Genomic DNA, 144179 nt, shown 5'->3' with positions numbered 1-144179 from the left:
CTATTTGGGCTCTGAAGCCAACGTATCTGTGTTTGCATGTCAGTTTTGTGACTTACTGTTAGCAGTGCAAGAGATCAGAGTTACCCTGAGTTACTGGCAGCATATCTATGCTGGTCTGCAGCAACTTCAGCCCTTGCCTCTTCAGAAGAAATAATTCTACTGAGGGGCATAAAGCAGAAAAAGAGACCAAGGCAAGTTTCAGAGCAGGAGTGGAAGTTTATTTAATAAGGCTTTAGAACAAGAAAGAAAGGAAAGTTACTTGGAAGAGATCCAAGAAGACGCTTGAAGGTAAAAGAGCATGTAATCCTAGGGCTTTATAGGCTCCCCACTTTTCCATGGCTCTTTTCTTAGGGTGAACTTCTCATATGTGCAGTGCCCTCCTTATCCTTGGGAACTGAGCATGAGCAGTGTGTTTAGGAAGTTGTATGCATGCCCATCTGGAGCTTTCTTCCTTCTTCTAGTGGAGTACACCCAGAAGGTCTACTTCGCCATTTAGTCTCTTAGTGCACAGGCCCAGGAAGTTTTTTCTTCCCTGGCATCTGCATTCAATTAACATTTTGATGTTAAGAGCTGTGAATTATCAGGAAATGGCCTTTCCTGGTGCCCTGGGTGGGTTGCGAAATATCATGTTAGAGAGGCAGTGTGATAATTGTCAAAGCATCACCTGATATTGCTAGTGGGTAGGGGGAGAGCCCTCTCCTGCCCCATTCATGCCGGTCTAACTACCTGTAACGAATGTTACCACATTGCACTGGACAAATTACTTGCCTTTTCTGTGCCACTGTTCCTTCTTCTGCAAAAGAGCTTGAGGGGATGGATACCCCATTTTTCATGATGTAATTATGATGCATTGCATGCCTGTATCAAAATATCTCATGTATCCCAGAAATATATACACCTAATATGTACCCACAAAAATTAAAAAATAAAAAAATCGGAAAAAACAAAACAAAAAAGGAGAGCATATCATATGCTGCAAAAAGTCATGAATATTAGATGAGTCAATATGTGTGAAGTGCTTAGAATAGTACCTGGCATAAAACAAGGGAAGGTTTTTTTTATTAGTATTGCTTTCATTGGCATAAATGACCACCGAGGTTGAAATTTTTTTCCTAACCATTTCTATTTCTTCTATGAATTTTGTTCATATACTATTTTTATTGGCATGTTTATCTTTCTCTTATTGATTCTTCAAAGCTATGTATATACGTGTGTGATTTATTGAATGCCATAAATGTGACAAGTATTCAAAAGAATTATAGTCAATAAGTATTGACCAAGCATGTACAGTGTTTGAGACACTGTGCAAGGTGCTGTGTAGAATAGAAAAATGAATGAATGAATGGATGGAATGCTCCCTTTCCTTTGTGGTTTTTAACATAGCAGAAGAAAAAGGAAATATCCAAAATAATTACTCTGTGCAACATGCCATAATAGAGTGTTTTTTATATTTGTGCTTTTGGTATATTGATAAGGGAGAGACTGATTCAGATTGGAATCATCCCAAAGGCTTTTTTGGAAGAATTTCACTTAAGATTGGGTTGAATAATGGGCACAGTTTTGGGAACAGAGATGGGGTAGACCCAGGCATTCTAGTGGGATAGAATAACAGGAGGAAACACGGAGAGGAAATAGAATACTCATTTAAATATTTTTAAAAATCTTTCATCTGTTTATGACACTGGTTTTCTACAAGGCAAAGTAAAACATCATAGTCACTGCCCTTTTACAGCTTCGAATTATGAGAAAAAGCATGAATTGTATGTGACATAAGACTAATTCAGGAATTTAAGCTAGTGGTGTAAATGATCCATTGAATGATGTAATTTATATATAGAGGCTAAACTAAATATACAGGATTGTCAAAAAACACAGTAATGACAACTTCTTTTTGTCAGTATTGATTGGAAAAGGTAGATTGTGGCAATTCCAAGGCATGAAAATTCTTGAGGCATCATAAATGAGATTGTGCTGCAAATTAACAAGGGTAGATTTGGAAGAAACCAATCTGTGATCCTTGATACATTTGAATAAACAGTTTTTTAGCCTGTGCACTATTGACGTTTTGGATCAGATAAATCTTTGTGGTGAGGCCTGCCTTGTGCATTCCAGGAAGTTTTGCAGTATCCCTGACCTCCGCATTCATTAGATGATAGTAGCACCCCTATCCCCTAGGGATAAATACAAATATCTTTAGACATTGTGAAATGTCCCTTGGGGGACAAAATTGCCCCAGGTTGAGAACCACTGGAACAAACTATATAATTATTTCTTTACTTTATATATGTTTTTACTGTTTGATCATATTTTGGGGAAATATGTTATACTTTTAAAATAATTATAACATCAATGCCTAACATTTATTGAACATTAACATTTTTATGGTAAATAAAATATAAAATAAAATAAAAAGCAACGGCAACAAAAGCCAAAATTGACAAATGGGATCTAATTAAACTAAAGAGCTTCTGCACAGCAAAAGAAACTACCATCAGAGTGAACAGGCAACCTGCAGAATGGGAGAAAATTTTTGCAATCTACTCATCTGACAAAGGGCTAATATCCAGAATCTACAAAGAACTCAAACAAATTTACAAGAAAAAAACAAACAACCCCATCCAAAAGTGGGCAAAGGATATGAACAGACACTTCTCAAAAGAAGACATTCATACAGCCAACAGACACATGAAAAAATGCTCATCATCACTGGCCATCAGAGAAATGCAAATCAAAACCATAATGAGATACCATCTCACACCAGTTAGAATGGAAATCATTAAAAAATCAGGAAATAACAGGTGCTGGAGAGGATGTACACTGTTGGTGGGACTGTAAACTAGTTCAACCATTGTGTAAAACAGTGTGGCAATTCCTCAAGGATCTAGAACTAGAAATACCATTTGGCCCAGCCATCCCATTACTGGGGATATACCCAAAGGATTATAAGTCATGCTGCTATAAAGACACATGCACACGTATGTTTATTGCAGCACTATTCACAATAGCAAAGACTTGGAATCAACCCAAATGTCCATCAGTGACAGACTGGATTAAGAAAATGTGGCACATATACACCATGGAATACTATGCAGCCATAAAAGAGGATGAGTTTGTGTCCTTTGTAGGGACATGGATGCAGCTGGAAACCATCATTCTCAGCAAACTGTGGCAAGAACAGAAAACCAAATACCACATGTTCTTACTCACAGGTGGGAATTGAACAATGAGATCACTTGGATACAGGAAGGGGAACATCACACACCAGGTCCTATTGTAGGGAGGGGGTTAGGGAGGAATAGCATTAGGAGATATATCTAATGTAAATGACAAGTTAATGGGTGCAGCACACCAACATGGCACATGTATACATATGTAACAAACCTGCATGTTGTGCACATATACCCTAGAACTTAAAGTATAATAAAAAATAAAAAATAAAAAATTTTTTTTTATAATAACACTTTTTATGAAAAAATATGCACATGTTTCATATGAACTATGTTCCAAATGGGAAAACTCATCAAGCAGAGCGCGTTTTCTGAATTCACCAACATGGCTAGCAAATCCCTTGTTTATCTACAGCAACTTAATACTTCTGCTGTGTAAACATCAAGTAGATTGCTTTAACTTGAGACACAGAATTATCTTAATACAGACCTTATATTTTGAAATAATTTATACATTTTAAAAAAGTTGTGAAAATTGTATAAAGTGGGCCGGGCGCGGTGGCTCAAGCCTGTAATCCCAGCACTTTGGGAGGCTGAGACGGGCGGATCACGAGGTCAGGAGTTCGAGACCATCCTGGCTAACATGGTGAAACCCCGTCTCTACTAAAAAATACAAAAAAGCTAGCCGGGCGAGGTGGCTGGTGCCTGTAGTCCCAGCTACTCGGGAGGCTGAGGCAGGAGAATGGCGTAAACCCAGGAGGCGGAGCTTGCAGTGAGCTGAGATCCGGCCACTGCACTCCAGCTCGGGCGACAGAGCAAGACTCCGTCTCAAAAAAAAAAAAAAAAGAAAAAGAAAATTGTATAAAGTGTTTTATATGCATTCACCCAAACTTTCCAAATGCTAACATTTTACTGTTTTTTTCTAAACATTTAAAAATTTATTTTTAATTTTTGTGGGTACATAGAGGTATATATATTTATGGGATGCATGAGATATTTTGATACAGGCATGCAATGTGTAATAAAAATATCAGGATAAATAAGGTATCCATCCCCTCAGGTGTCTATCCTTTGTGTTGCAAACAATCCAGTTATAATCTTTTAGTTATTTAAAAATGTACCATTGAATTATTATTGACTATAGTCACTCTGTTGTGCTATCAAATTCTAGTTCTTACTCATTCTTTCTAACTACTTTTTGTCCCCATTAACCATCTCCACTTTCCCCTACTACCCCACAAATCTTCCCAGCCTCTGGTAACCATCCTTCTACTCCCTATGTCCATGAGTTCAAATGTTTTAATTTTTAGTTCCCACAAATAAGTGTGAACATGCGAAGTTTATCTTTCTGTGCCTGGCTTATTTCACTTAACATAATGATCTCCAGTTTCATCCATGTTGTTGCAAATGAATTGATGTCATTCTTTTTTATGGATGAATAGTACTCCACTGTGTCTAAATACCACATTTTCTCTGTCCATTCATCTGTTGTTGAGCTCTTAGTTTGCTTACAAATCTTAGCTATTGTGAATAGTGCTGCAATAAACACAAGAGTGCAGACATCTCTTTGATATACAGATTTTCTTTCTTTTGTGTATACACCTAGCAGCAAGATTGCTGGATCATATGGAAGCTCTATTTTTTGTTTTTTGAGGAACCTCTAAACTGTTTTCCACAATGGTTGGTACTAGTTGATGTTCCCACCAACAGTGTATGAGGGTTTCCCTTTCTCCACATCCTTGCCAGCATTAGTTATTTGCCTGTCTTTTGAATAAAAGCCATTTTAACTGGAATGAGATACATCTCATTGTAGTTTTGGTTTACATTTCTCTGACGATCAATGATGCTGAGCACCTTTTCATACATTTGTTTACCATTGGTATGTCATCTTTTAAGAAAGGTCTATTCAAATATTTTACTCATTTTATTATGGAATGATTAGCTTTTTTCCTGTAGAGTTGTTTGAGCTCTTTATATATTCTGGTTTTAATCTTTTGTCAGATAGATAGTTTGCAAATATTTTCTCCCATAAAGTGGGTTGCTGCTTCACTTTTTTGATTGTTTCCTTTGCTGTTCAGAGGCTGTTTGGCTTGATGTGACTTTATTTGCCTTTTTTTTTTTTTTTTTTTTTTTTTTTTTGCTTTAATTGCCTGTGCTTGTAGGTTTTTACTCAAGAAATCTTTGTCCAGCTCAATAACCTGTAGAGTTTCCTCAATGTTTTCTTTTATTAATTTCATAGTTTGTTGTCTTAGGTTTAAGTCTTTAATTCATTTTATTTATGTATATGTCAAAAGATAGGGTCTAGTTTTATTCTTCTGCATATGGATATCCAGTTTTCCCAGCACCATTTATTGAATAGGCTGTTTTTTCCCTTGTATCTTCTTGGCACCTTTGTAGAAAATGAGTTCACTGTACATGTATGAGTTTGTTTTTGGGATCTCCATTCGGTTCCATTGATCTATGTTTCTCTTTTTATGCCAGAACCATGCTGTTTTGTTTACTATAGCTTTGTAGTATACTTTGAAGTCAGGCAATGTAATTTCTCCAGTTTTGTTCTTTTTGCTCAGGATAGCTTTGGCTATTCTGGGTCTTTTGTGGTTTTGTATGAATTTTAAAATTGTTTTTTATTTCTGTCAAGAATATCATTGGTATTTTGACAGGGATTGCACTAAATCTGCAGATTGCTTTGAGTAGCATGGACATTTTAATATTATTTATTTTTCCATTCCAATCCAAGAACATGAAATGCCTTTTCATTTTTTTGTGTCATCTGAATTTCTTTCATCGGTGTTTTACAGTTTTCATTGTAGAGATGTTTCATTTCTTTGGTTGATTCCTAGGTATTTACTTTTATTTGTAGCTATCATAAATGGAATTACTTTCTTGATTTCTTTTTTTTTTTTTTGTTTTTTTTTTTTTTTTTTTTGCTGTTGGCATTTAGAACTGTTACTTAGTTTTAAATGTTGAGTTAGTATCCTGCAACTTTTACTGAATTTATTTATGAGTTGTAATAGTTTTTCTGTGGAGTCTCTAGTTTTTCCAAATATAAGATTATATTATCTGAAAACACAGATAATTTGACTTCTTCTTTCCAATCTGGATGCCTTTTATTTCTTTCTATTGACTGATTGCTCTAGCTAGGATAGTACCATGTTGAATAACAGTGGTGAAAATGAGCATCTTTGTCTTGTTTCAGATCTTAGAAGAAAGACTTTCAGTATTTCCCCACTTATGAAACGAGCTGTGAGTTTATTGTATATGGCTTTTATTATATTGAGATACATTCCTTCTATATTCAGTTTTTTGAGGGTGATTGTCATGAGGAATATTGAATTTTAAATGCTTTTTCAGCATCAATTGAAATGATCATATGGTTTTTGTCCTTCATTCTGTAGATATGATGTTTCACATTCATTCATTTGTGTAGGTTGAACTATCATTGAATCCCTGAAGTAAATCCCACTTGGTCATGATGAATAATCTTTTCAACATGTTGTCAAATTTGGCTTGTAGTATGTTGAAGATTTTTGTATCAGTGTTCATCAGGGATATTGGTCTGTAGTTTTCTTTTCTCTTCGATGTGTTTTTGTCTGGTTTTGCTATAATGGTAAATACTGGCCTTGTAGAAGGACTTTGGAAGACATCACTTCCCTTCTATTTTTTGGAATAGTTTGAGTAGGATTGGAATTAGTTCTTCTTTAAATGTTTGGTAAAATTTAACAGTGAAGCCAGAGTGTTCCAGGATTTTCATTGCTGGGAGGCTTTATTACAGCTTTAATCTTTGTTACTTGTTACTATTCTTTTCAGTTTTTGAATTTCTTCATGTTTCAATATATATAGGTTGTATGTGTCTAGGAATTTATCGATTTCTTTTATATTTTCTGCTTCAAGGCATATAATTGCTCTGAGTAGCCAGTAATGATCCTTTGAATTACTACTGTAGTTTTATTATTTTGGTCTTTGATTTTATTTGTACCTTTTTTTCTTTTTGTCTTATTCTGTGTAACAGTTTGTTGATTTTATCTTTTCAAAAAACCGACTTTTTCTTTCCATTGATTTTTTTGTTTCAATTTTATTTATTTGTGCGTGATTTTTATTATTTTTCTTCTACTTATTTTGAGTTTGATTGACTTTTGTGTTTCTAGTTCTTTAAGATGTATCAGTAGGTCAATTATTTGAAGTTTTTTTTCTTTTTTGACGTAGGGATTTATACATATAAACTTCCCTCTTAATATTGCTTTCACAGTATCCCATAGGTTTTGATATGTTGTCTTTCCATTATTGTTTTTTTCAAGAAATTTTTCAATTAAAAAAAAATTTCTTCATTGACTCACTGGTCATTCAGGAGCATATTGTTTAATTTCTAAGTGTTTATATAGTTTCCAAAATTCCTCTTGTCATTGATTTCCTGTTTTATTTCACTGTGGTCAGAGAAAGTGCTTGATATTCCTCCTCCTGCTCCTCCTCCTCCTCCTCCTCCTCCTTCTTCTTCTCCTTCTTCTTCTTCTTCTTCTTTTTGAATTTCTAAGACTTGTTTTATGTCCTTACATATGTTCTATCCTTGAGAATGATCCATGTGCTGAGAAGAATGTGTATTCTTCAGCCATTGGATGAAATATTCTTCACATATCTATCAAGATTATTTCATCTACAGTGAAGATTAAGTCCAATTTTTGTTATTGTTGTTGTTAATTTTCTGTCTGGAAGGTCTGTCCAATGCTGAAAGAAGGCACTAAAGTTTCCAGCTATTATTATTGTATTGGAGTCTATCTCTCTTTTTAGCTCTAATAATTTTTGCTTTTTATATCTGCATGCTCCAGTACTGTACATATATATATATTTATAATTATTGTATTATCTTGCTGAATTAATCCCTTTATCATTATAAAATGAACTTCTTTGTGTCTCCTTATAGTTTTTGTCTTAAAATCTACTTTGTCTGATATAAGTATGACTACTCCTCTCTTTTTTGGTTTCCATCGGCATGGAATATATTTTTCCCACCTGTTTGTTTTGATATATGTGAAGTGTTTTTGTAGGCAACAAATCAATGGGTATTTTTTTTAACCATTCAGCCACTCTGTTTCTTTTGATTAGACAGTTTAGTCCATTTACATTTAATGTTATTATTGATGAGTAAGAACTTATTCATGCCATTTTGCTATTTCTTTTTGTAGTTTTCTCTTCGTTCTTTCCTTCTTGCCTGTCTTTCTTTTAGTGAAGCTGGTTTTCTCTTGTGGCATATTTTAATTTCTTTCTTTAATTTTTTTAGTATCTGTTGTGTGTTTTTTATTTGAGGTTACCATGAGGCTTACAAATATCATCTTATAATCCATTATTTTAAACTTATGATAACTTAGCACTGATTGCATAAACAAAAAAAAAAAAAAAAAAAAAAGAAAAAAAGAAAGAAAAGAAAACTAATAAAAGTTCTACACATTAACTTTGTCCACCTCACACACATTTTAACTTTTTGTTGTTTCTATTAACATCTTACTGTAATGTTTATGTCTTGAAAAGTTGTTGCAGTTGTTATTTTTGATTGGTGCATCTTTTAGTCTTTTTACTTAAGGTAAGAGTAGTTTATACACTACAATTACAGTGTTATAATATTCTTTGTTTTTCAGTGTGCTTACTATTACCAGTGAGTTTTGTAACGTCAGATGACTTATTCTCACTCATTAACATCTTTTTCTTTCATATTGAAGAACTCTCATTATCATTTCTTGTAGGACAGGTCTGATGTTGATGAAATCTCTCAGCTTTTTCTGTCTGTGAAAGTCTTTATTTCTCCTTCATGTCTGAAGGTTACTTTTTGCCAAATACACTATGCTAGGCCAAAGGGTTTTTTTTTTTTTCCCTTTCAAAATTTTTTAATTATGTCATAGCACTCTCTTCTGGCCTACAAAGTTGCCACTGAAAAGTCTACTGCCTGACATACTGGAGCGCCATTGTATGTTATTTGTTTCTTTTACTGCTCTTAGGATTCTTTCTTTATCCTTGACCTTTGGGAGATTGATTATTCAATGCTTTGAGGTAGTCTTTGGGTTAAATTTGCTTGGTGTTCTAAGCAATTCAACACCAAACCAATGTATAACTAAATTGGTAAAACTAAATTAGTTACAACTGTTACAACTAAATTCTTCGGTGTTTATTTCCTAAAATATAGGGCATTCTCTTTCATAACTACAGTGCACTTATCAAAACTAGGAAATTAACATTGATTCAGCACTAATATTTAATTTTTACCAGTTATGACAATAATGTCCCATATATTATCATATGTTGAATTTCTTTATTATGTTTCTTTAGTATCTTTTAATATGAAACAGTTCTTTAGTTTTTTTTTTTTTTTTTTTTTTTTTTTTGTCTTTCATAACTGCTATTGCATGAATGTGTCTCCCCAAATTCCCCTAACTCGTAGTGTGGCTATATTTGGGGATGGAGCCCCTATGGAAGTGACTAAGTTTAAATGGGGTCATAAGAACAGTGTTTTGGTCTAATACGATTAAGTCCTTGTAAGAAGAGACACCAGAATGCCTGCACGCTCACTCTGTCTTGTTTTCACTCTGACTCTGAGTGCACACAGAGAAAAGGCCATGTGATGACCTGGTGAGAAGGTGGCAATCTGAAAGCCAAGAAGAGGGCCTTCACCAGAAACAAACTCTTCCAGATCTTAATTGTGGATTTCTAGCCTCCAGAATGGTGAGAAAATAGATTTCTATTGTTTAAGCCACCCAGTCTATGATATTTTGTTATGGCTGCCCAAGCTGACTAATCAAATTACCTTAACATTTTGGAAGAATACAGACCAGTTACAGTGCTTACCCCTCATATTTAACACCCATCAAATCTCTGTTCAGCCAAGAGGTTACTGCAATTGCACAGGCCATTTGTGCTGGTGAGTTGGTCTAAGATTCTGACAATGGCATGGTGAGATGGTTTGTATTCAGGATGTATTTGATATAAAAGCCAATAGTTTTCCTAGTTCATTGGGTATGAGGCTTGAGAGAAAGAGAGGAAACCCAGTTTCAGCAAATATAACAGAGATGATACCTCCAAATGGGTGAAAAATCTATGATAGCTTATATATTTTACCACCAAGAAATTTCTATTTTGAAATAATTTTCAGTCCTTGCAGTATAATGTTAATATTTTCCAGAGATTTTTCTATACAAGTTTATTGAATAAAAATGGTTGCTTGAGCAAGTAGTTTCTTTCATAGCAAATCTTCATTTCTGGATAAGTATCAGAAATAATTAAAAAAAACCCATAGTGTAAATAAGTTAGATGGCCACTTTAAGTAATAACATTTGCAGCCAAAAATGTCTGGTTTCTTTGTATTGCTATTAACCTGATTCTGGAAGCAATTCTAAAGGAGAATTTTCAAAAAAGCTTTTAAGTAATAATAGCATCATTGGCAAAAATGTGTATATACTAAATATTATTTTTCTTTGAAGGAAACAAGAAAATAGTATCTATATTTGTAGATATAAACATCTATATCAATATGAATATCTAAGTTATGTTATTTTTCATTATGTTATTTTCATGTATTCTCTCTCCCTTCTTTAGCAAAGAAGATAAAACTCTATTCCTTCGGTTTTTCCACTTTCTGACTTTGACTATCTATAGGGTACTAAGGCATGGTAATCAGATAAATATCAATGCCTATACTTACATTTATATTTATCGATATCTCACTACATATTTAAATGTATCTATATTTTCTGTATGTACATGCATGTACCTAGATAAATAGGACTATTATGAGGGAGCCTTCCTTTTTCATCTAATAATTGCTCATGTATTGTCAAATAGTTTCTTTCAGATTCACCAATGTGTAAAAAACTTAGACATAATCTGCTCGAACACTCTAATATTATACCTGAGAAAAGCGTGTGTGATTTTTTCCCTCCCCAAATAGACCTTAAGCCAGCACCACATTTAGAATAAGAAGTTGGGTTCCCCGTCTCTTAGCAAAGTGCTCTTTCTAATCCATTGAAATACAGGTTAGAACACTATTCAGAAGGAACAAGTTATTACTAGTGTTGTATTTAATTTGGGAGTTTATGGTACATTAACAATAATAGGCCAGTGCCATAGCTAGCGTGAAATAATAGGCTGGCATCATAGCTTCACAGATCAACGTAACAGTGAAAGTTATAAACTAGTCAATTCCTCTAAACCTAGCAAACTCAGAATCAACAAGTAACAATAGATAGGGTGAAGACAGTTACATGAATTACAACAAATTATGAGCTAACAACAGGGCATTTATCACCCAAAATAATTACCATTGTATTGAGGGGATATTAGGGCTCTGAAAAAGACCCATGGAAATTGCCAATCTGCAGATGGGCAGAGAGACTATGGAAGAAAAAGCATTGCTTAGTCACCCATTTTTGGTAGTCAGTTTTCATATATTAGTATTACTGAACACTCACAGTTTTAACTTTGTTGACATTCTGATGCCAAAAGAATTTTTCAATTAAAGTTTTGATTAAGTACGCATTATTTTGAAACCACTAATTCATACTTTCACATCCAGTACTGAAATGTGTTAAATGATTGGTAAGTTACTAGGAATATATGCTAAACATTATTGCAATGAAATCTCCCTATTAGAAATAAATTGTGGGAAGCAGAAAGTATTTTCTTTTATTAACTGAAAACATTAACCAACACAGTCAACAGATATTTATGTAGTGTTTACTCTGGACCCATCACTGAACTGATTATTTAGAACACAACCAAATCAATTGTGTTTCCTGCCTTGGTATATCTTATAGACTAGTTGAAAAAAATATAAATACAAATTTTTGTAACCAGTGTGCTAAAGTGTAAGAATAAGAGCTATAAGAAGGAAAAACAGGAAGCATCAACTTTAGGTATAATATTCAGAAAGTCCATATTAAAGGAATATTGTTCTAGATCTGAAGGTACTAGAGAGCCAGATTTGCAGGGGCAGTGGGCAGAGGAACTTCATGTGCAGTGGCCCTCAGGAGGGAGACAGCATGCTGTGTTTGGGGAATGGAAAAAAAAAAAAAGCATTCTGTCTGACGGGAGCCCAAAGCCAGATTTTATATGACCTCTCGGCTCATGCCAAATGGGAATAGATAAGGTCAATTTTGAATTTTCAAATTTCACTCTGCTTGCTTTGATAGCCACTAGAAAACGTAAACAAAACAAACTTAAAAGTGATTAAGGTGTTGGCTAAAGAAATAAATATTGTTTGTTGATTTACCTCTTGTGTTATTTAAAAATAAGTGGTTCCATATTTTATTTTATGGACATACGAAAATTTTGGTGATAGCCAAATTCATCTGGAACAAACATTTGGCAAGAAGCCACCCAAAAGATCACATGACTAATTAATGGTGGACCCTCCATAGAGCTGAAACCAACTTCTTTTTTTTTTTTTTCTCTCTTGATATAATCTTTTTTTTTAAATTTATTTATTATTATTATACTTTAAGTTGTAGGGTACATGTGCACAACGTGCAGGTTTGTTACCTATGTATACTTGTGCCATGTTGGTGTGCTGCACCCATCAACTCGTCATTTACATCAGGTATAACTCCCAATGCAATCCCTCCCCCCTTCCCCCTCCCCATGATAGGCCCCGGTGTGTGATGTTCCCCTTCCCGAGTCCAAGTGATCTCATTGTTCAGTTCCCACCTATGAGTGAGAACATGCGGTGTTTGGTTTTCTGTTCTTGTGATAGTTTGCTAAGAATGATGGTTTCCAGCTGCATCCATGTCCCTACAAAGGACACAAACTCATCCTTTTTTATGGCTGCATAGTATTCCATGGTGTATATGTGCCACATTTGCTTAATCCAGTCTGTCACTGATGGACATTTGGGTTGATTCCAAGTCTTTGCTATTGTGAATAGTGCTGCAATAAACATACGTGTGCATGTGTCTTTATAGCAGCATAATTTATAATCCTTTGGGTATATCCCCAGTAATGGGATGGCTGGGTCATATGGTACATCTAGTTCTAGATCCTTGAGGAATCGCCATACTGTTTTCCATAATGGTTGAACTAGTTTACAATCCCACCAACAGTGTAAAAGTGTTCCTATTTCTCCACATCCTCTCCAGCACCTGTTGTTTCCTGACTTTTGAATGATCGCCATTCTAACTGGTGTGAGATGGTATCTCATTGTGGTTTTGATTTGCATTTCTCTGATGGCCAGTGATGATGAGCATTTTTTCATGTGTCTGTTGGCTGTATGAATGTCTTCTTTTGAGAAATGTCTGTTCATATCCTTTGCCCACTTTTTGATGGGGTTGTTTGTTCTTTTCTTGTAAATTTGTTTGAGTTCTTTGTAGGTTCTGGATATTAGCCCTTTGTCAGATGAGTAGATTGCAAAAATTTTCTCCCATTCTGTAGGTTGCCTGTTCACACTGATGGTAGTTTCTTTTGCTGTGCAGAAACTCTTTAGTTTAATGAGATCCCATTTGTCAATTTTGGCTTTTGTTGCCGTTGCTTTTGGTGTTTTAGACATGAAGTCTTTGCCCATGCCTATGTCCTGAATGGTACTACCCAGGTTTTCCTCTAGGATTTTTATGGTATTAGGTCTAACATTTAAGTCTCTAATCCATCTTGAATTAATTTTCGTATAAGGAGTAAGGAAAGGATCCAGTTTCAGCTTTCTACTTATGGCTAGCCAATTTTCCCAGCACCATTTATTAAATAGGGAATCCTTTCCCCATTTCTTGTTTCTCTCAGGTTTGTCAAAGATCAGATGGCTGTAGATGTGTGGTATTATTTCTGAGGACTCTGTTCTGTTCCATTGGTCTATATCTCTGTTTTGGTACCAGTACCATGCTGTTTTGGTTACTGTAGCCTTGTAGTATAGTTTGAAGTCAGGTAGCGTGATGCCTCCAGCTTTGTTCTTTTGACTTAGGATTGTCTTGGAGATGTGGGCTCTTTTTTGGTTCCATATGAACTTTAAAGCAGTTTTTTCCAATTCTGTGAAGAAGCTCATTGGTAGCTTGATGGGGATGGGATTGAATCTATAAATTACCTTGGGCAGTATGGCCATTTTCTCGATATTGATTCTTCCTATCCATGAGCATGGTATGTTCTTCCATTTGTTTGTTTCTTCTTTTATTTCACTGAGCAGTGGTTTGTAGTTCTCCTTGAAGAGGTCCTTTACATCCCTTGTAAGTTGGATTCCTATTCCTGATTCCTGGAAAAATTCCCTTTGAAAACTGGCACAAGACAGGGATGCCCTCTCTCACCACTCCTATTCAACATAGTGTTGGAAGTTCTGGCTAGGACAATCAGGCAAGAGAAAGAAATCAAGGTGATTCAGTTAGGAAAAGAAGAAGTCAAATTGTCCCTGTTTGCAGATGACATGATTGTATATTTAGAAAACCCCATTGTCTCAGCCCAAAATCTCCTTAAGCTGATAAGCAACTTCAGCAAAGTCTCAGGATACAAAATTAATGTGCAAAAATCACAGGCATTCTTATACACCAGTAACAGACAAACAGAGAGCCAAATCAGGAATGAACTTCCATTCACAATTGCTTCAAAGAGAATGAAACCAACTTCTAATCAGCTCTCCATCTTCCTACGGTGTTATCTTCAGAGTCAGGAGGAATCAAATAAACAACAATGAAAAACCTCATGAAAATGGGGCCCCTAAAAACAAGGACTCTCTGGGCTATCATAACAGTTCCCCATTCTGTGTTATAAGCACAGATGGTTTTGTTCTCTGAGCCCTAGCATACTACTCTAGGCTAGCGGGGAAAGGTAGGGTAAACCCTTGTTTTCTCACACACAGATCTCAGCACTGGTTCAAATGTCAGGCAAATGGCAGCTGGGGACTCTGCTCTGAGGTACCATTAATCTGATTTTGGAAATGATATAAGGGATTTAAAATACTCCGTTTCATCATGTGTAAAAAGCCAAGTTGACAGGTTTTTGTTTCGTTTTGTTTTGTTTTATTTATGACCAATATGTTTCTGGAAGATACACAGTTTCAATTTTAAAGTCAGGACAGGAAAACAGCTCAATAAAGTTAATTCCGGCAGGAAAGCAAATCTTACTTTGTAAGGAAGGTACACTTGCAAAAATGTTAAATATTTTTCTACCTCCTCTATCAATCATATTTGTCTAATTTTAGAAAGGGATCTTCTTTCCCTGAAAGTTTAAATACCCATCGTATTTTAGGAGAAGATAGGACTGCTTCAAATGCAGTATTCTGTTTGTACACAAAACATTTCTTCTGAAAGGTTAATAAAGGCGTGTTTTAAAATCATAAGCATGATGGATGTATATGCTTTCTACAGTGAAATGCTATATAACAAATTATATCTTCAATCAGCTCTACCAGATCCTCTGTAAATTGGAGTATGGGAGTTTGCAGTGAATTTGCAAAATGCAAGCCTAACCATTTTATTTTGTCTCTTCCCAAACTTATCTGGCAAATTGAGACAATATACAAGAAATATACTTTAAAATAACTGCATCTCAATCGAATTGGCATATATTGAGAATTAATCAGTGAATTTGGACAGGACAGATGTTTACATTAGGAAGGGTTAAAGTATTGCTTAAAGGTTGTCATTTTCCTTGGGTCTCTTGCCTGTAGTTACTTTATGTGGAAGTGAAGAAAGGTTTCACATTTAAATTTCCTCCATAGGGGGAAAAAAAAGAATTAAGGAATGTATGTGATTTGACTTAAAATGTATAAGTGACTAGACATTAATAAGTGAATTCTTATTAATTTTTAATCTTTTTAAATGCAAAGTGAGAAACAATTTGCATTTTTAATGCACATCATATTTCATAAACCCAAAGTTCTTGAAACCAATAATGCACAGAGGGACAGGTGTTGTTTATTTCTTCTAAAGACCCAGAAATGAAACAGCTGGAAGATGGTGTTTAAACAATCATCAGCTAAGAAGTTTCAAATATGCTTTCTTCCACAGTGTCCTTTCGACTGTAAATGAAATGATAAACATGTTCACTTTACCAATATTTGTTAAGCAACTACTCTGTACTAGGCATGGTACTACCTGTAAAAGTTGATTGTGACATAGCACTTGCTTCATGGGCTTTTAGTCTTATTTGGGGGAAAATATTTAACATTTCAAGTAACTCTCTAATTTAAAAATATATCAGTTTTCTTATCATTATGAATTATACTGTTACATGCTCTATTTATGAGCAGCATTTCTTTCTTCATTTTTTACAACTTTCTTGAAGTATAATAGAAAGGCAATGAACAGTATGTAAAGTATACAAATTAGATAAGTTTTGATATATGCATACACTCATGAAATCATTGACACAATCAAATAATAAATATATTCACCAACCCAGAAGTTTTCTCCTTTCCCTTCATGATCTCTCGCTCCTGCTAATTCTGCCCATCACTTATCTTCAGGCAACTGTTGATGTTTCTGTCACTGTACTCGAGTTTGTACTAAAACTTTATACAATTTTAGTATGCATTTTTTGTGTGTTTTTTAAAATTCAGCACTATTGAGACATCCATTTTGTTGCATGTATCAAAAGTTAATTTGTTTTTGTTGTAAGGTAGTATTCCAGCATACTGATATACTATAATTTGTTTATTCATCTATTGATAGACATTTGTGTTGTCAGCTACTGATGATGGTCATGTACATCTGTGAATAATGTTTATGTGCATAAGTCTTTGTATGAATGTAAAACTCATTTTCTTGGGAAAATATCTAGACATGGAATGGCTGCTTGTTATGGCAGATATAAATGTGAGACATATATATATATAAATATATTTATATATTTTATATATGTTTAAGATATTTTCTATTGTTTAAGAAACAAACTTCCTTCCTTCCTTCCTTCCTTCCTTCCTTCCTTCCTTCCTTCCTTCCTTCCTTCCTTCCCTCCTTCCTTCCTTCCTTCCTTCCTTCCTTCCTTCCTTCTTTCCATCTTCCTGTCTTTCTTTTTGCCCAGGCTGGAGTGCATGACTTGGCCTCACTGCAACGACCACTTCTCTGGTCCAAGAGATTCTCCTGCATCAGCCTCCCGAGTAGCTGGGATTACAGACACCCACCACCACGCCAAGCTAATTTTTTGTACTTTTAGTAGAAATTGGGTTTCACCATTTTGTCAGGCTGGTCTCGACATCCTGACCTCAGGTGATTCACCAGCCCTGGCCTCCCAAAGTGCTGAGGTTACAGGCGTGGGCCACCGCGCCCGGTCAAAACTATTTTTCAATATTGTTGCCCATTTCCTGTTTCTACTAGAAGTATTTGAGTCTTCTAGTTGCTTCACATTCTCACCAACATTCGGTATAGCCAACCTTTTTAATATTAAACACCTGAAGGGTTTGAGTACATCTCAGTGGATTTTAGTTTGCATTTCCTTAATGACTAATGATCCTGAGCATTTTCCATGTACTTATTTGCCATCTGTATGTCTTTTATAGTTAAGAGTCTAATTCAAATATTTTGCCCAACCTAAAAATGCATGTTGTTTGTTTTCTTATTATTGAAGATTATTTTCTTATTATTTGAGGATCCTTTATATATTCTGAATACAAATTCTTTGTCAGATACATAATCTGCAAATAATTTCTCCTGATGTTTGGCTTTTCTACTTACTCTCTTAATAGTGTCATTCAAAGACCAGGAGTTATTAATCCTGATGATGGCCAATTTATCAATAATTTTTTATTCAGAATTTTTCACTTCATCCAATATCAAAAAGATTTTCATTTGTGGTTTCTTATGGAAGCTTTATAGTTTTATTTTTTTGCTGTTAGGTCTATAACCTGTCTGAGTTAATTTTTGTAGATTCTGTAAACTATGGATTGAAGTTTTCTGTTTTTAATTTTTTCCTTAATATGGATGCATGTAATTTGTTGAAAAAAAAAAAAAAAAACCCTTTCTCTATAGAATTACCTTTGTGTCTTTTTCAAAATTCAATGTGTTTCTCAATTCTATAGTCTCTTCTATTGAACTATTTGTTTATATTTACACCAATATTACACTGATTAGATTATTGCAATTTTATAATACTTGATATCAATTAAGTCCCTCACATTTATTCTTTTACAAATTTGTTTTGACTATGCTAAGTTTTTTGAATTTTTATATGAATTTTAGAATTTGCTTATCAATTTCTAGAAAAGTTTCTATTGGCATTTTGGTAGAGATTTTATTGAATCTGTAGATAAATTTGGGGAGAATTGACATCTTTTTTTTTTTTTTTTTTTGGAGACGGAGTCTCTCTCCGTCACCCAAGCTGGAGTGCTGTGGCGCAATCGCGGCTCACTGCAAGCTCCTCCTCCCAGGTTCACGCCATTCTCCTGCCTCAGCCTCACGAGTAGCTGGGACTACAGGCGCCCGCCACCATGCCTGGCTAATTCCCACCACCACGCCCGGCTAATTTTTTGTAGTTTTAGTAAAGACGGGGTTTCACCATGTTACCCAGGATGGTCTCGATCTCCTGACCCCGTGTTCCCCCTTCTCGGCCTCCCAAAGTGCTGGGATTACAGGCTTGAGCCACCGCGCCCGGCCAAGAATTGACATCTTAACCAAATTGAGTGTTCTGATACATGAAAATCTCTCTCTCCATTTATTTAGATTCTCTTTAGTTTTTCTAAGTAATGTTTTATAGTATTTAGTGTACAGGTCTTGAATGTCTTTTTGTCACATTTACCACTAAGTATTTTATAGTTTTTGATATTATAAATGGTATTGATTTTTAAATGTCCAAATGTTTATAGCTAGTTATAGAAATACAGTTGATTATTAGATACTTATTTTTGAATCATGCATTTTGGCTAAACTCCCATATTATTTCTAGAAGCTCTTGTGTACATGTCCTCAGAGCTCTCTTTGTGAACACTATCTAGAACTTTCAGTACAATGTTAAATCATTATATCGAGAATGGACATCCTAGTTATGTGATCCCCAGGAAAAGTTATTAATTCAGTCATTTAACATTAAGTATGATAGCTATAGATTTTTAAATAGATGCCTTTTATCAGATGAGTATTTCCCTTTTTATTCATAGTTTACTAAGACCTTTTGTTTGTTTGTGTTTTAGAAGGAATGTATATTGCATATTGGATTTTATCACATGCTTTCTTGTATCTATTGAAATGATATGTTTTTCATTGTATTCTGTTAATATGGTGAATCACATTGATTTATTTTCAAATATTAAGCCAGTTTTTCATTTCTAGAATAAACCTTCCTTGGTTATGGTATACCTGTTATACTTTTCAGAGTTTGCTAAAATTTGATAAGAATTTTTACATCAAATTTTTATAAGAGCTATTTATTGGGCTATAATTTTCTTTTCCTGCAATGTTTTCTTATGGTTTTAGCATTAGGGTGATGCTGGCTTCAGATAATTAGTTACATAGTCTTCTGCCTTCTTCTATTTTCTGTAAGGGATTGTGCAAAATTGATATTACTTCTTTCTTAAATGTTTGATAAAATGGTGAAGTCATGTGAACCTGAAGTTTTTTTTGCAAATTCAATTTTCTAAAAATATATAGGGCTATTAGTCTTATATTTACCGACACAGTTTCAACTCCCAGTGGTTTTCATTCCTCTGTGTTGATGTGGATTTCATTTGGTATCATTTTCCTTCAGAATTCCTTTAATTTCCTGTAATGCAGGATGCTAGTGAAGAACTCCTTCAGCTTTCATATGTCTGGAAAAACATTTAATACACCTTTATTTTTAAAAGATTTTTTTTTTCTTTGCTGTTTATAGACTTCTAAGTTGGCAGGCTTTTCTTTCATTACTTTAAAAATATTTTTGTCCTTTATTCTGGCTTACTTGGACTCCAACAAGAAATCTGTTGTCAGTCTAGTTTTATTCTTCTGGTTTTTTTTTTCTCTGTCTCCTTTTAAAATGTTTTTATTATTGAATTAAAATAATTTCATTATGATGTGCCTTGGTGAAGTTTTATCACATTTCTTGTACTTGAGATTTGTGAAGCCTTCTTCAAAACGTGGGTTTATAGTTTTCTTCAAACTTCTTGACAATAATTTCTTCAAATAATATCATTGTCATCCCCTCTTCTCTGTCATTTTCTTCAGAGGCTTCAAATATATATGTATTTGAAATGTGTATTTGAATACATGAGCCACTTGAAATTGTTTCACAACTCTTTTAATTTTTCAGTGTGTTTTAATTTAATTTTTGTGTGATTCATATTGCTGTGCCTCCAAGTTTCCAAATTGCTTATTCTGCAATGTATATTTTGCCATTAATCACTACCAAGGTATTTTTAAATTTTAGCCATTTTAGCTTTAATCTCTGGACATTTGTTTTGATTTTTTTATATCTTCCATCTACCTATTGAACATGTTCAGTCTTTTCTCTAGCTTCTTGAACACAAGCACTACAGTTTAAATGACTGTTGTAATGCCCTCATCTACTACTAATAATTCAATCATCTACATATCTGATTTCACTTTTGATTGATTATATTTCCTCTTCTTCATTGGTCTTATTTTCCTATTTCTTTGCATTCCTGGTAATTTTTGACGGATGTACATTTTGAATGTTTAAAAATGATTGAGTGCTTGATATTTTTGAATTCTATAAATAGTTTTGAGCTTTGTTTTGAGATGCAGTTAATTTACCTGTAAATAATTCGATTCCTGTTGAGTCTTGTTTTAAAACTTAGGTGTGATTAGTATAGCGTTACTCAAGGGGTAATTTTGTCGTACTATTAAGACAATATTTTTTTGAGGTAGTCTACTTGACATTGCTTAAATTGTGAAATTTTCTTCTCTCGCTGGTGGGAATAGGAACTATTGCCAGCCTTGCTTGAGTTCTGATTATTCCCTTTAATGCCTTAGGATAGTTCCTTTTCTGACCTCAGGTAATTGCTTCACATGCATGAGGTGATGATTACTTGGTGATAATTACTTGGCTGAAGTTCTCTAGGGAAAATCTTTATGCTTCTCTGGAGCTTTATTTCTGTGCAGCTCTCCAGTTATCTTGGCCTTCCTAGTCTTCCAGCTCTATCTTAACTCAGGGAGGCTGCCAAGCTCTGTCTGGTTTCTCTGCTCTTTGCCACACCATAAAAACCTTTTCAGGGATTGCTATCCTTAGTCATCTGATGTATAATGTTATAAAAATTGTGGTTCCATACATTCCCTGTCCCATCTTTGTTTTCTAGTAGTTTCAGATAAGATGCAAAATCTGATCTTCGTTACCCAGTGTTGGCTCCAAAAAAACAATCCTCTCATTTTTAACTTTATTTTTGAGAGTTATCATGGATGGGTGGTTATGATTTATGTGCATGAAGATTTATATAAATCAATTGCATTAACAATATAAATAATGCACATTTAAGAGAGAATAAATTAAAATTGTTAGTTAACTGTCTCATGTTTAAATTTATATAGTGCTAACAGTCTAAAATTAAAAAAAAAACATTTTAGGAATTACATAATGTCATAACTGCATAGGTCAAATGGATTGTAAGCTATGTTCATTCCATAGACACATTTTGGCTCATCTTTTGTTAGATGTAATTGAAGTATGTTTTGTTTGAACTACATTAAGTGAATCATTTTTACACTATAGATCCTATAAAACAATATAAGAATTAATCTCAAAGACAGAAAACAAAATGCTATTTACTAAAACAGGTCTCATTTGACAAAATATTTGAAGCACCTTACGGAAAATACATATAATAGAAGGATAAAATAAAATTTAAATTTGAATAGCAACATAGAAGGAAGAGATTCAAAATAGATTTATACTCCTGTTGGACTATGCTGTTGCCTAAAGTGGACAATAAATTAAGTTCTGTGACTCCCAGTAGCCAAAGTTAAAGACAAAAACAGAAGAAAAAAGAAAAGAGTTAGTATATAATTTTATATTTCTGAATAAAGGATGACTTTTTCAGTTTAAAATCAGTAGATAAAGTTGTGATAGAAAAATGATAATTTAACTACATATAGTTTCAAATTTTGTTATATAAAAGATCTTAAAAGTACAGTCTGTCTTTAAAGGAAAATAACAGGCTCAGATAACTATTTCTAGAAAAAAAATGACAATCTATGTGAGTGTTTTGGATTTGCAAAAGCTGCTTAAGAAATTAAAAAGATTTTCCTTAGTATATTTCTAAGTCTATTCTATTAGACATTTGAAATATTTAAAAGATAAGATGTATTAATTATGTAAATAGAGTGTAAAATGTTTAAGAAAACATAATTACCTACCTTTATGCATAAATTATTTAGGGATGTTTAGTATATTAAATATGTGAGTTAATAAAATATTTGTCAGATACAGGGACTTATTTATCTTTATGCAAAAAAATTTCAGCTCAGTGTAAAGGTTTAAAAAAACTGCTCTTTTTTTTGTTGTTGTTTTGTTTTGTTTTTGAGATGGTGTCTTGCTCTGTCACCCAGGCTGGAGTGCAGTGGTTCGATCTCGGTTCTCTGCAAGTTCTGCCTCCCGGGTTCACAACATTCTCCTGCCTCAGCCTCCCGAGTAGCTGGGACTACAGGCGCCTGCAACCATACCCGGTAAATTTTTTGTTTTTGTAGCAGAGACGAGGTTCACTGTGTTAGTCAGGATGGTCTCAACCTCCTAACTTCGGGATCCACCCACCTCGGCCTCCCAAAGTGCTAGGATTACAGGCGTGAGCCACCACGGCCGGCCTGCTCTTTTAAAACTTAAGATTTTGTAAAAAATAATAGATGTTGGTAAGACTGCAGAGAAAAGGAAATGCTTGTACACTGTTGGTGGGAATGTAAATTAGTTCAACCCCTGTGGAAAACACTATGGAGATTTCCCAAAAAACTAAAAATAGAATTACCATTCAACTGAGCAGTCTCACTACTCGGTATAGACTTGAAGGACAAGAAATCGTTTTATCAAAAAGGCATCTTCACTTGTATGTTTATCACGGCACTATTCACAATAGCAAAGGCATGGAGTCATTCTGTGTCCATCAACAGTGGATTAGATAAAGAAAATGTGACACATACACACCATAGAATACTGCACAGGCATGAAAAGGAGTGAAATTATGTCCTTTGCAGCAACACGGTTGCAGCTGGAGGTCATTATCCTAAGTGAATTAACACAGAATCAGAAAATCAAATACTGGATGTTCTCATTTATAAGAGGAATCTAAACAATGGTTACACATGAACATAAAGATGGAAAAATAGACACTGGGGACTACAAAAAGGAATCGAGAGAGAGGAAGGCAAGCATTGAAAAACTACCTATTGGGTATTATGTTCATTATTTGGGTGAAGGGTTCACTAGAAGCCCAGAGTCTAACATTATGGGATAAACCCATGTAACAAACCTGCATATGTACACCCTGTATCTATTTTAAAATCTTAAATTAGTTATAATAGATATAATCATAACTCTTCCATTCTAAGTACAAAAGCTGTTCTCAGATTCAATTAAAAGCTTGTGGAATGGTTAGATTGCAACCCTGTACACATATAGAAATGAAACAAAAGGGAATCAAAATGACTACTTACATTTAATGAATTTGTTATGTCAAAAATGCCATAAACATTCTTAGTTTTGTTGCCTTTTCTATGGTTTTCTGTTCTCTATTTGATTTATTTCTACTCTGATTCTTATTATTTCCTTCCTTCCAATAGCTTTGAGATTAGTGTGTTCTTTTTCTAGTTCCTTAAGCTATGCCAGTAGGTTGTTTATTTGAGATCTTTCTTCCTTTTTAATGCAGGTGTTTATTGCTATAATCTGATATGGTGTGGCTCTGTGTCCCCACTCAAATCTCACCTTGAATTGTAATAATCCCCATGTGTCAAGGGCAGGACCAGGTAGAGATAATTGAATCATGGGATTGGCTTCCACCATGCTGTTCTCCTGATAGTGAACAAGTTCTCATGAGATCTGATGGTTTTATAAGGGGCTTCCCTCTCTTGTCTGGCACTTAGTCTCTCTCCTGTCACCCTGTGAAGAAATGCGTTCCACCACGATTATAAGTTTCCTGAGGCCTTCCCAGCCATGCAGAACTGAGAGTCAATTAAACTTCTTTTCTACATAAATTATCTTGTCTCGGGTATTTCTTCATAGTAGCGTTAGAACGGACTAATCTATAAACCTTCCTGTTGTTACCAAGTGTGCAGCATCTAATAAGTTTTGGTATGAGGTGTTTTTGTTTTTGCTAATTAATTTTAAAATTCTCTTTTGATTTCCTCTTTGACCCACCAGTTGTTCAAGAGTGTATTATTTAGTTTCCCCAGATTAGTAAATTTTCCCATTTTTTGCTGTTATTAATTGCTAGTTTCATTCCATTGTGGTTATAAGAAACACTTGGTATGATTCTGATCTTCTTACATTTATTAAGATATTCATGACATAACATGTGATCAGTACTAAAGAATGTTCCATGTGTGCTGCTTGAGAAAAATGTGTATTCTTCAGCTGTTGAGTGAAGTACATGTCTTGAAAGATGTTTATAACTTATGGCAGTCATGCTTTGATATTCTTATACCAAAATACATAAAATGTTTCTTATAAGTTCATTATGAAATGAAAATAATTCCAACAGAAAAAAACAGTAAATTAAATTATAAAAAAGAATGACAAACAAATATGGAAAACATTATGAATCATCTCTAATAGTTTCATAAATAAATATTAAAACAAAATATTTTCCCTCTGTACTATATGAGGCTAGTAAGGATTTGTGGATATTTTTTTCATTCATGGCTAGAGGGTGTATAAATTGGTTTGAGTATTTATGATGTTTATGTTTTAAAATGTAATAAATCAACCTCAAGTGATTTATTCTCAACACACACACACATGCACATAGAAGCACAAACAATTAAGCAAAGAAAAAACAAAACAGAAAATGATTTAAAGTTTCTACACCTGGGGATTGGTTAAATAAATTCTGATCCAACCATCTGATGTGCCACTTTAACATTAAAATAGTGTTTATCATATTTAATATAATGGAAAAAACCCAAGAGATATTGACTTGCTATATGTAAGAAGGAGTAATTTTACAGAATAGTTAATATAACTTTTACTTTTGTTAATGTGCAACTTACATCACACACACACATAATTTTTGGATAAAGAGCAGAAAGATATATTTGAGAATGTTAAGGAAAATTTGATAGGTGATGGTGATTTTTATTTTCTTCTGAAGATATTATACTGTATGTGTTTTCTATTATGAATATATGTTGCTTTCATAATTAGAAAAAGTAACTTAAATAGATAAGTGGCATACATCTAATTCTAAGCTTTTTCAATATTGACACTTGTAACTTTATCTCATGTTATCTACTGCTGCTCCTTTTAAGGAATTGAGGATGTCTTCATTTAAAAACATTTTTTAAAGTATTAGTTCCATAAACATGTAGGGTTAATACAATTCAACACCTAAATGAAGCCCCACACTTACCTTTGATTTGCCTTAGAATAAATATTTTTCAGGACTGTACTCTGGAAATGTTAGTCTCCTGAGTTGTAGACCACATGGCATAATTATTTTCTATACTTGTTTCCGCTCACCTCAACACTCCTATTTTTTTTTCTAATTCATGTGAATTAATGATTAACACCCAGTAACTGCTTCATAAACACCTGTTTGCAAAATGAAAGGACTCTGAGGTTTAATCATCTCTCGTATAATTTATTATTATTTATTTTAAAATGGAACCTGGTAAAATGATAAAAAGTAGGCATTAGGCTAGTGACATTAAGCTGGAAGGTGAGGTTTATGTTGTTTTTCAGTTTAACCTTGGATACTCAAAACTTTTTCAGGCACTATATTAGGTAAAAGACATAAAGAGATGTAAATACAAAGTGTCTAAAGCCTTGTGGGGGAAACATACAAATCATAATTGCAAAGTAACACTGTATTTGAATAATGCAGTGTTATCCAAGATGCAGAGAGATACTAGAAGAGTCTGGAAAGCCTGAATGAAGAGATGACTAATAACGAGACCTAAATGGCAAGTAAATGCCACACAGAAAAAGAGCATTTGTGGAGGGGCACATTCTAGGCTGAAAGAATAGCAACTGCAGAACTAGCAATAAAGAACACACAGCTAATAAGAATTGTCACTGTTAGTTTATTTCCTCTATTCTTGCCTGCTTGTTTCTCAGGGATGCAATCACTAGAACCACCACTGGCTGGCTCAAGGAATTTTTTTTTTTTTTTTTTTTTTTTTTTTTTTTTTTTTTTTTTTTTTTTTTTTGAGACGGAGTCTCGCTCTGTCGCCCAGGCTGGAGTGCAGTGGCCGGATCTCAGCTCACTGCAAGCTCCGCCTCCCGGGTTTACGCCATTCTTCTGCCTCAGCCTCCCGAGGAGCTGGACTACAGGCGCCCGCCACCTCGCCCGGCTAGTTTTTTTGTATTTTTTAGTAGAGACGGGGTTTCACCGTGTTAGCCAGGATGGTCTCGATCTCTTGACCTCGTGATCCGCCCATCTCAGCCTCCCAAAGTGCTGGGATTACAGGCTTGAGCCACCGCGCCTGGCCGTAAGGAATGTCTATTTTCTGAGCCATACAAGTGTATATGAACAGCTTCCAATCCTGATATTTCATGAGAAATAAGATTGTTTTCTCAAACTTGATACTTGGTGTTTAGTCGTACTGTTGGATTTCCAGGTGTTTCTCTGAGTGACCTTTATTCAATTTTAGGATTTTGTGCACCTGCCTCTTAATTTCACATACATAGAAACCTTGGGCCTAGGTTTTATCCTCCACAGGCCAACTCTTCCAATTCTTCTTGTCCATTCATTTATCCTCTATTCTATCCCAAATCCACTAGTCATCTTTCATAGTTGATGGATCAAGGAATCTTTGCCAAATACCCTGGTGTCGTTGTAGGATTATACAAGTGATGTGGTTTTTGGTGACCGTCCTTATTTTTGTAATTTCTCCTCTGAATTCTGGATCTTTGTCCTAGGATACATTCTTTTGGTAATGTACTTCTTTATACAGAAATACAGAAAACACAGATTGTTTGCTTGACTTCCATGAAATTTTCATTGATTCTACATCTCTGTTACCCCACTTATAGCTCCAATTAATTGAACTGCTGACTTAAGCCAATGAATCTTTTCCAGGAGGACTTTGAAATGGAATACAGGTAGTTCCAATCAGTCTGGCATCACTCTTGAAAAGGAAATAATGAGTTGAAGGCTATTAGTGCTGATCATTTTCTATCAGGTACGCTACAGAGCAGATGAAACTCACTTTCAGAATGAGAGAAGAGTGAAGCAGATCAGCACAGAGGAGATAGAGACAGAGAAAGATGATTTTGTGGTTAGCTTGTAGTTTTCCAATGTTTGTTTCTATGTCTTTCCTAGGCCTTCCTGCTGAAGTTCTGCTTTCTGCTTCCCCAAGAAACATTTGTACTTTTATAATAAGTCTTTCTCTCTTTAAGTTAGCCACCAATTTATACTAATATGGCACTCATTAGACCTTTTGATGTTTATCCTTACCTGAATAATGCCTGAAATTACAACTTCCAGGCACCGTATCTTAACTTCTGGCTGATCCCCCAGAGTCTGCCACTGAGACTGTATCATCTGTCTCAACACCTCACTCAGGTGTTCAAGTCTTATACCAGTTTCTATGCCCCTTCTGATTTCTCCAAGTTACCTTTATGTTCGGACTTCCATAATTTCTTGCACTTCCATCTGGCCACCACACAATGGAATGAATTAAGAAATTTTGAGGCTTCTGGTAGAGACCACTCTAGAAATTCTTGACAAATATTTTTACATGACAATAAAACTATTTAAATCCATGTTAAATTTGAACATTATTATTCTATTGCGTCTATATGCCATTTTGCTGTATTTTAATTCTGACAACAGTAGATTATTCTAGTGCATTAATTTGAAATGAATCATTTTATGAAAATATAAATTAGTTGAAATTCCATTTAGGTAATAAAATTTCCAATATATTCTTGCAGGGTTCCAGCATCTACTGGTCTCATTAGAACATTAGCAGGATCTTTTGAAGAATGTTGACTAATCTATAATTCCTTAAAAAGATTGTGTGTAAAAATTATGCATTGCTTCTATAAGTTCTTATGGTAAATTAGGGATTATAAGGAAAAATGCTGTCATTTGGATCATTCTACATAGTGCAGTAATGGTTTTTTGTTGTTGTTGGAAGACTTCTGTACATGTTTTTTAGAGGTTAGTCAGGAGCAATTTTCTTCTTTAGGCTTCCATCATTGTTAAAATAAAAATGAAATTTAGTCTTTAACCTCCAGTCCTTGAAGATCATATTATTCAATTATTTATGACTGATTACCATAGTTAAGATGACTAAGAACTCTTTAAATTCTGCATAAAATTAAAAAGATTTTGGAATCCTAATTTCTCAAACATTAAACAATGTCGGCTCATTGCTATTTGCTATACTTGATATAAAATCTATTGCTCAAAATGACCAATGAGAAATAAGTACATTTATAATTAGCATACATTTACATTCTTTGCAAGATTCAATTTGCTAAAGACTATGCCTTCCTTTCACTGCTATTTAGGGGGTCTCACAAAGTGCTATAAACTCGTGTGACTCCCTACCTTGTAGGCAACTGCACTTTGTAGGGCATTTAGGCACTTAGAACGTGGTGTGACTTGGATTGGTTATTCTATCATTTAAAGAAACTCTTATTAGCCTTATTAAAGCCAACTGGCTTGGATTGGTTATTCTATCATTTAAAGAAACTCTTTATTAGCCTTATTAAAGCCAACTGGCTTGGATTGGTTATTCTATCATTTAAAGAAACTCTTTATTAGCCTTATTAAAGCCAACTGTATCTATTAAAGCCAACTGTATCCTATGTTAAGGAAAAACTTCGTGTGGAACTGGGATGATATTTGATTGCTTTCAGGTACTTGTCCTATACTCCAAAGCTGGAGAGTTGCTTACTCCCTCAGGGAAAACAACTTCACAGCAACTCATTTTGCACCAAAACAATTAACTGAACTTAATTGGGCATAACATTTAATAAAAAAGAGCCTCCTTTGGGGAAAAAACAATTTTTTATGTGTCTGCAACTGTATAGCATAAAATTGCTATAATTTGTATATGTGTATGTTTCAGAAAAAAATTTAAAAAAGACTCTAGAAATCAGCATGACTTCTACATGGTGCCTGTCAAATTGTTTACTATTGAAAAAATATTAATTTTTCTTTCTATTGTTTTATGAGACTTTATCATCTCCTGACCAATGATTTATCAAATTTCATGGGAGTAGAATAAAGGTTAGTTGTGTTTGAAGTCTTTCTCTTTGAGGTATCTAACATAAACTCTATGAGACATGTATTTCAAACTTTATTTTCTGTAATATGAGGGTAACTTCTTCCTTATATTGTATCTGAAAAATTATTTAAAAATAAACTAATGAAGTAAAGTATCATTAAAAATTGTGATACAATTTACTGTTGCTCCTTCAGAATAATATCTGACTGCCCATTAAATTTTAAAATTTGACATTTTACTCCAGGGCTATAATATTCATTGGCTTTGACACAGATAAACATGTCTACTACTGTGTTAAACAGAAACTTCAATTTGTATATCACTTGTATAGTATTATATTTTAGATTAAAAATACTATTGAAATAACTTTGAATTTAAAAACACTCTAAAGAAACCATAAAGTCTGAGATAAAATAACTTAAAAAGACAAAATCAGAATGTTTTTAGTGTCAATGAAGGAATAATAGGTATACATGAGGAGGTATGCAAGATATGCTTATATGTTATTATTTATTGGTTTTTAAATTCAATTTTGGGTAGACTGGAAAATAGAAGATTTTGTTCTAATTCTGTTTTTGCAATAAGTGTAATAGCTCATAAAATTTTGGAGATGCTATTTCAGGGCACATTGGCATAAATATTTGTAAAATTCTTGCCTTAAAGTAAGAACTAAAGTACTCCTCAGGAGAAATGTATTTCTGTCATAGATAAGAGCATTGTAAAATAATCTGTTTTAAAGTAAATATGAAATGTAGAATATTTGGTGCTCTGCTGATTTGTATTCAAAAATAAATCCCGGTGCCCTGAAATCATTGGAACTTACCAATTCCAGCAGTCAAAGGTCTCGGATTTAGGCATGCATTCCTATAACCTTGGTAAAAATTGAAATATGAGCTCTGAAAGAGAGTACATACATAATGAAAAATACCTACCCCATTTTATCTTTAAATATGTTTAGATCTAGTTAATTCAAGTGATGTGCCCAAGATCAAACTAATGGAAGCTGAAAAATAGTTGTGAATAGTGAAAATTCAATTATTTCTCAATTCTTCTGCTCCTTCTGATTTTGTATTGAGTTGTGTTTATTATAATGAGCTCTGGAGTAAGGCTGCCTGGGTTCATTTTCAGCTTGACCATTTACAAATTATGTAACCTTGAGCAAGTTACTTAACCATTCTCTGCCTCAGTTTTCTAACTCATCAAATGGGGTTATAACAGTACTTCCTTCATATGATTTTTATGCAAGTTAAATGATTTAAAATCATTTGAATAGTATCTAGTATGAAAATAGCACATTAAGCTGGATAAGCCCACTAGATATGATTAATGGTCTTCTACCTTTTGTATGATGACAAACCTCCATTAAAGGTTTTATTTGAACCTCTGTTATTTTTGGCAGAACTATTCAAAGTGGCTTTGTTTTTAGTAGTCAGAATCTTGAATCAAACCAGATATTCTTTAATGGGTGAGTGGCCAAACAACCCATGTCATATACATAACATGGAATACTATTCAATAACAAAAGGACCAAAGTGTTGACATGCGTGGCATCTTCAATGACTCTCCATGATATATTCTGATTTTAAAAAGCCAATTCTAAAGGGTAAATATTGTCTTATCCCATTTTTTAAATGAAAAAATTGCTGGGATTAGGAACAGAGACTGAGCAGAGAAAGGTGGAGTGGCTGCGGCTGTAAAGAGCCAACCCAAGGGATCCTTGCAGTAATGGAATGGTCAGAATGTTGACTGTAGTAGTGGATACATGAACCTACACATATGATAAAGTTGTATGGAACTAAACACACATGCACACTCACACACATATAAATACAAGAAAACCGAGGGACTCACAATAAGATATGTGGATTGTATTCATTTAATATCCTGGTTGTATTTTGCAAAATGTTGTCATTATGCTATATTGGATAAAGTGAGCATGGGCTTTCTTACAATTGCCTGTGAACTTCATTACTACTACACATGAATCTACAACTATCTCTATAAGAATTTCAATTTTAAAAAGTAGCACGGGAAGAGGGAGGTTGCTTGGGATTTGAAAATTTATAGGATAATCCATGTTTAGGAAATAAATTATTAAAAGTAAAGTGGATTACTGCATAGAATAAAAAATGTAGAGAGAATAGAATAAAATAAAACATTATTAAAATGATAAAATCATAGACTCTAAAAGCATGAGAGATCATCTCATCTGTTGACCAGTCCAAGGTGAAGGTTTTGTTATTCTATAGTATAATGTGAAATATTAGGACAAAGTCACTCTTGTGTTTTTTGTGTGTGCATGTGTGTGTGTGTGCATGTGTGTGTGTGTGTGTCTGTGTGTAGGGGGTGGGATGTTGACATAAGTTTGCTAACTGTCCTATTTTGGGAAGAAACTTTCCTTTATTCTTTGATTATTCCCTGCCTCCATCTTGAAGTTACAGTTTTCTTTCTTTTACAAAATAATAGTTATAGTTGTTTTCGTAATGTCCTTCCTTAATATTACACAAAATAAAATGTTGATAAACTTGAAAAAAACCTGAGTGGATATGAAGACACTCCTTCACCAAAAAGCAAAGCATGAGAAAAAAAAATGTGGGCCCTAAGTGGAAAATGAAGGTGATGTTGAATATGTAAACATATGAAGCCAATACACAAAGGCTAGAGAGAGATAGGAGAGCTCAGGGAAAGGTGGAGAGACAAAGGAGAAAAAGCATGAACTGGCAGAACCTGAAAAAATATGGTAAGAATAAAATAGCAAGAAATGGAAAGTGCAACAAAGGATTGATCCCATCCACAGAAGTTCTCATGAAGAGGAGTTCTTGTGTTTTCAGGAGAATGTTTGCTCTAGGACATTGCACTATCTGTCTATTGAGTCTGTTCAACAGGAAATTTCTGATATTTGTTAAGACACATTCTGTGGTTAAAAGCTACCAAATGTTTTCTTTCCTTACAAATTCCACAGTAAATTTAGGATTGTACCCTTGCAATGAAAGATTAAACCATGTTCATCACTTACAAGATTTATCTTCTGACTGAGTCCTTGTAAGTTGAATACAAAGAACATTCTGGGAAATTCTCTATATTCATGATTTTTAAGTGGCTTCTCCTGGTTCACACCCCTCAGATGATTGTTTAAAACTAAATTGTTATGGAAACTTTTAATATATGAGGCATGTTTAATAAATCATTTGGGGTGAACACTGAAATTCTGTGTTTTCTACAAGCTCATCCTTTGCCCAGACTATCTCATGAGTTAGAACTTTTCTTTGGGTGGATGCCATTCCTTCTGTCTTTCTTGGTTTCTTGGTGCTTCCCCATCTGATGCTGTGACCCCCAAACCAGTCCACAATAACATGGTCACAACCCTTCCTTTATTATCTTTATATTTTCAAACCACATCATGGATTATCATCAAAAATGCCCTGTTTTGAGGTTGATTATTTTATTACAAGTTCATTTGCAAAATCTGCACACTGCTCATCAGGCTAAAGCTCCTCATCTAGTGCCACTACAGCTTTCCTGAGTGGGGCCTGCAGCCTTATGGCAGCTAGGTAAACTCGAACAAGAAAATGCTGCTGAGAAAGCAGGGTCTTTCTTGCCTGAGTTTCTAGCCTGCCAGCCTCCCCTAAAAGTGTCAGATTTGTTGGTTTCCCATAATAATGTAAGCCAGTTCTTTGAAATACAATATCCATATCCATATACCTTCTTGATTGTGTCTCTCTGGAGAAACTTGACTGATAAAACTGATACTAGCATTTTAGAATTGTGATTTTTATATCTTTAACTACATGATAGGGACATTGGGTATAGTGAATCTTATATTCCCCAGAACTATGCCCTATGAATATGTAATGAATCAATGAACATTTGGTAATGCTTTCCCCATAACTTATATTACTCTTTATTTCACTAATCTTCACTGATGGTTAAAAGACCTGAGGGTCAGCTTAGATTTTCTAAATCAACATAAAGTAATTTATATGTTAATTTAAAATTCAGACTTCCTCGTATTTTGAGTGAGTAAAAGACTAGATATAAAAGCTAGGCTAAAAATGAGCCTGAAAACTGAAATTGAAATATTTGAAAATGCAACCGGTCTTCTCATTTGATATCCTAATCTACTCCGTTTATTAACATGCATGCTAAATGGAAAGTAGGTTGCTCATAATTCACATGTGTGATGAGGGCCAGAAAGTGTGAGTATCCAGATATTGCACAGTAGACATTTTGAAATGGCCACCACATTCAAGTAGGATTTGGTTTTTGCTATATTGTCTAGATTTTTATTTATTAATTCATATGTATCTTCCCAACTTAAATACTTTGACTATTTCATAATTCAATTTTAATATGTATTTTAAAAGTGATAGTTGTTTGAAGCCCAAATATTTTAAGCAGCCCGGGTTATGAGATAGCAGAAATTGAACCCTACGTTTAATTCTTATTAGCATCTGCTGTTGAGATAGTATGAATCATGACACACATCTCTTCTACATCTTTCTTTCACTCATATCTGTAGTAGTGTTCCCTATACTTTTTCCTCATGTAACTCGATGTCTCAATAGAAGTCCTTTAGGCAAGAAAAATGACTATTTCATTCAGAATTTAAAACAAAATGAAAAGTAATTATCAAAACCTGAGTTCCTAGAATCTTGGCCATTGAGAATATATGGGATTCTTATGGCTTCTACTGTAGTGGCTTCTGGATTTTCCAGATTCTCTCATTTCTGAACGACCATACATGTTTATCTCATCTGCTTCAGCATTTGCACAGTAAGTGAAAGGGCTGCACCTCTGTGTGGACAGATGACTTACCTTCCCAGGACCAGCTAGTATTTTGCCTAAACTGTGTTCTCTGCCAAGGTCACCTGCCTTCTCATCTTTTTTCCTCCCCTAATTACTTATCCTTCAGGAGAAGACATTGTTTTTGAATAGACACATACACTCATGCACAAAAGCCTTTAAACCGGGGGTCAGGCTCCTTGCTCTGTGGTTTTATGACACTTTGTACTTCCATTATTGTAGCTCTTAGCACACTGTACAATTACTGTGCAAAATCTCCTCACTGTTCTTCAAGCTCCATGTCCTCTATGTTTATGAAGTCTGCAATGCCCAGCGAAGAGCCTTATACTTTGTAAACACTAACTAATAATGGACCAGTAAATCAACAATCTGAGATTTTACACGCTCTTTTCATTCAAGGTGGAGAAAAAGCTTCTTTGAAATCCAAATAATTTAGTGGTTAAAAGCAAGTGAAGAAACATTTGTAGTTTTTTAAAAGCTTGTTGGGATGTTTACCAATTGCTAATTCCAAATGTAATTTTCAAGCCTCACTCCTAGTAATAACTGAATGTAATATTTAATTATCATTTTTTATTATACTTTAAGTTCTAGGGTACATGTGCACAATGTGCAGGTTTGTTACACATGTATACATGTGCCATGTTGGTGTGCTGCACCCATCAACTCGTCGTTTACAGTAGGTGTATCTCCTCATGCTATCCCTCTCCCCTCCCCCCTCCCCACAATAGGACCCGGTGTGTGATGTTCCCCTTCCTGTGTCCAAGTGATCTCATTGTTCAGTTCCCACCTATGAGTGAGAACATGCGGTATTTGGTTTTCTGATCTTGCGCGATAGTTTGCTGAGAATGATGGTTTCCAGCTAGAAAATGTAAAGTCACTAATTTTTACAACAAGTACTTGTTAAGAAAAAATTAAAAATGAAGAACCATGCCATCTTGTATACTATGAATTGTGGCATTTTATTTTGTTGTGTGTTTTATGTATGTTTTCATTTGCATGAAAAATCTGCTCTAGTATTTAATTGATGAATGGAAAATATTTTTAAGCTATAAAACAAATATACAATTATATGTATCAATAATACATGTATATTTTACAATCATATATGTGTGTGTGTGTGTGTAGCACATATTTCATAGAGTTATGAAGATTAAGTACAAACTGCTTTGAGAAGTTCCTGGAACATAAAACACACCACATAAATTTTGTTAATATTTGGATGATCAGTGATTTGTAATTATTTTTCGGTTGAAGTGAATGTTCTTTCTCTTTTCACGCCTACATAAAATAAGAGATAAGATGTTATTTTCTAGTCATCAAAGCTAATAGATTATAGTGACAATTTGTGCTTTAGGAATCAACAGACTGAAAGTGGCATCCATGGCAGGTCAAACTAAAAGGATTGTGCATCAGTGCTTGCAGTCAAAAAGCCATCACCCTTCTGTTGTTTCTTTGTCTAGGCAGAGGTTGGTTTACTTTTTGGAGTCACACTCAAAAAGGGGCTTTATTTTTACTGGCAAACTCATGTCAGCTTTGAAAAGTTTCAGAATTGCAGATGTGCATTTTCTGGAACTAAAAAGCTGTTTGAAATATTTTCTGAAATTTTCTAAAAAATTTAACCAGTGTCATTTTTCTTGATTTATTTCTTGCCTTTCATCTTAAACAATTGAAAATAAACGTCAGGAATTCTAGGTATATTTTTACTTCTACGGGTGTCTCTACACAAACTTTACACCTCCATTTCTACATACTCATTAACATGCTTTCCCTGCTATATTTTACTATGTTCATTATATTATACCTACTACATTTATTTACAAAGTAAATAAATGGTGATTACATTAAAAATTGTTTAAGCAGAATAAATGTGTTCGAATTCTTTGCATTTTTATTTTATGAACTTAAAATGCATTTTTGCAAACATTGACCATCTTCCTTCCTACTTTCTGCTACTTGAGAAAGAAAGATATTGAGAATATTTCCTTTCTATTACCCTCTCTTTTCCTGATTTGGATATTTCTGAAACACAGTGGATTCGATTGACCACTAACAATAAGTTGTAGAGGATTTACAGTTTTTAAAGCTCTTCTGTGCTTTGATCCTTACAAAGGCCCTGTGAGCTCATCATGTCAGGGAGTAATGCTCCCCTTCCACCCCTTTCTCTAAAACAAAGTGAAACTAGTTTTGTAACAGGACAATGTTAAGCTTCTTAGCAAATGTTACGCAGTAATTCAATCTTGAATTGTTGGCCTCCAAATAGATCCATTGCAGAAAAGGGTTTAATATAGATGTGATTTGGATATAACAGTGTGCACAAAAGATTTTGAAAATCTAAATTTTAATGATTATTCTTGTCATAGACTACTTCTCTGTGTTAACAAGAGAAGTTAGGATAAGACCCAGCTCTCCTGACTTGCTCTCATGAGTTCTTTAAATTCATCATCATTAGCAATATTTCAAAACAAGAAAAGAGGTCCATTTTTTTTTTTTTTTTTTTTTTTTTTTTTCTGGTGCAGGGAGAGATTAAGGAAAAGAAAGAGAAAGGAAATTTGAAGTTGCCTGTTTACCTGATGTTTTTATTCTGGCATCTTGACAGAAAACAGTTTTGCAGATATTTTCCTTCAGGGTATATGTAGTTAGAAGTCACTGTGGCCCCTTTAGCCCACTGATTTGTTCTCGTTTGCCCCTTCCTTCCCCCCACCCCCACTTTTTCGCCTGCCCAGAAGAATCAGTTGATACTGACTGGTCCAATTCCCTAGGATTAACACTCTAGAAAATAATGATTTCTGTCATTTTCTTCCAGGATCTACTCAGGGAAGCAGAATTCCTCTGATGCTTAGATAAATTGCTTTATATTGCTTCAGGAAACTAATTTTAGAAAAAGTACAAACCAGGTTACTTTTGTATCAGTTATTGGTGACCGGCTCAAAAGGTTCTCTGAGGCATTTATTCAAAGTGATACATTCAAAACCAAATTATATTGAGAATAATTCTTTTGTATTATTAATTGCATTAATATTAATTACTAATACAATTAATTAAATGCATTAATGCAACACATTAATTGCATTGCCTTGTTAAAAGTAAAGCCTGATAGATAAATCTAAGTTGCCTTTATCATGAGTGCAATATTGGTCCCCTTCATTCTCCTCCAGAAGTAACTACAGAAATAACTCCTCATGTGTACTCTTCTAGTGTCTGTTATATTTGAATTCTGTAAATATATTTAACTATAAAAACAAAGTATTGTTTTGTTGTTGAAATTAAAACTTACATGTTCTGCAGTTTGCTTCCTACATTTCAACAATATGTCTTAAAGATACGTTTATGCTAGAACATAAAGATCTACGTCATTCTTTTTAACTGCTATACTGTGGTCCATAATATGCTGTCCATTCCTTCATCAAGAGTCTTCAGATTATTTCCAGTTCCTTACTATTACAAATAAAGTCTGGACCAGTATCCTTGAACATGGCACCTTATATTCAGATGCCAGTGTTTCTCAAGAATGTATGCAGAGATGTGAAAATGGAAGGTTATAAGGCATACATAGTCTCAATTACAATGGATGTTGCTTAATATCTTCACAAAGGGATCATCTTAAATAACAATCCCATGTGTAATGCCCCTTTCCCATAATGTCAATAACACTTGATATGGAATTCCAAATTTTTGCCAAGTTGATGGTGAAAAATAGTTTCAGGTTAACTCCTACTTTTTTCACCCCAGGGTGAAATACTCATAATAAAAATATCTAAAAATGATGCCATGTGATAAACTAAGCAAAAAAATCAAGATATTAAAATTTTTGCTTTAGTATTTTCTTATATCACACAGTTAGATATCCTGTTCAGGGACTCTTTAAGCCTCTCCCTCTGTAGATCAGATTCCCTTTTCACATCCCAGTAGGACTGTTAATTGGTTTTTGAATCTGATTACTGAGACAAATTGGATCAATGGTAAAAGTACTAAGCAATTTATTCCATGTTCACAGTCCACTGCCAAAGAAAACGGCTCATAAGTTCTCATGAAAACTAGAGATTGTCCATTCTTCTACAAAATAAAATCCTAAGCAGACATAACTGACAACTTAAGCCTTTCCTATAGTTAGTTCTTCAGATTTAGGATTATGGGGAGGAGTCAGAGCATATTCAGGCTCTCGCTGCACATCATATGGTACATAGGCTATCAGTTTTTACTTAGGATTGAAACTGTCATTGAGCTGTAGGGCCTGCCATTTCTAACCAACTCCTGGATTGGATTGAAGAATCCAATCAAGCTATTTTTAGCACTTGGGATACATCCTTATCTTGAATGGCTGTGCTGTGATAGTGATAACTAGGCCCAGTGGCCCACAGATTCAGGCTTTTCAGCAGGAATTAAAGGGGAATCTCCTTTCCAAATAAAGGATATCAGGAAAAATATGGTGAACTCTTCATTATCCACAGCAGTGGCAATGCAGAGAAGTGGACTCTAAATTGTATTCAGTGCCCGAAAATTCTTGTATGTTGCAGTGTTTATCATAAGTAAAAGGAAAATACATTTTAGAAAGACAAGTACTTTTTATTGAATGAATGAGTGTAGCAGCATAGTTGAATTATTAAATCATACTGAAATTAATGCCAAATTAGTAAGTAAGCATTTTTGTCATGCTGCTTACCTGATATGGTTTGGTTGTGTCCCCATCCAAGTCTCATCTTGAATTGTAGTACCGATAATTCCTATGTATCATGGGAGGGACCTCGTGGGAGGTAATTGGATCATAAGAGTGGTTACCCCCATGCTTTTCTCATGATCGTGAGTAAGTTCTCAAGAGATCCGATGATTTTGTAAGGTGCTTCCTCCCCCCACCCCTACTTTGCTCTGCACTTCTCCTTGTTGCCACCATGTGAGGAAGGACATGTTTGCTTCCCCTTCTGCCATGATTGTAAGTTTCCTGAGGCCTCCCCAGCCCTGTAAAACTGAGTTAATTAAATCTCTTTTCTTTATAAGTTACCCAGTCTTGGATATGTCCTTATAGCAGCAAGAAAATGGACGAATACACTGGCCATATGATTTTGTGTAAGAATGAAATATCTTTATTATTTACTTATGTATAAAATTGAATTACTAATATTTTACTCACAATTTCATAGGGCTATTATAAGAGTTAGGAAAAAGCATATAAATATCATGTTAAGTAACCTCTATATTGTAGTTATGAATACATTCACTAATTCATCCAACAGTTATTGAATATATAAAATCTATTAGGATAAATGCTGTGACGTATTGTGGGCAATTGTAACAACCTGAAGCAAGGGTATTTACCATAGAGACTAAAGACAGGCTAACAGAAGAGAATGATAGTTCAGAAAAACACAGAAGGGTAAATTCAAGTTATTCAAGTGAAGGGTTTGGGAGTCTAAGGGAGTAGAAGTAGAAAACACTTCGTATAGAAGAACATGTAAAATGTCTTAGGCAAAAAAAAAAATATTATATGGGAAGTGCTTTGGATTTTTCTGTGGTTATTATGATAAATTCCAATCTGTATAATAAAATGTATTCATAATTTCTTTCAGGATATTTGCTTTAAAAGCTTTTTTTATTTTAGGAAAAATGATTAAAATGGATTGATTCTTATTTGAATCACTATGTTCCGTTGGCAGATATAATGCATCTAGGATTTTAATTCACATCCTTTTTATATAAGTTTTTAAGTGTATCTGTGTATTTGTTTAGTTTTATTAAACTAACAACAAAAAACCTATTAGCACTTCCAGTCTTTATTCCATAATTGGTATAGCTCCAGCAGTCTTAATTGTCCTCTCTTCCACACAAAAATTTATGAGGGATAATTTTATAGGAATATTGATTCAGCAATTCCAATATATTCCTTTAATTACCACATTACACCAGCCATTTTGTTTTTAGATGATTCTAATTTAAAGTTAACATTTTTTTCTGAGTATATAAATAATATAGATATTGCAGAACACTGATAACATGTAGAAAAGTCTAACATATTAAATGAAGATAGGAATGATACCACCACCCAGAAACAAACATTGCTCTCATTTTGGAGCAAACATTTACAATCTTTTAGTGTTTTTTTGTCTTAAGTATATGTATATACTTAAAATGAAAATTACCTAGTATATGCAGGTATATCCAGCTTTTCTGTTAATTTATTATTCATATATCACCATTAATAAATATTTCTTAGAACTCTTAATGTCTACATAATATTCAACAAAGTTTATATAAACATATTTACTTAAATATTTACCTATTACTATTTACATTTTCAACATTTTAGTATTTAAATACTACTACTATAAACCTCCATGCATGTAAGTATTTGTGTACAGGTCTGACTTGGTCCTGAGAATTCATAGGATTTTATTTGCTAGATTAAAAATAAAAAATTCTTGATATATGTTGCCAAATTGCCCTTCAGAGCTAATGTGTAAAAGAATGTCCCTATCTATAATTTTGTGTGTGTGTTCACGGTAGGGAGTCATCTACTTTAAAAAATATTTGCCATTATGGTAGTCTTTAAAAATGTACTTGTTACTTAAATTTGAATTTCTTGGATTGAAAGAAAAACTATGTTTTTATATATCCCTATATTATATAATGTGTCTATTATAAAATTATATATATGTGTCTAATATAAAATTATATGTCTATTATATGTATAAATTATATGTATATTTATTTATAATATATATTACATATTATATGACACACATAATATATAATAATAATATAAATAATTTATTAATCATAACATATACGTTATCCCTATATTTATTTGCAGAGACCTGTGTGGCTCTTGTCTTTTTTATATTTTCCTGTGCTATCATAATATTCCTATTGACTTATATGAGTCCTGTACAGATGGAAACTTTTAACCTTTTGTGTGTTGTGTTTACAAAAAATAATCTGTTTGTTGATTTGTGGTATTATACAATTGGGAAAAGAAGTAAGTATTTGATAAATGATGCTGATAAATTATTTTGGTAAGGGAGTATGGGAAGGAGAGTTTGGAGTGGGTGTTAACCCTTTATCCTTTCACAAAAGTCCATGTCAGGTGGATTGAAGAGGTAAGTATAAGGAAAAAATACTCGTGAAAAAATTAAGAATATACCATAAGATATCTCTAATTTATAATTAGTGAAAGCCTGTTTAAGCGTAATACCAATGAAAGAAATTACCAAAGGGAAAAAAGATTTGACCACATTAAAATATTAGAACCCATAGGTCTAATATCAATAAAAAGTGATTGCTAAGAGAAAATGACTCATTTTAAATGTAACTTCCTAATACTGACTGACAGAACTAAATAATAAGTATGATAACTAAATCTTTTTACAACTGATAGTCACTTAACCTAATATTCTAAAACACAGAACCATTTTATAGGCAGATATGATTCAAACATAGTTGGAATTTCATATATAATGATCCTTTTGAAGTAAACGTATTTGTATTTTGACGTTTTATTAAAGAAAAATGTTGCCTTTCTAGTTACCATGAATGTACTCTCAGAGAGCCCGTTTTCTGTTAAGCATCTCTTGAGCTGAAGTCCTGAGTGGAAGTGCTTACCATGGTGCCCACACTGCTGTCATCCATGCCCTGATGACCGATGACCACAGCCCCAATCTCTTTCCTAGGCTCCAGGCTGATGTTTCTAACTGCCAGAAAGCCAAACTTGAGTGTCAGACTGTCCATCCGTCTGTCTGAAAGGGCTCATTCTCCTTTCCTAACTCATTCCTCCCCAGGTGTTCTCTCTCTGTGTTATTCCACTTTAGAAGTCTCTCTACTTTGCTTCTTTCCCTCCACTTCAATGATATTTCTCTAGTGTGGGCCCTTCTCATGAATCATATCACTCTTTCAAAAACGTGTCCCTTTGCCTGTTTATCTTTTCTCTTTCCCCGACTCCAAAACGTAATGAGATGCTCCAAAAATATCTGTGAAGACTCTACCACCCCCTTGTATATTTTAGAACATTCACAACTATGAAAGAACTGTAAGAGAATGTGCCCTTTATACACTTCATTCAAACCGTATTCCGTATTCCCACACACTTAAAAAATATATATTGCAAATTGCAAGTGCTTTCTTAAGCAGAAGCAGTCCTGCCAAGTCAGATGTAGAGGTAAATTAAAGGAATGACAGGGTACTTGCCAATGATTGTGAGTGAAGGCGGGGGAGGAGGAGCATGAGAAGAGGATTAACTAGGATTCACTTTTACCTTTCACCTCATGCTCACTTTCTCTCATCTCTTCCTCTCCTTGGTCTTACTGTCAACTCCTTAGATCAAGGATCATGGCTGCCTTTACTCAGAACATGGACAAGGGAGACACAAAAATTAAGCTAAAATTTAACTGAACATGGGCTGGACCCTGAAATGAACCATAGAAAAAAACAAACAAACAAACAAAAACACTTTTAAACTGCTTATAAATTGTGTTTATTTCTGTCCTTTTAGATTTACCATAATTAAATATTATAATACATAGACACAACCTCCCTTTAATAAGCTTTACTCTTCCAAAAGTCAAGAATTGTTGTACTGTTCAGAAAACTAAAATTATAGTGATTTTTTTATGCTGATTGTTAAGTAATTCTGGATTCATCATCTTAGTGAAATGTTGGGACAGATATCTATTAAAACCTAATGAAAATTAGAGAGACTAGCTTCTGGAGAGAACCAAATGCCTGTTTTATTTTTACTTCAGTCCACTACCGTGATCTTGGAGTGAAATTATCAAGAACAAAGAAGGGAGTATGTATTTAAATATAGCAAGTCTTTTAAATAATATATTTTCTTTTCTGTACTTTTTATTTCTAAATAAATGAAATTATTTATAAGCTACACACTCAGCTTGGTAATTTGTCATATAGATGCAGTCAAAGTGAAATGATTAACAATTCTCATCCCTAACTCTACACTTGAGAATTTGCTTTGTAAAATAGAAAGTAATAGTCAGTTTGATAAAAATTTCTTTTGGCAATGATAATATTATTAATTATCTTGAATATTTTTTTGTGTATTTTTAATGGAATCTATAGTTTTTCATATGCACATATTTAAGGAAAAGTACAAATTTGCTTTAGAATAAAAGTCAGAATTAATACAAAGTGATATTATTTAACTATTTTCACTTAACACATTTCAAAAGTTTATTTTGTTGTGGTAGCCAAGGTGTGGAGCATTAAGGAACTTAGGCATCTCTTTATAAACTGTCTGAAAGACAGTGCCCTTTTGCCTCTCCCTGACAACTTATCTTTGGTGTGTTCTTAGAAGAATCAGAGTAAAAATCATAGGGCTAAGTGGTCCTATACTTTAGTTACTTGCGTCTTATACGTTCATCACTATTGTAAAAGTTCAGTTTCTTCTGAATCCAGTAATAAAACAGTGAAGTGAAGCCAAAAATCCTATAGAAGAAAACATAATCTTTCACCTCCTTTATTTTTTCTTGTTAATGTTACCAAAGTTTAATTATGTGAACCACACTGCATGTTTTACTATGTGAACTGCTGTGTACTTCTTTTAGTGGCCAATGAAAAATTAAGATGTTAGGTCATGAGCAGTTACAGCAATGTATACAGAATTGTGGGGCTTCATTCAGAAGCCCGACAAAAAAGTCAATATAAGAAGAAAAATATTATACTACTATGAGTAACTACTGCTTTTTGAATACCTGCTATGTGGTCAGCACCATGCTTAATGCTTTACATACAACATCTCAATTAATCCTCACCACAACACATTTCAATGCATTAGTAAAGAAAAGCGATGATCTGTCACCTACAAACACAACCAATCCATACGTTTAAATGATTTATTTAACTACATTTACAACAGTTATTGAGTACCTGTAGGTATCAGATGCCAGAGCTAGAAGAATAATCTATCTGGTTCCTTGGTTCTTGAAAAGACATGGCTCTAAAGAAAAACAAAGAAAGTTATCAATTGAATTGAGGCAGATGTGTATTGGAATAAGCAAAAAACAAAAGCAGATCTGGACAAAACTGATAAATGCTTTCCTTAACTCCCAACCTTCACTTTGCCCAAGGCATTACTCCACATTAGCTCCCAGTCTCACACCTGACTCACCCATGTTCTCCTTAATGCAGACCTTCTCTCAGATAACTCCATCTTCCTGTTTCCCTCTTCATGGCATCTTCATCAAGCATGTCTGCTTCATGATGTATTCTATTAGAGCACTTCTATCTATCATTAACTGTGACAGTGAATTAATTGGGTAAACGAATCCTTACTTTGGTGTTAATAAGACATATTAGCTCATAAGATATTCCTCTCAGGTGTATGTACCATTGTCACTGAACTCTTTTTGCAATAAAGTGTCAAAGTATTTTCAGGAATTGAGGAAGATTGATAGAAGGGCAACTTGGGGACAGCATTTAAAAGGGCATTTAGTTCCATTCAGAGGACACACACGAGTAGATTTGTTCATTTAGCAAATATTCTTTCCTTCATTCAGCAAGTACCTCCCCTTCCATATATCATGCCTGTTTTAGGTGCTGGAGATATCATAAAGAATAGGACAGCACAGTCCTCATACAGCCCCACCTAAGTCTGTTACATATCACATGCTGTTCTAGGGGCTGCAAAGTCCTTAAAGGTGAATAAGATGTAGACTCTACATTCAAGTCTGCAGACTCAGAAACCACAACTAGGATAACTTGGTGATGCTTTCTTATCTACATATATTCATAGAATTGCTTGTATATGGAATGAAAACTGACCTGTACTTGCCCTTTCACAGAGTGTGCTAAAGACTGCTGAAGGTGAACATCCAATAATGCTTTATGAACTATTCCTCTGGCCACTGTGTTGGGAATTTAAATCAGGGTTCACAAACACAAATACATATATATGGTCCTAACAGACCAAAAGAAAAAGAATCAGTGTTATCAATTGGGTATAAGACAAGGTGGATTTTGGGGGACTATGTTGAGTTAAAAAGTATGTTACTTAAAGGAATTCAAATATAAAATGCAAAAACATAACCATTCAATTAAAGCACTGATGAGGACCCCAGAACTTGATGTCTATGTCATTAAATTGTTATCTTTGATTAGCAGAATTGACTATGATATTCAAAAACTGAAATATATTTAACAAATCCATAAATTATATTTGTATGTATGACTCCATTAGGATGGTAACTATAAATTATCTTAAGTAACAATATATTAATCTGTTCAAAACAATTATTTTACACCTACTATGTTCTGGGACAGTTCTAGGTCCTTGAGATACATTGGTAACAAGTTACATGAAAATTTCTTTGTGGGGTTTTTGTTCCAGCATGAATAAATAACAAATTATATTTTAAAGTACCATGGAAAAAGCCAATGGTAATTAGAAGATGCTTGAGATGGTTGCAGTTTTTAATAGGAAATCAAAAAGGTGGAATTGAGCCTTTTTTTTTTTTTTTTTAAATTCATGAGGGAGTCGGCCATGCAGATAGTTGGGAAGTGCAGTCCAGGCTCAGGGAAGAGTCAGTGGGAAGGTAATCTGGAATCATGTGAGGCCTATTCACATGACAGTAAGGAGGCCATTGTCACCAGAGTGAATGAGAGGTAGAGCAAGGCTAACAACCTTCTAAATCATTTTAAGGATTTTAACTTTTCTCTAAGTGAAATGGAAATTGTTGCATAGTTTTGTTAAATTATGTTTTACAAAATGTACTCCAGCTGCTGTGTTGAGGGTGAACAAAGGTGGAAATATGGAGACAAGCTGGAAGGCTATTTTAGTAATCCAAGCAAAAGACAATAGCATATAAGATATTTCTCCCACATAGCATGTAATGTTCCACTGAACTCTTCTGACAATAAAATACCAAGTATTTATAGGAACTACATCATGCTTAGACCAAGGTGGTAGTTAGGATTATAATTGTTGAGAAATTTGAGAGGGTGTTAGCTTCTAGTGTATTAGATGACAGCAACAGTGAGTTATTAGATGACATGTAATTAAAAACTCTGGTATTAATAGGAAAGAGGAAGCAAAAATGTCTTAAAGCAGGAATGAGGACTTAGTCTTTTACTTTCAAACCTACTAGGCTGTGTTTATAGGGGGAGGGAACTGTCACTGTATGAGAGAGTTGTAGGAAAGCATAGTTCTCAAGTAACAACTAGATTTTAATTCCAGCAGGAAAATAAAGAAAACACTAATTAAAGGGTTTGAGAATGAATTGAGAGGATATTTGTTGATGATGAGCCACATATCTCAGAGGGTAAAGTGGATGCTTTTAGGAATTGAGTGAGGGTTGAAGGATACAGAGTATGCCAGTGACTATATACATTATCTTCCAAATGGAGTGTTTTTGCAAATGTGGAAGGATATTATTGATGTAAATGCCAGGACAGTAAGCATAAGTTGGAACCATTTCAGCCCCACCTGGACTCATGATAGCCCCAATTGCCTTATGAGCATTAGAGTGTGAGAGATGTGGGGTTCTTTGGAATCAGAGGCTTCTTGAAGCGATAGTCTTGTCTTGAAGCGATAGTCTTGAAAAGGGATAAACGGCCTAATGAGATTAGTCCTCAAGGCAGATAGTAGTGGCAGAGTTGGAATATAGAAATTGAAGTCACTATATTTGAGCTGAGACTTGAGTGATGAACAGAAACAGCCTATTTCAATCTGGGGAAAGAAAGAAAGCCTTCAAGTAGAAGGAATATCAGGGACAGTGGCTTGGAATCTTTGAGGAAAATAAAGGCTAGTGTGGCTGGGGTATCGTGAACAAGGGGAATTCGACAGCTCAAGTGGACAATGGCTGGAGGTAGTGTCTTTTGAGCTAAGCCTCTATCCAAGTTATGAATTTTCATCTAAACCCAGAATCTTTTGACAGTAAAAGGTAACTTCGTTATTGAGTGTACTGTGACAAAGGTGAAAACCTGGCTAGTCTCAGGCATGCAGGGATGTATGGTCATTTGGAGAGTTTTAAAGCAGGTGAGTATTTGCTGTAGTTGAACTATCTTATTCATATTGTCCACCTGGTGGCACTATAGGACAAGACAGGATTTTTTTTTTCTTTTCTTTTTCTTTCTCTTTTTTTTTGCCTATCTGACCTGATATTGACATTTTCAGGAAGTCTGGTATATGTATTTCCAAAACCTTCTGCAATTTGTTAATTGTATTCATGGAATGCATCCATGCATTTTTTATTCTGTAAGAACATTTATAGAAACCATAAAAAAACAAAAACACCCTCCCTAATGGAAAGTTTTTTTATTCCAAATAGATATAATAATTTCTCAAAATGCTAGTCATACTTCCTTAAAGGAAAATCTTGTTGCTTTATAACAGGATTCCAAACAAGGGGTATACATTTAAAATCAGTTACGTAATTGCATCATGCAATTCAGCTTATTTATATGTATCCAGCTTTAAGCTTTTCTTTAAAGAGGCACATCAAGTATTAGCATTGTTATCACAAAGATGCATTGGCATTAAGGGGAAGCAATATGGCACTAATAACTTCTGCTCAAATAGCTGTGGGCTTTGCTGTGGCACATTAGCCTCCAAAACCACCAGGACTCCCTTCCATAGCACAACAATGAGCAGAATTCATTCTCTTCTCAGGTACCGTGTTTTACTGGACCCAAACAATAGATGGGTTCCTGAAGGTTCAACCAGGACACTTAACTGACAGTGGAAGAGGGACTGTAGAGCTCAGAAAATGGGATTCCTAAACACGTAGAGCTGAACACACCTAGAGCCACCCAAACCAGGTTTTCACTCTTTTAAATTGTCTGTCATTTTATTCAGCTAAGAGAAAATAAAATGCTTTTCTGTAACATATTTGGTATTATCACATAATAGAAATCCCTGTGAAAACCTGGCAAAATGTTAACAAACATAAACGTGGCTTTAGTGAAACTTAACCTTATTGCTGGATTTCCCCTTGGCTTACGTTTTTCTCTTGGCACTGTGCAGGTAGGCATGAAAATGTGCACAGCTGTGTTAAACATTGTTATTAAGAGCAAATCTTTCCTTAATCTTTAGCTAGGAACAATACACTCCCTTTCCAGAAACTCAGTAGTTAATTTTATCTTTCATTTACTGCCTAAGACTTCTGTCATTATGATGACTGTAATTATTATTAGCTACAAAAATAATCAGGGTACTTAAAAATACAAAAGATATTTCAGGGAGAAAGAGAAGATAAAAATAGTATGTCTCAAAAGAATTGTAGGATATGAATTTCATTTTAGCTCCTGTGGACTGAGAGATGTTTGTGCAGTTTGTTCTATTTCCACTTTTAGGTAAAAAGTAATTCTGGTGGTACAAATTCATCTTTAGTGTGACTTTTTTTTTAACAAAAGGTATTTGAGTCTTTGAGGATTGACTTCAGCTTTATCTGTGATGAAAGCCTGTTATAAATTACACCAAAAGTTTTAGAGAATATTCATTCCAGTTACATAATGTGCCCATTTATTAAAATCACACAGTGCTTTCTTCTAGGAAGATCAATTCTCCTTTCATGCCATAAAGAGTATGATGACTAAATGGGGGAGAAGACACACTGAGTGTTAAACGAGCAAAATAAATGTAGAAAAGCACAGAACAATGGAAAGAATTTTTAAAAAGTACCTTTTAAGAGGTAGTAGAGAGTGTCTTAGTTTTCTTCTCATATTTGAAAAGTTGTACTCTGTGTGATAGTGAAGGAGGTAATTGCGTGTTAGATGATTGCAGTTGAAAACTGTTCACTTTTTAACCAACAATCTTGATAGGGACAAAAATCATATGTTGCACAGTGATAACTTTCAATGCTGAGAAAAATAGCAATGTCAAGAAGCGTGGTCAGTTTGCCTTATTGCTTCCCCTTAATGCCAATGCATCTTTGTGATAACAATGCTAATAGCTGATGTGCCTCTTTAAAGAAAAGCTTAAAGTTGGATACATATAAAATAAGCTGAATTGCATGATGCAAACTTGGAAATTCGATGGCCGTTTCATATTGGCTCCTTCTTGTGTCAGCTCTGAATTTTCCAAATTACTAGCTACATCTCTCTGAATTGCTTTCTGTGGCATTTAAAATGTAGATAATGTGGGTGCTTGTGAAAATGTTATTTGCTTAACAGCTGGCACAAGAATTAACTTAAAAAGACACGTTTTTTTGTTTAGAACAGTGGTTGCCCACTGGTTTTCCCAGGCCTTATGCAGCCCACAGACATATTTGCTTTGACATGAATCATATATTAAAATAAACCAATATTTTAAACTTAGGAGATTTTGTATATATTTTGGATTCCCAGATTCTCTCATAAGACCAGATCAGTGTGTTCACATGTCAAACCCTTTTTTTTTTTTTTTTTTTTTTTTTTTTTTTTTTTTTTTTAAGCTAAATAACAGCTGTCCCTTTTAGGCCGGCGTGCCCTTTTCAGTTTGCCATGGTCCAGATCAGTTCCTGTTATCTTCCTCACACTGAAGCAGGATGTCAGTTGCCATATTTCAATAGATTTGCATTGCTTTTTTTCTGACATTCAGTTTACTTTAGTAATTCATAGTGTCCTGTCTTCTTGGTAATTATATGAATTACCCTCTTTTTCACTTTCTTCTATTTTAGAAGAGTGTCTTTATAAAAGATAATAGATATCTTGAGAGCAGAAGCCAAAACAAATATATATGTGTGTGTGTGTATATATATATATATTTGAAAGTATATATATATATTTGAGAGATAAAACAAAGAATTTGATTTTCGTTTCTAGGAAGGAAGGGAGAGAAGAAAAGGAAGGGGGTGGGAAAGAAGGGGAGAGAGAATTCTAAAAGATTTTGTAGAAGTAGAACCACAATGTGGGGTGGGTTGGTCCAATAAACTTTCCTAATGTTAGAGGCCACTAGCCATTTCAATGGGAGGGTCATCTAACCATCAGTTTCTAGTTTGTTAGCCCGTAGCAGATGGCAGTGTAGTTCACTGAGTACCTTCCACTGAAACATAAAGCTAGAAACCAGAAAAAATGTCAATAATGTCAGTGCCCCTAAAATTCAAAGTAGGGAGGCCTTTTTTCTTATACAGGGTTTAGAATGGTGTTTCAGAAAGATCTTACTTAGATTTTAGATCTCTGATAGATTTTATTTGAAATTGACATGTTTTTATATTTGAAACATCACTTCAGATTATAAACACCTTTGTATAACCATAGAGTTTTGATAACCTTGACAAGAGGGAGTAGTAAAGAATTGGATTTATTAAAAATAATCATTAAAAACAAGCAATGTAATAATAAACTTGCTTCTGTCTTTGAGAGTAGATTGGGAAACATAATGGATAAGACTTCTGGACTTCACCAAAGCTTTTGACAAGGATTTATGGTATCAAATAATAGACTGGAAGTTATACTTGGATAGTTTGTAATCATTTGAAAAAAACTATTAAGAGTTTCTATTTGGCAGATATTGGCTGATTAAATATGGAGTCAATGGTATCCAAAAGTGGACTGTTTAAAACTGTGAGGTTTCTCAACCAATGGGAATCTGTTGAATTTAATATTTTTATTAATTTATGTAATGAAGAGATAAGAATTCTTATCAAATTTGTGGCAATGTAATTTCATTCTATTGTTTGGGAGCCAGGTTCAGATATCTCCATGGGTTTAACTGCAAGTTAAAAACAAGAGCTTCTCTAGCAAAATAACATTTTATAGTGTCCTGAACTTACTAGTATGGCTTTTGGATCAACATAGATAAAATGATGCTTAGATATCTGGTAGAAAAACTTACTATGAGTTAACAATTCTATGTGATTGCCAAAAATGGCTGTTAGTCTCAGAATGCATCAAGAGAATCATAGCATCTGTAACAGGTATGAAAAATTGAGTTTATCTCACATGTCAACTCTGATTAGTGGTAGGTTTTGCCTGGAATACAACGTTAAGGGGAATCTGAAGCTGCATCTAAGCTTGGCGGGAAAATATTGCTATCAACTCGTGACACCTGCTATGGCCACAGCAGGGAGCGATGGCAATTTTATGCACTTGCTGTTTCTGGTGGAGAATGAGGACGATGATAGAATAAGCCCTGTTTGCTGTATAATGTTCATACAACACTTGGAATCTTTATTTTTTTTGTAACAGGTTATATTCTTATTCTCAAAAATTATTTTTGCCAGTGTATAGGTGTTCCCTTTTCTCTGCATCTTTGCCAACATCTGTTGTTTTTTGACATTTTAGAAAAGTCTTGCTCTGGTAGTATGTATACAAACACTTTAACAATTGTTTGTTCTTTTGGCTTATCTGTTCTTCGACATGAGTTAATGTTACTGGTATAATAAAAACAGGTTATTAAGAGTCCACAAAAACCAAGTTTGTGCCCTTGTCATTCTTCTTAGATGGGGATGAGTAGAAATGGGAAATGAGACTTGGAAATTGGAAATTGGAGAGATAGTACCTTTCTTTTCAAAATACACCTTTTTTGTTTGTTTGTTTGTTTCTGGATGTGTATCAGTTACTTTAGGTAATTTTTATTTTTTAATCAGGCTTGGATGTATACAGCTTCTTCCTTTGTTATATCTTTTTGTCTTCTGTAGTGTTTTTTTAGTTTTTGTGAATAAGTAGTAGGTGTATCTATTTATGGGTTACGTGAGATATTTTGATGCGGGCATGCAATGTGTAATAATCACATCAGGGTAAATGTGGTACACGTCACCTCAAGCATTTTTCCTTTGTGTTACATACAATCCAATTATACTTTTCAAGCTATTTTTAAAATATACAATTAAATTACTTTTGACTATAGTACACCCTGTTGTACTAGCAAATACTAGATCTTATTCATTCGTTCTAACTAAACCTTCTATTCTGGTAAACTTTCTCTTGTATTGAAAGGGAAATTTTTCTATCCTGGTCTCTAAAGCAATGATTTTCTGTGATGGTGATTTTGACCTCTAGGGCACATTTGGCAATGTCTGGAGGCATTTTTAGTTATCATGACTGAGGGGTTGCTACTGGAATTTAAGGGCTAGAGGAAAAGGATGCTGCTAAATATCCTGAAGTACAAAGAGGCCTCTGCAGCAAATAATTTTTTAGTCCCAAATTTCAGTAGTGCCAAAGTTGAGAAACCTTGTCCTAAATTATTGATCCTGCTTTCTTGGTCAGACAGGCTGGCCCCAACAGGTCACTGTTTCTCTTCCTTTGGGTTCCGTCTAGTTCTGAAACTAAGATGAGCTGGCGTAAGTTGTCCTATTAGTAAAATCTACTGGCCTTTTGACGTAACAGACCTTCAACTGTTTAAACAGTTCTATTATGCGAGACAGTGCCATGTAAAAGGTGGACTCTGAACTAGACTGTCTAGTTCAAATCCAAATTTCTCCACACATGAGTTATATACCTTAGTTTATATTTTCATAAAAGCATCATCATTATCATCATAGATAATATTAGTTAAAAAAATACTTACCACATAGGAGTTTTCAAATTAAATAAATGAATATACATATACGTATGTGTATACATACATGGGCATATAGAAAAAATGGCTATGCTAATTTTAGACTGCATCAAAGCAAGCATAGCATGTTCAACAAAAATGGAAAATAGATTTCATTAAGAGCTGTAAATGCTACACGAATGTTATTATTCTTTGTCCTGAGGTTCTTTTACCCCCTAGATTAAATAATTCCACTTATTTTAACTCTTTAGCAAAGAACATGGTTTGTGGTTATTCTCATTGGGTCCCTTATTTCAAGTCACCTCTATGTTGTTAGTATCTTCCTGAGGTGGAAAAAATCAATCAAGATTCTGCAATGGGTTCTAAGGTTCATCTGTTAGAGCCACTCACTTATTAAACTTATCAAATAAATCCTTTGTTTTTTTCTTTCAAGAGGAAAGACCATAAGACATTTCTCCTATTTCATGGGAATCAGCAGGATTTCCTATAATTGATTAATCATGAAAATGTCAGTAAGGTGACAGTCAATAGGCCTAATATTCACAAGCTTAGTGAATAAAATCAACTTTCTATGACAAAGGAGATTTACAACTTGAGGAGAGCAAATATATTTTTCTACAATGAACCTTTTAAAAAATGAGGTTGCTTACTACAGGAAATAATGGTCTCAAGAATACATGTTAATAGTCCTTAGATGACAACATAGATTTTTACCCTTTTTGGATAGACTTACAAAAAAACTTAACCTTGCATTGATGAGATACAAAAAATAAATTAATGTAAATATTGTGGTAATTAATAGGTTTTTCATTAAGAATTAAGACTTGTGGTCTCTGGTTCAAACATATATTTAGTCAAGATTTAACAAAAATGATTAAAGCATATAATAATTTATTTTTTATCCTACAAATATAGAACTATAAGCAACATATTATACTATTGAATCATAGTCAAAAAGTCCAAGTTGTGTGGCATCACTCATAAGGTGCCCTTCTTATTTTGTGCTTCTGCATTTGGTTATATAAAATATTATCACTATCTTTAGTAATATTACTTGAGTATATTTTGTATCTTAACTAAATTATCCTTTGTGCTAATTGAAGTGTTGTACGGAGTGAATGGTAAGGATGTAGACCCTGGAGCCTATAGTCTGAGCTCTAGGTGTGTTACCTTCAGCAAGTTATTTAACACCACTTTGCTTCTGTTTTCCTATATATAATATAGCACTACTAATACTGCCTTTTAAATAGGATTTTTGTGAGTATTAAATGCATGCATATATGTAAAAGCATTTAGAACACTGACACATAATAGATGTTAACCATCTATAATATCAGCAAATCATATTCCCTGTAAACCTGGAAAAATACTGTATTAACTGTTTTATGCAAGAACAAAACATGCAAGCAGCACAAGCATTTTCAACACAGGAGGAGGAAGATATTATGGCAAACTTTCTTTGTTTTGTTGATTTGAAGTTTCATAACACCAGGCAAGAATGCATTTGAAGCCTCAAAACACTAGGCAAGACTGCATAATCAGAAACCGTGGCTTATCAACTCTTCTCAGAGATTCAGAATTTAGGAGAACAATAATAATGATTTGTTAAAAATAACTTTTCAGCATTCTTCAGACCTTCAGATGCACAAAATCACTACAATAAAATGTTTAAATTTGATTTGAACTCAAAATAATACGTTAGCTGCAAGGCCAAAACTGACTATTAATCCTTTAAAGATGACCTGCATTTTGGGTAAGTTTGAGGTATTATAAGGTGGCCATGACCAACAAATTTGTGCTCGTTTTAGTGTAGTATCCTTTTGTATGCTAAACATCGAAATAACTTTTTTTTTCTTATTCATTCTCCAGAAAAATGGTGAGATTTACTTCCAGTAACAATAATAATGATGACATTATTTATGGGGATTTTACTTTTGAGCACTGTGTACTTTATATAGGTATTGCTCCACAAATAATTATTGAATTAGACTTCAACAAAGTCTTAAGAACTGTCAGTGAAATATATATTCCCATATACTCTTAGTGTGATTTATCTGGTTGCCTGAACAGTAGCCTCCAGTCATTACACATTTTATAAATTATTCAAGCAAATACATGCTAAAATTGACTTAATTTTTAGAAAGAATAACACTAGAAAATGTATTTAATATTCTTGTATTTTGCTAAAGCAATATATTTTAGGATGCTGTTGACATGGAAGAAAAAGAAATGATGAAACAGAAGATATTTATCCTGAAGGGAATGTTTTTAAGAAAATGCAGGAGAATGGAAAGAATGAAGTGATGACAGCAAAACTTACGAACTGAACAAATAGAGTAGAATAGTTTGGGACCTTGAATGTTTGTTTAAGGTTCAAGTGCTTTTAAAACCAGTCATATTTGAAAAGTTTAAGGATTTCCAGAAGCAGAAGAAATTCTAGATGTAACAGGGCATATTTGGGGTTTATCAAGGGCTGAACTCTGAAGATTTATAAGCTAATTTATTTACAATCACTGCCTCTGAATCGGATAGCATGTAAGATACTTTTTACACTGCTAGCTTCTACCGCCTGTTTTTTAAAAATCTAAATGTACTACTACAACTATGAAAGAGAGAAAGTAAAAGTTTTGTTGAGAAGTGGAAAGATTTGTTTTCAGCTAGAATTTGTGCTACAAATCTTCTGGAACTAGGTTTTTAGTGTAGAAATACGAGTGATGCTTGAGCTTCTACTATTGAGTACATTACAGAACAAACATTCTCCTTGGGAATTGATTTTATTGGAGAGTAGGTTTCAGGTAGTAAATAAGCATTAGTAAATGCCTTTCAGCCTCATAGTCTTCAAAATTATATATATATAAACACATATAAATAAACATATATAGACACATGCACACATATATACACATGTAAGTATGTATATATACATATGTAAATATGATTACACACATATATCTATGTATACAAATATATGAATGTATATGATCATATATATGATCTAATTTGATCTTTATAGCCATCCTGGTAATGTGGACACATGAATGTATTTTCATATACTTTTAGAAAAGAGAACTATCTTTGCTACACAGCTATAGGTAATTCTTGGTTCACACGTTAGTAAAGTGATATTTTCAGCTTTTTCTCATGACAACTGATTTTTCTGTGTGGATCATGTTGGTTAAACCCTGAACTGGATTCTCATCCTGTCTTCTTTCCTCCCGTATCCTTCTATCTTTGTACCGTCTATTTCTATCTCCACATTGCTTTCAAAGTTATTATCTTCAAACACTGTCTTGCTTAAAGTCTTTGATGTTTCCCCGTTACTCATGGAATGGAGTATACATTTCTCATTAGGATAGTCACAGACCTGAGGATTGGCCTCTAATTTGCCTGCACATTTTTACAAACTTTTAAAATTATCTTGGACTAATCATTAAGTCATTATCTTCAGTACTTTTAAAATATTAAAACATGCATATTTCTTTTAAGCTGTATTTCATTATCTAACCCACAGAGATTCTTAAAGCTTTTCATATCCTAGCTTTTCATTCATTTCCTATCTATAATCAACAGGACCTGAAACATATATTTGACTCAAATCCAGTGCAGTATCTTGCCAGAGAGAAGGCAGTTACATGCTATAGAGAGGATACAGGAGGCTTCCATGCTGAGTAACAAGCAAGATGAGTTGATGAGTTGGTGAAATCCAGTCAATGGAGAAGAAAAGGCAAAATGGAGCAGCCTAGTAAGTATAATAATAGTAAATCCTTCTGTAGCACTTACTGTATGCCTCACACTGTCTAGGTACTTGGCATATGTTAACATCATTTAATCCTCACAACAACAATTTTCCTACATTTAAAAAGAAAGTGAATGATTTACCTGAAGTCACATATCTACAGAGTGAGTAAACTGGGATTTGAATGCATGCAGACTGGTTATCCTGGAACAATTAATACCTAATATCCAAGATATAGTGACATAAGACTTCATTCCAACTTCCAGTTCAAATTCCCATCAGATCTAGGTATAGTTTCTTATCTTTGATTTTTTGAGGATATATGGTATAAGATATGGCCTCCTTTAGTGCTAATTTGAATATATTTTCACTTGTTTCATGCAAAATAGCCTTAGTGAGACTTGCCACTTTCCATGAAAAAATTTTCATTTTTAATGTACCTTTTAAGTGTGGGTTTTCCAACATCTTTGTCTGTTGAAATTGTACAGGTGCTTTATGATCTAGCTCAATTTCTACTGCCTATTTGTGACTTTTCTAAATTTCACCTGAAATTAGTAATGGTTTTACACATCTTTGTTCTTAGTGCACTTCTTATTCTATTCAAAGCTTTAGACATTCTACTTTTGATATTTTAAGTTCTGTATCTATTTCCACAATACTACTTTGAACCATATCAAATTGCCACAAGTATTAATATTGTATAAATTGCCAATACTTGACTATTTTTGACTTACTAAAATGGCAATTTCATGTGGATCAATTTAATATATTGGAATAAAATTTACTGACAGAGAGGTATCTTAATGATATTTACACCCTGAATATCGGATTAATGGTAAGGTCTTGGTGTATTTTGGTGAAATTAAATATTTGTTGGATAGAATAAAATTTTAGTACTTAAATATAATTTTCCACAAATATTCTCCTGGAGATAATAAAATGTGTAGAAAAATAAATCCACTATTTCACCTAGTTTTCTATTTCTGAAATTGTTAATGTTCATTCCCCCCAAAAAAGACTGAAATTATTCGATGTTCTTAGTTATGTATAGATAACCACAACCGGGGACTTTTTAATTGGGCTGCATAAAACATAACAAGTTGACATTTACAAAAAGTGCATTCATAGGATCTTATTATTTCTCAGTAATATCCAGGTAAATCAGTCAAAATATTACAACTAAAATAAAGTCCTAGATCTTAAGACATTTACAGAATAATGAGGAACTACATATAAATGGAGTTTTTTGGAATCTCAGAAGAATAAATCTGTATCAGGCAGTTATCATGGAACATTTCACGAAGAAGTTGCTCTGAATCAGGATTTGAAGGATGAGTAGGAATTAGTCAGAACTGGAAGGAATATGGAGTGTTGAAGAATATTACAGAAAGAGTGTGGATACAATTTAAGAAAGCTTTGGAGACCTGCAAATAGAGCTTATGCAGCACAGGGTATGAGTGGAGTTGGGGGCAAGTGACAAGACGGCTCATTTAAACATTTAAGCAGAGCATTAATATTATATAGTTTGTGCTCTCTAAAAGTAAAAAAAAGAAAAATAAGGAATTATAAGAGAATGTAGAAGGTTCTGGGTTAAATGAAGTGGTTACTCTGGCCGTATTGCAGATGATGCAAAGAGAACTGGGGAGACCAGCTTTGGAGATTACTGTTACGATCTGAGTAAGGACAATGTGGACCTTGAATAAGGATATTGCCAGTTCGAATCAGTTGTACAGTGGATTCGACAAGTGTAGGGAAATCAAATTGGTAGGAACTGGAGATAATCAAAGGCTGAAAATCACTCGACTTGCATAGCCTATAAATTACCAAGTAATGTATTTATCTAAAATTAGCCTGGATCATTGAGAGCTCAACTTAATTGTGAATGATGCTTGCAACAAAATCCCCTGTGAACTGAATACTTTATTCAAAATGTGTGTACATAGCCCAGAATAAATTGTTGCTTCTCCAGAGGCAGTCTTCTGAATGAAGTTTCATATAAATTAAACATTTCATGTTGATGAGTGAAACACACTTCAAATTAAAACATGAAATAATATTAATTAAACAAAAGAAAGTTGTAAATTGATGTTGGCATACATCTTCGCCTTCTTTATTTTTATGAAACTGCATAATTAATGTTCCTTTTAAAAATGAAAGATTAAATATGATGTTGTCATTAAAAAATATGTGCCAGCCTGCTGTTACTAGATAAAGAAGGTGATTATAAGGAACAAGCTGAGAATGACAGGAGGATGCTTACTGTGTCAAATTCATGTGTTTTTTTAAATCAGCATCATGTGCCATTTAGAAAAAGATTTTTTATAACATACTCTTTTTAATCTTTCATTTAGTTCAATTTGAAAGCTATTTTAAGGTAGCCAATCAGAAATAATAAATGCATTTATAAGGTGATGTAAACATGGTACATATGCATAGGGAAATGATAACTTTTAGTCCACTGGACCCAATTTATTTGCATTATTACCTGTTTTCTACAACATAAAGAATCTTAAAATAGTTCATGGGCAATAAAAGGCAAATTTTTCATCGTTTACACAGTCCTACACAATGTTTCATGGCACAAGAAAAGATGACGATAGGGATAAAAAAATCTTAGAAACATGTCAAAGCTTCCTCTTCATAACAGGCCCCTCAGCTTTCAACATGTCTCTTTTTCCTTGCTTAGTGGGCTGTAGTACATCTTAAGGCCAAATCCACGTTTTAGCAGGAGCATAAACATTTATCATAGTGTTAATTTTGTCAAAAACTATACATTGAGAATTTAGTGTGTGTCAGTTGCTGGGCAACTGTTTATTGGTGCTATAACAGTGAAGAGATAATATTGTGCCTGCCTTCATGGAGCATACATTCTGTAAGAAAAGACAAGTAGCAAAGCAATCAAATTCATGTGAAAACAGTAGGGATAATCAATGTGGAAATAAAACAAAGGCAATTCTCACTTATCCATCAGATAATTGAGAATTTTGCTGGTTACCAAGATAAGCAGGTAAGAAGCATTCCAGAAAGAGCGGGTATGTGGTAGATAGGCTAGTATGTAACAGAGGACCCAGATTTAGAGGAGTTCACAGAACTTCAACATCTCACATCTCACTTAATGCTTCCTGGATCATGGTGCCAATTTTGCACATAAGGTAATATTAATTGAACAGACTAGAAGGAAATTTGAAATGTCATTTACCCTTGTCTGAAATCTTCTTTCTTTTTAAAAATTGTTTAACAATTTCTAAATTACTGTGATTCTCTAATCTATCTTGAAATGATGGAACAAATTAGGGAAAGTTAGCCAAACATTTAGAATTTAAGAAGAGTTAAATTCATTTTAGTTTTCCATACTGGACTATCCTTATCATCATATAGTCTCTACTCTTCAATTCTTCCATAAATCTCTTAATTTATCTATCCCATGGCTGATCATTCCTTTTCTAAGTAAAGAGAGCTTCCTTTTCTTCTGGTGAGTTCTATCCTTCTGTGTTTTTTGGAAAGTAGCAACGTAGGAGAGAGTTTATTCACGTAGTTCATAAAACAAAAAGAAAATAATAATTTCAGGTTAATGTGGCAGGGGGAGTAAATACAGACTCTACACTTTTAGCAATGAGAGTTGTATGAAATAAAACTCCACTTTTCACAGTAGAGAGCTGTATATATTCAACTTCATATACTCTATTTGTATGACATTGTTAAGGCCATTTTTCTTGGAGTTTTCAAACTATTTTGATACACTTGTTTATACATTTATTCAGGTTATAGCAGATTAGAAACTGAAGGTTATAAAACTCAGGTAAGTACTAAATGATTCAGCAGATATGATGGCACCATGGGAAAAAATTGAAAACCAAACGTGATCATTGCAGCAAATGGTGGTAATGAATGGCTGCAACAATGTCTTTAAATCAAGGAAAGGGTAATTACCTTAATATATTCAATTTAGAGAAAATACATAATGTATTTTGTATTTTTTAATTAAACACTTTTAATTTAAAAATTAGGTATGTAATAATTAAGCTTTAGCTGTCTTTATAATTACATTGGTGAAAGCTTCTAATTTTTGATCATGGTCAGTCATATGTGATATAATAAGACTCTTGCTTTTCATACTGTAAAAATGCTCAATACAGTATAGAGCAAAATTATAGAATAGACTGCTTGGTTAAAGGATGAACAATCACTAGGAGAAACTAAGGACAGAAGACAATATTCTAGTTAAAAAAGCAAATAAAAAAGCAAATTGGGAGAAACATAGTGATGTCAAGCAATAGTAAGGTATTTTGCCCATCCTTCATGCAGAATTAGCAAGGGTTTATTGGTGTGTTTTGAAAAAGATAGAAATAATGAGCTAGAAATTATAGCAGGAACTTTAGCTCTCCTGGCAGGTAGCCACCACAGCAGCTCTCTTTGTAAGTATGCAGGAGATTGCTCTGTGCTGCAAAGGTGGAAATGTCTTGAAGAGGACAAAAGTAAATGTTTTGGGGTCCATGATGGTATGGACATCATGGGGAGTCTACGGTACAAAATAGCACTCAGCACAGGTTTTACTAAAGGTAGGCAATGAAACTGTAGGCTGTGATTATAACCAGACTACTTTTTAAATGTTTGATAAGTGTCATCGCATTTTCTGTTTATTAAAGTCAAAATTCATCTGTGTGAAAAGTGCTGATCTGACATTTCAGATATTCCTAGCAGAGCTAAGAAAAGGAAATATGCCCCCCAGCACTCCACCTTCTGGATGTTTTGACTTTGCTTTATTTTTCTTCATAGCCCTTTTCACTCCCTGAAAAAGTGGAATAAGTGGAATAATGGTTCCCCAAAATGTTCTCATTCTAATCCTTAGAACCTATGAATATGTTATCTGACATGCCAAAAGGGATTTTGCAGATGTGATTAAGGATACAGAGATGGGGAGATTGTCTTGGATAATCCAGATAGGGCCAATCTAATTCCATGAACCTTTAAAAGTGTATAACCTTTCCTAGTAGCAGTCAGAGGGAGATGTGACTATGAAAAGATGATCAGAGAGGAAAAATATTGTTCATTTTAAAAATGGGGAAAGCAAGCCATGGACCAAGGAATGTGGGAAGATTCTAGAAGCAGGAAAAGACAAGGAAACAGACTCCTAGAACTTCCAGAGAGGAATGCAGCACTGCCAACACCCAGATTTTGGCTTGATGAGTCCTGTATCAGACTTTCAACATAAAAAAATACATAAAATTGTGTTTTCAGTGACTAAACTGGTGGTAATTTGTTATAGCAGCAATAGGAAACTAATACATCCTTGTGATATGTTTGAAGCTGTTTTATCTACAGTATTTCACTTGAGTTTCAAAACCACTTCTTATTACATGTTTTACAAATGGAGAACTAGATATGCACATGCATTAAGAAACATGCCCATGTTCACATTATTTAATCAAGTCTAACAGTAAACTAATATTTCAAAAGCAACTTAAACATATAGGTTCCAGGTAAGTACACTATAATTTGATAAAGTTAAGAAAAAAAAAAAAAAAGGATTTCACGCAAGGAAGACAGCTAGCACACTAGATAAAGATTCTTCACAGAATAGTAACAACTTGGGACTGTTTCTACGGTGCAGGGCTTGGCCGTGTCTTTACAAATCCAGACAGGGATGCAGTTGCTTCACTTAAAAGCAATCCAATCCTCAAGGGACAACTCACTTTCATAAATCTATTTGCTTATTTACCCATTCAATAATGTTGCTGAGTGATTGCTATTTGTTAGGTTTTGGTCTAGGTCCTAGGGATGCAACAGAGTGCAAAACAAACAAATATTCTCATCCTGATGAAAACTACATTTTATTAGGAGACATAGATAAACAAAATAAATAATAAAAATATAAACTCTATAATACAGTGATTAGACATGTGGAGAAAAATATTACAGGGTATGGTGAGCATGTGGTATTTTATCTGGTTGCCTGAACAGTAGCCTCCAGTCATTAGATATTTTATAAAATATTCAACCAAACACATGCTAAAACCGATTTAATTTTTAGAAAAAATAACACTAGAAAATGTATTTAGTATTCTCATATTTTGCTAAACAATATATTTTAGGAGACAGCATGTGGCATTTCTTCTATAAGGAGAATGTCCACAGAAGTCTTCACTGAGTGAGTTAAACTGGAGCAAAAATTACAACAGTCATCATCTAAAGAAAGCAAGAGAGTAAGTTATAAAATTCTGAGGGAAAAGTATTCCAGGCAGTGGAACAGAAAATACAAAGCCTTGAGGTAGAATGAGGCTGGTGTATTTACGAACCTGTAAGATTGTTGCTTTTTATAACACTTTTAATGAATTAATTATTTTTTATTTCAATAGCAAGAAGTTAGACTTTGATGAAGACTTTTCATTAGATAGTATGATGTTAGGGTAGTACTTTCCAATAAGTTTATCAAAATATTTAAGTTTTCTGTTTGGATTTGAGATTGTCATGTAATTACCAGTGTCTTAATCTGTTTGGGCTGCTGTAACAAAATGCCATAAACTAGGGGTTTTATAAACAACTTTGCAGTTCTGAAGGCTAAGGAGTCCAAGATCAGGCTGCCAATGGACTTGATGTTTTGTGAGGGCTCACTTTCTGATTCATAGATGGTGCCTTCTTTCTCTGTCCTCACATGGTGAAAAAGGGTGAGGGAGCTCTTTTTTATTTTTATTTTTTTTTTAAATAAGGGCATTAATCTCATTCATGAGGCTCTACCCTCATACTCTTGTAACCTCCCAAAGTTACAACTCCTTAAACCACCATATCGGGGATTAAAATTTCAACATCTGAATTTTGGGTGAGACATTTAGTCTATGGCACTGGGTTTCCAACTGGCAGGTAAGAGCTTTCTCTATATTTGTTGGTATACTGGGATACTTGAACCTAAAAGAGTATCTCATTAAGTGACCTATTAACAGGCAGACCATTCATTGCTATCTGTCTTAGGATTCCTTTATCATCAATAATGAAGAAACCTTTTAGGGTATGTACTGAGTATTCTAGATATGCCCACAAACCTTTGAGATCTGATATGTAAAATTGTCATTAATCCAAGTCTCTGTTTTGACAGCTAATGATCCAGGTCAAATGGGTATACTGTGAATTGATAGAACATGCCATCACTTTTAAAATTTATAAATTTAAATCATTAAATTCTATCACCAAAAGCAATAAAATTGTTTGAACACAGAATGTGGAATCAAGTGACTAAAGGGAAAAATTCCAGGGTTTTCCACAATAATCAGTTTACACAGTCTCTTTGAACTCTTTGTTTATCATAGCTTTTCCTTTGCAAACGGTGTTGGCTTCGAAATCTTGGCTTTGTTGATGTGTATAAAGTTGTCATGTACCAACAAGAGGATGCCTCATTGGGGTCAGAGAGATTTCTCTGAATTGTTGAGTAATTGAATGAAATAGAAATTATATATCTTGTAATGGAGGGTGTAACTTTTCAGTGACCATACACATTACTTTTGTCTGTGAAAATGGCTCTAAATTAATTGTATGGTTTTTGGTTAGTATGGAATCACATCAAGGGTAAATGACATGTTAAGATATATTTCATCCTGGCCATGGTAAAGACAATGGCGCTTTCCACACTCTAAGCATGCATCCTATTTGTTCCCTCATTGTAAGAAAAATATTTATTGAGCATCTACAGGCATATCTCATTTTATTGCACTTCATTTTATTGCACTTCCCAGATATTGTGCATTTTATAAGTTGAAGGTTTGTGGCAAGCCTGTGTCAAATATGTCGATTGGTGCCATTTTTCTAATGTCATGGGCTCACTTCATGTCTTTGTGCCACATTTTTGGTAGTTCTCCCAGTATTCAAAATTTTAAATTGCTGTTATAAATGCGATATTGATCAGTGATCAGTAATCTTTGGTATTACTATTGTAATTATTTTAGGGCATCACAAACTGCACTCTGTAAGTTGGCAAACTTTATTGATAAATGTTGTGTGTGTTCTGACTTCTACATTCTCTGGCCATTTCCCCATATTGTTTTCTCTTTTTAGACATCCACTTTCCGTGAGACACAATAATACCATAGGATCAATTAATAACCATACAATGGCTTCTAAGAGTTCAAGTGAAAAGAAGAGTTGTATATATCTCACTTTAAATCAAAAACTAGAAATTATTAAGCTTAGTAAAGAAGGCATGCCAAAAGCCAGGATAGGCCAAAAGCTAGGCTTCTTGAAACAAATAGTCAAGCTGTGAATTCAAAGCAAATATTCTTGAAGGAAATTAAAAGTGCTACTCAAGTGAACACATGAATGAAAAGAAAGCAAAACAGTCTTATTGCTGATTGGAGAAAGTTAGAGAGAGGTCTGGATCAAAGATCAAACCAGCTACCACATTTCTTTAAAAAAAAGCCTAATCCAGAGCAAGGCCCTATTTCTCTTCAATTCTATAAAGGCTGAGAGGGGTAAGGAAGCTGTAGAAGAAACATTTGGAGTTAGCAGAGGTTGGTTCATGAGGTTTAAAAAGAGAAGACATCTCCATAACATAAAAGGTCAAGGTGATGCAGTAAGTTATCCAGATTTAGCAAAGAAAATTGATGAAGGTGATACACTAAACAATAGATTTTCAGTGTAGATGAAGCAGTCTCTTATTGGAAGAAGATGCCATCTAGGACTTTTATAGCAAGAGAGAAGTCAGTATCTAGTTTCAAAGGTTCAAGGACAGGGTCATTCCCTTGTTAACACATTTATAGCTGGAGGTTGCAGATTTTTTGTGTGAAAAATCAGACCTTGGTGATGACCTTGAATAGTAGGATATACATAACTCCCACAAGCTTGGCATTCCAATAATGGAACACTAGGTATAAATGGGTTAAGGGGTAATGTAGTTATTGACTTTAAGTTGAAGCCAATACCCACTTGCCTTTCTGAAAATTCTGAGTCACCTAAGAATTATGTTAAATCTACTCTGCCTGTGTTCCATAAATAAAACAAAGCTTAGATGACAGAACATACGTTTACATCATGGTTTACTGAATATTTTAAGCCCACTGTTGAGAGCTAATGCTCAGAAAAGATTCCTTTCAAAATAGTACTGTTCATTGACAATGCACCTGGTCACTGATAACTGTGATGGAGAACAAGGGGATCAATGTTTTCCTGTCTGCCAACAAAATACTCATTCAGCATCTCAGAGATCAAAGAATAATTTCATCTTTCAAGTCTTATTACTTAAGAAAAACATTTTGTAAGGCTATAGCTGCCATAGATAGTGATTCATTCAGCAGCCCATGGATCAAGAAGTAATTTCATCTTTCAAGTCTTATTTAAGAAAAACATTTTGTAAGGCTATAGCTGCCATAGATAATGATTCCTATGATGGATCTGAGCAAAGCAAATTGAAAACCTTTTGGAAAGAATTCATCATTCTAGATCCCATTAAGAACATTCATGATTCATGGGAGGAGGTCATTATACTAACATTAACAGGAGTTTGTAAGAAGTTAATTCCAGTCCACATAAATGACTTTGAGGGATTCAAGATGTCAACAGAAGTAACTACAGAGGTGGTAGAAATAACAAGAAATCTAGTATTAGAAGTGGAGCTTGAAGGTGTGACTGATTTACTGCAATCTCATGATAAAACTTGAAGGAATGAGGAGTTACTTCTTACTGCTGAGCAAATAAAGTGGTTCTGAGATGGAATCTATTCCTAGGGAAGATGCTGTGAACATTGTTGAAATGAAAACAAAGCATTTAGAATATTAGAGTTAGTTGATAAAGCAGCAGCAGGGTTTGAAAGGACTGAGTCCAATTTTGAAAGAAATTTTACTGCGGGTCAAATGCTATCAAACAACATTGCATGCTACAGAGAAATCATTTGTGAGAGGAAAAATTCATTGATGAGGCAAACTTTATTACTCTTTTATTTTTACAAATCTCCACAGCCATCCAATCTTCAACAACCACTACCCTGATCAGTCAGCAGGCATAAATATTGAGACGAGACCCTCTACCACCAACAAGATTATGACTTGCTGAAGGCTCAGCTGATTGTTAGCATTTTTTTAGCCACAAAGTGTTTTTTAAAAGTAGGTATTCTTTTTAAATATAATACTACTTCACACTGAATATACTATAGTATAGTATAAACATAACTTGTATATGCACTGGGAAACCAAAAAATTCCCGTGATTTGCTTTATTGTATTCGTCTGGAACTGAACCCACAATATCTTGGAGGTATACTTTTATTTAATCTTAGGCACTCTTTTATGGATTAAGGAGATGACAATGAAGAAAAGCAGACAGCAAAACCTGACTTCATGAAACTTCCATTCTACTGGGAGAAAAAAAAGACATACAGTGTCAATATTTTTTAAAATAAATTTTTGCTTTTCAAATAAATTATTTTAATTCAAGTTGTTTGTTGAATTCTACTTTTGTGCCTTGGATGGTACTAGGCAGAAAAAATATATCCAAGGCTTTTCTGTGTGATTCTCTTTTATGGTTGGTATAAGGAAAATCTTTCTTACAACAAAGTAGAATCCAGTTGATGGTGTTTTGGTGGGTTTTTTACACTCCATTTGTTTATGTTACTGATTTAGTTATGTTGATAACACAGAAGCATCTATGCTTATGTGACCCTACAATTTCTCAGTTGCTCATTTACTATTTTTAAGAGTATTATTATTTATAAACATGTCTACTCTCATCTACTGCATTGAAAAGTAAAAAAAAAAAAAAAAAAAAAAAAAAAAAAAAAAAAAAAAAAAAAAAAAACAACAACAAAAACAAAAACAGATTTAAATCATTTTAGAAACTTCAAAAACAGTGGTACATGTTCTCTCATCATGTTCTCTGCCTAATTTCTTTGCCCTCAGAGATTTAGTGGCTGCCTTTCTTATTTGACCTCTGAACACCCCTACCTTCCCTCTTTTTCTCAAAGCCAAAAATTGTACATGACATTTCAATATTTTGTCAAAGTTTAACCTTAGCTTGATGGTTGTGAGGGTTATAGGAATATTCCCTCATTTGATAAATCTATATTCATGTGTATATTCATGTTAACATCTCTCTCTTCCATTATAAAGATAAAAGAAAGAAGAAATAATTCTCAATATAAAAGTCTTATGTCTTTCCACTAATGATTTTATGGGAAATTGATTTTTAAATATGTACAACTTCTCTAAATTAGTGTTTTTAACAAAATTTCCCGTCTTGAGTTTTTAAAATCTGCATTTTGTTAAAATAGACTTTAAAAATTTCTAGTTACTTGTTATAATCAACTTCACATGAACTATATATAGTTACCAAATTGCTTCAGAAGGTTTAAAAATTGCAAATAGATGTTCAATATCAGAAGGCAAATTAACCTTTTGTAGAGTCTAAAATAAAGGTCTTAAAAATGTAAGCAGTGAGAACTATTTGGTCACGGCACAGATGTTCTGATTATTACAGGAATTGTGTCCTTAATTAAATTTGTACTCTAGTGCCAATTCAAAAAGTATGTTTCTCATACAAAAACCCAATTATCCAGCCAAAAGGATGTTCATGCTTCAATGAGTTGAAAGTCAAAAAGAAAAATGGTATACCATTAATGAAAGGTTTTTAATTCAAAACTGTTCTTACCTTACAATATTGGAGATAATTTTCTGTGATTGCCAAAATTGAAATGTACAGATAACCACAATGAATGGGGGAGAGGGCTATAGATTCTTTATATTATTTAAAATTAGTAACTTAGAAGTATACGACACTAATGTTTTTAGTAGATGATAAAAATATCTCTAGGGAGACAGAGTTTATTCTGCTGCAATAAAATGCTGTTCAAAACCATGTGGAAATTAACTTAAAATTTTAAATCAACTTCTGAATATATTTACATGTTGTATATTTTCTTGTGTGTATCAATATCTACTTATTATATAAGGCATGCTGTTTTACTTTCTTGAATTTGTATTTTAGTAATAGAAATTCTTCTCACTTGCATTTGAATCATTATACTTCCCATTCAAGTAACCTAAGCCTTTTAGAAAAGATCATGTAAATTGAAAAGCAAATAATATTTGTATTGCTTTGATCAAGAATTAATACTGTGAAAAGTAAATATAAAGATTATAATATTTATTTAATGTAATGTGAATGAAGAAGCTGAGGATAGTGTCCATTATGCAGTTATCAATGATGTCCATCAAACTTACACAGCACAGCTCCGTATGCTCTTATGCCCAGCATGTGCCAAATGAAAACTTAAATTTTAAAACACTAAGCTCAAATCCTTCCTTAGACTGTTTACTAAAGACTGTGAAAATTCAAATTGTTTAGAAGCCGTGAATTTTATTAAAAATATTATAATTTTGCAATGGCAGAACATTGGGCCCTTTGGTTTAGATGTTTCCATGTGAGATTTTCTAGGAAAGTAAAATAAAAAATAAAGAAAAATAAAACAAGTATCTTGCAGAAAGCAGTTATTTCAAAGTAAAATAAAAAAATTTAAAAAGCAGCTATTTCAGTGTCATTTTAAATATTTTGACAAAATCATTATCTGTGTTGGTAAACCCAGTTTTGCTAGATTTGTTCTTTGCTGTCTTTGTTCTTTTTAGGACTTTATAATAGGACGATCAGTCTCTAATCAGACTTGTATTCATGTCAAAATACAAGTTTGACAAAACTTCAATGACAAAACAAACTATGCAACTTATTTGAGCCAGTATACTGTTTCTTTGTGTTCCAGTTCATATACATAATTAATAATACATATTGATATATTGAGTTTCCCACAGACATGTGTTTGAAGAACTTCAATGAAGACCATCCTGAGATAAAACATTTTCTCAGGGCAATCCAGGAATAAGTCTAATTTCTCTAAAACTGACTAGTAACATTCACATAGAAATTAAAAAAGAGATAAATCTTAGAAACATAACCCAAGTTGTGGAATCTAACTGTTGGAATCAAACTCAAGTGATTCCAAGAGAGTACCTCAAGGTGACTCAGTAGGAATGCTATCGTTTGCACTAATCACCACTCCCCCGACCCCAGTTCTATTACCTGCTGCCCTGAAACTAACATCAAATTTATTGTAATTAAAAAAAAGTTCTCTAGTACTTTGAAAATAGAGTAGGGAAAAATAAAAATGAGAAAAGATAATTCTAAGTCCCTAAAATATTGGTAATCGCAATAGTAATTCTATCCATATGAGAAGAAATAAGAGTAAGAGAGTAAAAGACTAGGTACTGCTGCTGACTCAGTTTCTTCAGTACCTTTTTGTGTGTTGAAAATGAGGTTTCTAAATTTGTATATGGGTTATTTCTTGATGTTGTATTAGTTAGGCTAGTTTTGTTGACCAGAGAGATTCACAGGCCAGTGACTAGTGGTTATATGACTCAATCCCATGTGTAAGTGAGCTATTCAATGCAGTGGGAGACTGGCATCCTCAGTTGGTCTCAATTCTCTGACCACTGATTTTCTATTCTCCGCTTAAACAGCATTCATTAATTCTCTTGGATTTTGGAAATTTTCTGTTTTATTGGATTGCTTTTTTTTTTTTTTTTTCTTTTTGAGATGGAGTCTTACTCTTTCTCCCAGGCTGGAGTGCAATGGCGCGATCTCTGCTCACTGCAACCTCTGCCTCCCAGGCTCAAGCGATTCTCTCACTGCAGCCTCCCAAGTAGTTGGGATTACAGGCACCCGCCAGCATGCCCGGCTAATTTTTGTTTTTCCGTAGAGACAAGGTTTCACCACATTGGTCAGGCTGGTCTCGAACTCCTGACCTCAGGTGATCCACCGGCCTCGGCCTCCCAAAGTTCTGGGATTACAGACGTGAGCCACAGTTCCTGGCTTTGCTGCCTTTCTTAGATTTAAAGCCCTTGGAAAGGGGTTCAATGGGCTTTCAGAATTTTAGGAAATATTGTTGACTTTTAGATGCTTGCTGTTGTCATGGGAATAAGGAAGGCAATGTCTCAAGTTTACTTTAAAGGTGTAAATTTACATAGATAAAATCCCGTCAACTTTACTCACCAACCTCTCATTTAGTATCAACTTCAATAGGCACAGGATTATTATACAAGACAAGAAAGTCAGCCTGAAATGTAGCCTTCTTCTCCACCAACTTGCCTGACATTTAGAGATGTGTGTTCTCTGTAGGTCTCATTTAAATATTTATTTCCTTCTTGTCTCCTAGCAAATTATAAGATGATTATTAGTCTGTTAATGCTGGGAAATTTCACAGATAGTTCTAGACTATTTCTAGACATATATGTATTCTCCAACATCCAGGTTATCGTGTCTTTATTCCTCAAATCAAATTGGAAAAATTCACATATGTGACCAAAAGAAATATTTTATCTATGAATAACCCTATCCATGGATATTAAAATACAGCATATGAGGGAAGAAGAACAAAGAAAGCAGGTATCTATGTTAGAATAAAAAATAAGTTCAGGAAGGGTAGTTGGGAGTGGAGTATAAGGAGGAGACGGTTAATGGGTACAAAAATACAGTTAGAAGGAATAAGATCTAGTCATGTTCAGTGGCACATGACTGTTTTCTAGGCATTAGAAGACTGCTTAGCTCTCTTGAATTGGTTGGTACATACCATATTATACTTCAATTTTGTTTGGGTGTTCCTCATTTTAAATGTACTTCAGTCTTTCGTTACTGTTACTATCACACTTGGTGTTCACTGGATACCCATATATGTAAGTGGAAAATGATTCATTGGCAAAAATTGTTACATATTCATCAAAATTCACACTCTTCTCTTCTCTTTGGACATACAATGAGTCATACTTGCTATTAGTTGTGGCCATATGACAGGCCTCTAGCTAAAGAACTGTGAGTAGAAGAGATGTGTGCACTTTCTGCTCAAGCCTTTTAAGAAAAGACTGTGCCTTCTCTTGCCTCTCTTGCCTCTTCACTTGCTAAATGCAAATAACGATGGGACCCTAAGGGATAGCAGGACACCTAAATGGAAGGAACCTGGATCCTTGAACTCCTGAGAAAAAAGAAGTTAATGCTGTTTAGGAACATTTCTTTGGATAGTTGAGGTGAGTGAAAATTAAACTTCTATCATGATTAGCTCACAATAAATTCTGAGATTGATTTGTTACAGCAATTTTTTCTAATACAGAAATATTAGCTTGGACAATTTTATTGACTGGACATTTTTACTGATAATAAAGTAAAAGAGTAAAGCCACCAAATATGTGATATAATATTATTGTTGCACCCATTTTAAAAAGCCATATACAGGAGATTTCTGAATTGGTTCAATTGCTAAAGAAAAAAATGTAATCTCTTAGTACCGGGTAGAATTCTTGAGCAGATATTTTTTAATTTGGTGAAAGTTTCAGTTGTCCTCAGGCCCTGCTTTCTAACCCAGTCCTTAGTATTGATTATACTTGTCCCTGTAGACCTATTCTTGACATGACCTATCTGTCCCTGCAAGTCTGTTTTTGACTTCTGACTTTCCATGAGTCAGACACTTTTCTTCTGAAAAGTAACTACAGATTTGTACTTCTTTAGGTTTCAGCCTGTTTTGTATAATATGGTAGATGCTGCTTTTGCTGCCCTTTAATATTTCTTAGTCTTTGGTCTCATAAATATCCTGCATGCACTTATATTTTCTCTTCTCTGAGTGATGTATCTTTGCTATTTATATTCAATGACACATTCTAAGAGTGATCCTGATTTTGGTTAAGTTAGCATTTATTACTCAGAACTGTCATTGCATGATGTAGGTCATGGTTTCTCTAGGCTTCGTGTGGTCTTGACGTTCTCTCACTTTACACATAGAATCAAGACTATGTCAGATAGCTTCTTACAAATTTAAAGCTAAGACCCTCGTTTCCTGTCTGTGGTCTGGTGATGGTAGATCTGAGTATACCTACAGAGTGGATGCAATTGACATGCCTCAGAACAGTTAATGACAGACTTTTTAGTTGCCTGGCCCACCCACTTACCCAGTTTCTGTTCAATGTTGAATCATGTTGCAAGTGTCAGAGAGTAACGAAATAGACAAGATTGGAATGTAGGTGACTTGGTCCAATTCAGGCCAACTACTTACTAGTTATATTATTGAGATTTTATTATCTCAGCTAAAATTTAGAAATACACGTATTTTCTTACCGGGTTGCTACAAGAATCAAATAACAAAAAATTAGGCTAAATGCATGAGGATGATATATAAGACATTCACAAAATAAAAGTGGAAGTCCAGACTCTTATCTGGTATTTTGTGAATCTTTATTCTCTATGTAATCAAACAATTATTCTGACTTTCCTTTGTGCATATATATTACAAATCAACAAAAACATAAAATAAAGGGCATAGGTCAGATGAGGGATTCATTGAGATGAATCCTTAGGGCCCTGTGAATTCCAGCAGTAGAGATACAATCCCTGAAGAGTACTGACTGGCCTCAGACACATCTATATGCCTGTGTCATAGCCTCTTCATCTATGGAATATTGTGTTGCAGGGATAATACTGTAATTGAGCAGTGGTGCCTTCTTTCTTAGGATATAAGCTGAGACATTTTAGGGGATGACTACCACAACCAAGAGGATAGGCAGCTGCTATTAACTCCATCTGGCAGAAGCCATGAATAAATTACATTCCATAAAACCTTTTTGTGAACTGAATTTTCCAAAGATCTTGCTTCACTTTATGCTCCATTTCTTTTAGATGCTTCTTTTTCTTACTTTTTTCTCCTGCCTTAGCAATGCTGAGAGTTTTTGCCTATGATTCATTTGATTAAAAAAAAAAATAACACATGGATAAGTTCTTTAGATGAGGCAAAAGTGAAACATCCTATTTTCCTCAAATAGCAATTGAATTATTATACTACTTTGTATTCTAAGAAAGCACATAGTTTAACATTTTGCAATAATTATCCGATGTGAGCCCATAGCACGGTTCTTGACAGAAAACTTCTAATATATAACTTATGAGAAAATGAATGATACACAGTATTAGTTCTGATTTATTACTTGTATTTTTCTATACACACAAAAGGGAAGATAAAGAAAATTTCCACATAATTTGAGTTTTTCTTTAGATAAAAGTCTATTTTTCTGATATGTAGATACATTTATACAGATTTCCATTGATAAAGATGCCTAGTCTCTGGAGAATAGAATAAATATTCATATAGCAGGTTTAGTGTGGCTGAGGTTAAGATGTTCTCCAATAACTAGTAGTGAAAAATTCACCTGCTTTATTTGCAGCAGATAAATATTTTTCTAAATCTTAATTTTAAAATACATATGAAAATCCGTTGAGAAAATTAACTGGTAGATATTTTAGTTGTAGCCAGATTTTAAAAAGTATTTGTCTGTAGAAGGAGGTTGTTTTAATTGTGTCATTTTTGGAAGAAATGTTTAAGATTGTTTTATTTTCTAAATTTAGTTGTAGAGATAGTACAATGGATTTCCTATTTGTTTTTGAATTTTGTTATCTTTTGTTTATAATTTCAACTTTTATTTAGATTCAGGTGTTACATGTGCAGCTTTGTTACCAGGTATATTGTGTGAAGTATGACTGATACCATTACCCTGGTAATGAGCTCAAGTACTCAATAGTTAGTTTTTCACCTCTTTCTCTGATCCTTCCCTACCCCCTCTAATAGTCACCAGTGTCTACTGTTGCCATCTTTATGTTCATAAGTAGCGTTTAGCTACCACTTATAACTGAGAACATGTGGTATTTGGTTTTCTGATCCTGTATTAATTCACTTAGGATAATGGCCTCTAGCTACATTCATGCTGTTGCAAAGGACATGATTTTGTTAACTTTTTGTGTCTGTGTAGTATGCCATGGTGTATATGTACCATATTTTCTTTATCCAATCCACCACTGATGGGCAACTAGGTTGATTCTATGTCTTTCCTATTAGGAACAGTGCTGTGATAAACGTAAGAGTGTATATGTGGGGGGGCGGGGCAAGATGGCCGAATAGGAACAGCTCCAGTCTCCAACTCCCAGCGCAAGCGACACAGAAGACCGGTGATTGCTGCATTTTCAACTGAGGTACTGGGTTCATCTCACTGGGGAGTGCCGGACGATCCGTGCTGGTCAGCTGCTGCAGCCCGACCAGCGAGACCTGAAGCAGGGTGAGGCATTGCCTCACCTGGGAAGCGCAAGGGGGAAGGGAATCCCTTTTCCTAGCCAGGGGAACTGAGACACACAACACCTGGAAAATCGGGTAACTACCACCCCAATACTGCGCTTTAAGCAAACAGGCACACTAGGAGATCATATCCCACACCTGGCCGGGAGGGTCCCACACCCACGGAGCCTCCCTCATTGCTAGCACAGCAGTCTGTGATCTACTGGCAAGGCAGCAGCGAGGCTGGGGGAGAGGCGCCCACCATTGCTGAGGCTTAAGTAGGTAAACAAAGCTGCTGGGAAGCTCGAACTGGGTGGAGCTCACAGCAGCTCAAGGAAACCTGCCTGTCTCTGTAGACTCCACCTCTGGGGAGAAGGCACAGTAAACAATAACAAACGAAGCAGAAACCTCTGCAGAGGCAAACGACTCTGTCTGACAGCTTTGAAGAGAGCAGTGGATCTCCCAACACGGAGGTTGAGATCTGAGAAGGGACAGACTCCCTGCTCAAGTGGGTCCCTGACCCCTGAGTAGCCTAACTGGGAGACATCCCCCACTAGGGGCAGTCTGACACCCCACACCTCACAGGGTGGAGTACACCCCTGAGAGGAAGCTTCCAAAGCAAGAATCAGACAGGTACACTCGCTGTTCAGAAATATTCTATCTTCTGCAGCCTCTGCTGCTGATACCCAGGCAAACAGGGTCTGCAGTGGACCTCAAGCAATCTCCAACAGACCTACAGCTGAGGGTCCTGACTGTTAGAAGGAAAACTATCAAACAGGAAGGACACCCACACCAAAACCCCAACAGTACATCACCATCATCAAAGACCAGAGGCAGATAAAACCACAAAGATGGGGAAAAAGCAGGGCAGAAAAGCTGGAAATTCAAAAAATAAGAGCGCATCTCCCCCGGCAAAGGAGCGCAGCTCATCGCCAGCAACGGATCAAAGCTGGACGGAGAATGACTTTGACGAGATGAGAGAAGAAGGCTTCAGTCCATCAAATTTCTCAGAGCTAAAGGAGGAATTACGTACCCAGCGCAAAGAAACTAAAAATCTTGAAAAAAAAGTGGAAGAATTGATGGCTAGAGTAATTAATGCAGAGAAGGTCATAAACGAAATGAAAGAGATGAAAACCATGACACGAGAAATACGTGACAAATGAACAAGCTTCAGTAACCGATTCGATCAACTGGAAGAAAGAATGTCAGCGATTGAGGATCAAATGAATGAAATGAAGGGAGAAGAGAAACCAAAAGAAAAAAGAAGAAAAAGAAATGAACAAAGCCTGCAAGAAGTATGGGATTATGTAAAAAGACCAAATCTACGTCTGATTGGGGTGCCTGAAAGTGAGGGGGAAAATGGAACCAAGTTGGAAAACACTCTTCAGGATATCATCCAGGAGAACTTCCCCAACCTAGAAGGGCAGGCCAACATTCAAATCCAGGAAATACAGAGAATGCCACAAAGATACTCCTCGAGAAGAGCAACTCCAAGACACATAATTGCCAGATTCACCAAAGTTGAAATGAAGGAAAAAATCTTAAGGGCAGCCAGAGAGAAAGGTCGGGTTACCCACAAAGGGAAGCCCATCAGACTAACAGCAGATCTCTCGGAAGAAACTCTACAAGCCAGAAGAGAGTGGGGGCCAATATTCAACATTCTTAAAGAAAAGAATTTTCAACCCAGAATTTCATATCCAGCCAAACTAAGTTTCATAAGTGAAGGAGAAATAAAATCCTTTACAGATAAGAAAATGCTTAGAGATTTTGTCACCACTAGGCCTGCCTTACAAGAGACCCTGAAGGAAGCACTAAACATGGAAAGGAACAACCGGTACCAGCCATTGCAAAAACATGCCAAAATGTAAAGACCATCCAGGCTAGGAAGAAACTGCATCAACTAATGAGCAAAATAACCAGTTAATGTCATAATGGCAGATCAAGTTCACACATAACAATCTTAACCTTAAATGTCAATGGACTAAATGCTCCAATTAAAAGACACAGACTGGCAAACTGGATAAAGAGTCAAGACCCATCAGTCTGCTGTATTCAGGAGACCCATCTCACACGCAGAGACATACATAGGCTCAAAATAAAGGGATGGAGGAAGATTTACCAAGCAAATGGAGAACAAAAAAAAGCGGGGGTTGCAATACTAGTCTCTGATAAAACAGACTTTAAACCATCAAAGATCAAAAGAGACAAAGAAGGCCATTACATAATGGTAAAGGGATCAATTCAACAGGAAGAGCTAACTATCCTAAATATATATGCACCCAATACAGGAGCACCCAGATTCATAAAGCAAGTCCTTAGAGACTTACAAAGAGACTTAGACTCCCATACAATAATAATGGGAGACTTCAACACTCCACTGTCAACATTAGACAGATCAACGAGACAGAAAGTTAACAAGGATATCCAGGAATTGAACTCATCTCTGCAGCAAGCAGACCTAATAGACATCTATAGAACTCTCCACCCCAAATCAACAGAATATACATTCTTCTCAGCACCACATCGTACTTACTCCAAAATTGACCACGTAATTGGAAGTAAAGCACTCCTCAGAAAATGTACAAGAACAGAAATTATAACAAACTGTCTCTCAGACCACAGTGCAATCAAATTAGAACTCAGGACTAAGAAACTCAATCAAAACCGCTCAACTACATGGAAACTGAACAACCTGCTCCTGAATGACTACTGGGTACATAACGAAATGAAGGCAGAAATAAAGATGTTCTTTGAAACCAATGAGAACAAAGATACAACATACCAGAATCTCTGGGACACATTTAAAGCAGTGTGTAGAGGGAAATTTATAGCACTAACTGCCCACAAGAGAAAGCAGGAAAGATCTAAAATTGACACTCTAACATCACAATTAAAAGAATTAGAGAAGCAAGAGCAAACACATTCGAAAGCTAGCAGAAGGCAAGAAATAACTAAGATCAGAGCAGAACTGAAGGAGAGAGAGACACAAAAAACCCTCCAAAAATCAATGAATCCAGGAGTTGGTTTTTTGAAAAGATCAACAAAATTGACAGACCGCTAGCAAGACTAATAAAGAAGAAAAGAGAGAAGAATCAAATCGACGCAATTAAAAATGATAAAGGGGATATCACCACCGACCCCACAGAAATACAAACTACCATCAGAGAATACTATAAACACCTCTACGCAAATAAACTGGAAAATCTAGAAGAAATGGATAATTTCCTGGACACTTACACTCTTCCAAGACTAAACCAGGAAGAAGTTGAATCCCTGAATAGACCAATAGCAGGCTTTGAAATTGAGGCAGTAATTAATAGCCTACCAACCAAAAAAAGTCCAGGACCAGATGGATTCACAGCTGAATTCTACCAGAGGTACAAGGAGGAGCTGGTACCATTCCTTCTGAAACTATTCCAAGCAATAGAAGAAGAGGGAATCCTCCCTAACTCATTTTATGTGGCCAACATCATCCTGATACCAAAGCCTGGCAGAGTCACAACAAAAATAGAGAATTTTAGACCAATATCCCTGATGAACATCGATGCAAAAATCCTCAATAAAATACTGGCAAACCGGATACAGCAACACATCAAAAAGCTTATCCACCATGATCAAGTGGGCTTCATCCCTGGGATGCAAGGCTGGTTCAACATTCGCAAATCAATAAACATAATCCAGCATATAAACAGAACCAAAGACAAGAACCACATCATTATCTCAATAGATGCAGAAAAGGCTTTTGACAAAATTCAACAGCCCTTCATGCTAAAAACGCTCAATAAATTCGGTATTGATGGAACGTACCTCAAAATAATAAGAGCTATTTATGACAAACCCACAGTCAATATCATACTGAATGGGCAAAAATTGGAAAAATTCCCTTTGAAAACTGGCACAAGACAGGGATGCCCTCTCTCACCACTCCTATTCAACATAGTGTTGGAAGTTATGGCTAGGGCAATTAGGCAAGAGAAAGAAATCAAGGGTATTCAGTTAGGAAAAGAAGAAGTCAAATTGTCCCTTTTTGCAGATGACATGACTGTATATTTAGAAAACCCCATTGTCTCAGCCCAAAATCTCCTTAAGCTGATAAGCAACTTCAGCAAAGTCTCAGGATACAAAATTAATGTGCAAAAATCACAAGCATCCTTATACACCAGTAACAGACAAACAGAGAGCCAAAGCAGGAATGAACTTCCATTCACAATTGCTTCAAAGAGAATAAAATACCTAGGAATCCAACTTACAAGGGATGTAAAGGACCTCTTCAAGGAGAACTACAAACCACTGCTCAGTGAAATAAAAGAGGACACAAACAAATGGAAGAACATACCATGCTCATGGATAGGAAGAATCAATATCGTGAAAATGGCCATACTGCCCAAGGTAATTTATAGATTCAATGCCATGCCCATCAAGCTACCAATGAGTTTCTTCACAGAATTGGAAAAAACTGCTTTAAAGTTCATATGGAACCAAAAAAGAGCCCGCATCTCCAAGACAATCCTAAGTCAAAAGAACAAAGCTGGAGGCATCACGCTACCTGACTTCAAACTATACTACAAGGCTACAGTAACCAAAACAGCATGGTACTGGTACCAAAACAGAGATATAGACCAATGGAACAGAACAGAGTCCTCAGAAATAATACCGCACATCTACAGCCATCTGATCTTTGACAAACCTGAGAGAAACAAGAAATGGGGAAAGGATTCCCTATTTAATAAATGGTGCTGGGAAAACTGGCTAGCCATAAGTAGAAAGCTGAAACTGGATCCTTTCCTTACTCCTTATACGAAAATTAATTCAAGATGGATTAGAGACTTAAATGTTAGACCTAATACCATAAAAATCCTAGAGGAAAACCTAGGTAGTACCATTCAGGACATAGGCATGGGCAAAGACTTCATGTCTAAAACACCAAAAGCAACGGCAGCAAAAGCCAAAATTGACAAATGGGATCTCATTAAACTAAAGAGCTTCTGCACAGCAAAAGAAACTACCATAAGAGTGAACAGGCAACCTACAGAATGGGAGAAAATTTTTGCAATCTACTCATCTGACAAAGGGCTAATATCCAGAACCTACAAATAACTCAAACAAATTTACAAGAAACAAACAACCCCATCAAAAAGTGGGCAAAGGATATGAACAGACATTTCTCAAAAGAAGACATTCATACAGCCAACAGACACATGAAAAAATGCTCATCATCACTGGCCATCAGAGAAATGCAAATCAAAACCACAATGAGATACCATCTCACACCAGTTAGAATGGCGATCATTCAAAAGTCAGGAAACAACAGGTGCTGGAGAGGATGTGGAGAAATAGGAACACTTTTACACTGTTGGTGGGATTGTAAACTAGTTCAACCATTATGGAAAACAGTATGGCGATTCCTCAAGCATCTAGAACTAGATGTACCATATGACCCAGCCATCCCATTACTGGGTATATACCCAAAGGATTATAAATTATGCTGCTATAAGGACACATGCACACATATGTTTACTGCAGCACTATTCACAATAGCAAAGACTTGGAATCAACCCAAATGTCCATCAGTGACAGACTGGATTAAGCAAATGTGGCACATATACACCATGGAATACTATGCAGCCATAAAAAAGGATGAGTTTGTGTCCTTTGTAGGGACATGGATGCAGCTGGAAACCATCATTCTTAGCAAACTATCACAAGAACAGAAAACCAAACACTGCATGTTCTCACTCATAGGTGGGAACTGAACAATGAGATCACTTGGACTTGGGAAGAGGAACATCACACACTGGGGCCTATCATGGGGAGGGGGGAGGGGGGAGGGATTGCATTGGGAGTTATACCTGATGTAAATGACGAGTTGATGGGTGCAGCACACCAACATGGCACAAATATACATATGTAACAAATCTGCACGTTATGCACATGTACCCTACAACTTAAAGTATAAAAAAAAAAAAAAAAAAAGAGTGTATATGTTTTTTTTGATAGAACAATTTGTTTTCTTTTAGGGATATACTCAGTAATGTAACTGTTGGGTAAAATGTTACTTTTGTTTTAAGTTCTCTGAAAACTATCCAAACTGCTTTCCACAGTGGCTGAACTAATTTACATTCTCTCCAACACTGTATAAGTGTTCCATTTTCTTTGTGACCTCACCAGCATCTGTTGTTTTTGAATTTTTAATATAATAAAAGTCATTCTGACTGGTGTGAGCTGATAACTTCATTGTGGTCTCAATTTCTATTTAATGATTAGTGATGTTGAGCCTATTTTCATATGGCTGTTGGCTGCTTGTATGTCTTCTTTTGAGAAATATCTGTTCATGTCTTTTGCCCATTTTTAATGGTGTTATTTGCTTTTTGCTTCTTCCATTCTTTAAGTTCCCTATAGATTCTGTATATTAGACCTTTGTCAGATGCATAGTTTGCAAATATCTTCTCCCATTTTGTAGGCTGTATGTTTACTTTGTTGATAGTTTATTTTGCTGTATAGAAGCTCTTTAGTTTAGGTCTCATTTGTCAATTTTTGTTTTTCTTGAAATTGCTTTAGAAGATTTAGTCATACATTCTTTCCCAAGATCTGATGTCTATAATGGGATTTCCTAGGTTTTCTTCTAGGATTCTTATAATTTGAAGTGTTACATTTAAATTCTTAATCCATTTTGAGTTAGTTTTTTGTATATGGTGAAAGATAGAGGTCCAGTTTCAATCTTTTTCATATGGCCTGCCAGCTATTCCAGCACCAGTTATTGAATATAGAGTTATGTCTCCATTGCTTCTTTTTTACAGCTTTGTCAAAGTTCATATGGTGGTAGGTCAGTGCTTTTATTTCTGGGTTCTTTATTATTTTCCATTGGTCTATGTGTCTGTTTTTGTAGCACTACCATGCCGTTTTGGTTACTGTTGCTTTTTAGTATAATTTGAAGTCAGGTAGTGTGGTGCCTCTAGCTTTGTTTTTGTTGTTGTTGTTGTTTGTTTGTTTGTTTATAAAAACTTTGACTATTTGGGCTCCTTTTTTTGGTTCCATATGAATTTCATAGTAGCTTTTTAAAAATAATTCTGTGAAGAATGACTTCGGTACTTTGATAGGAATAGAGTTGAATCTATAAATTACTTTGGGCAGTGTAGTCTTTTTGTATAGTATCTCACAGGTGCTCTCTGGAGTTGTGATACCTGGATGTCTACCTTTCTTACAACATTTGTCTGTGAGTAATACCAATAATTGATAGGTTTGGTCACTTTACATAATCCCATATATATAGAAGACTTTTCATTTTTAAAAATTCTATTTTCTTTATTATTGTCTGACTGAGTTACTTTGAATGACCAGTTATTAAGCTCTGAAATTCTTTCTTCTGCTTGGTCCAGTCTATTGATTAAGTTTTCAGTTATATTTTGAAATTTCTTAATGCAATTTTTCAATGCCAGAAGCTACAAGTGATTTCTTTTTCAGATCTTTATCCCTTCCTTCATTTCCTGTATTGCTTTAGAATTTTCTTTGTCTTGATTATCAACCTTGTCCTGGAACTCATTGAGTTCAGTGCAACCCATGCTTTGAATTCTTTATCTCTTCTGAGTTCCCATTTTTGTTATAGACTGTTCTAAGTGAGCTAGTGTGACCCTTTGGTGGTGTCACTACATTCAGACTTTTCATGGTGCCAGAATTCTTGTGCTGGTTTCTTCTTATCTGGAGAAGCTGGTACTTGTAATTTTTGTAACTATGTTTGTGCAGGTAGCACTTTTTTTTTTTCCTTTTTCTTCCTTTCCTGTAACATTATTGTCTTTTTTCTGATTTCCTTTTCCCTTCCCCTCCCCACCTCCCTAGGGGATATGACTATAGAGAATGCTGGATAGGGCCTTTTGACTTTGCTTCTATAGCCCTACACATTTCTGTTGGCAGGTTTTATGTTGAGCTGTACAGTTCAGTGGTGCTTATGGGTAAGAGACAGCTTTGGTCAATGCTTCTAGGTAATTGCTTAATCTTTTTTTGCTGAGAGGAGCTCTTTGTTGCCCAAGGAAATGGGCTGGTTCATGGAGTGCACAGTCATTTAAGTTCTCTCCTCAGTCCCAGGATGTGGGGGTCAAGATGGACAGGGCTAGACCAGGCAGGTCCACCTACATGTCTCCCATGGCAGCCAAAAACACCCGTGTCAAGGAAGAATCCAGTGAGTGGCCACTATGTGCCCAGAGGTGTGGACCTCAGCCCTGAGTTCTCTGCTTGGGGATTGGAGGGCAGCAAAAACTCCTAATCCAGGAGAGTGAGTGTTCCAGGTGTCTAGAGATTTGCCTGAGCATGGAGTGGAGAAGGCCACTCCGTACCAAGATCTCTGCATAGGTGGGATGGGGTGACTCAGGCTGCTGAACCAGGCCACAAGATGCTTTGAATGCCTGGAGATTTGCCTGGGCATGAAGCAGAGTAGGCCCCCCTGCATCCTGATCTCTTCATAGGAAGGTTGGGCCACCTGAGGCTTCCAAGCCAGGAAAGAAGGTGGTTTGAATGCCTGGAGATCTGCCTGGGTGTGGAGCAGGGAAGTCCTTGCTTCACCATGATCTATGCACACAAAGGGTGGGGCAGTTCAGGCGTCTGATCCAGGTGAGTGAGTGCTTTGAATGCCTGGAGATCTGCCTGAATGTGAAGTACAGAAGGGCCCCCTGAATAAGATTTCTGCACAGAAAGGGTGTGACAACCCAGGCTGCTGGTTTGTGTGAGTGGGTGCTCCAAATACCTGGAGATTTGCCTATATTTGGAGTGAAGAGTAACCCACTGTGCCACAGCTATGTATAGGAAGGGCGGGGTGGGTCTGGCTGCTGAATCAGGTGAGGAGGTATTCTGAATACCTGAAGATCTGCCTGGACATGGAGCAGAGAGGGCCCCACTGCACTATGATCTCAGAGGAGCTGGCTAGGGCACACAGCAATGACACTTGTAGACCAGTTCTAGGTTGCCAGACTGGCCCTGAATGCAAGTCTCATCATCCAGGAGAAACAGCAGCTGTAAGAGCTCTCCTCCTGCCCCAGGAATTCCAGCACCTACTGCTGAGGTGTTTCCAGTTTTGGCTGTTGAGACCACTACTCTCACTCCAGTGCAGGGATTCCAATCTCTGGCCCAAGGCTAAAATACCTGCATAGCCATGCCTCCAGTTTGCCAAAGAATGGTTGGCTTTATACGTCCCTGGATTAAAATTGGCATCTTGCCCTAAATCCCTAGTCTGATAACGTGTTTGCAGCTTTTCCCCTTGTCTTTTCCTCATGGTGTCTCCAATCCTATCCCCATGTTAGCTCCAGTGCTTGTAGGAAAACAAACTGCATTCCCTTGGCCTGGGTTGCTCAGGTCTCCAGTGGAAAGGTGAGTCACAAAGGGAGGGTCTCTGCCACTCTGACATACTGAGGCTTCATTCACTTTTACCAGCTGGTTGTCATCATGGGAGCTGTTTTCCTGCATCCTCCCTGGGATCTGGGGTCTTCTTCACAATTCTGGTGGATTCCTGTTTTCCTCCTCGAATTAAACCCCACAGAGTTTATCTTTATGTATTGTCTTGCTATTTCCAAATGGTTGAGGCATGTTAAAATCCTCTAATCTACCATCTTGGAAAAAATTGAAATCTTCTTTGAAAGATTTATTTAATACCATAAGAGAACCTGTGCTATCACTTTACTGAAAAATAAATGATCACATTCTGGTTAAGTGTTTAGAGACAGCAATGCAAGTTTCAGAAGAGTTTATAGAGACTGCACACTGAGAAACTTAATCAAGATTACCTGGTGGCTTGCAATTAAGAATTAGGGCCAATGTAAATACTTGTCATATTTTGAGATGTAAAGCCAACATAAAATGATATTAATGTAATTATCTGTGATAGTTCTTTACTCAAGTAAATAAATAACATTTTTTCACTTTCACTACATTGGTTTACTTTTATTACTTTCTATTTATGGCTAATGATATTGGTATTCTATTTTTGTATTAATTTAAGAATTTCTTTTTTAAAACTAAATGTATTCTAGATAAATAAGTAATTTTATTCAAAACATATTTTAAAGGTTCTTGGATATGAAAAACTCCTAAAATGTATACATTATTAAAAAGTATAGGAAAATGTGATTCTCATAATCTTTACATGTTACTTCTCTAAACAACCTGAGTCTTTTTTGTGACCTTTTGCAACATTCAACAATTCTTATGGACCATAGTTATAATTTTGTCCATTCAAGATTTTATTTGTTGCAAGTTGAACTAATTTCATCTTGTTTTCCATCATGAAAATATTGTAGTTTTTTTCTTTTCTGTAGTTTAATGAGTGGGAGGGAGTGGGACCCATTAGGTTTTCCTTTCCCATAGTTTGGCAAGCAGGAGGGAGTGGCACTCAGAGGCTTTTTTGCCCCTGCAGTTTGGCAAACAGGAGGGTTACAACTCTTTCATTCCCACTGCCCACAGCTTCGTGAGTTCCAGGTTTTTGTCCCATAACCAAGAGGAATAAGGCATGCAGACAGGGGAGAGTGAGTAAGGCAGAGAAGAATGCTATTGAGTAACATAAGAAAAGCTCTCAGCTGCAAGAGGGGATCCTGAAAACAGGTAGCTATCTGTGAGGCTGAGTCCAGGGTTTTTATGGGCTTAGAATGGGGGAATATATGGTGATTAGTCCATGGGTAGTCTTGGAAAAAGAACCATCTGATTGGTTAACAGGCATCATCCAGAAGGAAACAATAGAGAGAGAGAGTAAGACAGGGTTTGTGACAGACTGCCATGGTTACTTCTTGAGAGGGTCATTACAGCAGTCACTACTGTTACTGCTTGAGACTGTCATTACAACAGTTACTACTGTTACTGCTTGAGACCATCATTACAGCAGTTACTACTGTTACTGCTTGAGACCCTCATTACAAGACTGAACGAAGGGATGAACATAGAAAATGATAACAAAAAACAAAAGAAACTGTTTTAAAGGAAAAGTCCAGGGGAAGAAGAGAGCTCCTTGCTTCTAGTGAGCAAAGGCAGCCCCTGAGCTTCCACAGCTCTTCGTATTTATTGGGAACAAGAGTTAGGAGGAGGAGGTAACAATTCGTCAGTTGCTTAATTGATCACAGGTTCGTATTATTACTAATAGGCTGAAGCCTATTAGTAATAATGATGTACCTAATCATAAACATTGCATAAACAATGCCCTCAGCATTTCTTCTGGGTGGCAGACGTAATTTGTCAGTTTACCAACATTCTGTGTTTATGAAAACAGTTTGCTGTTTACTCACATAGCCTCCAGTGGTATACTGAGTTGATCACGACCCTCAATCTTTCAGCCTCCAACAAGGGATAGAAGTTTTCACTCTGGTCTTGCACTCTATCTGGAACTAGCAGCTCGGTTTTCAGGTTTTAAACTGTTTTTGGCTTGAAGGTCAGGTTTCATCAGGTCTGTGCCTGTCTACCTAGGAATTTGTCTGTCTCCTGTTGCTATCAGTAACTGCTACTTCATATTACATACAGTGATCCATGTTACCTATTACTGGATTGTGGCAAAATGCAAAAAACCATTTCTACCACTTGTTTATGTTAGTAAAACATATTTATAAGAGAGGCTGAGTACCATTAATTACCCTTTACCAGGTTGCATAATACCAGGAAGATAATCTTAAGATTATCATGCAATATATATCTTAGCATACAATATATATCTCAAATTTTCTCAACAATTGGCCTAAAAATTATGAAGAGATAATGATCAAACACATATCTTTCAAATATGCTTCCCTTGACCTGAAATTCTGATTTAAAATCATTTGTAAAAAGCATATTATTTTGTGTGAATTAAAGTCAAGTGGTAATAGCAGGCCTAGTAATTAAATCAGTTGTCTGTATTAGTTTCCCTAAGGGAAAATGATGATAGTCCAGGGACAGAAAGTCACAGAAGACAAGAGTGAGTGTTTACAGAAAATGCAGTAAGCCTGAGAGAGAAAAACACACTTTGCCTTAATAGATGGTTTAAAAACGTTGAATTTTACTTAAAAAAGAATGTACACACATCTTTCAGAAAGAAAGGAAGGCTTCAGTAGATCAATTTTAAGATGTCGGTTTTCCTCAATTCACAAAAAGTTAATAATTAAAGATTTTGGCAATGAATACTAAGAAAAAATTCATCTTTAACCACATATTACCATAATAATACATATGTTTCTATTATTCAACTAGGTATCAATTACTGATGATATACTACTGGCTTACAAAATGATTTTATGTCTTCTGATAAATATGCTGAAATTTTTTCTTGTGCCTTATTTTCAAATGGCTATTTTTTAAAATGTATGGTTATTAAAACATCTTAGCCTGATGCTGGTCTACAGCTGTATCACTACTACCAACAATATAACAATAACAAATATTTCCATCTCAGTGTGTCCAAAAATCACATTTCCTTTGGCACAAAAGAGGTCAAAAACCAAAGAAAAGAGGCACCCTTCTGTTAAAGAGAAAAAGAAAATTGGTGCCTTTCAAAATATGAGTCACTAAAGTGAACGTGCTACAGTTGCCCTAGGAATAGACACATACAGGTGCACACATGCACAAACGTGCACACACGCGCACACACACACAGCACTTAAGCTACCACTTTTCCAAGAATGAATTGAAATGAGAAAATAGAACCAGCCTAAATGCAAAGAAAATATAACAACTCATCTTCGTCACTTCAACCCCTTTTTAGAGCAGTGTTCACTTTTGACCCTAGGTTCTATATTGTTACATTGGTAGCTTGTTTTGTCTTATGTAGAATAATGCTAATATGAGTGTTCCATCATGATCTTTCTAGCATTCTTCCTTAAGCAGAGCTCCCTTGAGAGTTCTTCAAAGAGAAGTTGAATGATTAATCTGATTTTGCTTCCCTGGGATTACTCATTAGTCAGGTAACAATGGGCCCTCTTCTATTTTAAAGTCCTAACATCACTGTAATCCATTCCAGAGGTGATATGAATTGTTCCATTCTATAAGCATCTGAAGAGCAGCCAATCCTTTTCAGAAATGCACCTCTGTCAAAGAAACTGGAATCTGCACTTTCTCTTCTTGACTAGGGAAAAGTAATCTGTTTATTTCCTGTGGGGCTATATAGTTTTGTGAGTGACTAAAACCACTGAAGATATGATAGCTTAATCCTTGGAATAGTGTAATATGCTTTGCAATAAAATTTGTGACTCTCATAAAAATTGAAGTCTTTAATGACTTGAAAACTTCTTGCTAAAAAAAACTGTAGATTGATCAACAAATGGTTTGTGTTTGTGTTCAATGTTGATCATTAGACTGCTCTCTCAGTATTCTCCTTGCCACTTTCCTTCCCTCACTCACACTTAGCCCTAGCCTTCTATTGGTTATGTCCTCTGCCTCTCCCATATGTCCTCTTAAGAGCATTAAATTTAGTGCTATATCACTGCAGGCATTTCTCCCTCAGAATTTCTAAATTGGCCTTCCAATTTCTAATTTAATATTTTTGAGGCATCCCATGTCTTTGACAGGTTTGATTTATAGAGAAAGATTATTCCCCAGTCCCTCTTCACATCCACTCACCCCTTTGCTTGACTAGATTTTATTTTCTTTAAATAAAGAGGACATGCCAGTTTGGTTCAAGTTCATAACAACTGACTGAGCCACACTGGTGTGTATATTTTGTCGAGGTGGCTATGAATGGCTATGAATGGTTACTCTTATGAATGGTTACTTCCTTTTTATGTGACTGAATGGCCTAAAATAGGCCTCTCTCTTTTTCTTCCTTTCTCTATACATGAAAATAAGTGATAAGTTTGGGGCAGGGCCTGATATGTCATGATGAAGATGGCATGATGGTAATAATTATCATCATTGTGATAACTCATATTTATTGAAACTTACTATTTATTGACCATGCTTTGAAGCATTTTATATAGGTTAGCACAGTTATTATTCATAACTCAAGTATGGGGTAGATATGATGATTATTCCTACTTCATAGACAGGAACAATGAGACACAGATAAGTTAAGGACTTGTCCAAGAAGTTGGCATTGTTGAAATTAAGCCCAACCATCTCACATCTTCTTTGTCCTTGATTTATTTCCCCTGTGCAACTGTTAAGAATGTGGTAAGATCTCAAGATTTGGATTTGGGAAAGGAGCAAATGTGAAAGTGATGCAGGGAGAAGTCTCTGTTTGGCTTCCAAGACTAAAGCATGTGTTGAACTTAGCTATTAACAGAGTGCGTAATAAGGGTATTGGGCAGTATTTAATTCTCATTTTGCTGCTGTTCCTTTAGGATAACACTTTCATAGAGTTTATGGGTGGAATTTTGGGATGTAATGGTTTAATTGACAAGAGAAATAATTTGATATTCCTGTCTTTAACGTCAGCTAACTTCACCCCAAACCCACCATTATTACTAATGTTTATAACATTAATTACAACTTTTTGTTTTTTTTTTGAGACAGGGTCTTGTTTTGTTACCAGGCTAGGGAACAGTGATGTCATCATAGCTCACACTAACCTTGAATTCCTAGGCCAAAGCCATCCTCATGCCTCAGCCTCCGATTAGATAGGACTACAGGCATGCACCGTCATGCCCAGCTAATTTTTAAAATTGTTTTTATAGAGAAAAGCCACTGTGTTGCCCCAGGCTGGTCTTGAAACCTTGACCTCAAGAAGTTTTCTCACCTCCACCTCTCAAAGTGCTGGAATTACAGGTGTAACCCACTGTACCTAGCCCTAATTACAACTTTATAGCATAAAAATAGTTTAAATTAGCTTTTCTATAGCTTCCATTTATTGAAAGCAATATAAAGCTTACTTTATTTTCCACAACCTTCAAGTTTTTGAAAAATAAGCCTGGTGTAGTGACCAAAACAGAGTGACTGTTTGGTTTATACTTTCCCAGTCCATTGATCCTACAAAGAAGTAAAGGGGGAAAAAAAGTCATTGTGTGAAAGACTCTGTCTCATCAGCCTAAACCAGAGATGTGCCCATTTCAGGGCAGATAATGAGGATCCTACAAGAAAAAACCTTTTCATGAAGGAACTTTTGAGGTGACAGCTACACCTTAAAAAAGTTAGATAAGCTTGGCCTTGTAGAGGACAAAATTGAGTCTGTTCACATTATGATGTTTATTGACTAGATTTATTCCTAGTTCAGTCACTAGGGTTTGATTCATTTAATCTGAAGAGCAGGGAGAGAAGTTAGGATGATAGAGAAAACAGAGAAATTGACCAAGGGACACAGAAACTGAAGGAGATATTTCACTTCCAGAATTCTTAAAATTTTGGGATTCAAAAATAATATTTTCTTGGTGTTCTTGGGACACTATTGAACCTACGACCTTGATTTGATTTTTTACTTTTCTTCTATTGAAACTACAACCTGGATTTGAACCCTAATGTTGGACAAAATTGAAGATTGATTTGTTATCGCCAGCACTCCAGGGCATTTTGCTCAGCAGAAATAGTGCCAGTTGTACTTAGGAAAAAAAAAAAAAAAAGGCTCAAGCTAGTAAGAGATAAAGTGCCTTCATGCAGTTTTGGAGACAGTTGGAAACTCAGCAGTTGATAGCATTCAAGAGAGTCAGAGTTGAAGAAATATACTTGAATATCCTGTGGTTGCTAATTGACATGGTCAAGAGTATCCAGAAAATACACTGTGGGATAACTGGGGTGATTTTGGCAGGCACTGTCTTTAAAAGAACTGGAGATGCTGCAATGGCACTGGGCAGTGGAGTAGCAGTCAGAAAATGAAGTATGTTTTTCTAAATCTGACCTTTTTGCAAACCCTAGTTTTGCTTGGCCAAATAAATAGGTTGCCTGTGTCTAGAAATCATTTCTAAGTATACAGTTCAAAAAAATTAATGACAGATGTTACATGTTCAATTTAATTAAATAATCACTTATGAGCACACTAAGTGTATAGCACTGTGCTAAATGCCATGGACAATTTAAAGTTTCAATGGTTTTAGGGGAAAAATAACATGCAAATATAAAGCAGTTTTACATAATGGGCAGCAATTCATTGTTTAGGAAAATAAATATTTAGAACTTACCTTCCAGAGAGGGAAAAAATAGAAGTGGCTTGAGATGTGTTGCAAAAGATAGCATCAGGGATGGAGTCTGTGATGAAGAACTTAAAAGAGGATCTGGATCAGAAGCGAAAAACAAAAGCCCAGGTATATATTCTAAACTCTAGAATGTAAACTCCACAAAGGCAATTTTATGTTTCTTTACCACTATATGCTCAGAATCCAGAACAGTGTCTGGCACACACTAGATATTCAATAAATGTCTGTTAAATGAATAAATTCTGAATTGTTTAAATGCTTTAAAACTACTGTATTCCATTCTGTGATGGAATTTGAGATCATCTATTTAGAGAAAAATTTTTTCTCTCTGGACTTAATTTTGGCAGTGAATATGAGTAAGGTTGACCAATTTCTGTTTCATATCAATTAAACCTTTCATGGGTTTTTACTCAAATGCAACCATTAATGAGCAGATGCCCAGGGCAATGATAATTATGATGATAATACTTTGCCCTTACACCATTTCCCTTATCCATATAAACCTAAGTGCTTTACCAACAGTAATTATCACGGTGCTTGTGGGAGATAAGGAAGTATAATTACCACCTTGTACAGATAAAAATGGAAATAGAGAGACATTAAACAGCCAGATCAGAGAGATGTAGTAAAATCAGTTATTTATTATTTTAAAAAATATTAGCCTTCAATCTGATTATTAAGCCTTGAAAACAAAGAGGCACCAATATTTGATAACTATTAGTCAGTGTTCTCCAAAGAAATAGAACCAATATGATAGATCTATATATCTGTATCTTTGTAGATATTGACATAGATATCTACACCTATAGATTTATAGAAAGATATTATTATGAGGGATTGAATTATTATGAGGGATTTATTTCAAAGGATTGGCTTATGCAATTATGGAAGTCCCATGATTTTCTATCTGTAAGATGGAAGTCTACAAATCCAGTGGTGTAGTTCCAGTCCAGACTCTAAGGCCTGAGAACCATGGGCCCAATGGGATAAGTTTCAGTCCAGGTCCCAAGGCCTAAGTACTATGAGTGCCAATGTTCAAGAACAGAAGAAGATGGATGACCCAGTTCAAGCAGAAAGAACAAATTGCCTTTCTTCTGCCATCCTGTTTTACTTGGGTCCTTTATGGACTGGTGATACCCACCTACACTGTTGAGAGGGATGTTTACTCAGTCCACTGATTCAAATGCTAAACTCTCTGGAGACACCCTCAGAAATAATGTTTGACCAGCTATCTGGATATCCCTTAGCTCAGTTAAGTTGACATAAAATTAACCATCACACTGTTGAAACCATGAGTTCATTTGGATCTCTTTTTGGCATGGTAGTGAGATGAGGGAAAGGAATATCTATTTTAAACTCTCTCAATCTATATATACTCATTGAGACCTAATCTGAATTCTTGTACAAATTGTTGGGTGATGATAGGATTAGGAAAGTGTGTACTTCTTAGCAGCCTTCTATGTAAGTTTCCTTGGCTCATATAAATCTAGGAATATAATAATTATTCAACTCTCAAATTGAAATGGTGTCACAGGTTTGGTTTCTTGCTCTTAAAGTTCTACTTTTTTTCTCACACTTATAAAATGGCTTTACCTCATACACTAAGATCAGTCCTGATCTCTGGTAAATGGGTCTTAAGAACAATTGAGTTACTTTGGTTAACCATCAAAATAAGTTTACTTTTTATCTTGCTTTGATTTTATTTTCCATTCACAGTGATGAAACTCTATTGAAGTGTGTACATAAAGGTGTGTGTGTGGCGGGGGAGGGGGGGTAATGGTGGTGGTAGGTGTTAAGCATTTGTTTCCTCTTTCTTTTGTTAATAGTATGGTATCAGGATATTTCTGACATAAGTGACAAGTAAACTAAATCCAAGTGGATATAAACAAAAAGCAAAAAAGAAATTAATGACTCTTGATTAAAACCTTCAGGGGTATAATTGGCTTCAAGCATGGTTCCCTGCACTCAAAAAATGTCATCAAGATCAATTTTTCTCCCTCTTTTAATCAACTCTTATCAGTGCCTTTGATTTTGGGATAGCAGCTTCTCAATGACAAATTTTCAGGGTCAAATTCAGTAGAAGACAGTACCTGCTAGCATCCTCGGAGTTTTAGCAGAATTTGCATTGTACTATAATGGATCTGACTGCATAATCTGTTGATCCTGAAAAATTATCCGTCCAGAGCATGCTATCCAACTCATAAGATTGGAAAAATTAGAACCCATCCTTAATGTAGGGTTGGAGTGACTCTCCACTCAAACCAAAACATTGATTGTAACACTATAATGTTTACTTCACTTCTCACCTTTGGGGAATTAACCCTTAATGCAGTGACTGCTTGTGAAGCTGCCAATCATAGCACTAGTACCTCCAATACTACATCCAGTGATAGATATAAGATGCAGAGGGTTGATCACAGTGCTGTATTCTCCCATCTAAAGTGGTAGGTCCAATGAGTGACCAATGTCAGTTAAATCATTGTCTATCCCATATATATGTGGGATATATATATATATATATATATACACACACACACACACACATATATATATATGCAAAAGACAATCATCTTACATAAAAGCTTGATACTGAGTGATAAGCTAAGGTGAGGGCTTGAGGAATGTATAGAGAAGTCTGCAGGTTTCAGACATCGAGAGTGCTGAATGTTTCCTTTTCTTCTGCAGCCTTTTATTTGTTGATTCTGTGGCATATGCTACTATCCTTCCAAAACACTGGTGGTTGTTGTTATTGTTATTGTTTGTTAAATGAATTGTAGTTACGTTTCCATCACTAGCAATAAAAAGAGACATTGGCAACACTTTTCTGTTCTTGAGACTTTTCTAGTAAGTGGACTGCTGTCCTGCATTCTATGCTTGAGTATCTATTTTGAAAATTACCCAGTAGACCTTTTAATTTTTGTTGTGAAATATGAAAAGACTTATAAAAATTGCTGTAAAAGTACAAAGGTTTTCTTTACACTCAGATTACTCAAATGTTAACATTTTACTGTTTGCTGCATCCTTTTCTTTACGTTTATTTGTACATATGGAGACTATTTTGCATACATGATGCTCTTTGAGCCTTAAATCCTCAATGTGTTCTTCCTAAAATACAGCTACATCATCTTATATAATGAAGTAAATAAGAAATATCAAGAAATTACCATAGACAATATTATCTAATCTGCACCCCTTATTGAGATTTTAGCCAATTGTCTCAATTATGATCTTTATAGAAAAAGAAATTGCTAATTTCCTCTGTGAATAATTATATACTTTCTCTCACTTTTCTGCCCCCACCTCTACCCCTGTATACACACAGCAAACACCCTGTTTCTAATGCCAAGTCTTTAACTAGAGTCTTGCAAGGCACTATGAGAATCCACTAATAGTTCTTTGTCTGGTATATTCTTAGGTTCCTTGTCACTATATTACACTCATCTGCAGAATCTGCCACTTAACATTTTATTGAAACTAGCCTATAATACTGACTGCTTGTTATCTGCAGCTTAATCCTCTAAATAATTGACTCTGCCTAAGTAGATGCCCATCTGTCTGTAGCTGGATGCACCCCTTCATTGTTGTTGTTTTCCTTTTACTTTTAGACTTTGCAGGTCTCTTAGCTGTCCTAGTCCCACTAACCCTCAACATCTTTTTCTAATAACAGAAAAATAAAGGTTGGTTCCTGGCTGCTTGCTAACTGGTAAATCAAGAGACATGTGAAATATTATGGAGCAATGATATGTCTGGCAGTAATTATAATATTTCCAGTAGCAACTTTTCTATTGTACCAGTTTGAAATGGTTCAAATGTTATCATAAAGTTGTAAAAATTAATTTATGGTATTATTTAAGTTGTATGCACAGAAAAATGAGTGACTTTCAATCTTGAAATCCTCATCAAGAAAATTGACCAACTGAGGGAGTTGGAGGAAATTAAAATTTCTTTGGATTACATTTTCAGTTTTCCTGTTAAATTCAGGATGAGGTCAGAAACACTGGGATGCTGTGATTGTTAATACTGAGTGTCAACTTGATTGGATTGAAGGATACAAAGTATTGATCCTGGGTGTGTCTGTGAGGGTGTTACCAAAGTAGATTAACATTTGAGTCAGTGGGCTGGGGAAGGCAGACCCACCCTTAATCTGAGTGGGCACAATCTAACCAGCTGTCAGCATGGCTAGACAGGCAGAAAAATGTGAAAAAAGTGACTGGCCTAGCCTCCCAGCCTACATCTTTCTCCCATGCTGGATGCTTTCTGCCCTCGAACATCAGACTCCAAGTTCTTCAGTTTTTGAACTCGGACTGGCTCTCCTTGCTCCTTAGCTTGCAGACAGCCTATTGTGGGACCTTGTGATCATGTCAGTTAATACTTAATACACACACACACACACACACACACACACACACACACACACGTATATATTCCATTAGTTCTGTCCCTCCAGAGAACCCTGACTAATGCAGATGCTGAAGAGGGAATTGGAAACACCTCATCCTTCTAAACCAAGAAGAACAGTAGAGCACAGAAATCGGAGGAGGTTTCCTGTCACTATCACAGCAAGGGAACCACAGACAATTCATGTGGGATCATTTCTATAGGAAGTTGTAACATTTCTTAAGCCTCATGATTTCTTTGATGTTTATTATTTGTATTATTTTATTTTATTTCCTTGTAACTAATAGCAATAAAACTCAAGAAAAAGCATAGCTCTCTGTAGAGAAACACAAAAGGGAAACTGAAGGAAAAGTGCTCCTATTTTAGAGTGATACTGATGTCATGAGGAAGGAACACATTATATTCCTAGTGCGAGAGACAAGACAGAAAAAGACGTTAGAAAGACGTTTTGATCTAAGTAGCATTTGGGGTTTATCCATTAAGGACCCACAAGAGCATTCTTACATTGACCACTAAAATTATTTCAAATTCAAAAGATTCTGGCTTTTTTATTCATATTTGTGCTTTAGCTACAACAATGTCACAGATTCTAAATCCTGTGTACTTAGTTTTCAGAGGTCGTATAGGTATATTTCATATTAATTCTCACAACAATAGTGAGAAAGATAAATGATACGTTTTATTTAAATAGAATTGTTATTCTTTCAAAATTAAAGAGTTCTGAATATTTTCTTTTCAGTCTGTAAGCTCCATGAGGACAAGTACCTGTACTGCTTAGTACAATATTCTAGGTAGAATGCTACGTACATAGCACGTAACCAAAGTATACTGTCACTCACTAAGTGGCATGCTTAATACACAAAGCTTATTGGTTGCAGATAGCACCTTACTTTGTTCTCCTGCCTCCTTCCAGTAAGGAACTAAAAACAATCTTATGTTTAACTTTATGAAAAAACACACAAGGGCTTAGAAAGTCTTGACATCTTCATTTTTACAAATATCCCAAAGAACCAATTTATAGAAGTTATAAACCAAATCAAAGCACATCCCTTTATTCTAAACTTTGGAATCCAGCTACACATTGAAGAAATAACTAGGGTAACCAGAGTGTATTAGGGTAGGCTATAAATGGTTAGAGCTTGGAGCCTGATTTGTTCTATTCCAACACCCTCTTTCTACAACGGCATAGAGGAAAAACATGCCAAATAACAGACTGAATGAGTGATGCTCTAGTGTATTCCCTTTTCTACTTGTAACAGAATTTGCCCCCAAACTGAACACAGAGCAATATCATATAGATTTATACTTTTAATTAAATGCAAAGTCCAGCACTAACTATTAAGAAAGCTACCATGTTATCAATATTAATAACACACAGCCTGGAGAAAAATATAGTTTTCATGATCGACTCTCCCTTGGCTAGTCACGGTTCAGAGATAAGACCTTGATGGTTATATTAACTCTTTCTATACTCACCTCCAAGGTTTGATCCAATGTCACCATTTGGGAGTCCTCAATCACAGGTTTGTGAACCTATTGTTGCATTTTAATCCTTCTCAAATTCTAATTAGGTTATAGTCTTAATGCAAAGTAATTATGTTTACTGAAAGACCTATGATTAATGTAAGCCACAAACAATTAGATGAAGAGAGACCAAAATATGCTTGACATCATGATGTACTGGCACTAAGCAGAATTAACATTATATTTGAAATGTGGACCCTTCTGCACAGATCATTGACATGGTTGTCATGGAAACTGCCTGTTTTGTCATTACTGAAGTCTCGAGGCATCTCTTTTAGGTTCAAACAGTAATTGACATGTACATCCACTTGGTCAGATAAGATGTCTTATTTCTGGCACCTTTATTACCCATGAATATCATGGTTCTCCTTAAATAATGAAACACTGCATTAAAAATAGTAACCACAGATCTTTCAGCTTTTAGAATTTTGGTTGACAACTATTGATAGCATTACTGGACATTCCTGTGGCTAGACAGTATATAGATTTTGTAATCAACTCAAAAGTATTTACAATAATGGTGTAAAACCCTGGGATTCAGGAAATAGAAATGGTTTGTTTTTCCTAAGTGAAAGAATTGCTAAGATTTTTTTTTTCTCAGACATGTTTGAATATAGATCAAGAAATTTGATGTTAAAAAATTTACCACATTTTACATAAATATTGTACTAGGAAGATGTAGTCACAGAAAATCTGTAAATAAATTCAATTTCTCCATTATTTATCAATTTAAATGTCTTACCTGCTTCAGACACTGCTAGGAATAGATGGCATCATCTCTCAGATTGAAAGTTTGAGCAGAATAGTTCTTAATTTTGAAGGACTGTTTTTAGAATTTTAGGAAGCTTAGCATTCCTGTCCTTTATTAAATGCCAGTAGGAACTACCTGCCCCAGTCATGGTGACTGCTAAATATGAATTTACCACACCTTTTCAAATGCCCCCTATGTAGAGTATGGGATAGAGTGGAAGAGGTAATACCATTCTTGGTTAGAAACAACCATAAATATCTTCACAAAGATATCATTTTCTAGTTCTGTCATTTTCTCAGCAGATGGCTCTTAACTTGTTAAACTTATCAGGTATGAGTCTCACATTAATTGAAGATTAGGAGGTAGCAATTGCTTTAAGCTGGCAGGAATACTACAAGAATGTTATGAAAAGAACAAAAAGCAGAGTTAAAAATGTTTGATAGTCTAAAAAAGCTGATAAAGGCAAAAAATAATCACTAGAATACAAAATAGAATCACTTAGAATGGAATAGTTAAAGATTTGCATTTCTCTCTACTTAAAGTTGAAAAAGAATATAGAATTAGATGATTTTTTAGGAAAAGGTATACAATAAATAGATGGAAGGTATGAGGGTCTGTATTATAGTCACAGCAATATAGAAAAGATAAATTCATAGGCCAAGAGGAAATACCTTGCGATTTTATACTGATTGAACTTGAATAATTGGTAGGTCTTTTGGAGAAGATATCCGGTAGAGGGATTACTTACATTTTTCCTGTAACTTGAAAATTTGTTAAATAAAATAAACTATACTCTTTGAATCTACTGAATATCAGAATAAGTATTTTTCTTTTGTGTAAAAACAACTCTGCCATATTTCATCGATTCACATTTTTCTGCTATTGAATGCACAATAAAGCATTGCCATTAATTTAGTATAAGTACTTAAAAATATTTCCTGTCACAATCATAGGATTGGTATGCTGTAAACAGTAATTGATGAAAATAAACCCATGGGAGACTAGAAATACAAAGAACCTTAGAGTCTGACATCTCTCGCACTTTGTAGAAGAGGAAATTGATATTGAGAGATATATTTTTAAACAACTTATCATCTTATCTGTAGAAACTGGCTGAAAAATTCAGAAGATATATTTGGAATTCAAATGTAGGTTTTGGAGTTATTATATTTATATGTAATTAAAATGCAACAATATCTTAGAATGTGCCTGACTGTGATGCTGAATCAAAGAACTATGGAATTCAAAGGCCAGGGCTTAGTAGATGTCAGTTTGGGAGAATGTAACAGGAAATTTTCATTAGCCACTGAATATCAACCAGTAATGACAGGAGAGAGGGAGAGACAGAACAAAGCTGATTATGATGGGATAAAAATGACTGTCCTGTATTAATGTTGAAGACTATAATATATTAGTAGCATCAGTCTGGGTAACTATTATTTATCTCATTGCCATGTTCATCACTTGGAGAAAGTCATAGAAATGATGAAATCTTAGATTGAGTTAGAGCCAAATTTTGATGAAAATAAACTAGTGCTAGAATAATAGGATGTTTTAATCAAAGTGATGTCTTTTAATGTAACATTTCAGGAGCAGAAGAACTATTGGATAATAACAAAGTCCAGGGTGTGGACATCAGAGTGGGCAGGAGGAATAGAAGAGCATGAACTAATTAGAATTCTCTAAAACCAGAAAGTGAAAAAGCTTAAAAGTCAGAGAACTTTGTCACCTGGTTCTTAGGTTTACGGAGGATGGTAGTAGATGTTGGGATGGAAAATAAGACAGAAAACAAGGAGCCAAGGTCTTTGATACATCAATTGGAGTGGATAGGGAGCTATATAGATACAGGAAGAGTGGTGGAAAATAAAGCAGTGATGGTCCAAAATTAGCACCATGAAGTGAAATGTTGTCTTGATCTTCCCTTGCTCTGGTCTCTGAGGAAAGTAGAACATGGATGGATAAGACACCACTTAATAGGGTTTTGTATAGAAAGTAGTGCTTGGTCTGTCAGGAATCTGTTGGAATAGTGGAAAGCTCTCTAGAAATTTCAAAGAAGGGACCTAATGGAGAGAATTAGCAAATTACAAAAACAGAGCAGCCACTTTGTTCACTCAGGAAATTACTCCAGAATAGTGGAGGAAAGCACTGTCAATACTCTTAGCTGTTTGCAGACCTGAAGTAGACATTAACAGAGGGAAGCACTAATTCCACTGGATGTGTTTCACTAGACTCAACAAGGATATGCTGGTAAAGAAGCTTGGAAAATAATTTTCCCAATCTTCATATCTTATGATATATGGTGGTGAGATTTTTAATGGGCAGGAATAATGCTGAGTGTGAACGGACATTATCAGGGAGAAGTAATTTCAAGTAAGTTAAGACAAGGAGGTAGAGAGGAAATCAATCAGTGGATTTAAGGGACATGGATGTAGCTGGAAACCATCATTCTCAGCAAACTATCGCAAGAACAGAAAACCAAACACTGCATGTTTTCACTCATAGGTGGGAATTGAACAATGAGATCACTTGGACACAGGGTGGGGAACATCACACACAGGGGCCTGTTGTGGGGTGGGGGGAGGGGGATGGATAGCATTAGGAGATACACCTAATGTAAATGACGAGTTAATGGGTGCAGCACACCAACATGGCACATGTATACATATGTAATGAACCTGCATGTTGTGCACATGTACCCTAGAACTTAAAGTAGAATAAAAAAGAAAATAAGTAAGTAAATAAATAAATACAAATTAAAAAAAGACACAGATGTATTTGTTACTGTGGGACATGGACTAAAGAGGTCAGAGGAAAAAGTTTTGAAGGAGAGAACAGTGGGAAATTGCATTAAAGCCAAGTAAGCACAGAGCAGCATGACTCGGAAACTTCTATTGGACCAGAAATCGGCTAGAGGGAATCATATTTTAGATCTTGTGTAAATATCATAGGAAAGCAAAGCATGGTATGAATTAGCTGACTTCAAATTTCCTTAAAAAAGAAAAGGTTCAATTTTTGTTTGATGAAAAGAAAAATTCAGTTCTGCATGAAATGAGCAAGATGAATTGTTTATGTGACTATGGGAATTCTAACATGGCATGTAGGCAAGGAAATCTTCGCTTTCTAGGAACCTAACTATGTATTAGAAATTGTAGAAACCTCTGATAAATGGCAACACACTACCAGTGGAAATGGAAATAGATTTTTTAATTCATAATTCTTCAAAACACTTAACAAAACACGAATATCAATTAGAGGATATAGTATGGTGAATGAATTAGAAGATATTATTGTTCTAATTATTTATGTGTCCTTGAAGACATTATGATTGATTCCTATTCTGCTAATTTGGAGTTGGGATCAATTATTTTGGCCAAAAAATTTTTTGAGTGGATATATGCTACTTTTGAACAAAAGTTTAAGATGCATCCTGTATTTCCACTGTTCCTCTTTTTCCTCCGTCACCAGCCCAGCATGTCCCAGGTAGAGGCTGCTCCCTAATTCTGAGTCTGTGAACGAAGAAGACCTGGAGGGGAGCTGTAGTGGACCAGGAAAAAAAAATGACACGAGAAGAAAATCCACCTTTGTTATTTGTGACTACTGAGATTTTAGGGTTGTCTGTAATGGTACCAATACCCGGTGAATCATATACATTCTATTTTCCAAATATATTTGACTATACAGATTTTTTTTTTTTTTTTTTTAATCTTAGAGAATCTTCTAGTAGGACAAGTTTCATTGAAAATGTGAACATGGGCTGGGTGCAGTGGTTCACACCTGTAATCCCAGCACTTTGAGAGGTGGAGGCTGGCAGAGCACTTGAGGTCAGGAGTTTGGTATCAGCCTGGCAACATAGTGAAACCCTGTCTCTACTAAAAATACAAAAATTAGCCGGACGTGGTGGCACATGCCTGTAATCCCAGCTGCTCCGTAGGCTGAGGTAGGAGAATCACTTCAGTCCTGAAGCAGAGGTTGCCCTGAACTGAGCTGACGCCACTGCACTCCAGCCTGAGCTATTAACTCTGTGTTTCCTTAGAGTAAATATTTTTAAGGAAAAAGAATTTGGTCACTGATAATTGATCTTTAAAATACTCTAAATGTAATTATCTTGATCATCTGTCCAAACAAACTTCCTCGTATCTTAATAAGATACACGCTATTGTTACTACCCAGTAATGTTAATGGGATTTAAAATGCTTTTCTGATTGCTTTGTAACTCTGCTTTGTTTTTGTTTCACATGAGACACTCACATGGTTATTTTATAGATTTCCTTTTTGATTTGGTGTGATAAAACAGTAGTTAAGGAAAAGAGAAAATCACTTCTCACTCTAGGCAATCTAAACTTGAATCGTGAATGACGATTTTCACTGGTAGGTTTAGATCTTGAATTAACTCTCACTGGGGGAGGTAAACACGTACAGTTGACTCCTCAACAACACAAGTTTGAACTGAGTGGGTCCATTTGTATATAGATTTTTTTCAATAAACATATTGGTACATTTTTCTGTAGATTTGCACAATTTGAAAACACCTTACAGAAAATATTCCTTAGCTTAGGAATATTTTTAAAAAATTAAGAAAATGTTAGGTATGTCATGAACGCATAAACTATGTGAAGATACTAGTCTATTTTATTTTCCACCATAAAATATGCACAAATCTATAATAAAAGGTTAAAATTTATGAAAACATACACACACAGACACAGACCTTACATGACACAATTCTTAGTTGAGAGAAAAGTAAACATATGTAAAGATGTAGATTAAATCATAACTGCATAAAATTCACTGTAGTATACATTTTATTACTGTGATGATTTCGTAGCCACCTCCTCTTGCTGTTGGGAAGCTCATACTGTGAGTGTCCACTTCAAATGCCACGTGTTGCTGATCATCTCCACGTGAGCAGTTTATTGCCTGTAAGTTGCATATTAGAGTAAAAAGTGATCTCTCCTAGCTATTGCAAATTTTTCACATTTAGTGCAACACTGTAAACATTAAATAATGCCCTGGAATTTATACAAAGGACCACTAATGCTGAAAATGCTCACAAGAAGCAGAGAAAAGTAATGACATTACACACACACACACACACACAAGCTTGAATGGCTTGATATGTGTCTTAGATTGAGGCCTGCAGCTGAGATTGTTCACCATTTCAGACGATTCTTGTTGCAAACAGAGAACATAATTTATGGTATCAATAAATACCATACTGTAAACATATTTTCTCTTCTCTACGATTTTTAAAATAACATTTTCCACCTGCATTGTAAGAATACAGCATATAATACATATGACATACAACATATGTGTTAACCTATTGTTTATGTTATCATTAAGACTTCCAGTCAACAGTAGGCTATTGGTAGTTAAGATTTTGGGGAGTCAAAAATCATAAGCGGATTTTCATCTGAGTGGAGATTTGGTGCCCCTAACCTCCACCTTGTTAAAGGGTCAGCTATATAAATACTATGAATGTGGTATTAAGTGTTTGACTACAGGGGATTAGGGGAAAAAAGGAGCCCTGATTTTCAGCATTTGCCTATTTTCATGAAATAAGTTTTCCCACCATGGTCCATATCAAGCTACTGTCCTAAAGTCACTGTGTACAATTATTGGCTCTCCTGACTGTTCAGGAGCTTCCGTACACCCTGATCAGTAGCCCAAGCCTTTTAACTGAGGTCTGCATTTCACTGTGCTGTTATTGGGCTGCTGTTAGTAAGCCCTGGTCATGCTTGCATATTAAATGTTATAACATCTCATCATTTCTTGAATGCCGTTTTTGCCAAATCAGAATGAGAAAGCTTCTATCTGGCTTCTCCTTTCCAGTTCAGGTTGGTCTTGGCATCGAGAATTCTGTGATGACTTACATCCCAGTTTTCCAGAAACCTGACACTGCTTGCTTTTGATAGCCCTTTCTCCATTGGAGCTGAATTCTGTACATTTTACCTTCAACTACGTATATGTCTTTCTATAAACAGAGCAGCTATCCAGAGCATTCATTCTTCTCACCCTGTCTCCAATAATTGGTTCTCACCAATCTTTATTCTCCTCTCTCTCCTGTATTTTACTTTTTAAATTACTGACACCTGTCCACATAATCTTACATTTGCCCACTTGGACATTTCATCAACTTGCCCAATTATCCTATTATAGTGACACTATGACTTTTTATTATCTTCAGTGACTGAGATCAGAGTGTGCCTAAGTCCAAGACCCTGAGTTATAACAACTGTTGTAAGTATAACACGAATGCACTAGACAGTCTGATTAATGTTTGTGATTAATGTATTCAAAAGACCCAAGGTAACTAAAATTAAATTTATCAAGTTTTAAAGTGTTGAATTTCTGAGATAAACTATTATCATAATGTAAAAAGTATTTAGGCTGAAAGGTATTCTTGGTTTGGTAAATAATGGAAGAAAGAACAATGATCTAATAACATAAATATACATAACAGGTATATTTAAACTTGATAAAATTACTTCACCCAGGTAAAATAATATGAACATTTTTTTCAAGATTATGTAATATATATATATAAGTCTCACCCAGTTGATACTAAAATTTTTCTTCATCAAAATGAAACCATCCACACAAACTTTATAAAATTATTTAGGGAAAAGAGGATGGGGAGAAACAAAAATAAACTGAGCTTGCAGCATATTCAGCATTAATCATGCGGTCAGCCTGCTCTCGGCCCTGCTTCATTACAGCTGTTTCGTGCCCATTGTCCTAGAATCACATAGACTCTCGTTACAAGACTATAGTTTCCCTTAATTGTTGTACATATAACAACGTGAACTTTATAAAATGTTGTTTCCCCTTTGAGATATTCTTTCAGATACTGTGTACTGATGAAACTGCTGACTCAGCTGGTCTGAAGGACCCCACTAGCAGGGGCTGGTCTGAAGGGCCCTGCTGATTACAGCTGGCCTGAAGGACCCTACTGACATCAGCTGTTGTCCAGAGGATGCCGCAAGAAACTGACTCACCAAAAAATGCATCCCGAGTGATTTCATCCCCCTTACCCTGACCAATCACAACCCCAAATCTATAGCCCCTTGCCCTCCATGATTCCTATAAAAACTCCAGCCCAGAACTCCTCAGGGAGATGGATTTGAAGGTCTCCTCCATCTACTTGCTCGATGCCCTATTATTAAACTCTTTGCTACAAACCCTGCTGTCTCTGTGTAATGAGTCTGTTACTTCATAAGGGCATATGAAGTTGTTAGTCCTATATTAAAAATAAGATGGTAAGCGGAGATACACCTGCAAGTATGCCTTTTATACCAAAGTGACACTAAGAATTCAGAGTAACAATGCATTATACAGTGATACTTTCAAGACAAGTTAGCAGAACAGTGTTACTAAAAAACTTGCAGCATCTGTAACACACTCTTAGATAGTGTGACTTGAGTAATGAAAATGAAAAATGTGTTATTTGAACAGATGTTGCAGCTATTTGGAGAGATGTAGCCACTAACCTATGTACATATTTATCTTCAAATGGCCAGACTGACTCTGCTTGAACATGAAGAAAATCTTAAGAGGCACACCCAAATTCAAAATAGTTTCTGCTGTGTACTTGCTAGAGCTTGCATTAAAGTGAGCCTAGTAGAACAACCCCCAAAGTCGATGATTCATAAATGTCTTGAAGGATTTTGAAATTTCATTTGAGTATCATGTATGGAATCCAAATATAGTTTTGTTACAGTAGGTAGCTAGTCAGACAAGAACAGGGCAGCAGAGGGTTCCCTCACCTCAAAACACACACAACAGGAATGTCAGATGTCAGGCAACCATCAGATGATGGTCCAGCAGTTTTTAACTATCTTTCTAAAATAATAATTGGTCACAGCCAGCAACAGGGAACGGCAGTCTCCCAATAAACAGAAACACCTGAAGCTGGTAATCAGCAACTTCCCAATAAGATCTCAGTAGTTGAGCTGGGTGCGGTGGCTCACGCCTGTAATCCCAGCACTTTGGGAGGCTGAGGCAGGTGGATTGCCTGAGGTTAGGAGTTCAAGGCCAGCCTGACCAACATAGTGAAACCTTGTCTCTACTAAAAATACAGATAAAAGAAAAAAAAAAAAAAAAAAGAAAAAACAAAAGCACCTAACTGGGTGTGGTGGTGGGTGCTTGTAATCCCAGCTACTAGGGAGGATGAGGCAAGAGAATCACTTGAACCCGGGAGGAGGAGGTTGCAGTGAGCAGAGATCATGCCATTGCACTCCAGCTTGGGAAACAAGAGCAAAACTCCATCTCAAAAGAAAAAAAAAAAAATGTCTCAGTAGTTGGGTGAGTGGACTAAAGTGTGCACATTGAGAGGCAAAATGGCAGAGTTTAAATGGTATATGACCTTGTAGGGCCATTTGACTGATAAGAAAAAAACAATGCCTCAAGTAAGCATGCGTATAGCTCCTATAAACACACTGCGTATGTGACCCCTCCCAAGTGCTAGCAGGTCAGTGTGCATGCAGAAAACCTATCCCAAAAGAAGAAGCTGAGAAGGGATGCAACACCCCAGAAGTATGCCAACATATAAAACCCTAAGTCAAAGGTCAAACTGGACACTTGATTTCTCAAGTTGCCCACTTGGCCCTCTTCCAAGTGTACTTCCATTTATTCCTGCTCTAAACTTTTTAATAAACTTTTCTCCTGCTCCAAAACTTCCCTAGGTCTTTCACTCTGCCTGATGCCCCTTGGTCAAATTCTTTCTTCCAAGAAGGCAAGAATTGAGGTTGCTGAAGACCCATATAGATTCAATCTCAGTAACATACTTTGGTATGTTACGTAGGTTCCATACAAATGTTTGGTTTGGTAACATATGTTCCCCAGTGGTAAAACAGCTCTATGCCTCACCTTCTTTGGTTGGTGGCGTTCAACCCCATAAACAATTTTATTCTCCCCTTTCACTCTCCTGCTTAGCAACCCCCAGGATGATTCTTCTTGGCCACAGTGGCCCTGATCCCTCCAGCTGATCTCTCAGCTTACCCTGATGGGTGGTTATTGGGGTTGGGAAGAAACTTGGAGTCTTCACCGAATAGGATTGAGCCACTAATGGCCCTCCTGGACAGGAGGCTTGTGAGAGTGTTAGGGCTAAAGCCTAAAACTGTACCATGTCTGGGATTTCCTCAGATTTTTAAACTAAAGTTGGCTCTTTACCACAAACCCACACCACCCATCCACCCATTCTCCTGTCTTTTTCTTTTCTTTTCTATTTTCTTTTCTTTCTTTCTTTTTTTGACGGAGTCTAGCTCTGTCACCCAGGCTGGAGTGTAGTATTGTGATCTGGGCTCACTGTAACCTCCGCCTCCCAAGTTCAAGCAATTCTTGTGCCTCAGCCTCCCAAGTAGCTCTGACTACAGGTGCACAGCACCACACCCAGCTAATTTCTTTTGTATTTTAGTAGAGACAGGGTTTCACCATGTTACCCAAGCCGGTCACGAACTCCTGAGCTCAGGCAATCCACCTGCCACAGTCTCCCAAAGTGCTAGGATTATAGGTGCGAGCCACCATGCCCAGCCTATTCTCCTGTTTTCTCTGTGGGTATTCTGAAATGGCCTTGTGCTCCCACTGGACCATCTGCCTCAGGGGCCAATCTGTGTCTTTGCTTTCACTTCATATGCCACGTGACTTCTTAAACACACACCATGTTATTCATGTGCTGTCAGTTCTTGCTGCATTTGTGCAGCAGCAAAGACACTGACTCACTTGCAAATATTCCCTGGAATTTATACTTATTTTTACCCTACCAACTCAGATGGCTTCCAACCCTTCCCCTGTCTGCTGGCACACTGCCAGGACAGACACTAATTGGAACTCCAGCTCTTCCAGCAACTTATGACTTACCATATGCTTTTCGTTCCTGTTATGCCCCAGGGTCAAGTTTTCTGGTGGCTTTTGAAGGAGTCTGTCTGTCTGCATAGGGCCTCACTCTGTGGTCCTTTAAGAATCCCACTTACTTGCTTTTTTAGTTAGTACCCCTTTGGGAGGAGGGAAAATTCTTCCTTTGCTATTTGTGACTTCACATCCCAATCTCTAAGGCTTCTGGAGGTTACTACTTTATGTCAAAAGGACAAATAAGCATTGCTCTCTTGAATCCAAGAGCTGCTGTTTTGTGAGTATATGAAGGCTTTCCATGAGTATTCCCCTCAGTTCCTCCCACTTCCTGCCATAGCCTCCATTTCTCTAATCACTACCATGCCCTTCCCAACATGCATCAAGACATTCAAGATCATATTTGAAGGGAGAAAAGTTCAGTCCCCTTTCATCAGTTAGTTGAAAAACAGGCTTCTCATCTGCTTAAAGACCACAGGAAATGGGAATCTAAGAAAAGAGGTAATCATTTTGCTGATAGAATGCTTCGAGTAAGAGTCAATATAAGGTGATGGAGAAAGGGATATAGGCTGGCCCGAGGCTGCAGGCAGAAGAAATTCATAGGTCAGAGATGAAGGTTGGTCCCAGGCTAAAAGATTACCATTAGAACAGAGATGAAGGCAAGGTTAGGGGTACATGGTAAGACCAGTTTATTCAGAGCCCGAAGGAAGAACAGGACAGGGCCCACTGCTCACTTCGGGATCTCTTCTGTTCTCAAGTGGGTAGCTGTGATGAGATGGGACCAAGGATAAGGGTATATGGTAAGACAGGTTCATTCCAGAACACAAGCCACAAATGGGGACACCTTATTAAGGATAATATGAAACTAAGAGAGGATGCTTTCTTTTCTTTTTTTTCTCCTCTGTTCTGTCTTCACAGATGGGTAATTATGACTCCATACCACAGGACACACCCCTCGCATGCACCCTCAATAACTTTTCCCAGTTCAAGAATTTGAGGACGCATGCGAGGGGTATGTCCTAAAAAGTAAAAGGCTAGTATTTTTCTGTAACACAGCCTGTGTGGAATACAAGCTTGAATACAAGCTTCAGGACCTGGAATTTTGGCTGGAAAATGGAAGCCTAAATTTTAATATAATCTATCAACTAGATTTGTTTTACTACCAGAAAGAAAAATGGACAGAACCCCTAAGTACAGGCCTTCATGGCCTGGAAAAACAACCCTGCCCTTTGTCAGGCTTATAAAATTGATCCAGCGATGGTAGTAGCCACCGTCAGGCAGCCCCCTGCAGTTGGTTCAGGACACCCATTATTGAGTTTTCTCAGGGCTGAAGCCCCAGAAAACCAAGAGCAGAGTTTAGCTCAAACCCCACTGTCCTTCTATCCCGTTATATCCAAATATCCCAGCCCCAGAACCTTCCCCTCCCTACCCAGGGTCATCTTCTGGAAATCACTGCTTTAAGTTAGGCCCTCTTCAAGAGGTTAGGGGCCACAGTAAGCCCACTACAGTCCAGACTCCATTCACTATGCAAGACCTGAGCCAAATTAAAACAGAACTAGGGAAGTTTATAAAGGATGCTAACAAATATGTCAAATGGTTCATAAACTGGGCTTAACATTTGAACTAACCTAGAGGGATTTATCAGTCATATAGAGAAAACTCTAAGAGAGAATATGACTCCATTATGGAGATGGCCAACAATTTGCAAATGCAATGCCTATAATGGTCCCTGGTGGCTACCCTGTGGGATCCACTGCTGTTCCCCAGGTCAACCCCAATTGGGTTACAATATCCAAGGGGGTATATGGGCAAAGGACCACATGTTCATCTGCCTGGTAGAAGGGTAAAAGCTAGAAGAACAAAGGCTGTGAACTCTAATAGATTGGCCTTAATAGGCCAAGCCCATCTTGAAAACCCATTGCTGTCCTAGAGAGGCTACAAGAGACCCTAATGAAACATATTAACATAAACCCAGAGACACTAGAAAGGCAATTGGTCCAACTCAGGCAGCCCCAGATATTCAGAGGAAACTCCAAAAGCTCACACTGGGCCCCAAAACCCCCATATTTGGCATCATCAGACTAACTTCTTTGGTCTTTTACAACCAGGACCTGGTGAAGGAGGAAAGGGCTCAGGAAAAGGAGAGGCAAAAGGAAAAGCAGCAGTTCCAGCTACTTGCTGCCCTAAAAGTCTGTCAAGCCCCTTGAGGTTGCTCTTGGAATATCTTCCCAGGCAACTGCCATCAGTGCGGGAAGCCAGGCCACTGGAAGGCCAATTGCCCCAATGAGATAGATAGGAAAAAGCCCTGAATAGCTTGGCTCCTCTGCCCCAAGCTCGTCCCCTGAAAACGGGACTACCCTGAGCCCTGAAAGAACCCTGGGACAGAATCCCAATCCCTGATAGCCTTGATCTCAAGGGACCCTATGCTCTAGCTCCTCCTGGATCGAACATCACTATAGAAGAGATGGAGCCAAGGACTGCTTTGGATGTGGTAGGTAGAAAATATAAGTTTTCTTTTGGACACAGGAGCGGCCTGCTCAGTGCTTATCTCTTTTACTAGGCAATTATTCTCCCAGTCCCCTCAGTTGATGGGGGTAAATGGGGCACTCATAACCTGAAGGTTTACTCCTCCTCTGTAGGACCTGTGTGTGGTAACTGTTTTTTTCTCACTCGTTTTTAGTGATGCCAGAATGTCCTATGCCCCTTTTGGGTAGAGATATTTTGTTCAGACTAGGATCTCAGCTAACCTTTCCTCCAGGACTAGCACATCCTTTTCCAAATACAGTCTTATGCCTCAACACACACACACACACACACACACACACACACTCACATACACACATGTATGAACTGTGCCCAGACCTTCCCATTAATCCAGAGGTCTGCTCCCCAGGAATATCAGGAAAGGCCATAATGCCTATAGTAATTCAGCTCAAGGATCTTCCTGCTATCCTGTAGAAGGCAGTTTCCTCTTCAGCCAGAGGCCAAAAAGGGACATCCACCCCTGATTGAAAAATCCGTAAAACATGGGTTGTTAATACTCCGTAACTCACCCTGTGATACCCCTACCTTACCTGTTTAAAAGAGCAATGGAACAATGGAGAATACAGGCTAGTCTAGGACCTGCAAGTCATAAATGGGGCAGCAGTCTCAATATACCCAGTGGTTCCCAACCCATGTGTAATTTCAGGAGAAGTACCTCCAGATGCTCAGTGATTTTCAGTCTTAGATCTCAAAGATGCTTTCTTTTGTATCCCCTTAGACCTATCCTCCCAACTTTTATTGCTTTTGAGTGAGAGAATGACAAAGGAAGGATTCAACATTCTCTTGGATAGTGCTTCCACAAGGTTACAGAGATAGTCCGCATTTGTTTGGGCAAACCCTGGCTAGAGATTTGCAGGTTCTGACTCTTAAGAGGGGAGGTTGTCTCCTAAAGTATGCAGAAGACCTGATAATCTACTCTCCCTTAAGAAAGTTAGGAATCCAACATCTAGTCCAGACTTTAAATTTTCTTGCAGACAAAGAGTACAAGGTGTCCAAAGCCAAGGCACACCCACTAACACAAGATGTCTAATACCTGGGAATAATCCTTACCCCTGGAGAACATAAGCTCCCTCTGGAACAGATACAGTCCATCCTTAGAATGACTATCCCAACAACTCAAAAGCAACTTCAGGCTTTTCTAGGAATCACAGGATATTGCAGACTTTGGATACTGAGATATGGTGGAATTGATAAGTTCTTATATTAGGCTCCTAAAGAAGGAACAGATAGGGACCCACTTCAGTGAGAAAAGGATCAAGAACAAGCCTTTAGGCAGCTAAAAACTGCTCTCTCACAAGACCCTGCCCTTTGGCCACCCATACTAACCAGATCTTTTCATTACTAAGAAGCAAGATGTAACCCTAGGAATTCTAACTCAAAGTGTCTGGCCAATCAATCATCCTGTAGACTACTTTTCAAAGAACCTAGACCCAGTAGCATAAGGGTGGCCACATTTTCTCAAGGTAGTGGCTGTAGCAGCCCTCTTACTTGAGGAGGCCCTCAAAATCCCAATGGGGCAGTCAATCTAGCTCCTGATGTTCCACAAAATAGGCCCCTCATTGGACATAAAAGAACCACAGTGGCTCACTGACAACAGACTTCTTAAGCACTAAGTCTTGTTATTAGAAAACTTGAGCAATGTGTTGAGTGATGTTCTACCCTTAACCCAGCCTCCTTACCCCCACTACCAGGAGAGGATGACTCAAAACATGCACGTTGTGAGATGCTTAACCAAATTTATGCTAGTCAGGAAGACTTAAAGCATCAGCCCCTACATAATCCAGATGGAATATGGTTGTCAGATTGCAGTAGCTTTGATAGGAATGAAACAAGATGGGCAGGGTATGCTACAGTGTCCCTTCACAAAATTATAGAGGTTAAAGTTCTGCCCCTGAGAACCTCAGCACAACCAGCCAGATTTATTTTTCTGACCAGAGCACTAAAACTAGGCGAAAAAAAGAAGAATAACTGTGTGTGCAGATTCCAAATATGCCTTTCTGGTGCTTCATGCACACATGGCTATCTGGAAGGAAAGTGGGTATCTAACACCTTGGGATATTCCTATTAAGTACAGGCCTCAAATATTAGAGCTGCTAAAGGCTGTTCATTTGCCCCAGGAAGGACAGTAGTGCACTGTAAAGGAGACCAGAAGAACTCTGATGAAACTGCATGGGAAATAGGTTAGCTGACCAAAAAGCTAAAGACGCAGCCATCTCAAATGATACCTTCATGGAGGCCTCGTTCCTTTCTCTCCCCAGTGAACTTCCCCATCTCCAACACACTAAGGAAGAAATAGATTGGGCCACTTTACATAGGTATAAAGAAGAAACTAACGAATGGTACAGGTTGGGAGAACTTCTCCATCTGCCTAACACCTCCCAGTGGAAAATCATCAAGAGTTTACCTGACTCCTGCCACCTTGGAAAGGACAGTCTAAGGCAAATTTGTAAATGAGCGTTCAGCATGAAGGGACTAAACAAAACTATTCAACAGGTTTTTCAAGCCTGCACCTTGTGTACCATAAATAATCCCTAATCCCTAGGGATGGAAACCATTTTCATTAGTAAGTTCATTCCGAAGAGAGGTACATACCCTGGGGAGGAGTGGCAGATGGACTCCATTCAGCTCCCCACATTCTGCAGGTATAAATACCTCTTGTTCTGTGTAGATGTCTTCACAGAATGTGTAGAAGCCTGCTTCTCAGGGACTGAAAAGGCATGTGAAGTAGCTAAATTCCTCTTAAAGGAACTCCTTCCCTGGTTTGGGCTCCCTGGGTCATTGCAGAATGACAATGGTCCATCCTTCCCTTCCCAAGTAACTCAACAGGTTAGTAGTGCCCTAGGTATAAAGTGGTACCTTCACTCTGCCTGGAGACTGCAATCTTCAGGAAAAGTGGAGAGAACTAACCAAACCCTCAAATGCATCCTTAATAAACTCTGCCAGGAAACAGCATAGCCATGAGTGTGGACCTCTCACCTTTAGTTCTCCTTTGCATCTGTATTGCCCCTAAAGTCTTCCTTGGAATTAAGAACTTTAGAGTCCTTATGTGGTAGGCTATTCCTATATTAAGACTTATTACCAGATGAAGAAACTGTCAAAATCACCTAGTATGTCTCTGCTTTAGCAGGCTTCCAACAGGTTCTCTAGGAATATGGAGGAAACCTAAAATCAGAAGTGGAAATATCTTCACCTCTATATCCTCAAGCTCACTAGTTCTAATTAAAGCCTAGAAGAATGCAAACCTGAATTCCCAACTAACTCCACTCTGGAAGGGCCTCATCACTGTTCTATTATCTCATCCCATAGCCATTAAAGTACCAGAGATTGCCTGCTGGATATATCACACCCAAGGGAAGCCGTGGAAAGGACCCCACACACCTGAGCCAGAAGCAACACCCGCAGTTCCTGAATATACTTGCAAGGTACTGGAAGATCTGAAATTCCTCTTTCAGTGAAAAGTTAAGTAATGCTTTTTCACCTCAAAGTAAGGTGATCCCAATAGCAAGAATTTTACATGCAATTGCTCTGATTGTTACCATTATTTTAACCCTAACTGTATACCACCAGAAGTTTCAGCAGCAGGTTGCTTTGTGACAAATTTCTCTTTTACAATCACCATAGATCACCATGGGTCTGCTCCTGCTGGTTCTCATACTCACCACTTTACTAGTAGCACATTACCATCTTGATTTCCCATCATGAGAAGAAGCTTGGCAATTGATCCAAAGCACAGGATTCCCTTATTCCACGAGTTGCTGGTTATATACTAGCTCTTCTGCTAAAACACCAGAGAGCGCTTATCCAGCCTTGCCCAGAGACTGGGCAAGCATACAGGTGGAATTACATAGTTTTTATCAATGAGACCTTAATCTGAAAATGATGGTCCGACCTGCAAAAAGTCTTCTTGCAAAAGTAAAGCAAGATTTCACTGGTATCTGCAGGGAACCTCCCATTTTTGGGCCCATCTTTTCTAAGATTGATTTAATGGCAGTAGCCCCTGTTTGTGTTATAACCAAAAGTAAAAATGTAAAGAAGGTAGGCACTCTTCTCAGTACAATTTGTAATGTTACTTTCAGTGTAGAGCCTAACCAACAGACATACCAAGCAAATGCCCATAACCAATTCTACCATCAACCAAGATTCCTCAGACCTCCAGATATTACCTTTCCTCAGGGAACTTTGCTAGATAAGTCTACCCAGTTTTGCCAGGGATGCCCAAACTCATGCAGTGCTCACAATTTCTGGTTCCAGCCTGCTGATTGTAACCAATATCTGCAAACTGTCAATCTCAGTTCCACAGCAGAATGGGTCCTATTAGACGAAACTCAAAATTCTGTTTTTTGGGAAAATAAAATCAAGGAATCTAAACAAAGCCAAACCTCATACATCAAAATCTTAGCAGGCATAACTATAGCCACCAACTACCTGCGTGTGTCACAGTCTTGGAAGTTTTTGGAACGTCCCTCACTCCCTTATTTTGTTTTAACATCCCTACTTCTCTTAAAACCCAAGGAGATCTCTATATTGTGGCTAATTAGTTCACCAATACCTCTCTGCTAGCTGTACTGGAACTTGTACCATAGGCTATGTATCCCTGGACATCTTTATGGACCCTGGTAATCTCTCTTTTACAGTACCAGTCTATGAGCATTCCATCTTTCCCAGACAGGCTATACAATTAATTTCCCTCTCCTTTTCACGAGACTCAGCATTATAGCCAATACGAGAACTGGAATTACTGGAATCACAAAAGCCTCCTTAACCTATAGCCAGCTCTCAAAGGAAATGGCCAGCAACACGGATGCCATGGCTAAAACCTTAACGACCATGCAAGAACAAATCAACGCTTTAGCAACTGAAGTCCTCCAAAATTGTCAAGGACTAGATACCTTAACAGCAGCACAAGGAGGAATTTGTTTAGCCTTAGTTGAAAAACATTGCTTTTGAGTTAATCAATTGGGAAAAGTACAAGACAACATCAGACAACTCCTAAATCAAGCCTCCAGTTTATGGGAACAAGCCTCTCAAGTTGGCTAAATTGGGAAGGAATTTGGAAATGGTTCTCCTGGGTTCTTCCATTTTTAGGACCACTTGTTGGTTTACTTTTGTTCTTTTTTGGTTCATGCCCTCTAAATCTAATAACCTGGTTTGGCTCCTCTTACCTTCAGGCCATTGAGCTCCAGATAATCTTCAGTGAAGGATACATGCTTTCAATATTCAAGAACCACCCTTCTACAGAGGACCCCTAGAGTGCCCATCAGTGGGACACGACAGAAGTAACATTCTGCCCCTGTCGCCCTTGGACCTGGCTAGATACTGCTTTCAACAACTCATGGAGCTACCCTGCCCCGAGAGCTAGCAAGAGGCTCAGACCTACTGAACAAGCACCGCCACCCCTCTGTCAGCAGGAAGCAGTTACAGAAGACTAACACACATTCATTTTCCCAAAATAATTAGGTCTTAATACTCTTGCGGGGGGAAATGTTACAGAAGGCAGCTAGTCACACATAAGCAGAGTAGGAGAGGCCCTCCCCCACCAGAAATGTCAAGCAACTATCAAGTAATGATCACATGGTATTAAACTGTCTCTCTAAAATAAAAACTGATCGTAGCCAGCAGCACCAGGGAAAGGCAGTCTTCCAACAGATAAAAAGACTGGAAACTAGAGATCAGCAGCTTCTTGATAAGGTCTCAGGAGTTGGATGAGTCGGCTCAATTCAAGCTTGTGCATTAACATGCAAAATGGTGGACTTTAACTGATACATAACCTTCCAGGGACATTTGATTAGTAAGGGAAGAATGTCTCAAGTGAGCATGCTTACAACTTCAGTAAATGCACTACACATGTGACCCCTCCCTGATGCTAGCAGCCACTGTACATCCAGACAGACTATCCCAAGGGAAGAATCAGGAAGGGACACAAGACTCCAAAAGTATGCCAACTTATAAAACCGTAAGTCAAGGGCAAAACTGGGCACATGATCTCTCAAGTTGTCCACTTGGCCCTCTTCCAAGTGTAGCTTACTTCCTTCTGTTCCCGCTCTAAACTTGTTAATAAACTTTTACTCCTGCTCTAAGATTTTCATTGGTCTCGCACTGTGCCTTATGCCCCTCGGTCGAACTCTTTCTTCTAAGGAGGCAAGAACTGAGGCTGCTGCAGACCTGTACAGATTCACCACCAGTAACAGTATCACTTAGCAATAGCTGTTAAGTCTGTTAACGAAGAAAGACCTGAAAAATAAAGGAAAACAGTATATAATTTGAAAAGAAGAATACTAAAAATGCAACTGATTATCTTTTCATTCATGTACATGGCATGTTTTTTCATTTTTAAAAAACTATAGCTTTTATTTAGCAGATGTTTTTGTACTTTGTGGGTAAAAAGATTATTTCCTATTTAAATTTACAAAACACTTTACAAACATTTTAGCACTTTAGTACATGAAAAATACTGTACTTTAACCATAGCTATAGTCCCATTTCCATCAATGTGGCTAAGATGTAGAATACCTACTAACCAAGTGATTATTTCATACTTCTGTTTATCCTTTTGTTGATGCCATGAAAATCTGGAGAAATTTAATAATGTCATATTTGTTTATATTCTTAAAACAAAGAGTAATGCAGCAAATATATATTAAAACTCACATCATATGGTTTTCAATGAAGCAAACAGGGATAGGTAAAGGAGACTCTTCTAAATGTCAAGGCTACTCTATGTTACTTTTTAAGGTGATAGTGATAAAATCATAACTCAAATACTTTTTTTGGCTAATCTTATACTTTTCCATAGTTAAAAGCATTTCTACTCTTAACAGGTACAGTATATTAATTTATAATTTATGCCAAGCTGTCAAAATTCTCATTTTCAAGCATCATAATCCTTTTTGCAAGTCCAAACTAAAGCAACTTTCTAGTGTTCACTGATATTTTTACTACTAATTTTCAGAAGTGTATTGAATAAGACACAATTTCCATTGTCCATGTTTTTATAGTATGTTGCTACATCTCTTTTATATTGCAGTTTTACCATGTATACCAGCTGTAGAGTCATGTCATTTGTTCTAGTTATCACAGATTTTGTATAAGTAAATGACTTAGAAACTTCTTTTTTTTTTTAAGACAGAATCTCATTCTGTTGCCCAGGCTAGAATGCAGTGGCATGATCATAACTCATTGCAGCCTCAAACTGCTAGGCTCAAGAGATCCTCCTGCCTCAGCCTCCCAAGTAACTGGGACTACAGGAGTGTGCCACCATGCCTGGCTGCTAATTTTTTTTTTTTTTTTTTTCTTGAGACGGAGTTTCACTCTTGTCGCCCAGGCTGGAGTTCAGTGGCACGATCTCAGCTAACTCAACCTCCGCCTCCTGAGATCAAGCCATTCTCCTGCCTCAACCTCCCGAGTAGCTGGGATTACAGGTGTGAGCCACCATGCCCAGCTAATTTTTGTATTTTTAGTAGAGATGGGGTTTCACCATGTTGGCCAAGCTGTTCTCGAACTCCTGACCTCAGGTGATCCACCCGCTTCGATCTCCCAAAGTGCTGTGATGACAGGTGTGAGCCACTGTGCCAGGCCATATTTAAAAATTTTTTTTGTAGAGGTGGGCATCTCACTATCTTGCCCAGGCTGGTCTTAAACTTCTGGCCTCATGTGATTCTCCTCCCTTGTCCCCACAAAATGCTGAGATCAAAGGCTGAAACTTTCTATTTTTTGAAAATGTAAAACAAGTTTGATATACAATCAACATTTGGCAAAAACTATATCCTTTACAAAGCCATGTTCAAATAGGTAAATGTGTTCCTCTGCCTAGATGATGCTCATCTTGGGCTTGCAGAATAAAATTCCAATGGACAAAGGTAAATAGGTAAAGAAGACTTTATTCAAGCTTATTGCAAAAACAGGGAGATTGAAATCAACTCCACTTAAGGAAAAGGTGAGAATGTTTTTAAACACTGGAGTGAGTGTATGGAAAAGTACTGGAAGGCTTTAGGAAGGGGGTTGATCACTGGAATGTGTCCAGCACAATTAGTTATTCCTGAGCTTGCATTTCTATTTTCTGTGATTAGGCCATTTGTGTTTGCTAGTTGGGACCCAGAGAAGTTAGTCTCCTACTCTCCCAAGGAGACTGGGAGGTAAGGGTGCTATTCCCTGCAATGTTTATATTTTAAAGAGATAGGTCCTGGGTCACTGAGAAGGACATTCCTGAGCCTTAATACTGGCAAGAAGCTGGGAGAAGATTTACATACATTTCAAAGGGCAGAAAAATAATTTACGATTATAAGTTTTCTGAAATAAATATTATAAGAAAAGGTTTGTCAGGGCCCTGTAGTCAAGAAGAACTCTGTCAAGTTCGGTCAAGCTGAGGGAAACATGAAGGCTTCCATGGTTAGACTGAAAACATTGCTTAAACTTGGTTGTATGCATATTTGTTAGGGATGCTGGGACCTGCTACTCCTTTTATTGTAACTAGGACCCTTTCGGCCATGAGAAATTTAACACAAGAGTGAGAACTTTTTGGGAAGACTTTACTGGCACAAGATACTATTTACCTAAGACAATCAGACTTTATTCTAAGCTTGATTCAGAGAGACCCACATTCATAAACATTATAAAACTAAAATATTTTAATAGCTATTTTTTTGTTCCCAAAGCTATGGCAGTGTACCTAAAATCAACAATAAAATGGAAAAAGAGACTTCAGATACTGTCTTGTTTAAGTACCTTGCCTTAAATTTTGATATTTCAAGGTATACTAGAGAACTAGCAATACATTTTATGTTGAACACTGACAAAAACAAATAACCTAAATTTTACAGCCCCAAAGAACTAGTTTTAGCTGAGGTTACTATAAGGCTAATGAGGACAATTACATCATGCAAATTTTGAGTCTTTCACAGTGAGTTAGCCCTAGAGTTTTTTTGCTGAGAATAGCAGAAAGTATTTTTTTTTTTTTTTTTCCCAGAGAAGTGACTTTTTATAAATCAGATATATATGATTATTAATACCAATTACTGTCAATACAGGTCTTCCTGATTTTCCATCCTGGTAATTATCATTGACATTAATTCAGATATTTTTACTTTCCAATTAACTTTCTACGATTTATGCAGGTCTCCAGACTTACATATTTATATCTGTTCTCCAAAGCCCTATTGCTCAATGCCATTATCAAGCAAGTGCCTCATTCTTACCACATTCAAATAACTGATGCCTAAGATCTGCCTCCTTTGTCCTTTAATGATCACATTCTGTTCATCTCCTTAACTCTGCCACAGAGGAGGACAGCAACATATATTTTAGTTTCTTCTTTAAATAGCTTCTTCCTTGCTTTCTAGAAAACAGAAATTAATCTTACACAATGTAAAGGAACTGGGTAAGCTTTGAGAAAAAGCATCTATTAAAAACAGAACACCACAAAACAACTAGGAGGAAGAAGGAAGGAGAGTGCTGTTTCCAGTGTTATCATTATATCTGTGAATGATAAACACAACACTTTCTAGCATTGTGAGAGCTGTTTTCTCACCTGTGATGTGAAAAAAAAGACAAGGGAAGAAATTAAGAAATGCAGAAGTCAAAATATAGAATCTATGCATTATTTTCTCTAAAATAGAGACTATAAATAGGAATATGAGAATTTTTAACATCTTTTTTTAACATCCATGCAAACTTGGAAAAGATATTTTTTAATATTAAAAGTGAGTCATATAACGTTTTATAACCAGTAACTTAATGACATGTTGTATCTTACCTTGTTCTTGTTCTGTATTTTTCCAATGTGAGTTTATTAGGCACTTAATTTTTGCCAGATATTATAAGAGATCACTGGAAACACCATTATTTAGAAATCATTCCTGACCTAAAGTAATTTATGAATTAGAAGTAAAGATGGTGAGATAATAAGTAAATGTGACACAGAGAGATGAGTGCCTAGTAAGGCTAAGTAAGGGAGAAACGAAAAATTACTAGCAAGAAATGGTGAACCAAGTCTTTGATCAATCACAAAGCCTTCCTTAGGTAGAGAATTCTGGTAATAAGCATATGTATGTGGGTTCCTCTGGAAAATATGTTACTAGGAATTAAATTTCAAAAGTACTTCTGCATTTAATTTTAATATTCTCTCTCAATTGCTTTTGGAATAGCTTGTACCAGATTATGTATTCACTAAATGTTTTATACCTTCACTAACACTATTTACCATCAAGAATTTGAGTTCTGATACTCCAGTGTTTTTGTTTTTCCGTATCTTGAGTTATAAACAATATTTGTTTGTTTGTTTGTTTGTTTGTTTTCCTGAGAACTCTTATGTACATTCCTTTTTATTTCAAATTGAATTGTTTTGGCCTTTTCTAATTGCCTTGGAGGAGTTCATCCTTTATTTAAAAAACTATTTTTGTTTTTATTTAAAAAATTTTCCCACAGATTTTGACTTAGCAATAATCTATTTCACACAGAATTGTTTTATTTTTAGATAGTTTAGTTTTCCATGTTAAGATATTTCTTTATTGCAAGAATGGTCATTAAGGTTTAGTATTTTATATTTTATATTCATGGGAATTATATTATACATGCACTTTTGCAGCAAGCTTCCCCTCCTCAACCCACTTAATGGTAACTGAAGCAAAATTTTGGAATTTATAATCTTAGCTTAATCTTTCTAAAAGCAGCAGATATTTCTTTCACGTAGCACTAGCATAACTTATGTAATCAGCTCTTTAGTGATGTGTACTTAGCCTTCTTGACAACTATGGAGGTGACAGTAAAGTTTTCATACTCACTATTATTACACATTTGTATTAGTCTGTTTTTACATTGTTGATAAAGACGTAACCGAGACTGGGAAGAAAAGGAGGTTTAATTTGACTTACAGTTCCACATGGCTGGTGAGGTCTCATAATCATGGCAAAGGGTGAAAGGCACTTCTTTCATGGTGGCAGCAAGAGAGAAAGAGGAAGAAGCAAAGTGGAAACCCCTGATAAACCCATCAGATCTCATGAGACTTATTCACAATCACATCAGAACAGCACAGGAAAGACCAGCCCCCATGATTTAATTACCTCGCCCTGGGTCCCTCCCACAACATGTGGGAATTCTGGGAGATACAATTGAAGTTGAGATTTGAATGGTGACACAGCCAAATCATATCAAGATTCTATTATAAATTCCTAATATTGAATAATTTGTTTAAATATTTTATTTACTACTGATTTCAACTTGCTTAAATCATTACAGATTTTTTCCTATTTATTAATTTATTTTCCTGCTTATTTAACTTTTGAGTTCTGTTCATGAGATTAGTTTGATTTATTTTTTAATGTGTAACCTTTGCCAGATTGAGGTCAGTATTATGCTGTCCTCATAATCGATTGGCAGACATACTTATCTCTACTATCTGGATCAATTTAGACAGATTTGATGTTTTCTTTTCTTTGAAAGTTCCAGGGAGAACTCTTTATTTATTTATTTTTTTAGATGGAGTCTCTGTCACCTGGACTGGAGTGCAGTGGTGTGATTTTGGCTCACTGCAACCTCCGCCTCCTGGGTTCAAGCGATTCTCCTGCCTCAGCCTCCCCAAGCAGCTGGGACTACCATGCCCAGCTATTTTTTTTCTTATTTTTAGTAGAGATGAGGTTTCACCATGTTGGTCAGGCTGGTCTCAAACTCTTGACCTCAGGTGATCTGCTCACCTTGGCCTCCCAACCACGGAGAACTTTTATAACCATCAGAGCCTAGAGCTTGCTTAAGGGGCAGCTATCATTTTCAATTTTCAAATGTCTAAATTCTTCAGAAACTTGAGGGTTTCTATTTGTTGTCAATTATGCTTAGGTAGTTTGTATTATTCTAGAAAATAGTAACTTTAAGTCATTATTCATATTTATTCATATTTATTTCATAATGTTTGTAAATTGAATAGGACTTTTTACATTGAATTGTACCTGTAATTTTCCCCCACTTTTAAAGTTTATGAATTTTAACTTTTTTTCCTCTGGTTGGTTTTGGTGAGGTTCATTTACTCTTGTATTTTAATTTTATTATTGTGTTGATTTTTCTTATACAAAAACAGATCTTTTGTTTATTTATCACTTTGAAAATTATTACTTCCTCATTTCTGTTTTATCAATTCTGTCATTCTGCGTTCCTTTGGCTTATGTAGTTATATATTTTCTAAAGTATGGAACTGGTTACTCAATTCATTTATCTTTATTCTGTTTTTAAATTAGGTGTTTCAATCCATGTATTATTCTTTGTGTCTGGCTTTACTAATATGCCATAAATATAGTTGCAGACTTTTAAAATTATTTTATACACTCAATATTTTGTAAATTTTTGTCAATACTTCAAGTTATACTTGAGTTTTTGAATGTCGCATTATTTTTATGCGTTTAGTATTTATTATAGTTTATAACTTATGAATGTTGATGCTTTCATTTTCTATGCCTAAAGGTTTATGACATATTTTTGCATATTTTACATATATTTAAAAATTGTAAATTGGCCTTTAAAATATCTATTTACTGCTATTTAACATGAAATAAACCTTCTTTGGTGATGGAGCCATGGTTTTCATTTCAATTTTGGGGAGGTCATCTGTAGGTAAGATATTCCTAAGATTTGTTTCGAGCATTTTGAGAGATTTTTTCCCTTTATGAAGTGAATGCTTTTCCTTCTTGATATGACAAATACAAATTCCTATCTACATGCATATTTTTTCACATTTCCTCTTTTTTGTGCCTTTAAAAAATTGTTCACTCTATCTTTTTTCTATTTCAGTTCATGTGTGTGTTTCCTTTTTATAATGTGACACTTTATAGCCCACTTTCTTCAAGTGATTACTTTTTAACTGTTTATTGGTAAAGTGTCAAAAACTTTAAAGATTTAAACCATCATTAGCAAAAAAACTTTAAACCACTGTTAGCAAAAAAATGAAATGAAATTCAAAATACAGTCTCAACATGTCAATAAAAATTATTATGTACTTTTACAGGTAAAATTCTTAGTAATTATATTAAATGCATGAAAAATAAATTTCTCTCTTGTATTCCAGATACAAACAACTAAGATAGATGTGGTAATATTTTATTTTTATATTCTGGGAAATCATTTTACATATGGCCTAGTGTATGAAAAATACTGGATCTTAATGTAGTCGTTTTAGACATTACCTATTAACTTCATACTTTAAAGTAATGTGTGTTCTTTCATTTACTTCCAGCCTTCTTCTCTTGCCTTCACGATCAGATTTTATTATTTTTAGTTTTTCTGATAGTGACATTTGCACCTTTAAGAAAATATGTATACCTCTTTTACTCCATTTATTAATTTCAATTTCCATTGAACTTTCATTCCTTATTATAAACAATGCAGTAATCAGATTAGAGATTTCCTAGCTGATCTCTACTCAATTGACTTGTTTTAAGCATTGTTTGTTTGTTCTCTCTATAAAACATAACTGATGAATGTCCAGCATGTGTGAAAAACTAATTTCTAAATAACTCTTATGTATCTTGCTCTGGCAAGCTGTATTTTCCAACCATGGATTAAATAATATCTTTCATTCTACATGCTCTTTTACAGTGGACTTTGCCAACCTGCTGTCTTTGCCCTGTCTACTTGAATTTGGCAAACTAAGTATGTTGCTCCTAACCAAGAGAATGTAATTAATGATGTTGTAGCTTATAAGGCCAGTTTAGAAAAGGTCATGCGGCTTCAGCTTGTCTTAAAACATTGTCTTTTGTGACAGCTGCCATGTAAGAAGCAAGACCACCATGCTGGAGAGGCCAAATGTAAACCCATGATATTTATATAACATTTTTTTCTGCTTTTATTTTGAAATTTTTTCCCCTACTGAACCACTTTTTTTTTTTTCTCAACTAGCTCATGGTTCATATTTCTCTGTGGTTTTGGGAATTTTTGTTAATCGATGTCTTAAGCTCTTTGTTTCATAGGTGTCTTATTTTCTTTTATGTCGTGTTTAAATTAAAAAATTAGTTATAATATTTAGTAAGTACATATATAAACCATATAAACTCTTTTCTTGCATGCTGCTCATCTGCTTTTGATTTGTGATTTTTCTTATTTTTAATATGAGAATTTTACATAGAAATTTCTAACTTACTCTTTCTACTTGAATTGATGTAGTTCTGGGATCAGATAATTTATTCTCCTATAAATAATGTAAGGAATGCCTGGAGAGTGAGCAGTTATGACAGGCAACTTTAGCTTCCTTCTATGGTTTATGGAAACTTCTCATCAACACTTCTTTGCCCTTTTGACTTGATTTGCCTTCCTGTAAGTTGAAAGTCCCAGTGACTCAGAATAAACTTTGCAGATTTTTTTCCTGTCTCTCTCTTCATGTAGCTGTCTTTTCAGATGACAAAATATTGGCAGATGCAAAGCTTCTTGTGGCTCAGAATATTTCTCTTTTCTGACACAAAGGTAGCCCGCTGGGAAAGGTGGATATCACTGCTTATTTTCAAAGTCAGTGCTGTCTTTTTGCCATGCCATGGTGTTAAACCGGGTTCAGGGAGATTACTGGAGACAGCCAGTGCTCTTCACTTATGTAAGGTGGGAAGAAGGGAGACTGTAATGAGTGTCCACTTGGTGACATAATGACAACATACCTGGAAATTCTGTGCTTTGACACAGAGTAATTTAGAGATGTCTCCAGCTTTTCTGCGACCTCACCTATAAAGAGGTATTGTTTCTACATCTAATATTTTATTTACATCTTTTTTATAAAAATTGAATTTTATCCTTAGCCTGTTCACCTTGTCTCATTAATTCCAACATCCAACTAAAATAATTTTGGGCAATGCTTTATTGAATAGCTTCATTACTTTAGAAAACTCTTTTCCCTGAACATTTTGTCTAGATGAATGCACAGGTTCTAGGTGTGTAAGTTTAAAATTTAAAAACTTTACTATCTTTGGCAGTTATTCTTCCTAGTTTTGACTTGTCATTTTATGTAATTTGTTGTTTCAGTAAATACATTTTTTTTTCTATTTTGTTGATTTTGGATGGGAGTATAGGAAGAAAATGAAATTATAATTGCTGGAGTTTCAGATAATTCATTGTAAAACCACCCCAGATTTTCATTTCAAAGAAAATCTCTCTGGCAATTGATTATTAGAGGTAAAGGAAGAGGAAAATGAAGTCTGAAGATGAATCTGAAGTCTTTTAATTAGAGGAAGTAGGAACTAATATATTGACATTAGTGTTAAAGAAAATAAAATTGAGTCTTGTTAAAGAAGAAGGATTGGAGAATTCCATGACTGCTTTCAAGCTAAGCTGAGGAAGAGCAGAATCAAGCACAAAAGTCTGTTAGATGTTGATACAGAAGTTTAATTTTCTGGATTAAGGAAATCAGAAGAAGGTGAGTTTGTTGTCATAGACGATGAGTATATTGTTGAACAGGGTGTGCTTTCAAAGTTTTTGGAACATCGAATAATTGATTTTTACCTGTAAGGTGTGTCAATGACTGGAGGCATTTTTGTTTGTCATAACTGGGAGTGGTGTGTGCTAGTGGCCTCAGGTAGGTGTGGACCAGAGAAGATGCTACAGTTATTAAAATGTACAGGATAGCCCCTCAACAAAGGATTATCTGGTCCCAAGTGTCAATAACGTTGGTGTTAAAAAGTCATGCTCTAGACGGTGTGGTAGTTCACACCTGTAATCCCAGCACTTCAGGAGGCTGAGGTGGGTGGATCACCTGAGGTCAGCAGTTCGAGCCCAGCCTAGCCAACATGGTCTAACTCTACTAAAGATACAAAATACATGGTTTATCTCTACTAAAAATATAAAAATTATCCAGAAGTGGTGGAGCACACCTGTAGTCTCAGCTACTTGAGAGGCTGAAGCACGAGATTCGCTTGAATCTGGGAGATGGAGGTTGCAGTGAGCTGAGATCAAACCACTGCACTACAGCCTGGGCAACAGAGTGTGACTTGGTCTCAAAAAAAAAAAAAAAAAGTCATGCTCTAAGTGGACATGTCAGTAGGAAGTTTGATATTGAGGTCTGGAATTCATAAAGGAGAACAACATTAGAGCCACATTTTGGGAGGAGACCTCTGGTTGGCCCCAAATGCCTTCTTTCTTCCTATTGAACACACAGAGAGACTACATTTCTCAGCTTCCCTTCTGTTAGGTGAGCCTTTGTGACTCACTTCTAACTAATGGAATTCAAAAATAATGATACATTCAAAAGATATTCAAATGATACATTCAAAAGATACATTCAAAAATATACTTCTAGGTCTAGTGTATTAAAAAATTTCCATTTGCAGATGGCTCACGCCTGTAATCCCAGCACTTTGGGAGGCTGAGACGGGCAGATCACGAGGTCAGGAGATTGAGACCATCCTGGCTGACACGGTTAAGGTGAAACCCCATCTCTACAAAAAATACAAACAAAATTAGCCGGGCGTGGTGGCGGGCGCCTGTAGTCCCAGCTACTCTGAAGGCTGAGGCAGGAGAATGGCGTGAACCCGGAGGTGGAGCTTTCAGTGAGCCGAGATTGCGTCACTACTCTACAGCCTGGGCGACAGAGCGAGACTCTGACTCTAAAAAAAAATAAAAAAGTTCCATTTGCAGTTCTCTATGTCTTTTCCTTTCCATTTGCTTTATACAAATGAGGACAACCAACCTAGAAGCCATGAAAGATGGTGGATCCACAATATAGAATTTTCCCTAATTTACAAATCAGTTTCTTGGAAGAGAGAACTACCTGCTCATTGAGAACACTTGTTTTGGACCACTTGTAAGTAACAAAATAAACAGCTATTTTAAGAATTGGAGAGTCTATGGTTATATTTGTTACCTACTTCTGCATAACAAATGACCCCACAATTTAGTAACTCAACAAACATTCATTATCTCAGTTTCTGAGAGTCAGGAATCTGGGAGCAACTTAGCTGAGTGGTGCTGGCTCTGCATCTCTTGTAAAGTTGCAGTCAAGTTGTCAGCTGGGGCTGCAGTCATTTCAAGGCTCAACTGGAGCCAGAGAATCTGCTTCTAAGCTCACAGGGTTGTTGGCAGGCCTCGCTGTCTCATTGGCTGTTTGCCGGGGCCTCTGTTCCTTGCTACATGGGCCTCTCCACAGGCTGCCTGAACAGCCTCCTTATATGGCAGCTGACTTCCATCAGAGCTGGTAGTAGAGAGAGGGGAGAAGAACTAAAACAGATAAGGAGTGGGAGACACTAAAGATGGAGGAACAGAAGCCACGGTCTTTTATAATCACGGTCTTTTATAATCTGATCTCAGAGACAGCTTATCATCACTGTGCTATTGGTCACACGGAAGAACAGTGGTGCAAGGAGCTACCTAAGAGTGTGGATAACAGAATATAAGGCTTATTGCAAGTTACTTCAGAGTTTTTGTTTATTTGTTTCTTTGTGTTTTGTGTGTGTATGTGTGTGTGTGTTGGTTTTTGAGACGGAGTCTCTCTCTGTCACCCAGGCTGGAGTGCAGTGGCATGATCTAGACTCACTGCAACCTCCGTTTCTTGGGTTCAAGGGATCCTCCTGCCTCACCCTCCCGAATAGCTGGGATGACAGGCGCAAGCTACCACGCATGGCTAATTTTGTATTTTTGGTAGACATGGAGTTTCACCATGTTGATTAGGTTGGTCTTGAGCTCCTGACCTCAGGTGATCCGCCTTCCTTGGCCTCCCGAAGTGTTGGGAGGCCGAGGAAGTGCTGGGATTACAGCCACCACACCCAGCCTCACTTCAGATTTTAAACATTCACTACCACAGAAGTTTATCCTTTATATCAGAAAGTACTATTCTTGTCATTATGAACAGTTCTATTTTTCTTTTATTAAGAATGAATAGTATTCCTGGCATGGGAGAGTTTGACTTGGAAATCAAAGTGTAGTGAAAGCTGATACAAATGTCTTAAATAGCAAACACACATTTAAGTATCTGCTGTGGACTATGTCTCCTCAAAATTCATGTTACAGCCCTAACTGCTAATGTGACTGTATTTGGAGATAGGACCTTTTGGAGGTCTTTAAGGTTAAATGAGGTCATAAAGGTAAGGCTTTGATTGGATGGGATTAGTGTCCTTATAAGAAGGCTACCAGAGCGCTTGCTCTCTTTCCACCACATGAGGACACAGTAAGAAGGTGGCCATCTACAAGACAGGAAGAGGTTCCTCACCAGAACCTGGCCACGCTGCCTCCACAATCTCAGACTTTCAGCCTCCAGAACTGTGAGAAAATAAATTTCAAGTCTTTAAGCCTCCCAGTCTACTGCATTTTTTCAAGGTAACCTGAGTTGACTAATAACAGTAACCATTTGTAGAAGGTTTATTCAATGTTATACTTGGAGTAACAAAGAGAGCTATAACCTGAAAGAAGTCATTGCCATGTCACAGGAAAATATGTACCACGAATGTTCCTTGGACAGCCTGTTGAGAAATTTCAGACTGAGATCTAGGGAGAAGAGAAGAACCTAGGAATAAAGCCCAAGTCAAATCTACATTGTCCGAATGGAAGATTCTTTAATTCAAGAATAAGAACCTCAAACAATAAGCAGTGAGGAAAACCAGAGAGCAGACAAAGCTCATGGTTAAGACAGTCTTTTATAGCTGAAAGATATAGGTTTAATGTCAGCTTTATCGGTAACTGTATAACTTTGAACAAGTAAATTTACTTGGCTTTAGCTTTCTTAGCTCTAAAGTTAGGATATAAAAACATATTTCATAAGATTGTTTTAAGATATAAACTACCATGTGTGTAAAATACATAGTAGAGTGTCCATTATAGAAGAACACTCAATACATATTTAATAAAGTGCTTAAAAATTCTCATTATCAACCTGAACAAAGGGCATATTTGTTAAGTTTGCTGGTGACAGATACTAAAAGTGGAGATTGAAGGGAAAATGATGTATAGAAGAGAGATTTTAACTTCAAAGTGACATAAATAATTTGAAGAAGAAATCAGGGGAAGTGACTTGCTTAAATATCCATACAATAAATATTTATTATGTGCTTACTGTGTCCACAGAGAATTAAGCAGTGAAAAAAAAAAATACAAAGGAAAACACCAACAATGTCTTTTCTAACATGGAGCTTACATTCTAGAGTAAGAGAAAGACCATAAACAAATACATATGTAGTAAAACGTGACTATGAATGCTACGGAGAAAAATAAGAACAGTAAGGCGGATGTGGGAGCCTGGGGATTTCTTTTATATAGGATAGTCAAGAAAGGCCTCATTACCAAGTAATTTTACTCAACCGTTTATTCAATTTATTTATTTGCTGATTGCATAATACTTATTTATGTATTTATGTGTTTTTAATTTATTTTGTATTTTTAGAATGAGGGTCTCACTCTATCACCCAGGCTGGAGTGCAATGGTGTGATCATAGCTCACTGTAGCCTCAAACTCCTGGGCTCAAGAGATCCTCCCATCTCAGCCTCCCAAGTAACTAGGTCTACAGACACCTGCCACCGTGCTTGGCTAATTTTTTAAAATTATTTTAGAGATGGGGTTGTGCTATGTTGCCCAGGCAAGTCTCAAACTCTTGGCCTCAGGTGATCCTCCTGCCTTGGCCTTTTGAGGCATTGGCATTATAGGCATGGGCCACCATGTCTGGCCCCATAATATTTATTTAGAGTATACACTGTGATAGGTACTGGAAAACCTCTGATAGTTCAGTAAAAAATTGCAATGATGTTTGCAACAGGTAATTCAGTTTGGCCATAATTGTTTTGACTGTCATAACACTCCTAAGAAAAAAGTCTGTATTTCCGCTTAACTGGGTCCTTGAAACTCAAACTCAAAATTAAAAAGCTCTGATTTGTGGTTGAAATTATAATCTGGCTAAAAGCCAGCAGTATTGAGCCATTTTTCAATTTTCAGTGATTCGTAAGCAGTCTTGTATTTAAGACAGATAAAATTATTGTACAGAGTTGTGTTTCTCTGTACTTAAAAGGAGAAAAAACCATGAAGGTTGTTAATATTTGAAAAAAGAAGGTATCTGTGAGGAAGCTTTATATTGGTAGAAAGTGTTAAAGGAAATAAAATCTCAGGACCCCAAACTCATTATGACAAAGAAAAATTAAGCTTGGGACCTGAGTCATGCAAAAACTGCCATCATTTTGTCCCCAAACAGATAGCTATAATTGCACATGCTTACTTTATCTTATGTAAAATGTAGATTTACTGAGAGTGAGGATAAATGCACAATTGGCTCATTTCTCTTTTTGCCACATATAACATAGATTCATTGAGCACTAATCAGAATGTCACAAGAATGTAGCCATTAGATTCCTTGCCTACCCTCTCTCCTTCTTCTCCCACCCTTTAAATTTCCTGCCTGCTTTCTCTTTTTCCTTTAAATATTGAAGTTTCCAAAACCCTCTTTAGAAAAAGCCCAGGACACCACCTACTGTGACTTGTGCTTCTTTTCCCCAGGCACATCCTCTACCTGGCAAAAAAAAAATCTCTAAATCACTTGAGATCTGCCTCATTCACTTTTTGGTTTACAAAAAGGAAGTTGGAAAAAACCACTCTTCTTGCGATGCACAAATGACTGTTTTGTAGTAACTTTATTGCCTATGCAATCAATCGTATATTTGACATTATTGCAGTATCAGATGATAAATGTAGATATTAAACAACAATCTGTAAAAGTGACTTTTCTTATTTCTCCTCTGTCCTTTTCTCCCCTACTTTGCTTCGAATTCTTCATTTTCATATTCACTTTGCTGGCTTCAAATCATTTCCAAACCTACTCTAATGGTAGCATGATCATATCCAGTGAATTTGTTGTTGTTAATGTTCTGATAGGACCATAGACTTTCACATATAGTTGTGATATCACATGCTCACATTGTTTAACTACTTCATTTTACAGTTGAAGAAATTGAGACACAAGTAAGGTGACCTGCCAGTTCCAATCAGTTATATAATAAAAGAATGGCTGATATTTAATAAATAATATGAGTCAGGCACTGAGAAAGTGAGGCACTATTTTATCTCTATTTAAAAATGTAGAAACTGAGCCAAAGAGGGGATATGGTATTTGCCTGGGATCATAGGATTAGTAAATTTCTGAGTTGGGATTTAAAGTCAGGCTCCCTGGTTTCATAGCCCCTCCACAATTGCATGCCACTTAAGTCTTCTGGCTCCAAGTTCTCTGCAATTTACACAGCCCTACACTGCCTTTGTCCTAAACTCTCCAGCCTCTTGTTTTTTTCAGTTCTAAACTTTGATTTCCTAAACACAGAAGTCAGAGACAGGTGGAAGATTGTTGTGAAAAAAACAGGCAGCAGCATTCTTGTTTAGCCTCTTTTTCTATCTATTTTATTCTACAGATTAGGGTACTTTTCTCAATTATGCATATTTATTCATTCTGCCAAAAATTTCTTTTAAGGCTGTTAAAGCTGTAGTCAATTTTCTCAGTTTGATGTTCCAAAGGAACCTGCTGTGTCTTTTTCATTCTATGCAAAAATAAGCGTGCTAGGATCCACTGAATGCTAAAATCATTGAGTAGCTACAAACTTTCTATTTGTTTTCTCCATTGTTGGATTTTCATAGTTTTAGAATCTGAGCAACATTTAATTTGTCTATGCTTTATGTTTTCCTTTAGAGAAAGAACACAGTGATTCTTGTTTGTAGGTGTTAGAGGAATAATCCCAAAGAGAGAAATTTTTCTTCAAACATCCACCATGACTGAATACTAAGTAATACTGAAACCTACTTAGAAAACAAAACAGAAAACCTCCAAAAACCAAATAACAACAAAACTTAAAAACAAAAGAGTGCTGGAAGTCTCAGAAGTACATAGCAGTTATTCTTGTTCCTTCAAATGAAAAGATGCTTTACCATATCCTCTATGGAGAGAACTCTGACAATATTTATCAAAGACCCTACATTTATTCACATCTTTGGACTTGACAATTTCATATCTTAAAAATATATACAAAAATGTATAATATAGCATTTTTTTTTGTAAAGGGAAATAATCAGAAAGAGTCTAAGTGTTCAACAATAGGGCACTTGTTGAATTATGATACAATCACACAATAAGGTCTTTATAGAGCCATTAAAATGATGTTATTGATATTTATTTATTAATAAGGAAAATCATTTATAATTTTTGGTTAAGACCTTTAACAAACACAAAGTCTATGAAATAGTGTGTGCAACATTCCATATTTTCTTAAGGGAAACAACTTTTAAAACTACCTTACCCTCATCTCATTTTATACAAATGTCTAATCTGATTGCTATTCCTGCCACATTTTGTCTTTGAACCTAATGTACTGATTTCTTTCTCACAATATGTTCTATCTGATGAAGGAGTAAAAATGGAATGAAAACAAATATAAGTCATCCCTGCTTTCCTGATGCTTGCCAATTACCAACTGATGCTGGTGTTAAACAAACAAACGAATAAAATGAAAATATGAAGACTGCTAGGAAGGAAAAACACAGGATGTGTTTTTATACAATAGCAATCTTTGGAACCCTAAAACTGTAAGACTAAGATTCACCAGGACTTCAAAAAAGAAGACCCTTGCCTACCTGGAATAAAAGAAGTCTACTTTTGTAACTTGACATTATTAGGCTTTGTCTTATTTTTTTAAATTGGATTTGTAGATTCTTGGAAGTTATGCTTCTTCCATATTTACTTTTTCTAAGTCTGGAGTGATTCTTCATTTTCTTCTTCTGAACTCCTCTGCACTATTTGTCAGCTAACTCATTTGGTTCATAACAAATACCGTATTTGTGTATGCATATTACCTTTATTCTCAACATCATGGGAAATTCTTTCAAAGCAAAGACGGTTACTTCTGACATCTCACCGTATTTAATATAAAACGCAATAAACAATAGGGACTAAATAAAGAACTGTTGTACAAAAAGCCCCAATTCAAGCCTAGTTACTACTGATATGTATTCTATATAAAAGCAAACTAAATATACATTATATCTTTAGGAAAACATATATAATCGCTGTATGATGAAAAGCTTCCTAATTAACTTATTTTTATTCACTTACTATTAAATAACTCTAAGAGGACAAAAGTCCACCTCCAGGAAGCATGCTATGGAGGACAGAATGTGATCTTTGGAATCAGGCATACCTACATTGAATTCTACCTTTCAAATTTTCAGTTGGGTGACCTAATGCATGGATTATAGTTAACATGGGGGAAAACAGTAACAAATCTAAAATGTTGTTTGAAGGATTTCATGAAAAAACATTGACGAGCAGCACAATTTCTTTCTTTATATAACTTTGTAATTACTGATTCTCATAACCTGTATTCTGGTCCAATTAGCAAAATTTTTCCTTTGGATAATGCAATAGTCTTTTAAATGATAGCTCTGTTTCACCCTTGCCTAATGTATTCACTCAAAATTCATATGCTGAGTTCCTAACTCCCAGTACCTAAAATACAGTGACAGTATTTGAAGACATGGTCTTCAAAGAGGTAATTAAGCTAAAATGGAAATTTGGACACAGACAGGTACAGAGGGAAGATGAAGTGAAGGTACATGGAAAAGATAGCCCTCTACAAGCCAAGGAGAAAGGCCAGAGAAGACACCGACCTTGATAGCACGTTGATCTTGGACACTTCTAGCCTCTAGTCTTGTGAGAAGTTATATTTCTTTTATTTAAGCTATCTAGTCTATGAAAATATGTTATGGAAGCCCAAACAAATCAAAACAATGTCCTACTCAAATAGTAGTGATATCCTTTATTTATTTTTTAGTTTTGTTGTTGTTGTTGTTGTTAGCAGGTTTGTTACCTGCGTATATTGTGTGATGTTGAGGTTTGGGGTATGAAGCTTAGTACCCAGTAGTTTTTCAATCCTGACTGTGCTCCCTAACACCTCTAGTAGTCTCCATTGTCTATTATTGTCATCTTTTCTTTTTTTAATTTCTGTTTGTCTGATTTTTTTTATTATGTAAAAATGGGAAAACAAATTATAATTTTCATCCAATACGTATTTCATCCTTATGTGTTTTTTGTTTGTTTGGTTTTTTTTTTGCAGAAAATGAAGTCCATTTAGAATGATAATTATCAACCAAATAATTTGTCTTCATACAGTTTCAATAACTTCAGAAATTTTCTCATCTTTCTGTAGAAATTTTGAAACTGTGGAATGGTCATCTTTGTCATCATGAATATTGTCATTTTTATGTACATGAGTATCCAACATTTAGCTACCACCTATAAGGGAAAATAAAAAGTATTTTGTTTTCTGTTCCCAAATAAATTTACTTAGACAATGACCTCCTGCTGCATCCATGTTGCTGAAAAGGATAAGATTTTGCTCTTTTTTTATGGCTGCAAAGCATTCCATGGTGTATATGTACCACATTTTCTTTATCCAATTCAGTGTTGATATGCACTCAGGTCAATTCCATGTCTTTGTTATTGTGCAGAGTACTGCAATGAACATACAAGTACATGTGTCTTTTCGGTAGAACAACTTATTTTCTTTTGGATAAATATATACCCAGTAATATAATTGATGGATTGAATGGTAGCTCTGTTTTAAGTTGTTTGAGGAATCTTCAAACTGCTTTTCATAGTTACTGAGCTAATTTCCATTTCCACCAACAGTGTATAGATGTTCCTTTTTTTTCACAGCCTTACTAGCATCTATTGTGTCTTGATATTTCAACAATAGGCGTTGTGACTGGTGTGAGGTAATATCTCATTGTTGTTTTGATTTGCATTTATCTTATGATTCGAGATGTTGAGTACTTTTTCATGTTTTTGTCGGCAGCTTGTATGTCTTCTTTGGATAAATGTCTGTTCATGTCTTTTGCCCACTTTTTAATAAAGTCTTTTTTTTTTTTTTCTAGTTGAATTGTTTGAGTCCATTACAGATTCCAGATATTAGACCACTGTCATATGCATAGTTTGCAAATATATTCTCCCATTCTGTAGGTCATCTGTTTACTCTGTTGATAGTTTCCTTTGCTATTTAGCAGCTCTTTAGTTTAATTAGGTCCCACTTGTCAATTTTTGTTTATATTGCAATTACTTTTGAGGACTTAGCTATAATTCTTTACTAAGGCCGTTATTGAGAAGGGTATTTCCTAGCTTTTCTTCTAGAATTTTTATAGTTTGAGGTTTTTACATTTAAGTCTTTAATGCATCTTGAGTTAATTTTTAGATATGGTGAAAGAAGGTGTCTAATTTTATTATTCTACTACATACAGCAAGCCAGCTATCCAAGCACTATTTATTGAACAGGGAGTCTTTTTGCCATTGCTTGTTTTTGTTAACTTTATCAAAATCAGATAGCAGTAGGTATATGACTTTATTTCTGGGCCATCTATTTTGTTCCATTGGTCTATATGTCAATTTTTGTACCAGTACCATGCTGTTTTGGTTATTATAGCCTTATACTATAGTTAGAAGATGGGTAATGTGATGCCTCTTGGTTTGCTCTTTTTGCTTAGGGTTGCTTTGGCTATTCAGGCTTTTTTTTGGTTCTATATGAATTTTAGAATACTTTATCCTAGTCATGTAAAAATGACATTAGTAGTTTGATAGAAATATCATTAAATCTGTAGGTTGCTTTGGGCTATATGGCCATTTAAACAATATTGATTTTTCCAATCCATGAGCATGGAATGGAATATTTTTCCATTTGTGTCATCTATGGTTTCTTTCAGCAGTGTTTTATATTCTCCTTGTAGAGACCTTTCACCTTGTTTAGATGTATTCCTAGATTTTTTATTTTTTATTTTTTATATTTTTACATGGAAATTCTAAATGGAATTTTGTTTTTGATTTAGTTCTCAGCTTGAATGTTATTGGGGTATAGAAATGATACTAATTTTTGTACACTAATTTTGAATACTGAAACTTTACTGAAGTTGTTTATCAAGTCTAGGAGCCTTTTGGTGGAGTCCTTAGGGTTTTCTAGGTAGAGAATCGTGTAATTTACAAGGAGAGATAGTTTGACACTTCTTTTCCTATTTGGGTGCCTTTTATTTCTTTCTCTTGCCTGATTGCTGCAGCTAGCATTTCAACTGCTATGTTGAATAGGAGTAGTGAGAGTGGGCATCCATGTCTTGTTACAGTTCTCAAGAGGAAAGTTTCTAGTTTTTGCCTATTCGGATTGATCTTGGTTGTGGGTTTTTCATACATGTTTCTTATTATTTTGAGGTATATAGCTTAAATGATTAGTTTCTTGAGGGCTTTTATCATGAAAATGTGTTGGATTTTGTCAAAAGCTTTTGTGACTTCTATTGAGATGATAATATGGTTTTTGTTTTTAATTCTGCTAAAGCGGTGAATCATTTTTATTGATTTGCATATTTTGAACCAACCTTGCATCCCAGGAATAAAGCCTACTTGATCATGGTGAATTAAATTTGGTATGCTGTTGGATTCAGATTGCTATTATTTTGTTGAGAATCTTTGTGCTTATGTTCATCAGAGGCCTGTAGATTTATTTTTTGTTGTGTCTTTGCCAGGTTTTGATATCTAGGTGATGCTGGCTTTATAGAATGAGTTAGTGAGGAGTCTCTCTCCTCAATTTTTGGAGTCTCTCTCCTCAATTTAGTTTCAGTAGTATTAGATATGAGTTCTAAATTTCTTTACAAGAATTAATATGTCAGCATGTTCAATTCTTTGCCTTCTACTTTTAAACTTAAGTTCCTCATAAAGCAATCTTTTTTGATTACATACTCCACCCTGACTCATTCTGATTACCTACTCCACCCTGACTCATTCCGTCACCTGCTCCATTCTAACTCATTCCAATTGCTGCTACATGCTCTACCCTGACTACCGCCAAAGCACTCACCCCGTCATTCTCTTTAAATTAGCCAATTGGAATTAGTTTAGTCTGTGTGGTCTAACCCTAGCCAATAGGGGAAGGACACAGCAGCAGGGGCCACGTGTGTCAGGGATAAGAACCCCTTCCCCTCCCTTGTCCAAGTGTATGCTCACCATTGTTCCATCTGTAAGGGTGCACCCTTCTATACAGAAGTACCTTGCCTTGCTGAGAATTAAAAAGAACATTTTATATTCAAGTGCTATTCCTTTTGAGGCACCGAAACTATATATAACAGTAGGATTAGTATCAGCTCTTCTTTGCGCATGTGGTAGAATTCAACTGTGAGTCCATCTAATCCAGGCTTTTTTTGGTTGGTAGATTTCGTTACTGATTCCATTTTAGAACTTAATATTGACCGTTTGGGTTTCTAATTTCTTCCTGATTTAATCTCAAGAAATTATTTCCAGGAGTTTATTTATACCCAGTAGATTTTCTAGTTTGTGTGCATAGAAATGTCCATAATCATATCCGAGGATTTTTTGTATTTCTGTGGGAACAGTTGTAATGTCACCTTTGTTGTTTCTGATTGTGCTTATTTGAATCTTATTTTTTTCTTTGTTAATCAAGTTAGTGGTGTATTCATCTTGTTTGTACTTTCAAAATCAACTTTTGGTTTGTTCTTTCTTTGTGTCTATTTTTGGAACTCAGTTTTGTTCAGTTCTGCTCTGATTTGTTATTGCTTTTCTTCTGCCAGCTTTGCAGTTAGTTTTTTCTTGTTTTTCTAGCTCCTCTAAGTGTGATGTTAGACTGTTAATTTGAGACCTTTATAACTTACTGAGATGGCCTATGAGTGCTATAAACTTTTCTCTTAACACTATTCTTGTTGAATTTCAGATACTTGATATGTTGTTTTTCTGTTATTTTAAATAATTTTTTGATTTCTGTCTTAATTTTTATGTTTACTCAAAAGTCATTCAATGGCAATTTGTTTAATTTCCACATAATTTTGTGATTTTGAGGATCTTCTAGGTATTGATTTCTATTTTTATTCAACTGTGGTCTGAAAGTATGATTGGTATAATTTTTTTTTTTTTTTTTAATTTGTTAAGACTTACTTTAAGCCTGAGCATGTGGTTGATCTTGGAGTATGCTTCATGCACAGATGAGAAGAAGGTTTATTCTGTGGTTGATAGGTGGAGTAGTCTATAGATGTCTTTAAGCTCTGTTTGGTGAAGTGTTAAATTTAAATCTAGAAATTCTTCTGGAGTTTTCTGCCTCAATGTTGTGTCTAATGCTGTCAGTGGGGTGTTTTAGTCCCTCATTATAACTATATTGATAAGTCTTTTATTAGGTCTAGAAGTACTGTTTTATGAATCTTTGTTTTCCAATGTTGGGTGCATATATATTTAAAATAGTTAAGTCTTCTTGTTGAACTAAACCCTTTGTCATTATGCAATATTCTTCTTTGTTCTTTTTTACTTTTGCTGGTTTAAAGTCTGCTTTGAGATCTGATGTAAGAATGGCTCCCATGATCTTTTCTTGTTTTTTATTTCAATGGTAGATCTTTCTCCAGCTCTTTACTTTAGATCTCTGTGTATTGTGACATGTGATACGGTTCTCTTAAGACAGCAGATGGCTGGGTCTTTTAAAAAAAATTAACTGCCACTTTGTACTTTTTAAGTGAGGCATTTAGGTCATTTCCATTCAAGGCTTATACTGATATGAAGACTCTTTAAAAATGTCTAAATAACGTTATAACCCAACCCAGCCCCTCCCCGCCACACATACACACACACACACACACACACACACACCCCAAAGTCTTCTGTCCTCTGATGGATTATCATCACAATTAGAGTAAAACCCGAAAATCTGCAATGCTGCAGCAAGGACACAAAAGGACACAGTTATTTTTCTTGTCCCATTTTCTCTCTCTTCCAGTCAGTCACTCAGTCTGCTCTTGCTTTGTTGGTCTTCCTACTCTTCCTCAAATACATCAAATTAATTTCCACCTTAGAAGAATTTTTACTTGCTATTTATTTAGCCTGAAAAATCTTCCTTCAAATATTCACATGTTCACTCCATCATTTTGACCTTTGTCCAAATGTCACCACTGCAGAAAGACCTTTTCTGACCACTCTACCTAAAACAGGCAATCTCCCATCACTTTTTATCCTCTTAACTGATTTTATTTTTATTCTTAATAGTTGTCGCTGACAAATATATCATACAGATATTCTCTTAAATTATTTGCCTCTTCCCACTAAGTAACATAAATTCCTTGAGAGCAAGTACTCTATTTTGCTCACTCCTGTAAATTTTTAGTGCCTAAAAATCACTTGCAGAGAGTAAATGCCCAAGAAATATTTACATAATAAATATAACTATATAGTGTTTATTGACTAAAATGGAAAGAATTGCTGCATGGAATTTATTTAACGGCATATAAAGAAAAAATACATGAATCAATATGTCTTCTATTGGGGTGAAAACAATTTAAAGTAGAAAAGCTGTAAAAAACCAAAAGAAACACAAGCTGCTACCCAAATCTGATTAATAGATCGTGTTGATTCTGTCACATTCTACTTGTCATATCATATTTTTATTAAAGAAATCATTAGCTTATCAATTATGGTTACTGGGGCTGTAAGAAAATTTTATAATTCATTTGGATCAGTCCTCTTCTTTATGGTCTTATTTGAGAATAAAACTAGGTTCTGTCTTAACCTGTCATTTAATAAGCCAGTGACCTGGGGCAAATCTAACTGCTTCATCCGTAAACTATGAATAATATTAGAGGTCCTGCCTGTCACACATGGGCATAGTAAGGTTCCATTTTAAAAATGGCTCTTATTAGGTTACCTGAAAGGAATTCTATAATGATAAGTGACAAGATGGTCTTAGGAACAGTGCAGTGAAAATTGGGACCATTTTCTATCCCTAATTTCTATTTTTGTGACACACTCTTTAAATTAGCCTTAGAATATAAAGGAGTGACATAATTGGAAATTTTTGTACTGTTAGATCTAAGAATATTTTATGTGGTATAATAAAATATTAATTTAGTGACCTTCATTAGATAATTACCATGGAATGTATTATGTACTGCCCTGCAAGGGCCTAAGAGAATGGTCCACAGGTCTTGCAAATTTGATATGAAGACAGGCACTGAGACAGTCTAGCTGAGTAAAAATCTGTTGACATCTCTAGGGAGGAGTGGTTAGAGAATGCCCTGACTCTCTGGATAGCTGGCATATTTTGTCCCAGAAAAGAAGAGCACAGAGTGGCAGAGAGTACTTGAGGTTTAAATAAGAAAAGAGGATGAAAAACATACTTTGATTAATTACAAATTCTTTCAAGAACGGACTTATTCTCTACTCTCTATTGCCTCTTGAGAAATCATTACTTTGCATGGAGTCAACATAATTATTAAGACTAATTGTGGAAGGTATTCAAAATGGAAAAACAGCAATCCCCAGGATTATATTTTATTTATGAATGATCACTCATTTGTACCTTTTCTTTCCATTAGATGTTTTTCAGTACAAAAATACCTTTTTAGCACCATTTCAATTCGTGAAACAAAATGTGAAATTCAGGTATATATGTAATTTTTATGTGTAAAATATTCCATTTTTTTCTTTCTTTTCTGTTAATGAAGTAAGTACGTTTAACATGAGAAATACCCTCTTAATAGATTTTTAACTGTGCAATACAATCTTGTTAACTACAGGTGCTCTGTTGACTGCAGATCTCTAGAACTTATTCATCTATTATAATTGAGTTTTATACCCATTGAACAGCAAACTCGATTTCCCCCCCTTCCAGTCCCTGGCAACCAGCATTATACTCTTTCTAGGAGTCTGACTATTTTAGATACTTTATGTAAGTGGAATCAGGTAGTACTCAAACATACTTACAATTAGTAATGACTATAATTCTCATAGGTTAAATAAGAGAAATACTAGTTTTTAGGGAAACTAAATACTAGTTTTTAGGGAAACTAAATACTAGTTTTTAGGGAAAAAGATTACAAATAGGGATATTGTGATAAAAGCATAAAATATTTTTTATGTTTGTGCACTTAGATTCATGTTCAAGCTGTAACTCACCTTTACATGCATAGCACCTTTGAGTGTGTGCTACAGTATGCCATTTATAAAGACAAAATAATATTGTATAAAATAGTATTATTTATTTAGCAACCTCATGAGCTTTGGTTTCAAAAATGCCTCGATTACATAGCATAATTGTAGTGTAATTGTAGTGATGGAGAACAAATCAGTGGCTGCCAAGGGTTAGAGCTGGTTGGAAGATGTGATTAGTGAGGGATAAAGTGAAAACATGTTGTACTTTCTTCGTGGTGATAGAGCAGTTCTATAGCTAGATTATGGTGAAGGTTACATAAATCCACACTTCAAAGAACCATACACACACATCACACATACACTCACACACACCTACACAAGAGTACATGTTAAGTCCTTAGAAATATGAATAGGGTACGGACCTGAGTTAATGGTATGGAAACAATGTCAGTAACCTGATTTTGGCAATGTACTAGGTAAAATTATGTATAATCATTGGGGAAAGTTGGCTGAGAAAAACATTGTCCTTCTTTTTACTATTTTTGTAACTTCTTACGAGTCAAATTATTTTAAAATAAAAGTTATTAAACAAAGACAAAAATCTAAAAGTTCCCAAATCAAAGCCCCTATGAATTTGAATATATTTTTATATATCTTTTGTAGACCTTGATTTCTTCATCTGTAAAAATGGAATAATAGTATGATTCCTAGCTCATTATTGTCATGCTTAAATCATACCATCTATGTAAGTGCCCAGTACTGTGTAGAGCAGAACAATAATGCTTAAATACTGAGTTTCCTACTTATTTTGTGGCTATTGGTTTTTAGGTGGTTTTTACATTCCTAAGTGGAAGTTTGTTGAAAAAGAGGGAGTCAAAATAAATGCCAATGTCTCAGAGCATATCTGAACAAGAAAGGAGGGTGTTCTCCATCCCTTGAAATGGTCTATATTTAGCTCTCCTGTGATTACTCACAAATAACCTCAGGAATTGCTACATCACCAATAGAGAATTAATTCTCATTAAGTTTTTAGCTCAGTAAATTCTGGGCTCTAAACTTTATTGACTCAGCTGCTTTTTAAAATTTTCCCATTTAGAGATATTCAATTTAAACCTTTCTTCAGTAAGTAATTGTCAACTACTAACAATCCTAATGTTATAATAAAGTCATAAGCAACATTTATTACTTTTGTTTTACATTCATACTGCTTGTAGTCCAAAGCATGCAGCATTTTGGCCTTTCCAAATATCTGAAGGTAAGATAATCAAAATCAAAACTAAGAACTCCTACTCTGAAGTCATATCTCCCTAACTAGACTGTATATTTATTTAGGGTAATGACTATATTTTCTTTTCCAGAAGTAGAAAAAACAAATACAAGTTTGGACCCAGTTGAATTCAGTGGGAGATGGAGAGGAGAAGGAGTGAAGGTTATTCTTCCTTTTCCATGCTTTGATAACTTTATCTGTGGGATTCCAGTTAAAAGAACATGATTATCCAAAGAAGTAAGTGCTTGAAAGGCCCACTGTATTAAGAGATTAGGAATCATTAGCTTGAAAAGACACAAATGGAAAGAAAACACAATACAAAGAGACAAAATATATGAAATTTGTATTATGCTACTCATGTGCTTTGTGACCATATTTCTGTGTCACAAACAAAAAACATTCTATAAAGCTTAACAAAGAGAAATTTAAGGCACATAGAAGCATGTATGTATTTTCATACTATGTACTAGGATTAAGGTGTTCTTTACCATGACAGTTGGTGAAGCACAAGAAAAAATAAGTTCACAAATGTTCTGGTAAATTCCAATTTCTGCTTCTTTACTCATAGACCTAAATCTCTATTGAATGCTATATATATAAATATATATATATAGGCACTTACATAAATGGTATGATGTAAGCATGACAATAATGAGATAGGAATTGTACTATTCCATTTTTATAGGTGAAGAAATCAAGGTCTACAAAAGAAATCAAATGGTATGTCCACATTCATATGGGGTTTGATTTGGGAACTTTTAGATTTTTGTGTTTGTTTAATAACTTTTATTTTTGAAGAATTTGACTCATAAGAAGTTACAAAAATAGTAAAAGGAATGACTGTGTTATTTTCAGCCAACTTTCCCCAATGATTACATGTAACTTTACCTAGTACGTTGCCAAAATCAGGATATTGACATTGTTTCCATACCATTAACTCAGGTCCGTACCCTATTCATATTTCTAAGGATTTTACATGTACTCTTGTGTAGGTGTGTGTGAGTGTATGTGTGATGTGTGTGTATAGTTCTATGAAGTGTGGATTTATGTAACCTTCACCATAATCTAGCTGTAGAACTGCTCTATCACCACAAAGAAAGCACAACACATTTTCATGTTATCTCTCACTAATCACATCTTCCAACCAGCTCTAACCCTTCACAGCCACTGTTCTGTTCTCCATCACTACAATTATGCTATGTAATCGAGGCATTTTTGAAACCAAAGCTCATGAGGTTGCTAAATAAATAATGTTTTATACAATATTATTTTCAGTCTTTATAAATGGCATACTGTAGCACATACTCAAAGGTGCTATGCATGTATAGGTGCGATACAGCTTGAACATGGATCTAAGTGCACAAACGTAAAAATATTTTACGCTTTTATCACAATATCCCTATTTGTAATCTTTTTCCCAAAAAAACTAGTAGTAGTGATGTTTGCTTTCTCTTATTTAAACTATGAGAATTATAGTCATTACTAATTGAAAGTATGTTTGAATACTGTCTGATTCCACTTACATAAGGTATTTATATATATACACACATATATATGACTGATGCATATATGTGTGTGTGTATATATGTTATATATAAACAAATCAATGTATTTATTGATAAATAAATACATAAATAACAAATAAACATATATATACACATATATATATGACTGACTTAGGTCTATGATCTCTGTATATGTATATCTTTATATACACACATACATATTTTAAAAGTATTACATGAAGCAAATAGTACAGTTGATTTCAAATAACAACAGTTATTGGATGTATATGGGCAAAAGTTAATGTACATGGGCAAATAAATTGATGAACTTACAGATTCATTTATTTGACATGTATTTATTCAGTGGTCTCTATTGAATGCTGGGTATCTTCTAGGAGCCTAAAATTCACCAGTGAACGTAACAGGCTCAAATCCTTGTACTCAAGGAGCTTAGAGGGAGAAGAAAGTAAACAAAGTTAATAAGCAAAATATTCAACATACTAGTTGAGAGGAAGTTCTGTGGTAAAAAAAAAAACAAAGCAAGGAAGAAGAATGGGGTTGATGGGATGTATATTTAAAATAGAATATCCAGGAATGGCTGCACTGAAGTTATATATATAATTATATATCACTATACATTATAACTATAACTATATCTTTATATCTGGTGCTGGTGAGTGAATAACCCATGCAAAAATCTGGGGGAGGACTAGTCCAGGCACTTCTGGAATATCAAAAAGGCCAATATGACCGAAGCAGAGTAATGACAGAGTGATGCGGAGTGAGTAGCAGATGAAATAATAAGAAAAGTAGACAGGTCATTTTAAGGGTATGCTTCTCAAATTCTTATTTGCATATAAATCACTTAGGTTTCACATTAAAATAAAAAATCTGATTCAGGTGGTCTGGAGAGTTTATATTTCTTAAATGATCCAGGTGATGCTGGTGCTAATGGTCTGTGCA

This window comes from Chlorocebus sabaeus, chromosome 27 (genome assembly GCF_047675955.1).
Source record: "Chlorocebus sabaeus isolate Y175 chromosome 27, mChlSab1.0.hap1, whole genome shotgun sequence".
Lineage (NCBI taxonomy): Eukaryota > Metazoa > Chordata > Mammalia > Primates > Cercopithecidae > Chlorocebus > Chlorocebus sabaeus.
Note: the sequence above shows the minus strand (reverse complement) of the source record.